The 137977-nt window shown below is 38.7% G+C and overlaps 20 protein-coding genes across 24 annotated transcripts; 9 read left to right on the forward strand and 11 right to left on the reverse strand.

The window, feature by feature from the left end:
- Positions 1-7245: 7245 nt before the first annotated feature.
- LOC126784810 (protein TIFY 8) lies at positions 7246-11715 on the reverse strand. Its single transcript, XM_050510319.1, has 6 exons — positions 11294-11715; positions 10405-10595; positions 9852-10300; positions 9664-9751; positions 7830-8058; positions 7246-7541 (listed from the first exon to the last, which is right to left on the reverse strand). The coding sequence occupies exons 1-6, from the start codon at positions 11568-11570 to the stop codon at positions 7453-7455; spliced, it is 1323 nt and encodes a 440-aa protein (XP_050366276.1). The 5' UTR covers positions 11571-11715; the 3' UTR covers positions 7246-7452.
- A 3648-nt stretch (positions 11716-15363) lies between these two features.
- Positions 15364-17481, reverse strand: LOC126784807 (pentatricopeptide repeat-containing protein At5g11310, mitochondrial). The gene is made up of 2 exons (XM_050510315.1): positions 16892-17481; positions 15364-16625 (listed from the first exon to the last, which is right to left on the reverse strand). The coding sequence occupies exons 1-2, from the start codon at positions 17475-17477 to the stop codon at positions 15397-15399; spliced, it is 1815 nt and encodes a 604-aa protein (XP_050366272.1). The 5' UTR covers positions 17478-17481; the 3' UTR covers positions 15364-15396.
- Positions 17482-17483: 2 nt separating this feature from the next.
- LOC126784812 (photosynthetic NDH subunit of subcomplex B 3, chloroplastic) lies at positions 17484-19812 on the forward strand. The gene is made up of 6 exons (XM_050510321.1): positions 17484-17791; positions 17896-18009; positions 18449-18502; positions 19064-19126; positions 19307-19369; positions 19638-19812. Exons 1-6 carry the CDS (start codon positions 17612-17614, stop codon positions 19671-19673), a joined length of 510 nt encoding a protein of 169 aa, XP_050366278.1. The 5' UTR covers positions 17484-17611; the 3' UTR covers positions 19674-19812.
- A 5407-nt stretch (positions 19813-25219) lies between these two features.
- LOC126784809 (cyclin-A2-2-like) lies at positions 25220-29651 on the forward strand. The gene is given in 13 exon segments (XM_050510318.1): positions 25220-25313; positions 26003-26338; positions 26510-26783; positions 27120-27253; positions 27483-27575; positions 27881-28014; positions 28229-28304; positions 28477-28553; positions 28635-28668; positions 28764-28913; positions 29014-29148; positions 29296-29334; positions 29336-29651. Coding segments are annotated over 12 exon segments (1470 nt in total). The 5' UTR covers positions 25220-25313; positions 26003-26071; the 3' UTR covers positions 29393-29651.
- Positions 29652-30157: 506 nt separating this feature from the next.
- LOC126784808 (serine/threonine protein phosphatase 2A 57 kDa regulatory subunit B' kappa isoform) lies at positions 30158-32923 on the reverse strand. The gene is made up of 2 exons (XM_050510316.1): positions 31196-32923; positions 30158-30859 (listed from the first exon to the last, which is right to left on the reverse strand). Exons 1-2 carry the CDS (start codon positions 32411-32413, stop codon positions 30503-30505), a joined length of 1575 nt encoding a protein of 524 aa, XP_050366273.1. The 5' UTR covers positions 32414-32923; the 3' UTR covers positions 30158-30502.
- Positions 32924-34124: 1201 nt separating this feature from the next.
- On the forward strand, positions 34125-37952 carry LOC126784811 (E3 ubiquitin-protein ligase At1g63170). Its single transcript, XM_050510320.1, has 5 exons — positions 34125-34250; positions 34885-35728; positions 36466-36591; positions 36665-36932; positions 37369-37952. Exons 2-5 carry the CDS (start codon positions 35070-35072, stop codon positions 37606-37608), a joined length of 1293 nt encoding a protein of 430 aa, XP_050366277.1. The 5' UTR covers positions 34125-34250; positions 34885-35069; the 3' UTR covers positions 37609-37952.
- Positions 37953-38723: 771 nt separating this feature from the next.
- Positions 38724-45072, forward strand: LOC126784806 (uncharacterized). The gene is made up of 5 exons (XM_050510314.1): positions 38724-38813; positions 40254-42551; positions 42905-43025; positions 43652-43711; positions 43800-45072. The coding sequence occupies exons 2-5, from the start codon at positions 40303-40305 to the stop codon at positions 44769-44771; spliced, it is 3402 nt and encodes a 1133-aa protein (XP_050366271.1). The 5' UTR covers positions 38724-38813; positions 40254-40302; the 3' UTR covers positions 44772-45072.
- Positions 45073-45521: 449 nt separating this feature from the next.
- Positions 45522-47014, reverse strand: LOC126783178 (uncharacterized). Of its 3 annotated transcripts, none has more exons than XM_050508599.1 (3): positions 46850-47014; positions 46302-46525; positions 45522-45966 (listed from the first exon to the last, which is right to left on the reverse strand). In XM_050508599.1, the coding sequence occupies exons 1-3, from the start codon at positions 47012-47014 to the stop codon at positions 45522-45524; spliced, it is 834 nt and encodes a 277-aa protein (XP_050364556.1). The 3 variants fall into 3 exon arrangements, with proteins under 3 accessions (XP_050364556.1, XP_050364555.1, XP_050364554.1); XM_050508598.1 differs by having other exon boundaries at positions 45522-45952; positions 46273-46525; XM_050508597.1 differs by having other exon boundaries at positions 45522-45960; positions 46128-46525.
- A 632-nt stretch (positions 47015-47646) lies between these two features.
- On the reverse strand, positions 47647-50157 carry LOC126783149 (polyadenylate-binding protein-interacting protein 5-like). The gene is made up of 3 exons (XM_050508560.1): positions 50015-50157; positions 48890-49346; positions 47647-48103 (listed from the first exon to the last, which is right to left on the reverse strand). Exons 2-3 carry the CDS (start codon positions 49319-49321, stop codon positions 47966-47968), a joined length of 570 nt encoding a protein of 189 aa, XP_050364517.1. The 5' UTR covers positions 49322-49346; positions 50015-50157; the 3' UTR covers positions 47647-47965.
- A 1247-nt stretch (positions 50158-51404) lies between these two features.
- LOC126805563 (psbP domain-containing protein 5, chloroplastic) lies at positions 51405-53839 on the forward strand. The gene is made up of 11 exons (XM_050532359.1): positions 51405-51549; positions 51655-51809; positions 52046-52151; positions 52397-52446; positions 52528-52595; positions 52677-52775; positions 53004-53063; positions 53157-53216; positions 53310-53364; positions 53447-53496; positions 53608-53839. Exons 1-11 carry the CDS (start codon positions 51476-51478, stop codon positions 53704-53706), a joined length of 876 nt encoding a protein of 291 aa, XP_050388316.1. The 5' UTR covers positions 51405-51475; the 3' UTR covers positions 53707-53839.
- Positions 53840-53965: 126 nt separating this feature from the next.
- Positions 53966-68053, reverse strand: LOC126805561 (protein TIC236, chloroplastic). 2 transcript variants are annotated; one of them, XM_050532358.1, is made up of 24 exons: positions 67974-68053; positions 65567-67594; positions 65082-65280; positions 64910-64969; positions 64571-64675; positions 63937-64077; positions 63475-63537; positions 62482-62712; positions 62304-62387; positions 61867-62024; positions 61153-61696; positions 60723-60893; positions 60548-60607; positions 60022-60144; positions 59215-59490; positions 58818-58883; positions 58169-58297; positions 57024-57851; positions 56632-56912; positions 56014-56267; positions 55614-55849; positions 55282-55473; positions 54626-54898; positions 53966-54300 (listed from the first exon to the last, which is right to left on the reverse strand). In XM_050532358.1, the coding sequence occupies exons 2-24, from the start codon at positions 67480-67482 to the stop codon at positions 54154-54156; spliced, it is 6537 nt and encodes a 2178-aa protein (XP_050388315.1). In that variant the 5' UTR covers positions 67483-67594; positions 67974-68053; the 3' UTR covers positions 53966-54153. The 2 variants fall into 2 exon arrangements, with proteins under 2 accessions (XP_050388315.1, XP_050388314.1); XM_050532357.1 differs by having other exon boundaries at positions 55614-55852.
- A 446-nt stretch (positions 68054-68499) lies between these two features.
- On the reverse strand, positions 68500-70771 carry LOC126783290 (uncharacterized). The gene is made up of 3 exons (XM_050508734.1): positions 70201-70771; positions 69593-69839; positions 68500-69160 (listed from the first exon to the last, which is right to left on the reverse strand). The coding sequence occupies exons 1-3, from the start codon at positions 70516-70518 to the stop codon at positions 68775-68777; spliced, it is 951 nt and encodes a 316-aa protein (XP_050364691.1). The 5' UTR covers positions 70519-70771; the 3' UTR covers positions 68500-68774.
- Positions 70772-83232: 12461 nt separating this feature from the next.
- LOC126782927 (syntaxin-32) lies at positions 83233-87360 on the reverse strand. Its single transcript, XM_050508283.1, has 6 exons — positions 87155-87360; positions 86709-87002; positions 86159-86409; positions 85859-86034; positions 85184-85384; positions 83233-83597 (listed from the first exon to the last, which is right to left on the reverse strand). The coding sequence occupies exons 2-6, from the start codon at positions 86950-86952 to the stop codon at positions 83438-83440; spliced, it is 1032 nt and encodes a 343-aa protein (XP_050364240.1). The 5' UTR covers positions 86953-87002; positions 87155-87360; the 3' UTR covers positions 83233-83437.
- Positions 87361-96395: 9035 nt separating this feature from the next.
- On the forward strand, positions 96396-103147 carry LOC126782989 (uncharacterized). Its single transcript, XM_050508362.1, has 5 exons — positions 96396-96605; positions 96769-99306; positions 99468-101060; positions 101634-101889; positions 101983-103147. Exons 2-5 carry the CDS (start codon positions 96853-96855, stop codon positions 102618-102620), a joined length of 4941 nt encoding a protein of 1646 aa, XP_050364319.1. The 5' UTR covers positions 96396-96605; positions 96769-96852; the 3' UTR covers positions 102621-103147.
- A 558-nt stretch (positions 103148-103705) lies between these two features.
- On the forward strand, positions 103706-108484 carry LOC126784559 (probable ADP-ribosylation factor GTPase-activating protein AGD14). The gene is made up of 16 exons (XM_050510022.1): positions 103706-103735; positions 103975-104080; positions 104178-104296; positions 104477-104538; positions 104713-104800; positions 104899-104960; positions 105067-105163; positions 105394-106059; positions 106221-106587; positions 106723-106976; positions 107164-107283; positions 107368-107475; positions 107583-107666; positions 107858-107984; positions 108065-108110; positions 108328-108484. Exons 3-16 carry the CDS (start codon positions 104198-104200, stop codon positions 108482-108484), a joined length of 2337 nt encoding a protein of 778 aa, XP_050365979.1. The 5' UTR covers positions 103706-103735; positions 103975-104080; positions 104178-104197.
- Positions 108485-110242: 1758 nt separating this feature from the next.
- On the reverse strand, positions 110243-111728 carry LOC126783554 (molybdate transporter 1). Its single transcript, XM_050509038.1, has one exon. The coding sequence runs from the start codon at positions 111707-111709 to the stop codon at positions 110321-110323; it is 1389 nt and encodes a 462-aa protein (XP_050364995.1). The 5' UTR covers positions 111710-111728; the 3' UTR covers positions 110243-110320.
- Positions 111729-113145: 1417 nt separating this feature from the next.
- LOC126784978 (uncharacterized) lies at positions 113146-117960 on the forward strand. 2 transcript variants are annotated; one of them, XM_050510544.1, is made up of 7 exons: positions 113146-113211; positions 113445-113716; positions 113914-114577; positions 115124-115302; positions 115390-115634; positions 116140-116939; positions 117818-117960. In XM_050510544.1, the coding sequence occupies exons 1-6, from the start codon at positions 113191-113193 to the stop codon at positions 116829-116831; spliced, it is 2073 nt and encodes a 690-aa protein (XP_050366501.1). In that variant the 5' UTR covers positions 113146-113190; the 3' UTR covers positions 116832-116939; positions 117818-117960. The 2 variants fall into 2 exon arrangements, with proteins under 2 accessions (XP_050366501.1, XP_050366502.1); XM_050510545.1 differs by lacking the exon at positions 113146-113211 and having other exon boundaries at positions 113552-113716; positions 113889-114577.
- A 68-nt stretch (positions 117961-118028) lies between these two features.
- On the reverse strand, positions 118029-120516 carry LOC126784979 (leucine-rich repeat extensin-like protein 4). Its single transcript, XM_050510546.1, has one exon. The coding sequence runs from the start codon at positions 119689-119691 to the stop codon at positions 118033-118035; it is 1659 nt and encodes a 552-aa protein (XP_050366503.1). The 5' UTR covers positions 119692-120516; the 3' UTR covers positions 118029-118032.
- A 683-nt stretch (positions 120517-121199) lies between these two features.
- LOC126784981 (probable E3 ubiquitin-protein ligase RZFP34) lies at positions 121200-125535 on the forward strand. The gene is made up of 10 exons (XM_050510548.1): positions 121200-123493; positions 123579-123666; positions 123783-123842; positions 123954-123986; positions 124166-124243; positions 124431-124474; positions 124571-124611; positions 124702-124784; positions 124893-124984; positions 125082-125535. The coding sequence occupies exons 1-10, from the start codon at positions 123366-123368 to the stop codon at positions 125302-125304; spliced, it is 870 nt and encodes a 289-aa protein (XP_050366505.1). The 5' UTR covers positions 121200-123365; the 3' UTR covers positions 125305-125535.
- A 1208-nt stretch (positions 125536-126743) lies between these two features.
- On the reverse strand, positions 126744-129359 carry LOC126784980 (FCS-Like Zinc finger 11). The gene is made up of 3 exons (XM_050510547.1): positions 129084-129359; positions 127395-128491; positions 126744-127290 (listed from the first exon to the last, which is right to left on the reverse strand). Exons 2-3 carry the CDS (start codon positions 128447-128449, stop codon positions 127134-127136), a joined length of 1212 nt encoding a protein of 403 aa, XP_050366504.1. The 5' UTR covers positions 128450-128491; positions 129084-129359; the 3' UTR covers positions 126744-127133.
- Positions 129360-137977: the final 8618 nt, after the last annotated feature.

Genomic DNA, 137977 nt, shown 5'->3' on the forward strand with positions numbered 1-137977 from the left:
GTAGTTTGTTAAACCTTTTTCTATGGTTAGGATGATGCACTATCATGATTGTTTATGTAGTTTTTTTTTTTGGTTACTCAGGAGGCACTAAGGCCCAACAGAACAAACTAAGAGAGCAAACTAAAGAACAATCCCAGTTTTTCTAGGTCTACAGACATTAGCTAAATCATCCATAAAAGTAGAGATGGTATGAACAGGAGGGTCTTCAAAAATCAGTAAGCTAGGAGCATGATCAATGCTACATTTAGCAAGAGAATCAGCTGTCATGTTACTTTCCCTGAAGATGTGGTTGATCCTAGTTTCATCCATGGAAGAAATGAAGTGATGACATCCAGCAATGAGAGAACCAAGGGGATGGAGAGATAGATCAGATCTCTTGAGCAAGTTAATTAGGATGGCAGAATCTGATTCAATCTCAAGCTTAGAGATGTGAAGATTATGAGCCAACTTCAAACCATAGTATAAACTCCAAGCTTCAGCCTCAATAATGGCACCAACCCCCAGATTGATTTGAAAACCAGACACCCACTTCCCATCATGATCCCTAATGACACCACCAACACCTATCTTACCAGACTGACCACTTCTAGTACCATCCACATTAAGTTTAAGGAACTGCTCAGGGGGTCTGATCCAAGAGAACATGTGAACATCACAAGCAGGATAAAATTTAGCTTTAAGAGCAGAAGTCTTCCATTCAACAGCAGTATCAATAATGATTTTCCCAGGATTGAAAGGAAAACTGAAGCTAGGATAAAAAATCGCCTTGTTCCTCCACTTCCAAAGGAACCAGCACACACCAACAAAGAAGTTACACCATTTAATTCCTTTATGAGTAAGAGACTTGCAATTCAACTGAGCACTAATCCAACCCTGCCAATTTAAACCAAAGGTATTGGAAATAGCAGCAGGTTTTGAAATGCAGCTCCAAACAACCTTTACTCTTGAACAATCTCTAAAAAGATGCAATAAAGATTCACTATCAGAATTGCAAATGGTACAAGTGGAAGAGTTAACAAGACCACGTCTAACTCTTTGCTCATTAGTCAACAACTTCTTGTGTAAAATCACCCAAAGAAAAGTTTTTTGTTTAGGGGGAATATCAAAACTCCATAAAGCCTTCCAGTGAGGGGCAGCAGGCTCATCAAAATTAAAAATAGAGTTGTAAGCAGATTTAACGGAGAAAGTACCATTAGAAGTAGCAGACCATATCTTAACATCATCCCCACACCCCTCAAAACCAGTAGGAGTATTGATCACAAGATTAACAATGTCATCAGGAAGCGCAGCAGAGAGAAGATCAATGTTCCAACCTAAATCATCCCAAAAATCACAAACAGTGGCATTATGCTCAACATGAGCATTAGGAATGACATGAGAAATTAAGGCATTAGGGATAAGCCAGGGATCATACCAGAACTTAATTGTTTTACCATCCCCAACTCGCCATTTCAGGCCTTGCCTAAGCATCTGAGCACCATGAACAACTCCTCTCCAAGTACTAGAACAATCTGAAGGGGGCTGGTAATTGTTATCTACAATAGAGTAATGCTTAAGATACTTCTCTTTAAAGATGGTATTCCAAATCCCAGGATCATTTTGCCAAATTCTCCAACTAGCTTTGGCAAGCATTGCCTGATTCATATCATAAGTTCTCTTAATTCCTAAACCACCAAGAATTTTAGGCTTACACACAGTCTCCCAATTAACCAAATGAATCTTTTTCTTATCTTCCGTATCACCCCAAAGAAAGTCTCTATTTAGTTTATCCAATTTATCACACAAACTAACAGGAAATCTAGCAGTTTGCATGGCATAATTAGGGATAGCAGAAGAGACAGATTGAATGAGAACCAGTCTACCAGCCATACTCAAAGTTTTACTTTTCCAGCTTGATAGTTTGCTCTGAACTTTATCATAAATATTTGCATAAGTGTGCTGATTAACTCTTTCATGAATCAAAGGCATGCCAAGATACTTTCCCAAATCATTAGTTAACGGGGAGCCACATATTCTACTGACACATGTAGCAGTAGAAGAGCAAGTATTGGGGGAGCAGTAAATGAGAGACTTCTCATAACTGACAGCTTGACCGGATAATGCGCAGAAGATATCAAGGCATTTTTTAAGAGCATTAGCTTGAGATATAGATGCTTCGGCAAAAAGAATGAGGTCATCAGCAAAAAACATGTGAGAAATTTTAGGACCAGACTGAGAAGCTCTAACAGGTTTCCACAAACCATCATCAACCAAGGTATTGATCAAATGAGAAAGCTTTTCCATGCAAAGCAAAAATATGTAAGGAGACAAGGGATCACCTTGTCTAATGCCTCTCTGACCTTGAAAAGACTCGGACAATTCACCATTGAGACTAATCTGAAAGGAGACAGAGCTTATGCAATGCATAATTAATTTGACCAGAGAATGAGGATATTTAGCATCATAAAGCACCATCTCAATAAAATTCCAACTCAACCTATCATAAGCTTTGGATAAGTCAACTTTCCAAGCAAAGAAACCCTGCTTGCCAGAAGATTTCTTGAACTTAAAAAGAATTTCTTCAGCAACCATGATATTATCAGAGATATTTCTACCAGGCACGTAACTAACTTGGTTAGGGCTGATTAAGTTCATCATCAAAGGTCTAATTCTAGCAACAATAATTTTAGAAATGACCTTGTAAATAGTAGTGCAGAGACTGATAGGTCTAAAATTTACCATATGCTGAGGTCCCTCCACTTTCGGAACTAAGGTAATGATAGTGTGATTTAAGCCTTGAGGAATGGAACAATTTTTGAAAGCATCTTGCACAACATGAAAAATATCAGCAGAGCATAAGTTCCAATGATATTGGAAAAAAATAGCTGATAAACCATCATGACCAGGGGCTTTGAGAACACCAATGGAGAAGAGGGCTTGCTTAACTTCAGGAAGAGTGATGGGGTGAGAGAGAGCTGCCATGTGTTGTTGATCAATAGCAGGGAACAACCTATCAATCAGAAATCTTGAGTCCTCAGTAGAATGACCAGAGAGTAGATTAATGAAAAAGTCAACAACAATCTTCTTCATGTTAGTAGAATCAGTGAACCAAACATCTTGAGCATTAAAAAGACCCTCAATCTTGTTTTTCCTCCTCCTAACCAAAGTAGTTAAGTGAAAGAAATTAGTGTTTCTGTCACCTCCTTGTAACCACTTGTCTCTAGATTTTTGCCTCTAATAAAGATTTTCCTGCTCACATATGCCTTCATACTCTTTGATCAACTCAGCTTCAAGTTTAAGGAGGAAAGGGTTCTCAAACCTATCACAGGCCTTTTGAATCCCCCCAAGCCTGGCAAGGATATGCCTTTTCCTGTGGAAAAGGTGCCCAAAAACATCTTTGTTCCATTTAGAGAGAGCAGCAGAAAGGTAAGAGATTTTTCTAGACAGATCTCCAGAAGAAGAATTCCATGAACTAGAAACAAAATCAGCATACATATTGTGGTTCATCCACATAACTTGAAATCTGAAAGGAACATCATTTTTATTCACAAGATTATTAGAGTAAAGCTGAAGGAGAATGGGACAATGATCAGATCTAGTTTTTGGCAAATGTTTGATGAAAGCTTCAGCAAACAAAATTCTCCAAGCAGGGCAACAAAAACCTCTATCCAATCTTTCCTTGATCATGTTGTTACGCCAAGTGTATTTTGAGCCCTGGAAACCCATATCAATCATACCATTTCTGTTCACCCAATCTCTAAGGCCAACAAATCGACCAGAGAGAGGACCAAAATTCTTGTCATCAGCAGAGACCAGCTCATTGAAATCTCCCATCAGAGTGCAAGGGAGATTGACAGAGGCAACTAATTGATCAAGGTAGCTCCATAAACCAGCTCTAACACTATGAGTAGGACTAGCATAAATAACAATGAAAAGCCAAGGCTGTTTACCAGGAATAGAAATTTTCACAGAAATGGATTGAGAGTTATCATCAATGTAATCAATCTGAACCTTGTTTCTATCCCAAAGAAGCCAAAGACCACCAGAGAACCCTCTAGCTTCAACTATAATATTATCAGACAAACCCATATCCTTGAAAGCTTTATTAACCCTAGAAAACTGAACTCTTGGCTCACAAATGGCCAAAATATCCACACAATGCAATTTAATCATATCTCTAACTGCGGTTTTAAAGTTCTCACTGCCAGCTCCCCGAGCATTCCAGAATAAGGCTTTAAACATCATAAAAAGCATAGCAAGAGAGGTCAAAAGGACCAAATTAATCATCAGCCATGCCCTCCAACTCAGTGGAAGGCAAGCCATTAGTATTTTCTAATAAGCTATTTTTAGCAGAAGTCATATCAGCAAAATCGGCAGATTTAGCCTTAGTACCTGAAGAGGCAACATCACCTTGAATGGCAGTATCCATAAGGACAACCTCATTAACAAGAAGGGAAGGTTCCTCAGGAGGCTGATTTCCAAAGAGAGCCGCAGTTCCTGTTTCAAAACCAGCAGACTCACAATTATCAAAGGAAGGTTTCTTAGAAATGTGATACGGCAGTATCCATAAGGACAACCTCATTAACAAGAAGGGAAGGTTCCTCAGGAGGCTGATTTCCAAAGAGAGCCGCAGTTCCTGTTTCAAAACCAGCAGACTCACAATTATCAAAGGAAGGTTTCTTAGAAATGTGATACTGCTGTTTAGGAGCATTGGAAGAAGAGCTTTTGTTTCTTTTCTGATACTTGAGGGAGATTTTAGAGCCACTACAAGTACCAACATTTGAATCATCCATCACAGGGGCTATGTCAAAGATTTTCTTAGATCCCAATTTTGTATCAATATATTTCAATTTATCAGAACGTTGGACAATTGGATTAGTCTTCATAGGGGAAACAATTTTCTTAGAACCCTCAGAATTAGTAGTGGCTACAGCTGATTTTGATTGCTTCTCTTGAAAGTTAGTCCAAAGCTTGACAATGGAAGGGACTGAAAGGTTCATATCATTGTCGCTAATAGTCTTGGTTTCAACAGAAACAGTTGCTTCATCTTCTCGCAGGATAGAGAATCTAGATCCCTTAGAGTGATTCTTACCAAAATTGCCAGAATGAGTAGCTTTCTTTTTATTCCTATAGTTCATGAGCATCCAAGGCCCCATGTCTTCTTTAATCACAGAAGAAATATCATGACAATCATCAGTAGCAGTCATTGGATCATAATTCATATCAGAATCAAAAACATCCTTACTAGAGACATTAGGAGTAGCAACAACCTTAGGGGGACTAGGCATAACAATCACAGAAGGGCACTTATCTTTGGGATGGCCAAAGCAACCACACTCAAAGCAAATCATAGAGATGCCCTCATAAACAACATTATAAGCAATGGACTCAACCTCAACAAAAGGACGCAAAGGTTTACTTAAATCAACTTCAATACAGACACGAGCAAACTTGCCTCTAGCTTGACCAAGAGTTATGGGATCAACACGGACAACATCACCAAGAATGTTTCCAATTTTTGCAACTGTATAATCCCTGAAATACTTAACAGGTAATCCACAAATTCTGACCCATAATGCCATCTTATCAATCACATCAGTCATGGGATCAAAATCAGGATGCCATTTGCGAACTGTAAGGGTTTGTCCAGCTAAGATCCAAGGTCCACCACATAAGATAGCATTCAGATCTTCTTCTAAGTTAAATTTGACTATGAAAAACTCATTTGGAAGGTCAATAAGATGCCAACCTCCCTTAGTCTGCCATTTGCGCCTAAGACCCTTCAGAATAAAATCAAATGAGTTGGAGGAATTCGGCTTACCCATAAGCTTGATGATGCCCGAACAACGCCAATCAAAATCCAGTTTATTGTGAACCTTGTCCGAGAAGGACACATTCTGTCCATGTTTACCTTGAGAGTAGGTACAGTCAGCTTCAGAGAACACGACGTCCTCACTCATAATAGCAGAGAATCTGTCAACTGGGTTTTTGAGCATGGAAGCATAACTCAAACCAGGGAGCTGTAGGGAGGCCTGCTGACAAGTCGAATCAATTTCTTCCCTTCGCAGAGAAGCAAGATCAGAGAAAATATCAAAACCAGATTTGGATCGTTTTCTATACATAATTGGAGAATTGGGAGCTCCGCCGCTTCCTGAAGGAAGGGCGGAGAAAGTGAATGTAGGAGAAGCCACCAGTCCGACAAGATTCACCGGTGGGATGTGCAGAAAGGCTCGTTCCGACTTTGGGTTTTTCGATCAGTCTTTTATTGTTTATGTAGTTTGATGTTTCATTGATGGATTTATAATTTCTTTATGATGAATTCTTAGTCACTATTTGAATTGATGTTTTATGTTTAAGTTCTTTGAGATCATCTTAGAACTTTACATCTAGTAATTAGAAGATGGATTTTGAGGCGTACCTGCAATATAATTCAACTTAGCTTCTTGTTCTTAAGAGTTGTGAATTACATTATTGTCGTACTTGAAGTGATAGTTTACATGATTCTCTTGTTTTCTAGAACATAATGAGTCTTTCATGTTAAATTTATGTCGTACCTGGATAGACTGCATGCTAGGATATACGACATCTGTCGTACCCGGAGAGTATTATACACTTAAAGAAAACTATGGTCTTAGTGTCGTACTTGGACTTAGATACATGAATTGTCATCTAGAGATACAAAAGAATTCATTAGTTGCATTGATACATAAATAAGATTGTTAGTGGTTGATTCTAATACCCTAGTATCTATCTTGTTTATTTCTTTTAAAATTTGTTATTTGAAAACCTAAAATCTATATTCTTAATTTAAATCAATTAAGTTATAATTAAATCGATTCTCAATTCCTAGTTGGAACGACATCGTACTCGCACACTATACTAACGATGATTCGTGCACTTGTGGGTTTTAATTAAAATTTTACAACCGCAGTGGAGTGCTGCACGGCCAAAGTCCAGTAGCAATATCTTTGTTCCTTTTCTTTTACTTTTTCTGTAATCTTTGTGGAGGAGAGCCCCGACATTACCACATAAATCATTTCTTCAAGTATCCCACTTCTGAAGAGAGGAACACACAGCATAAGACAGATAACCAGTCGAAATCTCAGAATCCATTAATTTTGGTCGTAAAGGCTAAAACATGTCATAAGTTATTCACATCCAGTATCCATCAATCTATAATCTGTAAATGATATTGGTAACCGATTTGTTTTCCTGCATAAAAACCAGTTACTACCTGCTGCGACATTTAAAATATATATATGCGTTTTGTGAAGAAAATCACTTCAAAATTCCAAGCTTGGGGAGGTCTGTTTCAACCTGTAATGGTGACAGTAGTTCAACACAAGGCTCTAAAAGAAAATAAAAAATAATAGGATCAGTAGTGTATGTTTGATGAGATCAAGCTGGAATATCAGACTACAAAAATGAAATTTTACTTTAACCTAGAATTTGGAAAATGGAAACATTTTAACATCATAGTTCAATTTTGTCTTTAGAACCGGGCTCAGTAGCTTGAACTGGATTTCTCGTATCTTTGGCTAAATTGCTACCCTGGTGGCCACCTACAATCAGTAATAGGTAGTCAATGACGTAATAAAGAAAACAAAAGCCTGCAAGGCACTAATTTATCAGAGTAATTTATCAGAGTAAAAGTTGCATATACAACAAGTCATCACAAACTTATGAAATTATTTACCAAATCACACATTAAGTTAAACTATTAAAAGTTCAGAACCAAGTTCCTAGTGCTGTGCCAGATTATGAATAAACAAGATATAAACATTCTCATTGACCACCATACCAAACTCTTAACATCCAACTGGAGATAGAAAAATAGTTTAGAAGATCACCTGCGGGTGTCAATATCCGATCAGCAAACTCCACCCCAGGACTTGAATTGCCGGGAATAGATAGCCTCCCACGGTACTCTTGTACAAATCCTAGATTACTTGCTGTGCCAGTATCAACCTCTCCGCTAGGCATGTGACCTTCACTACCGGGCTTCACAGTACGTTTTAGTGAGTAGGTTGTTGACCAAGATCCTCCATTTGATCCAGCCAAGGCCATTATGACATCTGACTGAAAGGTACAATGGCCACAAGTGTCATGTCAATTGATTAGAAACAGGGAAATGAGAAAAATGAGTTTGAATTTGTACAATATTGGCTATGTACAAATGATTGTTGACGGAAAGTGGAAGAAATGAAATGTCTCTGTTTGTCTTATACCAAAAAGATTTCAACGTGACAAGTCTGAATGAGCATAAATTGAGACACTAGAGACTTGATAGCATGAGATGAAACCACTCCAGTTCAAAAAGTTTTGAGACTTTGAGTCTTCTCAACCTAAACTAAGAAAACTCATTCCCGGCTCCCTTTTTCAAATGTGCAAACCTGGTGGCGTCCAATAGGCCCATCTTAGGGTGTTTTCAATCTGGGCTCTGATCTTATATGGATCCCAAGAAAGAACAAATAAAGGTAAAACACAAACTCATCACAATATAACAGTAGAAGCCACTAGACTTGATGATGATAGATTATTGTACAGAAAATCCACTGCTGAATGTAAGTAAAAGCCCAAGTGCTCCACCACCAATGTGTAGAATAAATAGGAAGAATTTCAGAACATAAAATTAAAATTAGGTAAAACTGAACTCCCTCTCACCAAACATGAATTTCGACTCGCTACGATATTATTGACAGGTGACTAAAAGACTTAAAAAGTGTCACTATTGTTAGTTTGTTACAATTACCTACCACATAAGGAAAAAATCTGCCAGTAAAGTGCAAAAGCTCATAGTGAATTATGTAGAAGTGCGTACATGTCTGACATAATAACAGGGAATCTAAAACCATATCACATTTGAAAATGATGTGATTAATGATTGGTTATCTCCCTACATCACGAAATGTAATCAGGAAAAATGAAACTGCAAATAGCAAACCTGACCAAATTAACAAGCAAAAGTAAGCAACACAGAGAATAATGCAAGTACCAAACCTAACATCATTGCAGACATCCGCAAATCCAAGTGAACTATACTTGTTCTATATTCATTCTCGAAAACACTACTCATGGGTTGAAGATATAAACAAGGCGCCTGGCCAAAGAGCAAATAAATATAATCTTGTAGGAACTTCAACTGATTAACTCATCAACCTCAATTATGGTGAACTTGATAGAGAATGCTACGTTTTCCCTATTTTTTCAATTACCAAATAGATGATTCCTCAACAGAAGGGAGAGAGTCCCACAATATATTCATCCGGTACATGGTTTCTGCCAGTTAGGAATTCAATGAGCGTCCACTGTTTTATTTCCTAACCACTAAACAGAATCATCCAAAAAAATTAAGCTGAAGAAAATGTTAAGAAGATGGTGTATGCATTGGTGTATACCCTTAAGTCGCTCATCACAGGGCTATAAGTACGGTTACACAAAAATCACAAGGAACAATGGCATTCAATGGAAATACATTGCTAATGCAAATTTACAGGCCAAACCAATTAATCTTATCAAAATGCGTCATGACATGACTCAGGCAAGTGTTTACAATAATATAAGTTCTTTACAAAGCTTTTAATTCGTACTTTCTCCAAATTCATGACACACACACACACACACAAACTGAAAATAAAAAAAAGGGGGAATCTCTTACTAGAGGTAAAAAATAAGAGAGAAAACCTTGTTTGGATGGACATCATCGAAAACATGAGCTTGACCGCCATAAAATATAGTCATCTGCCGGTTAGCAGATGCAAATCCATGCCGACTGCCGTGACAACAGAAAAAGAAAATAAGCATCAAACTCCTTACTTCAAAGAGAAGAAACAAAAGGTGAAAAATAATTTGCACCATGCAATAAGATTGACCTTGGAGTCAAAGGCTCTGGCTCTGAAGTAGTCCCAGATTTCTGCCTGCTGCCACTAGGCAGCACCGCAGATGAACTTCTGTCAGAAGCACCACTGCTAGCATTAATGGCACTCAATATACCCGGCCCTTTAATTCCAGTTCTAGAACCCTCATCAGCAGCTAATTGAGAGATATTGTTTGGACCAGCATTTGCATCCCTAGACCTGTTAGAAGGTAATTGGTGAATGAAGGGCACATAATGACCTCCTCGTGGAGGATATTGCACTGCACCACCCAAATTCATGGGAGCAGATCGTTCCCACTTGGAAATATTGGGATCAACTCGACCACCATGTGGAGTCTGAAATACAAGATTAGCAGAAGTTGGCCTCATTGGCTGGCTAGCAAAGACTGCATCATCATCAATGGTCCTCCTAGGTCGCTCTCCTCCAGTTCTATTTCGAAACATCTAAATGTCATGACAAATATTAAGCATTAGATCAGGCAATCATACACAGGGTTGTTCACCCCATCCAAACTCGGAATAAAATAATTTTATATGGGAACTTCTACCTTCGTCAAATGTGAGCTCTCAAGGGAGTCAGAACCCATACGAGGGATCCCATCTCCGGAGGATCCAATAAAAGTAGAATCCGAATTACTTCTCTTACTGCCTAGTAACCTATGACTTATTTCAGGCCCAGAAATATCGCTCCTCGGACCATAATATGGAACCCCCTCGAGATGATTTCCACCTTGTCTTTCTATTCAATATAATGAGACAATGAATCAAAGTCAGAAGTTGAAGTGTACAGAATCTTCATCTCAGAAAGGATATGCACATCAGATATGTAAATTAATCCGCAATGCAACATAATAGCAGAATTCGAAAGCGCTAGTTAGCATTCATTAATTGAACTCAAAGACGAATAAACCATCATAACACGTTCCTTACTATATCTCAGTCAATCTTTGATAACTGCTCTCAACTTTCCCCATCCCTCAAATGCACACAACAACCAAAATCAAAAACAGAATGTACACAAAGCAAGTGATTACCTTGTTCTGCAGACCTGATACCAAATGCTCCAAACAAAATGCTCACAACCATCAAGAGAGATGAAAAGGGCAAAAGCCGCAGAGAGAAAAGTAAGCTAAAAGTTTGCAATTGATTCAAAATAGTCATAGAACAAAAATAGCTGCCAAACTCCTTACTTACCTCACTAACTAATCCACAACATAAATACATAATCATAAACCAACAACCCCATCTTTCTTATTCTGCATGTAAACACTCATTACTCACTCCCACATCATAAAGTTCCAATCTCCCATCAAAACACAAAAAAGACACAACCTTTCCTCAACTTCATTAAACCAAAACAAACACAACTTTCTGATGGGTTATTATTTTACTTGAAGAAAAAGGAAGAGTCTTTAAGAGAAATGAGGAGTGGCTCACCGGAACCCAGATCAGAGGTGGTGGAGATGGGCCCACGGGCACCGCCGGAGGATCCCCCAAGTGAAGCAGAAGCAGAGGGAGAAGGATCAGTGAGCCTGGAATCGGATCCTTTGGAGCCCAAAACAAGAGGGGAATCAATAGAAGGCTTCATACCCAGGAAGTCGTGAAACATTGGGTTCACTAATTGGTCTTGATGCTCTTGTTCAAGCTTCAACTTCTTGTGCTGCTTTTGGGTGGTGGCATTGTTGCTGGGGTGAGCCATTTTCAGTACGGCCATCTCAGAGCCATAGTAGTAGCTCTCTCACTCTGGTGCAGTGTGGGGTGTAAAGACAAGGAGGAAAAAAGAGACCGCGATTTTCAGGAAAGGGAGGAAAAAAGAAGAGTGAGAGAGAGAGAGAGAGAGAGAGAGAGAGAGAGAGCAGCAGCAATTAAAAGCAAAAGGTGAGTGAGGACTGAGAAATACTAAGTCGGGGGTGAGAGTTATATCTGTGTTTGTGTTTGATTAAATGCTGTGAGTGAGTGAGGGTTGTTTGGTTCTTCTGTGAGAGAATATTATATGTTGGGGGTTGGAAGCTGCGAGTGATTTGTTGTTGTGTGTTTTCTTCCTGGCAATTATTTTCCGTTGGTTTGCAGAGAGAGAGAGTACAATGTGATGTGGCCTGTGTGAACTTGTGTCTGTGTGTAAGCACTAATGTGGCACACTGACACTGCCTACTTTTCTTCCCTTTCATGCGCTATTTGGGCATGGTTTCTACCGATCAGGGGTTTTAGAATGTGTCAATCTACTTCTGTGAGAGTCTGAATTCATCTTGTGTTGATGGAAGAGAAGTCAACTATTTTTTCTAGCCTTTTTCTATGGTTTGTTTTAGTAATTTATAGTATTAGTTGATTGTAAGTTTGTAGCTTATATTTTTTTCATAGCGATGATTTTATGTCACTCGTTGTTTTTTTTTTTTGACAATGATTATGTCACTCGTTGTTAAACAAACATTGTATTTGTAAACATAATAGCATGTGATCTATCAAGACTCCAAGTAGAACATTTCTAGCTGTTGATATGAACAAAACAACATCTTCTCCTGTCAAACCTTCTGCCCTCCACGAGAGTTGTTTGTCAACCATGTTCATCATTCACAAACATGTTGTGCATAAAGGAAGATCAAATGATATACTAATCGACAGCAACTTGGTCATGTTATGGATCTTGGATATGACATTCTATCTAGAATAGGGTTACAATGATGACAAAATTGAAAAAAAAAAAAAAAGATTAGCCACACAATTCAAAAACAAAACAATTAGAATTCACTGCATTCTTCACCTCCAGTTAAAATATCAAAACTCGAGTATCATCATAATTTTGAAGTCATTATAACATCACTAAGAACTACCGAGATTTCATCTCGTGTAGTTTTGTATCTACTACGTTTTCCTAGTGGAGAAGTGCTAATGTGCTGCTATTAATTTCTAAGCAAGCAATATAGATGTGGGGACTGGGGAGGGTAAAGTGGCGAGTGGGGTGAGAAGCACAGATTCTCTGCTCAAGTTCCTTTGTTGACTGAACCCACCATAACCTATTACACCAGATGATGCAGATGCTCTCCTCTCGTACCCAAAGAAAACCGATGCCGTCATTTTCCGACTTGGGGCAACTCAAACATATATAATTTGAGAACCAAGTAATTAACTGTTGTACACATCATTATCATAACCTAATACTCCAAGTGGCTATCGGGTAGCTATCCCCAGTAACTAAGCCTTGTGCTTAAGGTAATCATTCCTCCTTGTTTGTTCTTAGTCTTTTTCTTTTGCCTTGGAAGTTCTGGTCAGGTGACTCAGAGATTCCCGCTCAAGCACATCCTGAACGCACCACTGTAACCGCTGCAGCCTACAGTAATGGATAAATCTCGAGGCTTTTGCCCAATAAGGAAATGGGTTCTGGGGCTTGTGTTTATTATCTTTGGAAAAATGGGGTGAACTGAAAAGGGATGGTAAAGGCAGATCTTAAGATTTGGTGAAAGCAGATCTGATGGACAATACAATGAAATCTATCTACTCTGGCTTTATCCCAATTGTACCTACAGGCCTTTCATCATAGATGATTTGACTAGGGCAATCAAAATAAGTGCCACACACTGTGAATCCATTCCAACATGACCAACACTACGGAGGGATGATGAGATCATGAGTATGACATGTATCTAACATGTACAAACTCCTAATAACTAGCTTTCATGGTGAAAATAGCTACTGCTGGAGAAGTATATAACCAAACATCACAGTGATTTCACTACACTACAACAAAGTTTACTGTTGTTTACTTTCATCGCTGATATAGCGTTAATTAAAACGTCTATATTAAACTCTGTAAAACATGATCGTTAGTATAGAATAAGCTTGAATCGTTCTTTCCAAGGAATTGAATGGAACTCTAAACTTTTAGTGTTAACAAATAATGGGGAGTTTTAGATTGATTATTAACTACTAAAATAAAACATAAATTACTATTTACATGATCGACTTCTCTTTAACAAGCTTAAACCAAATTTTTCATTACACCACATAATTACAAGTTCAAACCTATCATGCATTTTAATTTGACTAATTACATACTTTTTAGATACCAATACAATTAGAGTCTTAGGTAATCATCTAATTATGCAAGATTTCAATTAACATTAAGATTGACTTAGGGCCTAATCTAAATTTGCATACAATCGAATTCAATAACACTTAGAGTAGAAATTAAATAAGATTACATTTAAGCACCAAATCTTTGTTGGAGACATGTTTCATGTATGGAAGTCACCCACCATGGTTTCACATGCAAATTTCCATAATTTTTATCACTTTTAATCAACACAAACCGAACCTACTTAGGGCATGATTCGATTTGTGTCAATATGGTTGATGAATCTAGCACTCAAACACAATTTTAGGAACAACATCCAAGCATTAAATTCATATGCACATATCTGAAAATTATCTAAAAGTATGAGAAAGATGATTAGAACACAACAATAGAAATACAAACTTCAATAATTATAAGAACATAAATTCGGTATAGTCTAAAAAAATATCAAATACAATCTGAAATTTTTTAAATAAATACAAAATTAATATTTCCACATAAATAACAACTTACAATCTTCATAGACAAAGAATTGTAGATTAACACAAATAGACGAAGCCATGGAGATGAGTTGCGAGAATCACACGTTGTATGAACATTAGAGGTACGGCTGCAATAAGTGAAACTCGGTGGAGATGATGATGGTTTTAGGGTGGATGACTTGGCTAATTTGTGAGGGAAGTTTATGGTGGTGTTTAGGTAGAGTTTTGGCTCTTGAATGCTAATGAGAAGTCATGTTATTTGAGAGATGAAACCATGTATATATAGAGGAAAGAATGAGGGTAGTTGCATCTTTCCTCATATTATAATGTCATACTTCAATCCCTTAAATCATGCAATGTTTTATTCCCTAAAACATGTCATACTTTATGTCTTTAATGATCATCTTCTATTTAATTGTTGCAAGACTTGGCTCTATTTTTTTTTTTAATTATCTCTTCAATCCAATCTGAAAATAAGAAAATAAAATCATAAGTAAGAGATAATTAGTTTCAAAACCTAACAAGGATTCCTAGCCAAACTAAGACTCTAAACCAATTATGCGTTTTTAACTCATGTGCCATGTTTTATTTCCTAAAACATGTCATGTTTTATGTCTTTAATGATCATCTTCTATTTAATTGTTGCATGACTTGGCTCCATCTTTTTTTTTCTTTAATTATCTCTTCAATTCAATCTGAAAATAAGAAAATAAAATCATAAGTAAAAGATAATTAGTTTCAAAACCTAACAAGGATTCCTAGTCAAACTAGGACTCTAAACCAATTATGCGTTTTTAACTCATGTAAGCACAAAAATACATCTAATACCGCTCAAGACTCTTATTACGACTCAATAACTCAATAGTACAACAATAAGGGCTAAAAAAGTACAAATTGAGGTAAAAACATGTTAAGAACGTCGTACAAAGTGCTTCTATCAATTCTCAAGATTGCCAATTGCAGCCTGTTACTAGAGAACAGAAAGAATATCACTTGATGTTAGCTTTTGTCTTGATATCCTCTATCAACCGGTTGGCTCTTGATTCAACAGTCTCCAGTGAACTTCTATGCTTTACAATTTTTCTTGGATCTGAACAAGTTTTCAACACAGTAGCCATTGTTTCAGCCTTTTGAATTATAGATTTTCTCCTTGCATAAGACTCATCTCTATCTTTGACATACGTATTTGGCAACTTTGTTGAATGTGGAACAGAAGACATCAGGGTGCACAGCTTTCGTGCCATTTCGGTCATTCCTTGTTTCCTTAGTTCATCATTCATGTTCTGAAAAGTTAGATACTGCGGAACTAAACCCCTGCGTATCATGTCCTCAAACTCTGACAAAGCTTCTTTGAACTTATTCATCTTGCAGAGCAAATGAATCAACATGGTAGTCGTAGCTAGATCCATATCGCATCCCCTAGTTCTCATTTCCTTGCTAACTTGAACAGCCAAATCCAATCTTCCCTCTTCACATAACATCTTCAACAGAAGATGGAATGTAAGACGATCAGGGGTATACCCAGATTCAATCATTTTGGTATAAAGGTTCATTCCTTCCTCAATTTTCCCAGACTTTGAAAAGTACCTGAAGAAATAGTTATAGGTTGTTGGAGTCGGCACAATACCCATGCTTATCATCATTTTTAGACTCCTACTAGCCTCTACAAGATTTCCAGCCTTGCAGTAGCCCTTTACCAGAGAATTATATGTTGAAATAGTGGGGCCTGATTCTAGAACCGAAAATCGCTCCATCATCCCCCACGCCTCCTTGAACCTCCCAGCTTCCCCCAAAGCGTCGATTATTGGATTAAACACAATTGCATTCGGCTCAATTCCCTCCCTTCTCATCTCACCCACCAACTCCATTGCAATTTCAGGACGACGCATCCGACAGTATCCTTCCACAAGCGTACCATACGTCACAACACTAGGCTTCACACCGTCCCTCTTCATCTCCGCCCAAAGCCGCTCTGCCTTCTTCAGCTTCCTCGACCGAAACCACCCATTCAACAGTATATTATAAACCCGGACGGATGGAATCCAATCCCGATGCGACTTCCTTTTCCCATCAAAATACTCTGACGCCGCCCTTACAAGACCTTCCTTACAAAAGGAATCCAGTAATACCTCAAACAAACTCATTTCCGATTCAGAATTCAGAAACGACTCTAGATTACTCGCATATTCAAAAGCTCGAATGGCTGATTGTGGTTTTACTGCATAAAATTACCACCTTCAAACCATAATAATCGAATCAAAAGCAAACAAAGCTGTCACAACTCACATTACAATGCCAATAACAAGTCCAATGCAAATGCACATTCAAACTTCATAATTCAGCAACATTAAGCAAAACTAAGTAAACTTTCACAATACTCAATCCAAACTCCAACTCGAAACTAAACCGCAATTTATAAAACTCAAAATGCACAACTAGCATTGAACATTCAGTTAAGTATCACATTGGGGTTAAGCAATTTACCTGCACGAGCATACCGTCTGATCATGACCACAAATGCATCAACGGAGACCAATCCAGGTTCCTTATCGCCGTCGATTCGATCAAGAATCATAGCCCAGGCAGACGCAAATTCTCTAGCTTTGGCAAGCACATTGATCACGGAGGTGAACAGCGCAGCCGAGCATCGAAACCCCGGCTGCTTCTCGGCCCAAACAAACAGAGAGTGCAGCAGTTTGGGAGACGAATCAAAGTGGTCGACTAGAGCCTGTACCAGCCTCGGACTCGGGTTGACTCCGACCCGGTCCAGTGCGCTCCGGAGAGAAGCGCCGGGGGAGATGCTGGGGTCCGTGAGGAGGTTGGCGATTGTGGAGAAGTCATTTTGGGAGAACTTGGGGTCGGAATTAGGGTTAGGGTTTAGGGGCGGGAGAGAGGGAGGCGGCGGCGGCGGAGAGAAAGATGGCCACTCGATTAGGGGGTTGCCGGGTACGGACAGCCATGACTGGTCGGAGAAGGATTGAAGTGAGAGAAAACGGAATTTAGGGTTAGGGTTTGGCTTGAAGAAGATGAAGGCCAGAGAGAGAAATTGGCGGGGTTTTAGTGAGAGCATTAGAATGAAGAAGAGCAACTCACACTGAGCTCAGCGAGCTTCAAATTCTGTTGCTTCAGATTTAAATTACTATATTACCCCTGGGTGAGTATAAGAAGGCTGATGAGCAATAATAGTGTTGTGGTGACAAAGCAATGGCTTGCATGCACTTCACAAACGCCGCGTCGTTCCGGCCAGAGCGATTCTCCGGCGCCGGAGATTTCAACAAGGCTAGCAAGCTATTTCCGAGGAGGAAGTCGGTTGTGGTCTCCTGCACGGGAAGTTCGCCGGAAGCTCCTCCGAGTAAGCCGGAAATCGAGCTCGAGTTCATCGCGGTACACACTATATAAGCACATTCAATTTGAACTCGGAATTTGTATGTCGTGTGGTGAAATTTAATGTTTGGTTTGGTTTGGTTTGGTGGGGGTGGGGGATATAGCCGAAGCCGGGGAACGACGGGTCGTACGCGGTGGAGAAGGCGACGGCGATTAGTGGCGAGAAGCTACTGAGGAGCATCATGTCGGATAACAAGATCGAGCTTTACGCCACGTATGTGAGTGCTTCACTGGTCTTTGTTCATCCACCTCACTTTGCACCCTATTGCGTACTTTAGTCATTTCCCGTACGAGTTTCTGTAATGCGACTATCTATGGGCCTCTGGTATATGGCCCAATAACCAGAGTTTATAAACGATGCATAGGCAGAGCTTGATTGCTAGAGCTAAAAATTACCAGAATCAGAAAGATGATTTTATTTAAGCATAGTAATTTATAGCATGTTTGAATTCCATATTTACGACAAGAATTTGATTCTCGCTGTCGAGTGAAGGGAAAGTAGTGCCTTGATGATGATTGATGTACTAATAAATGTGCTACTTGGGAGTATGATAGTTTTCTTATGTTCTGGCATTCTGGCAGTGCTACTTGAAATATATTAGTCTTATGTTTAAATGATGCATATTATGGATACCTTGTATTTCCAATTTTGATTAGGGGAAGCTGATGAATTGTGGAGGTGGTGGAAGCTGTGGGACTTGTATTGTAGAGGTATGAGTATTCTAACACTGGTAATCTTACAATTCCTCCCTCTATTTTTTCGAGCTGAAAATGGTGTAAGGTGTAACCTTGTAAGTTAGTGAGTCATGAGTTTTCATATGATGTATCTCTGGATAGTCTAGTGATACTAGCTGGTCTTTAATTTGTAATTGGAAATGATAAAGGTTAAGAGGAACTGGCTACTGCTTTCTGGAAGATATTGTTTCAAGTGTTTGCAAAAAGTTGATGAACAAAGAAGCTAGCTTGGTTCTTTTCTTGGTACAGAAGTCTCTGTAAGCTTCATGTTACACACTTACACTCACATTTATACTTTATGATCTTAACAAGAAGCATTTTTAGGAGAACTAATGGTCCAAGTGGTCCAACTGGATTATTTACTCTTCTTATTAATGTATGATATGGTTCATCTTTCGAAGTGTCAATACATATGGCATGGACATCAAAATTATTGACTGACTCTGGCATTTATACTTCATAAGTTCATAGACAAAGCTTCAGTCATAATGGTCTTCAATTCTTCATCTTTATATGGCATTCATGCTTTTTGTGCAGATTATTGATGGGAAGGATCTTTTGAATGAAAGAACTAATACTGAACTCAAATATTTGAAAAAGGCAAGCCTCTCCAAAGACAGTAAAGCTTTGACATTTCTTTCCTATTAGTTGTAATATGATTTTTTTTTCTGATACATATAACAAGTGAGACACTTTGCTAAATTGAAATCATGTGAATCACTCTGGTGACCCATACTCATGAACTTTCTGGTTGTTTTGGAAATTGGTTACAACACACAGAAACCTGAATCTTGGAGACTGGCTTGCCAAACTATTGTGGGAAATAAAGACAATTCTGGGAAGGTACTTTCCACTTTTCTCCCTTCATGTGCTATCCATTTGATGTGATGCCTTATCTAAAAGCTCCATAAGTTTTCAAATTGTATGTCCCCCTTTGAAAAGAAGGCAATGTTTTCCTTACATCAGTTGCATGTTTACGATAACTAAAAATCTTCGATATGCTCCAAAACTTCCATCTTGGAAAAACATAATCAGCTTTATCAGATCAACTTCATTAAGTTACTTTAACTTGTTTTTATTTCTAACAGAGGTTTCTGGTTTTCGCTTGCAGGTTGTTGTTCAGAGGATTCCCCAGTGGAAAAAGTAACTGAAGGCCTTATTACTTAATATAAGCTTGGAATGCAAGAATTCTCACACATGTATTGACTTATTGGTCACTCCAATGAGTATTTGAATACCAACATAGTGGAATATTAGTGTCCTTGTTTAGTGTTATATATCTCTATTTCTACACATCTGTTATCACCATCTGTCACTGCGAATAATATCGTAAACGTAATCCATGATCAATTTTTAACTCCAATGCTTGTCTCTGTTACCTATCAAAGTACCAATGTCCATAGCTAAGCTCCCATGCTTTCTGTGTATAAGTTAGGAGAGTCATGAAAAAAAAAAAAGGGTTCTGAATTCAAACATGATGTGGAGTGGAGAAGATGATAAGGGAGGAGCGCAAAGATGGGGGTGTCTTTGGCTCTTGTAAAGTTGTGGACTTGTGACAAAAGCCCCCATCCATTGTCTTCCCTACAATTCCCACACCTTTTATAGGTCATGATATCTGTACTAATATCTTCTACTGGTTTTGAAAATGTTTGTATTGCATTCATCATTCAAATAAATTTTGAGGTGCCCCTTTCTCCCATATATGGATTTTTGGGACCCCAATTCATAAATTTTCTTGTTTCTATTTAATTTCCTCATCTACTGAGTTTGAGAAACTTCATTTCAATTGGACTTTCACAGGGAGAGAAAAGTTGTTTGGTCCACAACATGTACTGTAGATAGACTGGACCACTTGGCTTTTTTATCTGCAAAGTTTAAATGGGCTAGAAGGTTAGTAAAAAAGGTCTGCAGAGCTTAATATTTATGAGTAATATCAATACTTCTTTGTTAATTGAGAAAATGATATTAAAAACTTTAGTACATTTTTTGTTTTGTTTTGTGCCTTTGAAATTGCATGATTAATGAATGGTACTTGGCCGTGATCATCTTGATTACTAGATTTTGTGTCATATACATATAAGTTATTAGTTAGAGGTTATCTTCAGTTCGTTATTGGCTAATTATAATTGACTACCGTTTTGTTCCTAAGACTTCTAAAAAGACTCGTACAAACTAGCTAACTATATTGAGTAGCATCATTTTTTAAGTTAAGGAACCTAGCACTTTAATGGGAGCTAAAAACAGTGGAATGGATTCCAGTGAACTATCTGAGGTTCTTCTTAGACAATCTCCAACCCATAGGGCTATTTGTAGCTCATGGACTACATTGTGGCACATTAAATCCGTATTATTCATCAATTTAACATCAATTATCTCTAACTAAAGTGTGCTACAATGTAGCATTTTAATATTTTTTAATGTGTTATGTACCTTTTAAGTTCTATATAATCATTTAGTCACAACTTTACTTTTATAAATTATAAATTTAAAAAAATGTATTATATTCAAATTTTATTTTGTAAAAATTTAAATTACATGAAATTTAACGTATTAAAATAAAAATTATCTTATATTGAATGATTACTTTTTATTTTATTTTATAACAATTAAAATTAAAATTAATGACACCTTAATTAATTTAAATTTACTAAATTATATTCAATGGTAAAAAAATACAAGTACTCATGATTATTCAGTTTATTAGTCGATATATCTAGGGTTGGGACCGGTACGGGACAGTCCGGGATTGTGATCATACCGATACCATACTGATTTTATATTTCGGTATCGGTTCGGTACTGCCATTTTAAACCTCAATTACCAAACTGAACCGATACCGTTCGATTTCGGTACTTTCTCGGTACCAAACTGGCAAATTCCACAAAACCTACATATGCACCATTCACTACACTAACTAGGTTCAATTATGAACATAATTCACATAAAATATACAATTAACACACTTCACATTTTCACAAAGCTGAAAAGATACAAACTGAGAGCAATTTTTACAACTGCATATACTTCTGCACAAATTGAGAGTTTTACACTATATAAATTCATACTTTTGCACAAAGAAAGTAACACAAAACTCAAACTCTTTCGATTTGAAACGAACACAAAGTTAAACCATAACCCAAAGAAAGTAAAACCCAAAACGCAAACTGCATATATGATTCATACTTTCAGAGTTTCAGTTAAGAATTCGAGATTGAATTAAAGCTCACCTTCAGTTTACCCATCGAGATTCCGAGAAGCTGCGATTGAGACTTGATAATGAGAGTGAAGGGTGAAGTTAGTGATTGAGAAAAAAAGGCGAAGACGCGAAGTGAAAGAATGAAGTCACGAAGTGAATGGAGGCGATGAGTTTTCGATTGAATGGGTTAGGGTATATTGGCTTTTGTGAACTTTAAAAATCCCTTAAAAATATGAGTTTTTATGATTTCGATACGGTTCGGTATATTCGGTATCGGATCTAATAGAACCGACCCGTATCGATTATATACTTTCGGTATCGGTATAGATTCGGTATTGGAAATTTGTACCGATTCATACCATCCCGTTGGGATTCGGTACGGGACGAATGGTTTCTGTACTATTTTTCCGGTACCAACTCTCAGTCCTAGATATATCCGAATAATAGTCATTTGCATGTATATTTAATTATACTTATTTTCGAAAATAAAGTTGGAAATTATTCGTTTTATTTTACATGATTATTATTTGCGCTTTTATTTATAAAATACAAATTTAATTTAACTTTAGTGTTGTAGTATATTATTTCAACAAAGAAAAATTCATTTTTTTTCAAATGATGAAATATATATATTCACTAAACAATGTTATTATGTATTTATGAAATTATTCACTAAAACAACAGTACAAAATATATTTGAGGCGGTGTGCTAGTGTGCCACAAAGTGTGCAATAGGTAGTCCAAAAATGCTATATCTGGTCTTTTCGGACCATTTCTTGTAAATTTTTATGACACACTATCACATGGGTTAAAGACGAAATATGTCACAATTGGGGAATTGTGGCATGATAGCCCATAGGTCGGAGATAGTCTTACTTAATATATTGATCTCATATGACAATTGTGAATTTTAGCTAAACATGATTACCATTATATGTTTTCGTGAAAACAAACCTAAGTTACAGTTTTAAGGTTGAGTCAGGGACATTTTTTGTTTACAAATATAACGGCAGATGCATAATCTCATTAATATGTGAGAAGTTTCCAACGATTAATTTGTTTTCCCTATTTCCTTAAAAAAATTACGCATTACATTCAGGTTAGATTTGTTTTCCATAGATTCACAGTTATACTCAGCTATCCATAAATGACTGGATGCAGTATCATTTAAACTTTCTGGTTGTGGATCATCCATAACATATGGTTATCATTTATGAATTCCCATTTCCTCGCACAAAACGGATCCTATATATTTAAGCCATGAACATTTTACATTGAATGTGCAATCAGAGGCTGTAACAGTCTCAGTAACCAATTAATTAGGCAATGTTCACCTGAAATTTGGAAAATAATTACCATTAAAACAACTTAAACCCTTTCCCATTTATGCTTAATTAAAACACAATGAATCCAGTGATCCCACATGATATCCCCAAGGAGGAAGAAAACCCTAATGTATATGACTTAGATCTTCAAAATCTAATTGAGTTGATTGATTCATGAGACAAATTTAGAGCCATACAGGTATAAAAGTTCAGAATCATGTGAGATCTGATTGACCCTGTTATGTTTTGTCTTTCATTTCCCTCCCTAATGAGGAGAAAGCTTTTGAAACGGATTAATTTACATCATAAGCTGTCTGTATTAGTGTTGACGCATTCTAATTGTCACCATCAATATGCCTTGGAATAAAAAGAAAGTATCCATCTGTCTGTGATTAATCAGATTGTCTGGTTACATGTCTTGATCAACCATTATCAAAATGGATTAGTCCTTTTGCGGTCTGAAACTAAAATGTCAATCAAAATTGCATCAACAAAGCACAATTGAACTTTAACACGTATATTTCGTAAAATTATGGACCGTTGTTGTTATGTTATACCATACTTTTTTATTTTGTAGTTTTAATTTTTAACTACCTTTTTTTTATTTAGCTCATGCAATTTAAATTTTAACTAATTTGTGTTTTCCGTTTAAGATCGTGTAGTCGTGTACATTCCTTTCGGCTTTACCTCTCACAACATTCTAATGAAATATGATATAAATTAGGTGAATATTACTGAAATAGTAAAAAATATAACATAATTTGGTTTGAGTAAATATATTCCCTAGGTTAAAGGGTGGTTCTAGACATTAACCATGTGATGAAGACTAGACATGAGTGTGGTTAGGTTGGGTCGGATCGAGCCTTCATGCAAGGGTCCTACTTTGGGAGTTGGGACACTGTTGCCCTTTTATATTGGCAACTAGCTAGCTATGCCTATTTTAGAGTGAGTGATAGACAGAAGGATTGGAGGATCCCCTTTTCAAATTTCAAAGACCCCCAAAATTTTGGGTCAGCATGCCCTTGCTTGTAGTAGAGTCAATCATATAAAAGTAATAAAACGAAATGATTCAAATGTAATTAAGTTAATAACCAAAATTAGATGCTAGTGTGCAAAACCATATCACATTGTCATGCTTAAACTAAGACCATAATGGTAATGAAGAGAACTTAGTAACAAGCAAATCCATGATTCAAGGGATGGGAGGAAACACCAAATGGAAAAAGAAGAAAACAAAAATTCAAAATCGAGGAATTAAATTTAGTGACCAACGAGTTATGCTGATTACATAATCTATTTGCTAGGTGGAGGTGTATTTCTTAAAATACACTTGCTCAATAAGCAATATACATTTAACTAATTATTTATAAATTGCGCTTATTTACTTATTTTGAAAGATTATAGTGTATGAAAAAGATTCATTTATGAAATGCACTGTCAGGTACATAGATGTGCATATCTCCAAATCACGCTTGACAAACACATTGCATTTAAATTCAAACCACCTTTCCAATTATTTAGTGCACATATCATCAACCATGCGCTCTATTTTATAAAGCGCGCACTTCATTCGGTGATTATACGAACACTCTAACTACTTGAATTTTAATCATATACCGATATAAAATACATATCAAGAAATATATTTTAGTCTAGATTGAAGATTTGATGATCAATGGACAACGATGACGATGCAAGAGGAATGACTAAGTGCAGATTTAACATCCTCATTCACACAAATCAAATCAAATCATTCATATACATCACATATGTTTAAACAAGGAAACCCAGTAATACTTCCAAGACTATAGGCACATAAGACAGAAATCATATACCTACTTCCTCAGTATTTTTCCTTTCAAAGAATAAAACCAGAATATCAAAAATAATTTTTTTTTAAATAATAGTATTGGGCTCCCATTTGGAATTTACAAGTTTCAAACTCATACCCTGTCCCGCTCACGCTCCCCTTCTCTCTCCTCCCTATATCAAACACTCCCACACACTCTCTCCTTCCTCACTCACACACTCTTATTTCCACACAATTTCCCCGGTCCTCGCAGCACCCTCTCGGACCGTCTCAGACGTTGTCGGAGCTCCGACCCGACTCCCCATTAGCTCTCCAGCTCCCCATATTAACATCACGGCCGAACTCAGAGACCGCACATATCGGCTTCCCTATACATATATGCAGTCCACGTGTTCGAGCCGTGTCCTTGTGTTGTCTACCGCCGGATTCTGACCCTAAACGGCGACGTTTTGCTGGGTGCGTACGTAGATCTGGACGCTCCCTGTTTTCGCTTCCTCTTTTGTGTTTTTTTTTCTTCCGTTTTTGCCACATTTTTTGTGGTTTAAGGATTTTTGTTGGTTTTTCACTTTTTCTAATTGTCAAATGGTTTTGGGGTTGGATTTTGGTGAACAAATTAGGGTTTGTTTTGGGGAGTTAATGGAATTTATGGCGTGGTAAAGTAGAGTTTGGTGAGAAAATGTGTCAGATATAAAGAGGCATTGCATAACAGTTGTCTGTCATGCGCTCCTGCTACTCAGAAATCGAGCCGGAAATTATTAATGCCGGTCAAATAAGGGTTTGATTGGGTTACGAATTCTCTAATAAAAAATTAAAGTGAAGCGATCCGACAGATTAAGGGTGTTGTGGACTTGTAATGCAGTGGTAAGCTCAAAAGAGCAGTCAGTTTGGTTATGCACTTACGAGATGAGATCCCTCGCTGTTTTCGTCATGTCAAAACCTCGTGATTTTGTCAAATGAAGTAAACAGACCCTTTTTGTTTTGAGAATGAGATTAGGAAGTGGTTGGATTGGTAATGATCAGTGGTTTTATGAGATGAATTTTCGGATATCTGAATTGTGACTGTAATGAGTTGATCTGTTATTCTTGTATAGAATTACTCTGTATTCCCCGTTCTCATGATTTTCAACTGATTTGAAAACGTGCAGGGTGGTTTTGATGAGCAGGAATTGAGTCCGAGTTGATTCACTGCTCTTCTACACAAGGCCTGTGGAAAGATGAATAAGGAGAATACAAATGCTGCCAGAGCTGAAGAGCCTACTGTTCGAATGACACGAGCACGGGCTAAAGCCTTTGGTGCATCAGTGGAGGTGGTTTCCTCCACGCAACCTGTTGTTAAACAAGGCCAGAAGCGAGCTCTTCTAGCGAATTCCAAAGCTGGAACTTCTGTAGTTTCCACCATCGGCTTGCAGCATAAAAGAAGGGCGGTGCTTAAAGATGTAACCAATCCAAATGTGGACCGGGATGATGCATCTCATGTTCAGGTACAGATTTTGATTCTTAGGCTAGATGAAAACTTGAATTGTCAGATAATTAAACAATGCACGCACAGGATCAGATATTCTTCTGTATTTTCGGTACTGTCAATACTATAATTTTCCGATGAAGCTTGTCGAGTGATTTTAATTCATTGTTGTCGGTATTGCTACTGATAGGCCGTAAAGCAGGCCAAAAGAGGGCCCGGAAAGAATGTGAAGGTAGCTTTGAATTCAAGCGTTGCTGAAGATTATCAAGATGACATAAAGACTAAGTTGGCTGAGGAATTATCCAAAATAAGGATGGCTGAACCACGAGAGAAGTTGGAAGTGAAAGAAGAGCCGTTGGCCCGGAGCATGTGTCATGACTTGAGACAACAAGGAGGAGCAGATGCAATGCTTCCGAGACATCATCCCATAAAACTTGCTGAGCTTCAGATGCCTCAAAAGAAAGGTAAATTCAGCACTTCAGATTGTTTATAAGAGTGCAACAGTATATTATGTCCTTTTAAGATGACCAAACTTTATAGAAGGTGAATAATGAAGACGTATACATGCCTTTTGCTCCTAGACTTCTGACCTTGTTATTGTTGAATCTGAGTTATGTAGTGAAGTACTTGTTTAAAAGGATGTGTAAAAAATTGAGTCGACCAGTACATTTATGCAATAATGATCTTTCTTTTGTCAAACAATAACACTGATCTGCTGCAAAAATAATCTATGAATCACTCAGTTCTGTTTTAACATTCATGATAATAAAGTATGATGATGTTTTGATTGAATTATGCAGAAGAGAATGCAACCTGCGAGAGATTGAGATCCTCAAATGACTTGCCCATTGTAAACATTGACAAAAACTTGAAAGATCCTCTAGCATGCAGTTTGTATGCCCCTGATATATACAGCAATTTACGGCTTACAGAGGTAGCCATTTACTACAGAGATGCTATTTAATTGTTATTATATATTTGCAAGATTCAATGACTTTTGTATTGATGGATGACAACATAAGTTCTCAAAAATGCAAATTCTTTATGCCAGAATATTCACTTCTAATGTGATGGGGATAGAAAAGGACCTTTAAGCTGCTAATATAATGTCCTTCAGAAAAAATAACTGGTTCTCACTTGTAGTGAAATTTCTATATCCTCAGATAGAGCGACGACCATCAACTAACTATATGGAAAGCTTGCAACAAGATATCACTCCAAGCATGCGAGGAATATTGATTGATTGGCTTGTGGAGGTCAGTACCCTTAAATGCTCTTATCCACATTGATAGTGAATTACTGTGATATGGCTTCCACGTGCATGAAGGCATCCCTACTGAACTTCTCTTAACCAAAATATTTAAAAACTTGTGCATCAGTCTGAAATTTTGAGTCCAACATTTCCTTTCTAACTGAATAGAAGCCAATTTCCATCATTTCCTTTTGTCTTGAAGCCTCTGACTCACAAGGATTATATCCTGGTCAAGGAACTTCAATCTACAATGACTTCATATTTGAGTTCAGTTATGCTTTGCTGTTACTGAACATGCATCTCTTTCAGGTTTCTGAAGAATATAAGCTGGTTCCTGATACACTTTACCTGACAGTGAATCTCATCGATCGGTTTCTCTCACAGAACTTTGTTCAAAAGCAAAAGCTCCAGCTGCTTGGAGTCACTTGCATGCTAATTGCCTCGTAAGTGTTATATTATTGATGTTAACTTGGCCATTTAGATGTAGTACGTGCAGAAAGACAGAAACTGATAATTTCAGTGTACTGTTTATGGGCGTAAATTTTTTCAGTAGTTTCAATGCAATTGATCCTATTGTTGATGGTATACCTCATGTCTATTCTTAATATAGGCTCATTCTGAGACCTAACATGTATTTTATTCTGTTATAACTTGAAGGAAGTATGAAGAAATTGTTGCACCACGAGTGGAAGAATTTTGTCTCATCACAGATAATACTTACTCAAGAGAAGAGGTATGCTCTAGGCACCATGACAGGCAATTATGAAGCTCTACGTTTTGACAGACATGCTTCGAATTGAAACTGAGATTTTACAGGAGCTTCCTCAAAATCATGCTTGCGTTTTCTCCTTTCTTATGATATCAGTACTAACTGCGAATGTAAAATTCCTACTCAACACTTGCAGGTATTAGACATGGAGAGTGAAGTACTAAATTTTTTGCACTTCCAGCTATCTGTTCCAACCACAAAAACATTTCTTAGGTAATGCACCGGCATGATAAATCTATGTAGTTCACAATATGCAGTTCAAATTCATTTACCAAACCATTTTCTGGGTTTCAGGAGGTTTATTCAAGCGGCACAGGCTTCTTATAAGGTATTATAAATAATATTGCTGTCCCCATTTTACGTTGTTTAACACAAATTTACCATGCAGGAAGCTGATTGCATTTTAATAAATCTTGTATGCAGGCTCCTTGTGTTGAATTGGAGTTCTTGGCAAACTACTTAGCAGAGTTAACTATTGTTGAATATGGTTTTTTGAAATTCCTACCTTCCGTCGTAGCTGCCTCTGCTGTGTTCCTTGCCAGATGGACACTTAATCAATCAGACCATCCATGGGTCTGTATTTCTGTATCTCTCCTTGTACTTGAGTTTCCCTTTTGTTTTAATTAAAAGTTTAAAACTGTCTGAGACAAATGCCCATCATTATTTCGTGCAGACCCCGACTTTAGAACACTATACCTCTTACAAGCCCTCAGACCTCCAAACTTCAGTTATTGCACTTGAAGAATTGCAACTAAACACCAGAGGCTGTTGCTTAAATGCTATATGCGAAAAGTATAGACGCCAGAAGGTACGACCCATATACCATAGTTTGTTTCCAAGTGACCAACTCTGGGAAGAATACCACTTCTTAGGATCGCAGGATCAATATGTCCCTAAAAACAGTACTTTTGCTTCATTGGGAATTTAGTATTCTGATTTAGTTTTCATTTGGCAGTTCAAATCCGTGGCTACATTGACATCTGCACAAAAGGTTGGTTCACTCTTTTGAAGATCAACAATTTGCTGACTCTTCTAAAAGGCCTGAGGACTAGAAGCAGTACATTTAACAGTCCAGTACTTCGATGGCGATCCAGATCTCTAAACTGAAAGTTACATTGACTTTCCATCTAACTTTCTGGCCGTCCTCCTTTGTCATTATATTATCTCATTCTGGTGCTTCCAGATTTCTGTTTGTAACATCATTGTTTTAGGACAGACCTGATCATGTTTGTGCCTTTCGGCATAATAATTTACTAAAATTTCTCATCTCAGCACATGGGAAGTTCTAAGAGCATTATGTGCTGGGTTGCAAGATTGCAACCAGAAATGTAGCTCCTTCATTGCTATTGTACCCATATATATGAAAAAAAGAAGATTAGATAATTCTCTACTCTGTCATTCTGGTTCTAACCGTTTTATATAAGCTTGGTTTTCCTTCAATATAGCCTATCAAAGGGCCTCAGTCCTTGCTCCTTGGCCACTCTTTCAAAGGAATTTTTCTAACGGTCACAGTTCTTTTTAGTTTTTTTCATTGACATCTCTCCTGGTTCCTTCTTCCTAGATCAAATCTTTGAATCTTTGCTCTGTTAAGAGTGTTATTCTTTTCTTACTCAAAGCGTTCAATTTTTATATTCGAGTTAGAGAAGTATAATCAAGACAAAAGTTTTTGCTTGCTTTAAATTGTGAGAATAAAGAAAAGAGTATACACAGTTTCTACTCCACTTCATTTTAGATAAAGTTACCAGGCATGGAAGAAAAAAAGGCACCAAACAATGAAAAGAATTTCAAATTCAAGTCTGGGATGCGCTCATGCAACATTTCTAATGGATGTATAATTTGATGTGAGAAAGAAGTAGCTGATCATATCTGAGCATCAGTAAAAGATACAAGGTTACAGAGGGCAAAATCGGATCAGCCAAATAAGCTATTAGTACATGAAACTGTGGAGTGTCACTGTATGACCCTCCCCAGAAACTCTCCGAGGAATTCAATGGAAACAAGGTTACAACCGGCTGACAAAGGACCATCATAAAAACAAAATCCCACCCCAAACTACAGCCATTTCCGTACATGTCTTCTAATCCTCACACCGCCACAAATAAAACGAGTAACTTGAGGGAAAAAGAACGCTTGGGGATGTCACATCAGTTCATAAGTTAATTTCAGCAGGCAATTGAGGTTGCCAGAGGAGTTACCAGAACAGCAGTATTTCCAGTTACAGGCTGGAGACTGGCTGCATTCTCTAACCGTTCCCACGCTTCCTTCCGCTTCTTAGCCTCCGAGCTTTGCCTTGCTTCTTCTTCCATATATTGGGCATGGATGGAGAGGAACAGTTGATCATCCATCTCCACAAACATTTTTCTAACATTTAGAGTTAAGTTGAGTACTGCTTGGTTCCAGTGGTTGTGGGCATTCTTCTCCAAGGCCGGTAAAATGATGGGCAGAATGGCTTGACGATTGTGTGCAATCAAGTTGACAATGTGGTCGTTGTTCCAAAAGAAAAGGGCTCTTTCAGACACCTGTAACAATAAGAATACATAAATTGCAAATTCTCTTTCATGGGAATAAGCTTAGCGCAAGTTTGAAGCATTCCAGAATGCTGACTTTTTGGCATCAGTCCTGCTCTTCTTATAACCAACATTAAAGTTCTACTCGATGTGACCACAATCCTCATAAATCATAATCCTTTTAAGTTCGACAGACACACATTACACAAGCATAATATGCTTCACAAAATGTAATAGATACCAAAAGCTCATATAATTTGAAACTGAAAACTCTACTTGAGCATATTCCATTTAAAAGGAACAAGCATAGCATCATATCACTAAAGACATGTTAAGGGGTATAACTACCTGGAAGTGGAAACTGTTAATGCAGGATGCAATCCGGCAGAACAAAGGGACCATAACTTTTTGAAATTCCACCATGTTAACTGCCTCCAAAATCTCTTCCAACTCACCCAACAACATCACCTCTTTCTGACTACTTGTTATCGGCCAGTATTTCAACAGACCCTTTACAACAACACTCGCCAACTTAGGCTCCTTCTCTATAAACTGCGTGACACAGTAGGACAACTGCTGGAAATACGACCCCAGATTCTTTGGCTTATGCAGAGGAATCAACACCCTCCACAAAAATATCCTGTGCTCCTCTTTCAACGGCAATGCAAACCCACTAATGATACTCCCAAATATCTCCAAAAGCTCAGCAACCCCGTTATGTCTCTCAGTCTCAAACAAAAACTTGTAAAATATATTGTTTATCGACTTGCGAATAAACGGCCTATGCACCATGAACTTGCCATAAATCCTATGCAGAATGGTCTTCAAGCAGTCCCTCTCCCTCGGGTCGTCGGAATCAAACAACTCAAGCAACCTCAAAATAAACGCATGATCAATGTACTTCTTTGCAACTTTGGCATCCAAACACGAAGAAGTAACAAACTTGAGCAGCAATTCATACACAATTTGCAAATGTGGCCAGGCAGGATCAAATGTAGGCTCATCATCCTCATTCTCTCCCCCACCCGAATTATTCGACCGATAATTAGGCGGGAAAACTCTAAACAAATTAATGGCACACATTCTACATGTAGCCAGAATAGCCGGCTCGCTAAACTTGATGGACCCCGAAGACACAAACTCCACAAGCTCAAGCAATGTCTGTCTCTTCACATCTTTCTCAATCGAGTTCTTGGTTGGGTCTGTGAAATCAAATGTGACACAACAAAGGCTCACCTTGCTCACAAACAGGTTCATCTTTTCGGAACCCGGCACGTCCTTAAAGGGCACCAAGGGCTCGATTCCGGCCACCACGCTCGCCGGGAACACCGCCGATGACATCCGTTTTGGGCCGCTGGGACGTTGCTGGGCCTGGCCCGAATTATTGCTACTACCACTACTACTATTATTCATAGCACTCCCACCATTGGACCGCGGCGTCCCGGTCCCGCCGGAGGGGCCGGTCCGGGAGCTGGAGCGGGGGGTGGAGGTGCGCGGCGAGCCGGAGTCGACGGAGTCGCCTTTGAGGGCTTTGCGGGGGAGTCTGCTCAGGAATTGCTTCAGCATTGTGGCGGAAATGTTGGAAATTCAAACAAAAAATGAATGCTTTTTCAGATCAAACCCATAAAGCCGAGTATGGTAACGAAGATAAACGCTGCGGAACCCTAATCTGGATACATCATAGATCTGGGTCGAAATGCGGGACGAACAAAAGCAATGTGGGGGATTGTGAGGTCATATTTGAAATTGAGAAGGGCAATTTCAGATCTTGAAATTGAAATCAAATGTGGGTGAAGTAAGATTCTTTGATTCTGAAAGAGATGTAAAGCAGAGAAACCAATGAAAGCACATAAAGCTCTCTCTCTCTCTCTCTCTCTCTCTCTCTCACCAATAAAACATGAAGCTTGTCAATCAATTTGGAAAGGGAGAGGAGGAGGAAGAGGAAGATGAGGTGTAAATGTACATATAAAAGGTGGGTTATTATTTGATAGGGATGACTGCAAAGGTTTGAATCTGAAAGGCAAGGAGGAGATTCACGGGCAAAGTGAGAGAGGTGGGGGGAGATCTAAGAGGGAGTCTTTATTGTTATGTTATTATGGGGATGTGCAGACTATTGTCTGGGATTCTCCATCAAAGAGAAGAGAAAAATTGACCCATCTTTTTCGGTAATTTTGTTTTTTACTTTCTTTCACTGTAAATATTTTTTTTGGGGTTCTCCACGGTGGTTGAGAAAAACCGCCACTCTTATCGGATAATGCAGGGTGTTTCTTTAGGACAGTGAAAATAAATTGGGTGTAATTTTGTTTTTGTTTTTGACACGAGAATATTACCTTGATATATTACTTGGTGGGTGAAAATGAGGTTTGCCATTTTGTGTGAGCTGGGTTGATTGGATTGATGGAGAGGTAACACGTAAACATAGAATGGTAGATTCGTTTGTTTTGGCAGGCAAAGTGTTAGATTTGTAGATGACAATGTTTTTGATAAAAAAATGGTCATGGAGAATGTGACACATTGAAACGGTTTGTTTTATAATAGATCAAAGATCTAAGTTCCATTTAAAACCTTGGGGGCTGTCTGCTTTCTTGGAACTACTTGGAAAACTTTTTGAGTTTTGGTTTAAAATGGTAAACTTCGAGTTTCTATTGAATAAAGCTCGAGGTGCGGATTGAATTAGGTATAAGGTGTTTGACCAAAAAAAAAGGTATAAGGTGAACATCATGAGTAATGGGTTGAGAAATGAAATCAAGATACAATGTCTAAAAGTCTAAACATTGTATCAGGGAGGTGTTCAGCTCAAGTCGGCATAGTCTAGCGAGATTTGATAAAATATTAGCAGCCCCTTCTCATTAACAAACACCATCAAACACAATTTCATATATTTATATTTGCCACACCTAATCAATCTCACCAAACAAGAGATCATAACAATGAACAATCCCCACGACATTATACTGTAATTGTGTGAAGTAATGAAAACAACATTAAACATGCGAGCCATATGTATATGTTATCCCATACTCTGACCACTCTTCAACTCAAAATGGCAACAAGCCAACAAGTATATGCTCCAAATGGGTTGGACTTTAGAGGCAGTTTAGTAATTGGCAATAACAACCGCGTTGAGGGGCAGGTGTGACACTTGCATGAAGCTCTCACGGAAAAAAGGCCCAAAAGATAAGGGGCAAAATAATTCCTCAAAGAGATAATTATAAAAACAATTAAAAAATTAATATAAAGAAAAAAGAAAAATTCTTTTCCTCAACAAGGCTCCAAAGCTGACTCCAATTCCTCTCCCTCCAAACAAAACCCCAACCCCAAAAAATCTTCATCGTAGAAAGAAAAAAAAAAGAACCCGAAAATTCACTCATCTAATTCAATCTGCTACTTCAGCTTCAATCCGGTACTGTCTCTTCTTTCTCTCTCTCTCTCTCTCTCTCTCTACATATATTTTGATTTATGTATTTATATACGCCGATTGGGAAGGATTGATTTATTGCTCAAAGCTGGGGTCTTTAGGTTTATGAGATGAAATCCGAAACTGGGTTTGGGTTGTTTTGGATTCGTTCAGTGTGGGATTGTGTAATTTACGCGTTTTGGTTTTATTTTTTCAATATTATTAATGATAAGACCAATAGCTTGGCGTCTATCGACAGCTGAGCTGAGAGCTTTGTTTGGATATTGGGAATTTGCTGGGTTTTTTTATTGTTGAGAGGTAAAAGAGTGAACTGATTTGGCTGCCCAGAAGCTGCATCCATTGTTAAGTGTTTCGAAGCTTTCACCGTTAACAATGGATGTGCAAACTAATTTGAGAAGCTAGTGTTTTTGGAAATTTGGGGTTTTGATTTGGTTAGCTATATGATTTACTGTGCTTTATATGAGCCCTTGATTGGAGGTTGTTGTTTCACAGTCTCAGACTCTCAGTAATGAAAGTCTATAAGCATTGCTCTTTACCCTTTACATATCTTCTTTGTATCGAAAGCTGTTATCAGTATGTGATTGCTACGAATCTGATATGATGATTTTCTTTCAAGCAGGTTTGTTGAGTTATCTAGCTCTCTTGGTACAGCATGATTCCTGTTGGTTGATTCAACTCGATAGGTTTCTAGGACAAGAGTGAAATTTAGTTGGCACGTTTAAAGAGGGAGGGAACATAAAGTTGGGAATTTTGTTTTCTGAGTTCTATGCTTTCCTTACTGTCCCTTTGTGTTGGCGGACTTAGATGGACATTGGCTCATTGAAGCTACAACTTGAAAGTCAGACCAATACGACCCCTTTGTTAATGGAGCAATCTCGACCAGAAACTAGTAACATCAACGAGCATATTATTGACGTAGCTGGGAGTGGGGATGCCTCCTCATCTAGCTTGCCTCATGGTAGATCTTTAAATAGCTTAAATGCCACACAGCAAGACAGACCTTCAAGTACTCCACGAGCACCCGTATTACAACCTCCCATCTTTTCTTCTGATGGATCAAACTCTAGAAGCACTTCAGCGGCAAGGAGAGGAGATACTCGTCGTCGCAGAAGTCCATTGAATTCTGGTATATGGATATCTATTGAACTGGTTCTTACTGTGAGCCAAATCGTTGCATCTATTGTTGTTCTGTCTTTGTCAAGGGATGAGCATCCACGTACTCCATTGTTTGCTTGGATTGTTGGTTATGCATCTGGATGTGTTGCTACTCTTCCTCTTCTGTATTGGCGCTATCGTCACCGTAACCAAGCCTCAGAACAAGATTCTGCTCAAGCCCGTCAGAATTCTCAGCTATCAACAAGATCATTTTCACTCTCTCTATCTAGGGCTTCAGAAGGAGAAGATCTTCAGAATGCCACTGCAAACCATAGAAGCAATCAAAGTTCAGCCGTACTGAGCAGAAGGTGAGTACTTGATCTTTGAGGTGCACTATGCTTTTTCATCTTGGCTGTTCATAAGTTGCATGTCACCAACGGGGTCATTTTAGATATTATATTATATATTTTAAATTCCTTTTGTTTTCCTTATACAGTTATACACCAAACACAGAGTCAAGGTCCATGTATATTAATAAGTCTGAATAGTAACTAGGATCTATTTGGTATTCCTATGGGCTAGATTCTTAGGTTGTATACTTTTGTAGTGCACAAAAGTAGATTACATCAACTATGTTTGGTTAGAAGTCTTGAAGTGTAACAATGTCCTTGATAGTTGAGAAGATGGCTTATTTGTGTGCATCTGTTTCTGGAGTTGGTGCGCCTGCATTATTTTTGGTGTGAAAGGGTCTTGATAGTTGATTATAAGTGTTGGGTGGAAGTTACAAATCCAGCGATGCCCTTTTATATATTTTGTTTTTGTACTTTCAAAAGAGTGGTAAATAATTTTTTGGCTTATTATAATTCTCTAGAATTGGAATTAGGACCTTCTTTTCCTTCCAAATTTTGTTTTCCATTTTGTTCATCAGGCTTCTTGTATTGTCTATATGAGTTTTGTATTTGTTGTATGAGAAGTGTATATTTAATATTCTAGGTTTTCCATACCTCAAATATCTCAAGGTCACTGGTGTTGCTACTTGCTAGTTTGATAGGGAAGCTAGAGTTGGTAAAAAGTATTTGATACATTATATCTCTTTTGCCAACAGAGTCAAAATACTTGTGGAATACTTCAAGATGGCATTGGATTGTTTCTTTGCGGTTTGGTTCGTGGTTGGTAATGTCTGGATATTTGGAGGACACTCATCTGCAAATGACGCTCCTAACCTGTATAGGTATTTTGGTCAATCTGATTATCCATTTCATGTTTCCAAAGTTGGAAAATGATACGAGCTTTTCTCAATGCAGGTTATGTATAGTATTTCTGACATTTAGCTGTATCGGATACGCCATGCCTTTTATTTTATGCGCAACAATCTGCTGCTGTCTTCCTTGTATAATATCAGTTCTTGGGTTTCGAGAAGATCTGACACAGGCGCGAGGAGCAACAACTGAATCAATTAATGCTCTCCCAACATACAAGTTCAAGATGAAGAAAAATAGAAATGGTGATAACAATGAAGGTGTTGTGGCTGCAGGAACTGAGAAGGAGCGGGTGATTTCCGGAGAGGATGCGGTATGTATGATCTTACAAATATGCAAGAAAAATTTAGGACATATTCTTGACAAGTGACAGATAACTGAATAAGCAATGGATGATATGTCTAAACAAGACAAAATAAATAATATCAAAAATCACGATCTAATAGGGAAATTAATCTATATTACAAGATTTCAGACCTGTTTCATCGTGAGTTTGGTGCTTCTGCAAGCTATCAGTCATGTATATTAGAAGTTATTAAATCCAGAAACCTGTCAGATCGCTTTGTTGAAATTTTAAATTGGTAGGTGTAACAATCACTTAGAAACTTAGGTAGAGGTTGTTTTGATGCTAGATTTTCCCCAGATCTGCTCCTGTGGTATGATTGAAAATTATCAGCAGTTCCTTCATATTATAGTTTTCAGTCTACGTATTATGTACTTGATACTAATAGTGATGTAAAATTGAACAGGTTTGTTGCATCTGCTTGGCAAAATATGCAAACAATGACGAGCTGAGAGAGTTGCCATGTTCACATTTTTTCCACAAGGAGTGTGTGGATAAGTGGTTGAAGATCAATGCGTCTTGTCCTCTTTGCAAGAGTGAGGTTGGTGAGAGCCTCTTAGGTTCTCTTTCCTCGATCAGTGGCAGTCAGCAACGGAGTGATAGTAGGGTTGGCAATGAAGTGGCCGAGGTCAACACCATATTTTAGGCAGCAAGAATTCACCTCTATGACTTGGGAGCATATCTATGCAAGAATTCTCTTTTGAGATGGATGGCTGATTATCGGAGTTTTCACCCATTCCATTCTGTTATGTTTTAACTTGGGTCGGAGGTGACTTGGTAGAGACTACAAGCACAGGCAAATTGCCTTTCAACAGAGGCTTTGCAGTGTTAACTGTTAAGTGGGAATGTGGTGCTCCTAGTTTGTTGATGGTGTACGTAAAAGTTACTTTTGCATTGCAACAACACATGAATGTAAATATGAGATTCAGGGTTTGTTCAAGAATTTTAGAGATAATAATATATATATATATATATGGACTCGTGTTTTAGAGATAATTTATCTTCTTCTTTATTCTCCTCTTAGGTACAAAAAAGCCTCGATTATGTATACAAATTTTTTGTCCTCCCTCTACTTGAACACAAAGATTCAAATCACTTGTTTCAAATCCCAACAACTTAATCAAGGCCAAAACCACACCAATCGCCCGTCAAAGCAAGTCGTTGTTATCTTTTTGTTTTTGTTGTTTTTGTTTTTTGAGATGAGGACGAGTCGCCATTGCCTCCATATAACTGGATTTTAAGTGCATTTACCAAAATCCTCGGTCATAGGTGTTGGACCTCAACTCATCACAGTCTCTGCATTTTATATCTTGCGCCAGATGGAAACATAGCTGTAAGAAGTGCCGGCAAACTTTGTCTCAGTTATAAAACGCAAAATGAACTCTTAAAATCGCTGATTTGTCAAATCATAATGTTTAAGAATCATTGCACATTTGCACTTCCAATCGGCCAAAATGAGAAATGTTTTTTTCTTCTTCCGAGTACTAGATTATTTATTTCCATTCGTGACGAAAGCTTTACAAATCAGAATGTCGCATGCATGTGACATCTTGCTGTAGAGAAAATTTATCAATCGGTCACACAGATTCAGTAACAAATCGCAAAGAGAGAAGTTGAATAACCACACGTGTCAAGTCACGGCAGAACCGCTCTTGCGCTCCAACCCCATACGGAATCGTTGCCTTGCCCCTATATAAATACAAATCCTCACCTCATCCCATCTTCCTCCAATCTTCGCTACCCGCCCCAAACCCTAGTTCCCCTCCACCACACTCAGCTCGCTTCACACTGCTTCTCCGGCCACTCTCCGATCAGCTTTTCCGAATCGTCCTTCTGGATTTCGTGTTCTCTGTAAGTATCGATTGGATTCGTACCTTTGTTTCTAGCTTGCTTCATCTTTCGTATATTTGATTCGCGATTTGGTTTTGTGTATTGGATTTGTGGTTGCTGCTGATTTGATTTGTTTGTAGCTGATTTAGTTGGTAGGGTTTGAGATTTAGATTCATGAGAGCTCGTGTGAAAAATTCATGGTTAGGTAATTTGATGTGCGGATGTATTGATAGCCATCACAGCTGGTTTAATTGTTCCTCTAGTTTTTGGTGCCTTTTAATTTGGGGTTTTTCGATATCGGATGGATATTCTGATGCTCCTTGTTTGGCTCGATACAATTGATTCTGTGTATGCTTTAATATACGCTCCTATCGGAGGCGAAAAGTTGTATTTTTGTTTGTCAGGAAGTTTTTATTTTGTTTTCTGCTCGTGAACTTGTGTTGGTGTGTATATTTTAATTGATATGTTCATTCTAAGGATGACTGGTTTGCTGGTAATGTTTAGTTTCTCGACACTAGAAATATTGGTGGACTTCAGCAAGCATGAAGGTCTGCCTTTGAGATGTGTACATTGGCTGAAGACGACAGTACTTCAATTATTACTGTTTGAATGGACAGTCGATTCAGCCTACAAGGTGATAAACACATGACTGGAGTACAAACCACCATCTCTAAGCAACTATAGTGGTGCAGGGTTGGGTTTCTTGCCTCCGGGGTCGCCTTTCTTCAGGCGTTGCAGTAGTTACCTCTCATCCGGTGGATTTGAGAGTGTTTTTGTTTCTCAGTCTGTAAAAGGGATTCTGTCCTTGTTAGTTGTTGCCTGCGCGGCTCTGCAATAGCAATGTTAACATTTGAGATTAAATGCTTTATTGAGTTTCATTTGATACTTTGCCACCAATCCTCGGCTAGTCTGCTCAAAGCATATGCTTTTGGCTTTGCCTTTCATTGCAGCTGAGAAATTAAGTAAATCAACACATACAAATAATCTGATCTGCACATAAAATCCGTAAAGAGGTATTTACATAATGATAACAGACCCTAGATTCCTTCAACAGGATAACTGAATTCGCCCCATCATAGTATCAACTGTCTGAATATATACCCCTCTCCACTTGTGCTGATATGGATGCCAACTACCCCTGGGAAGGCAACCCAGAGTTTTAATTGCATCTTGTTAGAGAGTGGTGAAAAGATCTGATAATAAGAAAGTCAGAAATTTTAAGCTGCATTGTTTTTTCTGCAGCCTTGTCTGTATTGATGTCTTATTAGAACATAGCCTTTGAATCTTGCTTCTTTGGGTTACTATGGATCAATTTCTAGTTCTGTGTATGCTTTTTTTCTTTTTGACAAAACTATAGTCTGTGTCTTTAATGTGATGAGTACTGCACAGTTTCCACTTTTTTTGTTTCTTTCTTTTATGGAATGAACATATTTTGATAGCTTTGTTTTCTCTTTGTTGCAGTAACCTCAGTGACACTCCTTGCAGCTAATGCGCAAGTCAGGATAGTAGCATGTCAAGCAATTTTGTGCCACAACAGTTGCCAATATCAAGCATGGAAATGGGTCAGCTGGAACCCATTTTGAAAGATGTTGGCTCATCAACACCGGAAATCCAAATGGGAGTGATTAGTTCTGTATCTAGTGGCTTTGGATCACAGCAGTTTATGTTATCAAACAGCCAGATGGAAATGATGCCTAGTTATACTGATTCACAGGGATTATCTACAGCATACATGCAAATGGGACACTTCTCCAATGCCAATGGCAATCTTGGTGCACAGGAGCTTGTTACACCTAGCAATCAATTTGGAGGAATGGGTGCTCTGCCTACAAATGTGGGATCATATCAGTCGTTTGCATCCATGAAGAGGAAGGCACCATTGGAACCCATGTTTGTTGACCCTGGGTTGTTGATGCCAAACAAGAGGGTTGCACAATTGGAGCACAGACCATGGTTGCAACAAGGGGCTGCAGAAAACAAAAGAGCAGTGCAACTGGGATCCATGGCCAGTGTTCCAGGGTCTCAGAATGTACCGGCTTCAAATAAGAAAATGGTAAAGATGGATTCCTTTTCTGGCAGATCTGGGTCTACTCAGCGGTCTTCAAATCAAAAGAATCAAACTACGCAATTACAACCATCTCCAAAGGGTCAAAATGAATCATTTGAATCTGTCAGGTCCAAGATGAGGGAAACATTAGCAGCTGCTTTGTCCTTAGTTAATCAGCAGCAAGATAAATCTATGGAATCAGATAACAAGTCTCAGGGGAATAAACATGAGAGTCCTGGTCCTGTTAAACATGAATTTAAAGAACAGCCCAAGGATAATTTACTGTCAAGTGAATTGAAACATGAGAGTCCTGGTCCTGTTAAACATGAATTTAAAGAACAGCCCAAGGATAATTTACCATCAAGTGAAACTTGTTCCTCTCCGAAGAGCAACATCATTGAAGGTGCTGGCCAGAACATTATGTCCAATGGAAATACTAGTAATTCTACATTGACCTCTATATGTGATGGGAAGGAGTTCCAATCGAGTAATATTCTGCCTTTTGATGTCTCATTTGGCGATACTTTGTTTGTCAAAGATGAACTCTTGCAGGGAAATGGGCTCTCCTGGGTACTGGAATCTGATATTGAGTTGTCAGACAGAAATGATATTTTTCCTTCTATAAAACAAGAGTCCAAAGAGATGCGACACCCGGAAGAAGAACCAGTTCATTCTCTTCAACAGGTGGCTGTTCAATCTCCAGAGCAGTTGGCCTTTGAAATTGAAGCTCAACTATTCAAATTATTTGGAGGTGTGAACAAGAAGTATAAAGAGAAGGGAAGGTCCCTTTTGTTCAATCTGAAAGATCGTAACAATCCGGAACTCAGGGAGAGAGTTATGTCTGGAGATATAACTCCAGAACGCTTGTGTTCTATGACTGCTGAGGAACTTGCTTCAAAGGAGCTTTCTGAGTGGCGGATGGCAAAGGCAGAAGAGCTTGCACAGATGGTGGTTATACCTGATTCAGAACTTGATATGAGGCGCTTAGTGAAGAAAACGCACAAAGGTGAAGTTGAAGTTGAACAATTTGATGATACTCCAATGGAGGTCCCAATTTCACATGATCGGGGCCAACCGAGAAGCAAGGAGACAGAAGTATCTACCCCTCTGAAATCTGTTAAGCGGAGGAATGCGGGGAGAGCTCGAGGTCAAAATAATAATGAAGAGGAGTCCTTTACTTTTCCTTCAAGCGATGGGGGTGATTTATTGCAAGGGCTTATGGTGGATGATGGGTTGAAAGATCTTCCTCCAATCGTCTCACTAGATGAGTTCATGGAATCGTTGGATAATGAACCGCCTTTTGAGATTCCACCTGCCTCAGAAAAGGAGGACTCAGAGACTAGCTCACATTTGAAGGCTTCTGGTTCAAGTCCCAAAGATTCTGTTCATTCTTCCCCAGCTAAAGGTGATGAAATTGATGCAACAGATTCAAACCCAGAAGCTGTCACCAAATCTGAAGACAGTCCTGCTGTCATCAAATCTGAAGACAATCATGCTGCCATCAAATCTGAAGACAATTCTGTTGTGAGTAAAACAAGTGACACTGCTGCTGTGATGTCTGGAGACACTGGTGCTGATCTGAAGTCCAGTAGCAGTATAGAAAAAACAACAGAACCTACACCCGTTCAGAAACCCAAGGGCGAACAGTGGTGGGGAGGTTCCCTCCAGCTGAGTGCCTCGACCAAGCCTTCTGTTATTGGCATCTTTAAATGGTATGTCCTCGTTAAATGTTATAAATTTGCAATCTTTTCTGGTCCTGCATTTCTGGTTTTGGGTCCAATAGCTGAAGTCAGGTAGTTTGGACAATTGATTGCATAACTGTTCTATGTATCATTTGGTCTCTTCGTATGAGCTTTATCATGTCATGAATGCATGTTCCTTGCAGCCTGTAGTTACCAGTCCTAGGAAGTATGTAATAATCATTCTTCTATTCTATCCTTCTTGTTTTGAGCTCATTTCTATGTGGTTGAAGTATGTACAGTAATGTATGTTACCTTGTGCAGATTGCCAAATAAATTGTTTCTATTTGTCTTATTGATTTCTGGTCTCTTATGTTTGGTTGCAGCGGTGAGAAAACCTCTGCAAAAGAGTGGCCGGGGTCTGTTGAGATCAAAGGCAGAGTCAAGCTTGATGCTTTTGAGAACTTCCTACATGAGCTTCCACAATCCCGTAGTCGAGCCGTTATGGTATCTAAAAGTTCCTTTTTATTTTTTGACAGTACCTGTATACTACTATGCCTTTGTTATATTGTTCTATTAAGTTTTTCTCATGCAGTGTGGGCTCTCCCTTGGGGGAATATGTACCTGTTTGACTTGGTGAATGCACAGATAAAGAAAAAAGCTGATTTCAAGAAATTGATATTGGTTGATATTTTTATTTGGATTTGGGGTGAATTGCAACATCTTTGTCCAGTCAGAAGATTGAATAGCTGGTTTAAGCTTTTTCAATTTTAAGGATTACTCAGGACATCCTTCTATCATTGAACTTGAATTAGCATTTAGGACTCGTATTTTCGGTTGAGCAGACGAGAGTTGCAACGCCATGGGTTTAAAATTTGTAATTTGATGCGAATTTGATATGGAAGACAAATTACATGGTTAGTTCTAGGTGAAACGTCAACTTTTAGTCGGGAGCGAAGGCAAATATAAAATGTTCGTACAATAGTGTTGAAGACTGAAAAAGCAGTACTAGTTCCTTTTCAACTAGAGAGGCTTGAACTTCAAAGTTTCTGGAGGATTACTTGCCAATTATGTGTGTATTGTGTGATATTTTGATTGGTGAATTGAAATTGACTGGTGTTCATTTGTTGCAGGTTGTGCATTTCGTTCCTAATGAGGGGTCGTCAGAGGCTGAAAGTGCAGCCCTTCGTGAGGTAACATTCATGCTAGTTCATCTGCTCATAAACACTCTAGTCCCAGTTTTGGTGATTGTTATTTATGTATTAGTTTCTTTCCCTGCAGGTCCGAGATTCTTATATTTCAGATGAGAGAGTCGGTTTTGCTGAGCCTTGTTCTCGTTTCGAACTATATGTTTGCCCTCCCCATTATAAAACTTGTGAGATGCTCGGCAAGGTCATTCAGAAGGAACACGTTGAGGCACTCAACACTATTGATAATGGCCTTCTTGGTGTTATTGTGTGGAGAAAATTAACTTCCCCTAAATTATCGTCCCACCAGAAGCACGCTTCCAAAAAGCAACACTATAGTAGTTCTAGTTCTAGGAGGCATCATGATTCAAATTCGAATGCGAATTACAATTCCAAGCCCTCTCAGCCTAGAGTCGTACCCCCCGCCCATACCAATGTTACACATGATGATGAGGACGAGGTTCCTCCTGGATTTGGCCCTCCGGCTTCCCGGGATGATGACGACCTTCCTGAATTCAATTATAGTGGTGCATCGAATCCCTCCGTGCCACAGATTTCTTCCCACAGGCCCTCTAGGGGGCCTGGGATGTTTTCCGAGTCTTCAACTTCCCGTCCTGTAGATAAAATGAGAGAGCTGATTCTTAGATATGGACAAAATAACAGTCGAGCCTCATGGAATAATGATGATGACGACGATGACATCCCAGAGTGGCAGCCAACTGCACCTCCAACCCAGTACCATCGTCCACAGCTACAAGCATTGAATAGCTACCAGCAGCCAATCATGCGACCTCATACTGGTTCTCCACTTCAGCAGCAGCAGCAGCAGCAGCCATTGCAGTCTTTGCAACAACAAGTGCATGTGGCACCAGGCTTACCGACTTCTAATCCTTATTGGCAGCAAGGGAATCAGTGGGTTCCTCCTCCCCAGAGTGTAGGTGTGTGGGCGACTAATGTACCTTCTCAGCCTGAATCAGGGCAATTTTATGGAGAACCTGATAGAGGAACAGCAGATCAGCCGGGATTAGCATGGCGACAGAATGCTCCTAGAAGTAGAGGGTTTTAATTGTTTCATTCGTTGTTTCTTTTCTCATGTAAAGCGCTCAGTACGGTTTTGTATTCTCAAGCAATGTAGTAGCCCTTGTAAGCATAGATGCTCTGTGTTTGTTGGTGTAGCTCAAACGAGATTAAGAGCTTTGTGCTAGTACTCATCCAGTCATCCTTGTAGGCATTACCTGCAAAAACGTCTTTTGGGTAATAATGTTTTGCAACTTTTACCGTAGAACGAAACCAAGAAAGTAGTTGTATAATTCTGAGACCATAATGTAGTTTGCTGGTGGCTTATTATTGAACTGCCTCTTTAAGAGTTGCGTCATATTTGGTTCTGTCACATGCTTTGAGTAAAGAGATGCTACGTCCAACGAAGCTCTCTGGTTTTACAATTGTGACAACATTGACAAGTAATCGTGTTTGTGTTTGCGTTTATATAAACTTCTGAAGGTGATCTGCTGCTACAGGAAAAACCAATTGTGTACAACAAAATTTCAAGAACAACAAGTAAATTTTGAATTTATGGATTTCATATACAACAAATAATTATGTGGGATGGGATCCCTCAGTAGAGTCAGTACAATATATTCAACATCTTGGAACAGTTGGTTGTTTCAAATTGCCAGCATTTCTCATAGTGCAGCTTGACATATATAAACGAATACAGCTTACACCACTATAACCTAGAATATAAACAGCTCATCTTCTATGTGACTTCACAACTATTCAAACAATCTAATATGGTAAACTCATCAATGTTCATTCTTCAACCTCCCAAAGTGCGTTTAAGTCCAGCTCGTTGTTCCGGGGTCAAGTTTGTAGGGAACCTGACCTCAAATTTGATCTTCAAATCACCCCTATTCCACGGCTCTTTCGCTATTGGCATACCCTCCCTAGCCACAACAAGCTCATAGCCAGGGCTGACAATTTCAGTCACCGGAACTGATAAGTCACGCCCATCTAGTGTTTTAAGCTGCACTGTAGTTCCTCCCAATGCCTCAGCTAATGACACCTTTTTTGTAATGAGGAGGTCATTACTATCTCTCTTGTAAACATCATGGGGCTTCTCATCAATCACAAACACAAGATCTGCTGGTAACTGACCAGGCTGTTCGTTACCTTTATCCGGAAATGTGATCTTGGTTCCTTTCTTCCATCCAGGCTTCACATCAATGGTTAATATTTCTGTTTCCGACGCTTGACGTCTGTAGTTATCATTTTCAATGGTTAAAGACACTTGGAGTCATCTAGATTCATTCTACACCTAAGCCTTGATCTAGTTAAGTTGATCATAAAAGTTAGCATGCAATGCATCTGTTAATATAAATCAAATGAAGGAAAGAAAATAGGGACACTGTTGGAAGTAACATACCCGTTTGCATCAACCACAGTTCTAGAGATTTTCATTTTCCTAGTTGAACCAGAATACAGCTCCTCAAGGCTGCAAGGCAATTTGCTTTCCACCGCTGGTGGTTTCTTTGGTGTAAGGTTCTCATGATATGATCGAAAATCGTTGCTTCCACCAAATCCCCCAAACATGGCTCCTCCATCGGATGAGAATCTTGAAGATCTGCCAGGTCCTGATGAACCAAACCCAAAAGGAGTACTTCCAAAGAATTCTGCAAATATATCCTCTGCATTTCTAGGATTGAATCCTTTTGAGCTGCCGCCACCGAATGGGAAACCACCACTTCCAGGTGGTGGCATGTCTTTCAATCCTTCCTCTCCATGCTGATCATATATTTGCCTCTTCTGTGGATCACTCAAGACCTGAAAATTCACACATCATTTAACTCTTTTGTTTTCATTGAATACAACCAAAACTGTTTGCAGCCTTGTAATGCAATCAATAACCAAATACAAGCTAATGCTTCCTACCCCTTCCTTTGGTTTGAATGAAAATGGTTGACAATTCAAGTACTTGATGTCATGTAATCCAGATACCCCCCCCCCCCCAGCACAAGTTTTATAACTTTGACAAATTGTCAAAACCAACAAACCCTTAAATCGTTCTTCTTTACATCTCTGTTGTTTTAGATATACATTGAAGAATCAAATTGTGTAACATAAATGTCAAAAGGAAAAAGAACATGCCTCATAGGCCTCAGAGATCTGCTTGAATTTGGCTTCAGCTTCTTTCTTGTCATTGGGATTCTTATCAGGGTGCCACTTCATGGCCAGCCTTCTATATGACTTTTTGAGATCATCTTCTGTAGCATTTCTATTCACCTTCAATATGTTATAGTAATCCACACCCATTCTCTGTCTCCTTTATTGTCAATGAAAATCCACAATACCAATATATATATATATAATCAATATCAGAACAGACTCAATGCTTTAAGATCAATTTTTTTTCACAAAATCCTAGATTACCATCCACCTCTGTCTTTCTCTGAGGTATAAAGATCAAAACAGGTGGTGGTAAAAAAAAAAAGTCAGAGACCGGAAACAACAAAATGGTGAATTGGTGATATGTGGAGAGAATGAGAATCTATGATGAATAGATCCTCTGAGAAATTTGGATTTTGTTTGAGGTTGTGATTGTGAAGGCATTCTTATTCTTGTGTATTATTTTGTTGACACCGTGTAATGTGTTCGATGGATATTTTAGCTCCATATTTTATTATCTTTATTACCGAAGCTCCCGGACATGTTTAACTGTCCAACGGACGTCTAACTTAAGCCCAAGCTGAACCGATTTAGAGTAAGGGCTTCACGTACAATAGAGACTTCTGTTCATATCTTTCTTGCCGTGTACAGTTTGTTTATATAGAAATGTTCTGCAATCGGTGGTTGGTTACATCTCTCACGCAGAGATGAAGGAAACTTTGGGTGTCAACAATAAGATTATACGAACCAGCAGCGAGGAAGGAAAGGGAAGGGAGGCATTAGCAAATGATACCTTTGCACAATTTACTTCACAGTTGATTGACATATCACTTTCATTTCAAAAAGAAATCCGCAAGCTGCATGGACAACTGCACAATGAGCTTCTCGCCCAAAGAAACACAAAGGGGTCTAGGAAATGAGAAAGATTGTGAACAAACATCTAGAGCTATACAACCATTGTCATAACTATGTATGCATGATGCCCCAAGAGAAGATATCCCTCTATTTTTATATACTTTTTACCCATAACCAAACATGTCAAAAGAAAAATTCTTCGACGTCTTTTGTTTCCACAAAGTCAAACAGGCAGGATAGGAGCTAAGATTTGGGTGAACCACTGGCTTCGCCTGCTACATTCTTCAGTTTCCATGCAGCATTTGGCAACAACCCAGATTCAGAAACATCTCCGATGTCCAAAGTGTCTGGAAGACCTTCAGAAGACTCGACTGTGTAGAACTGTAATAAGAATTAAAGTCATTGTTATAACAACTGAGACATGTAAATATTAAGGTATTCTTCAAGAAAAATATGTAGAACGTGAAAAATCCACATTGATTGAAATGATAAGACTTCATAATTGAGCTCATGTTATTGACAATAAGAACAAAGAGTTCTCAGTTATGCATTCCAGCCAGTCAAATACCATCTCCCACTAGTAGGTTAATAAGTTAATTTATCAAGACAGTATATGGCGAAGGCATACAAGCACTACACCTCCATATTCATCAAACAAGAAGATTCACCACTTGACTGTGGAAAAGCTTAGTCAAATAAGTAAATTATAAGCAATCAAACAGTTATAGCTAAAATATACTTTCCATTATATTAAAGATATGTGGCATATGTGGACATAACTATTACTATAGCTAAAGATTCAATTGTACAGAAAAAAAGAAAAACCCCAACCAAATGGACATGACTAGTACTATTACTAAGAGCCAAATGAACTTGCATTAGAAAAATGACAAAGGAAATTTCTTGAGGAATTTGACACAAGTGGTTTGAAGCACAAACCAACTAAACAGTTTATGCTTCAAATAGACTCCACTTTTAACCTTTTATTTATGACGTCACATGATACTAAAGCATGAATTGCGGTAAATAAACAGGGATACCTAAATGATACCACGTTTCCAAATTGCAAGCAGCAGTTACGCATTAGTGACACAACACAGCAGATGGACAATTGGTGGACGAAGATTAATGATATTTACAAAATCCCCAATGAAATGTGAAAGATACCTCAAGTTGGTTCAACATGTCAATGGTAGCTTCCAGGTCTCCTTTGTTCGCCAAGTAAACATCAGCAAGAGACTGTTCAGATATACCAGGAAATTGCATCTGAAGATAATCCAAATTCATATCAAACTCCTCATTTTCTGTCACTTCATTCACATTGTGTGACGATGAACCATAAGAACCATGGGCAGGGTAGTGGTTTACAGCAAATGCCTTTGGACTGAGAACTGCTGCAGTACCAGGTGAATTAGATCCAAGATAAGCTTTGCTATAGTTTTGGTTCTGAGTCATATTCTGAGGTCCCCCAAACCAGACTGCATCATTGTTGCGGTTAGATTCTTTTGATGTCGCATAAGCTCTGTCATCCACCTCCCTTTTGGAGAGGGGAATGTATGCTGCCGCATAAGGATTCAACGAAGACACTCCTGGCTTCATGGCCTTAGTTCATAAAACCTCACCGCTACCAAGAAAGAAAGGTAAACCAGCTATCAGAAAACTAACGACCAATAATATTATTCACGGAAAAATACAAAAAAATACATTGCCAAATGCGACGTTTTAAGAACAAATAATCCACTGTTGCTTCTTACTTCACTTTGAAGTTACTCTAACACTAAGCTAGAAGGTGCAGGTGTAACAGACACAGCTCAATGACCATAACACATCCTTGATCTCTCAAACGCCACGATACGAGTAATACACATAAAATTAATCTTTAAAGAAGTACTAAAGTCAGTAAAATATAAATTCCCCTAATCTCCAAAGGTTTAAAAGCTAGTCACTGCTTCTTCTTTTTTTACCTCACACACATAAGAAGATCAAACACATACAAACACCAGATCACCATCAAACACCGAATTCAAATCCATCTTCTTCAAGAAAACGAATCTCAAACGGAAGCAAATATAACATCCAGATCAAGATTCAGACACCAATAAAACCTCAATTTCTTCACCTAGAGCTACAAAACCACACATATTCATCCAGAATTTGCAAGGCGAAACAAGAAATCTCGAAATTCACAGAAAAAGGAGAGCGAATCATAAGCGATCATCGCAAATTTCGAAAACAAAAAAGCACGATCAAAGATTAATATCAAAACGCTGAAACGAAACGAAAGGAGCTCACCGACGGCGCGAAAGAAGATCGTGAGATGCGAACGGAGAGAAATGGAAACCCTAGGGATGCTGTGGAGAGAGGGATTTTTGGGGGATTCTTCTATATTAGTGTGCGAGGGAGAAGAGTGCCAATTATGTAATCATAAATTTATTTATAATATAACCCCTCAATTTGGAAATCAGGTCAATGTTGATAAGTAATATGCCACTGTTTTAAGAGTTCGTCTGGGGTACATCGCTGTACACCATACAGTAGGTGCTGAACGGTTGACAGGGGTTGTCATTTTCTGTACGCAGTGATGGTGGTGGTGGTGTGCTGTTGGATGTGCCGGCGTATACCATATAGCCGCGTAAGATAGATTTTTCCTTGTTTTAAAGGGTGTTATCAATTTTTTAAATATTTCCGATATTTCTCGTTATTTATTTAAAAGAAGATATATTTTAGAAGTAATTATTATTATTTTTTCGTATATGCGATATTTCTCCGATCACATAAAATATTTTTGATATTAACGATATATCTTTAATATTTTAAAACAATATTTAAAAAATGTTACTTTTAATTTTTTTGTAATTTAATAATAAATAAATAAAAATTATATATATTTATATGTAATTTATTAATAAATAAATTTGGAATATGAACAATATTTTTTCTCCGATATATATGATATCTTTCTTAAAAAAACGATATATCTGTCGATACCGATATTTTAAACTTTGAGCGTAACAAGTAATGGAGTGGTAAAATTAATGTTACGGTCTGGTAAAGTCTTTTTCTTTTACACCACCTGCTACATCATTTCATTTTTCGAGCGGTCCAGAGTTCTAATGTGTCCGAAATTATGTTTTTCGTAGCGTAAAGTGTTCGATATCTTAATATAGAATTTAGTCGAAAATAAAAGATCGACACATCTTCTATTAATAAATCTAGAAGGAAATTAAAATAGTTAATTATTTTAAAATCCAAAAATTACCTATGGTTTATCAATATCTACTTATTCTTTTATTAAGGTCGAATGGATTAGATAATAATTGAACAAACAAAAAAACTCAACCCATGAGAGAGAAGGAAAATTTTGGCAGATCGAATTATCTCCACACAAGGCAAGGGGAAAATTGCCACGGCCACGATTACGAAGATTGAGGCTCAGACGCGTGGGAGTGGATTTTACTCTAAAGTACAAATAGTGAGATTACACCTCTACGGTTTCATGCCAAAGCTAGTTCTGGATGATGAGAGAAGTGTAATGTCTGGAGCTTCTTCGTATGAAATGTCAGTTATATTACAAAATAAAAGAAACTCACATATGATGCAACTGTTAAAACTGTTAAGAAATAAAACTGTTTTGTTTTGAGTTTTAACAGCTGATTGGGTAACGGGACCACTGTGTGGATGAGCTAACAGAGAGAAGGAAGTTAAGAAGAGGAAAGCTAAAGAGAAAGAAGAAGGAAGAGAGCAAAATCAATAATGGTTATTCTCTCTCCCTCTCTTTCTCTCTTCACATCCAATCACTTTCTTGCTCCTCCAAACCTCCTCTTCAGGTACTCTTCACTCTCTTTTTGTGCACTTGAGGAGGTTCATATATGGATGTAATTTTCTTTCTGTTTCTGCCTTTATCTTCCTAATTTGTTAGTGCTGTGTTTTAGAGAGCAGAACAGAACTGTAGTGCACCAGAGCAAATGCAGAATAGAGCAGATACTTGAACCAAGCTCAAATCCCAATTTGCAAACTGGGTTTTGCAGAAGACATATATTGCTGTTTGGCCTTTCCTCTCCACTCTTAGCAATTTTGCCATCTTCAGGTAACTTTTCTTAGTTCATGCTTTGGTCAGTGTAAGATACTTTCCTCTTTAGAGGCCTAGAGGGATCTAACTCACATTGAAATTGAAAAGATTCATCATTTATTGTTCTTGGTTACTATTATGTTTCTGGAACTATGTTTATGCAAGTACTATGCATGTTTATAAAGAACACATCTACGGTTTAGCTAAAGGTTGCTGATTTAAATTAACAATTGTCAAGTGAACCGCCATTGCAGGGTCCCTTGCAGAAGATGTGAAAATGGCTTCCTTTTCTGATGAGATAAATTGTTATTCGTATCTCTACCCAGTGGAGTTGCAATCTAAGAATGCCATCTTCAAATGGTAAGAAACAAAAAGACAAATAACTCAATAATTAAACTGTATGCATGGCTGTGCTGCAGGCAGTATTATGGATATGATCGACTTGATGCTGGTTTGTATTTTGTGCTCTAGGCATTTTGAATCTGTGATTCTTTTTTAGCTCTTCAAAAAGAACTCCAATATTGCTCACAAGCAAACTAGTTGATTTCTTTGTCATTACTGCTCTCATATAGTGTAGGGACCTGACTCTTTTCATCTAATTTAAGGGTGGAATCAAGAAAGCCGGAACGATATTCATCTGCTGCCCCATTATCTCGTAAGTCAGCTTTACAAGTTGAATGAAGGAGTCTTTAACCATTTATTATACTAACTGAACTGTGTTTTTAATGTTATACAGCTGATGCACGACTGCGCATTGTCTCTGAGCGTGTTGACATTATTGATAATCTCATAATTTCCATTACGGTAACTTCTGATAGAATCACTTTTAGTTTATGCAATCCCCTTTGGTATTATCGAAGGGTTGTAATCTAGTTTTGCTTCCAGATAGGCCCCCCAAATTTGAAGATTATAAAGTCACCAGACAAGAGTACATGGACTGCCAAAGAGGTTGCTGATTCTGTTTTGGCTGACAAGTCTGCATTGGTACTGTTCCATCTTAGCTCCTTTCTTAGTGGACATCATTTCTTGAATACATAGAAATAAATTATTGTCCACTGTACTAGTAACAAATGTGATCATTGTATGAGACTTTTCCGTTTGAAGTTTAACTAGGACTAAAAGTCTAAAACTATGTCAAAAGTGATCTCATCGCTGGACTGAGGTTTTCAGATATATGGATTCTGATTTCAATACCGTTATAATTTCTTGCAGCGGGTTACCTCAACTCAGCGAATGGCTGAAAGTTCAGTTCTTGATGCACATACTAGTGAAGTAAGCTCCCCTCTTTAGGCTGCATCTTTGAAACCATTCTTGTAAAATCTACTTTTGTTACATATGAATCTTGAGGCGTTGTTTTTTCTTCAGATTGATGGTCAGCCATACTGGAATTTTGAGTACCTTGTCCGAAAAGCACCAACAAAAATTGTATATCTTTGTTATAGCAGCAGTTTCCAGTACAAATATATATTTAAACAGCCTTTTTGTTCATGATTCTTATAGCTGTTATGACTCATGCAGGCTCAAGAATCAAATAGTTACCGGCACTATGTGGCTTCAACAACCGAACGAGATGGTAATGTTTGTAACTTTTTATTCAGGAGCTGATATCTCAACCTAAAACCTCTTACAGCTACTTAACAGAAACTCAATTGCAGGCTACTTGTACAGTATAAACGCTTCAACTCTCAACAAGCAGTGGACCATTGTAACTCTCTCTCTCTCTCTCTCTCTCTCTCTCTCTCTCTCTCTCTCTCTCTCGTTTGTTTTCTATATCTTCTTTGCCTGCATTTTGAATGATGAAACTTTTGTGATGCAGATGGGACCTATCTTGAAAAAAACTGTAGAATCATTTCACCTTCTTCCTCCCACAGAAAACTATGTTCCTCCATACAAGGATCCATGGAGATTTTGGTGACAGCATACTTGATTTTCTTGCACCACTAGTGCAGAATTTGAGAAATTTTGTAATTTTTATTCTAACAATAGAATTTTAACTCTTATTCTGTTATGTGTCGAGCAAGAAGATGCAATAGACATTCCATTCCTGAGGTTTATGCGACATATCAAAAGAGAGCAGAGTGAGTGAGACTAGTTGAACAAGAAAACTGAGGTATGAAATGCAATAAAATGAGCGTTCTTAAAGTAGAAGTCAATCATTGATGTACTTTAATTGGAATTTAGAACTGGCGATTTCCTTTCATTGATGATATATCGAACTATGTACAAAGTCAAGATGGTGAAATTACAATAGGGGCTCATTTAATTTTGAGCAAAAAATAGTGTTATATGTACAACTGACACTAAGGAGAAGCTACAAGCGAAGTTTTGATCTAATGACACCTAAATATATACTGCTAGCAGATTAATCCTGAGATGTAGCAGAATATTCAAAAATGAGACGTTTTGAGGGAGCAGATTGTAGAAGAACACGCAAGCGGCTGGTAAGCTGATAGATCAGTGTCCATTGCATTGCCATTTCGGAGTCCTTCATCTGTCGAACAATTGAGGCCTGGAGGACACAATAATCTCATGTCATCATAACAAAAGTCAAAGGTAAAAAGTAATAGCTGCCGAGAGTTTATGCTCCACATCATTTAAAACTGAAAAATCTATTCATCATTCTCTATACACACACTAAAGGATTACAAAGTAAACAGCTACTGCAGTACTAAACTCAATTCAAAGTAGATATACTGTTAATTAATCAATTATCTCGACTCACTTGCTCAAAAGACAATATTCTTAAACGATGACCAATAGCAAAAAAAAAAGAAGTTGAATCAACTGGGAGTTGCAACAATATTGATAGGGGTTAGAGTTTTACTGAAAAATACCTGAAGCCGTTTCCCAAGTTGAACTTCAACTTCCGTACCAAATGAAATATTACTGGCCAGGGATTTGAGAGGATCCACAGTAGGATCAACAGAAAGCAGACTAGGGATCTGTGGTGCATAAACAAGTCTCCACCTTGCCTGACCAAACTCTCCCTTCCCTTCTATCCTGGGCATTAGTTTTTCAAGTGTTGTAGTTGCAAGCTTTTGAAATGCGAGTTGCCCACCACTTTCCAAGATGGACTCTGCCAATTGACTTTCAAAGACTCTAGCAGCCTATGTATAATGAACAAATGATCAGATTAAATTTCGTATAATTCCAGGTAGTGAAATCCTTTTTGACTAACTTCTTTAATTCCAGGTATTGAAATTGATTTACTTTTGTTCACATTCTCTACACTATGTCTTTCATGATTCAAGTTTATAAGCGTTCTAAGCATAAATTTAGAGTTTAGGGCCTGTGAAACTGATAGGAATAAATGAAAATGAAGAAACAGGACTTGTGTTTTAACAACTAATTCAAGCAACATATATGCAGCTTTCTATGACTGTCTTGTATAGTTATATGACTTATATCCAATTACATACTAATCAAACATTGGACTCATCATTTCATGCATTACAGAAGAAACTGAATTGCCAACTTGAAAATACATTACCTCAGTAGGTGAGAGGGCATCCTGCTCCACAGAACGGGTGGATGTCACAACCAGTTTTTCCTGCCAGTTGCTGGCTCGACTTTGAATCCTGAATTGCCACTCAGACCCCACTAAAACTAGATCTAGCATTGGATCTAATCCATGTTCAGGCTCAAACTTTGCAATATTCAGATGCTCTTGCCTGAGTCTTACCTGAAATTGGAAAGGTTGTTCACGAGATGTTACAGAAAAATGAGGCAATTGTAGATGACAATGAAAAGAAATTATAAGCTTGATCTTTAACCAGGGGCTTGTCATCTACAATAATATATGTGCGTATATACGTCATTCACCTGAGTAGCAACAAGATTGACATCACCATTCTCAAAAGTTAAGATGCCTCTAGGTTGTATCGATTTAGGATGCGCTGGACCATTCAACTCTAACTCTCCACGAACAGCAAAGTTTAGAATGAGAGGATAAACTATCCTCAGCTCTGGTCCTAGAACAAGCTTCAAATCACTAAGTTGAATATCTACATTGGGTTTAATGCTCACTTGCTCCATCCCCTGTTCAGCTTGTTTAATCGCTACTGTCCAGAAAGTAGAAGATTAAATCAGCAAGGTTTGTAGTCAATGAATTTTTTTACTAATTGCATATACCAAATAAACATTCCATCTCGTACTAAAATATCAAAACTAGCTCACAAGCTTCACCATAAAACTAATGAGGAACTGTCAAATTCATGCCTACCTGAAGGTTGAGGGAATTTTGTCCTGGAAGCAGCAGGTTGTGAGCTGAAAAACCGTGAAACATATCTTGAGGCAACTGCTCGATCAACACCTGTACTAGGAAGCCTCGGTTCATTTGTTGCCAATCTATTGGGGGCAGCCCCACTACCCTTATCGTGTGGCAAATATGCTTCACCATGGCTCAATTTTATATTTCCAGATATGTTCGGTTGCAATATGGAGCCAGTTATCTGCATCTGGGTGTCAACCTGGGCACTGCATTTAGGTAAAATATCAGTTTTCTCTGGGCAGCACAAAAAAAAATGTAACTTATACAGAAAATAAATATGGATTCAGTTAGATGACAAAAATACAATCCCCAAAATAAGAATATATTATCTCTTCTTTCTTCCTTTGTTTGTTTGTTTTTCTTTTTATCCTTTCGTATTCTTTCATTTTTACCAAACACTCACAAGTCACAACACTAACTGTAAGAAAAATTCAAGACCAACATTACCAAATTGGAAACAGTTGAAAACTTTAATCAGAATATGAACCCAAAAACAAACTTAATCTATGATCAGTACGATGTATGAACTTCAACTTGAAAGAAACATTATTATATAATTCGGATCAGCACCTTAATAAATTTTTCGCTTGCACTTCCAGAACTTCACATTTCAATTCAATTTTATCTCCAAGGGATGCTTCGCTTGTTCTAAGGGGCAGATTTCCCTTGATAAACAGCTTACCCCTTCTACTTACTCTACTCTCCAATGACGTGATGCATAACCTATTTGATTTTACGTGAACCGTGCCACCAAAGTTTGTGAGTGGTTTCCAAAGAACAGGTGATGATATAGATGCCCTGTGGAAGGATGCATATCCATCCAGCACCGGTTGTTCAACTGTGCCTCTGACCTGTATATTTAATGTAATTCTCAGAAAATTGATATATACTGAACTTAAAATAACAAAGTTAGGGCAGGAGATCCGTGAGCCAGCATTTTAAGAAATTACAAAACCACATACCTGAAGCATGATATCGGCATTGCCCTGAAGCCATTTAGCATAAGGAGATAAAGCAGTCAACATCATCATGCCCCCATCTTTTATATCAGCATCTATTCTGACTTCCCCTACATCTAAAATGTTCCAATTTAAACCTTTCAGGCTTTCAGCTAATCCCGTATCCCATCCTTCTTCATTTCTTTCTCTTGGATGTTTCTTTTCAATGGCATCATTGCTAGACACTCTGCCTCTTTCCTTCACCCAACCATGGTCCCAGGAAGTAGCCCGGCTTTTATCTTTTTCTAAATCTTCATCCTCTAACATGTTATTCTGAACAAAATTAACAGGTACGCTTCCCTGAATGTGTACATGCCCAGTTTGGATGATTGGTTCAAATTTTGCATTGAACAGAAAACGACTGGTTGAGGTGAGGGAAGCAACAATTTCAGCTCGTCCAAGATCAATCCCCCCAACAGCACCATCCAGGAGCCTTACTTGCACATCACATCCAGGTTTTGCAAGACTCCCTCTAAGATCGCCTTCCATGTGCAGTGTGCCTCTAATTGGTGCTAAAATTTGCCGCAGAGATTGAACAGCATCATTAGCAGAAGATTCAATGACCTGAATTACAGTCGGTACAAGACTAACAGGAAAGTTCAATACAGCAAAGTGAAGATTTGTTTTCGGCCCTAATAAAGTCCCATCTGCATGGACTGTGGCATTATCTTTCTGAATAAAGATTTTTTCTAGGCGTAAACCATCATCATTACTGTATGCACCTACTGCCTGAACACGCTGAGTTTTGTAGGTTCCCCACTCCCAGTCTTCCCCAAGAAAATCAAATTCTGCCTGAAAAGATAATGATAAATTCAATTGTCAGAGGACAAAGCTTATATGCCAGAACCAAGTAACATAGGTTTGCAGGTTCCTAAGTGGACAAGGAAGAGTGATCCTATCACCTTAGATGAAGTTACAATTTCCCTTAAACTGAGATTAAAAAGAAATCAAGGAGCAAATCTACAAGAGAAAGTGGTCATCGCTTTGTGGTATTAACGCCGTGATTCATATCTTGACAATTTAGACATTTATTCCTGGACTCTATAAACAGAAGTGCTCGATATTTGAATGTGGCACTGTTATAGAATTGAAAGATCAAAGATACATACCATTGTGTCCCCGTTGCCACCTCCACTTGCATCAAGAGAACCATGCCAGCTACCTCGGAGCTCGGTTAAACCCGGAAGATCATCTTCCAGAATAACTTCATATAATGGGGTATAATGTCCCCCTATGACCTGAAAGAGAATACAAAAATTAATTATATATATAGGATGGTTATCAGGTGCGGACGTCTGCACCATGCGGATTCTCCCGTTCTGGCGACTGGGGATACGCAACAACGGTGCGGATGGTGCCGGCTGGCACAGACAAGAGCGTCGGGAGGGGGGAGTGCAGCGGGCACCATCCTTGTCGTCGTTGAGGGTCGCCGGAATTGCTGAATCCGCACCGTGCGGACGTCCGCACCTGAAACGGCTTGTGTGTGTGTACACACACACATACACATACATTGCTGGTCTTTGAATCACAGGATCTGTATTTAAAAGGTCCAACAAACATCGAACATGCGAATCCATGATATATAAAATGACACAAATAAAAGAGGTGCCCTCACAAATGACTTTGGTAGTAGGGTTGGTTGCCTTAACCTAGGGCATGCCATGCCTGATGTTTAGGTCTGTATATATATTCCACCAAGTGATTTGCAGAGCTACACATTAATAAGAATGAACCTATGATGTTTAATCGAAAAAGTACCTCAAGCAGTTCTTTGAGACTTTCTGTGTATAATCCAACTGACTGCAAGCTTTGAACAAAGAGATCCTGCATAAAAGATCACAGAAAATTAGGAGTGTTTTTTCGTCAAATTGTACAATCCAAAAATTAGAACTCATGATAGCAGGTCCAATTCTATGATTAGGAAAACTGAAAAGGATGACCAATGAAATCTCAAATTTCTAACAAAAAGCGGAAGTTACCAAGTCTGAATAGGAAAGAGAGAAAGACAATGATAAATAAATTTATAGACAGAATAAGTTTACAAGGATGCGATTGACATGGATCCATAATCACAGCAAGCCTAACACACTTGGGTGCGGGTGCTAGTTTAACAAAATTGTTATTTTGGCCAAGACTAAATGCATTAAGATACAACCTTTGATCTCGAGTGAACAGCAGGATCTGTACTTCGAGAAACAAGTCTGGCAAGGGGAAGCATCTCAGCAACTTCAGCTCTAGGAACTTCAAGTCTCATTCTCCACCTTCCCATAGAAGATATTACACTACCCAGATTCCCAGCCATTGCTCTTTTCAATAAACCTCCCTTTTCCTTGCCAGCAGGGTTGCGATCTCGACTGCCAGGCAATACATATTCACCCTGAAGCTCATAACGACTATTGCTTTGCTCCAAGACGGTTTTCTCAACAGTGATCTGAATAATGGTCATCCAGAAGTACCAATATCAGATAATACAAAAGATCAGTAGTATTACAACGGAAAACCCCCAAAACAATGAAGACATATTGTTCTTGTTTTCAAGGTATTGCTATCAATTCATTCCAAAGAGTATGACAGAGCTATACATAGTGCATCTCATTAAACTTCAGATAAATCCAATAATGTCATCTTAACAGCAATTTTCCAACAAAGCTTGACGTTTGTGGTTGAAGAAATAAGAGCAACCAACCAAAACCTGAACAAAGCTTGAAGGCATTATCCTAGATACCTTAAGAAGTGATAAACAAGCAAAAGAGAACTAAAACAAAACATTTGTTTTCCTTCAAAATGCAATTTTCACTTTTGAGGACGAATTCATTTCACATGGACGACCTTCCTTTATTATCAACATTCAAGTTTTTAATATAAAAGATGTAAACAGAACAATGCTTTGAATGAAGTACCAAAGCAATAAATCCACAAGGACAAAGAGTAAGTACAAACACCCTTTGAATAAGATACTTACAACATCCCCACTCCATCTAGCAGCAACATCAAGAGCTTCACCAAGTACACCGCTAAACTTAGGCCGAAGCACAGATAGCAGCCCATGACCTCTTCGTTTCTGCAGATTAAGCTGAATTTCTGCCTGAAAGCAAAGAACCAGCTTTACCTTTTCATACAATAAAGCAACTGACAATAAATTTATTTTTAAAAAAAACCAACACAGATCAACCTACTTCTATAAACTCAACTAAATTATTACTTAATAGTTAAAACAAAATTTCACTAATGATATAATACATACTACCAACGGTGAACAGCCATTACTAGTACTTCCAGGTGGAAAACATCGTATGACAAAAAGAAAAAAGAAAAAAGAAAAATTTCACTAATGATATAATAAGAAAAAAAAACATCTTTATTCCATTTGGTTATTGTAGATTCTTGACACCGAAACTACAGTAACCCAATGCCCGCCAGACAGGAATTGGAAGGGTGAGAATGGGGAATAAGAAAAAATAAATAAACACAAGAGGCTGCTGGCTAACCTTTTGTATTGTTCCACGGAGCGAAGCCAATTCCAGCTCATCGAGTGGTAATTGACGTATCTAGTTACAAACACAAAGACCAAGAAAAGAGTTATGTACTTGATTTTCTATCACTAAAAGTGACCACGAGAGATGGGTTTATAGGAAGATCATAAGTTTGCTAAGATATAGGTACCTCCAAGTTAGCAGAATGAAAGGGTTGGAAGCAAATGTTCGCTTTTAGTTGACCCTTTTGAAGGAAGACAGATAACAATTGGCCACTTTGCGTGTGACTTTCACAGTTAGGCTTCAGCGGCCCAACAAACTCCACTACAAGACTTTCATCTGGCCTACCTCTGGCATCTAACTGCACTAACAGAAAGATTTAATTTATTAGAAGGAACTATAAGAAACAGAATAAAAAACAATTAGTCATATATATACTTCGCCAGCACTAACTCTTCCTATATTATCTGACCATCTCCCATCACATCAAACAAAATGTTTCACTAACTACACCACACGTTGTTCTCAGTGGATGGCACGCACACACACATGCACATATCATCTATATGCTAAGTTCCAAGAAAGAGTTGAGGAGAAACATGTATACATTCTTGCATTACCTTGATACCCTCAGTTGAAATGCTCAATGATCCAGCCAACTGAGGGGCCAGCATCAACTGGTTCAATTTGAGACCAGAAATCGAAACCTCTCCTACAAGACTATCTGTCTTTCCAGTATCAGTCTTTCCTTCATTAGTCATATTCATCTGCTGCTTATCTCTCTCGGGACCTGATTCTTCTCCATTAGACGCACTAAAGGGCTTTAAAACCTTTCCCTGAAACTTGATCTTCCCTGTTGCTTTCAAATGCATGGGTTTCGGAGAATCAAAGGGATAAGAAGATACCAAACTGAAAAACTCAAAACTACGCATACGTAAATCCAAGTTGATTCCCTCAACAACAAATGGCATGGCACTCTTTGTCTCAGCATCTCTTTTCTTTAGCAAATCTTTATCGTTGTAAGAGGTTTGAATTTTTGAGGATAAATCAAAGGCAGTAGATGAGGAACTAACAGTAATGGAATCATGTGCTATTATGATATCTCCTCGGGCATCGCTTAAGGACCCTTCGGCTTTTGGAGCAGTCCATTTAATGTCAAACCTCCTACATCAGAAAAAAAAAACATGTAAACCCGAAGAACTTCTAACATCAAAAGTAAAATATCATCAACAGCAGCTGTATTCTTATATGATAAAATCCCATAAAAAAATGCAGAGGGCAACAACATGAATAAGTTTTGTGCAACAGATAAGAGGCAAACCCAGAAAACTTACGGTCTTAGTAGGGATCCAGAAAGTTTTGTTTCTCCATTTAAATCCCCTAATTTCAGTGGCATCAGTTGAAGATACCCAGGAATATATCGATGCACAATTTTATCAAAGCACATACTTCCGGAGAAATTCACATCCATTGATGTATCATCGACCTCACCCTGTGTAGCATCATACGGTTCAATTAACAATTAAATAATAAATAATTGGTCTAGTGTGCCGCACAGGTGCACATCATCACAAAGAATGAGAATCCAACAGATAAATTATCTAAAAGCCTCAATCGGAAACTGACTGAAACAAAAACATGACAGTTTTTTACCCATGCAAGATGTTGACAACCCAGATCAAACTAAATGTTCATGTGTCAATAATCACACTTCTCTACCAACAGAATGACGATATGTAACAAAAAATCTTGGTTAACAGAGAATACATACCTCAGGGCAAATCCAAGCATTCCCTGCCCCTCGAATTTCACCGCCATCGACAAGACTAGCTCTAATTCCGTACAAGTCAGCAACCTATCCAGAAGTACAGAATAAGCTTTTACAAGAATATAGATACAGTTGCATGAGGAAAATCAAGACTCAACTTTGAAAATTTTTATAAACTTACACAGCTATCAGTGTTAAAAGTGAAATTGGCCGACACACATGAAAATGGTACGCGATCAAATGCTGCCACAGCCCCAGCTTCCTTACTTTTAAAAACTGCTTCTGTTGCAGCAGATGGAGGATAATCAGAAACTGATTGAGACATCCTTCTAGATACCATTCCACTTCCCACAAATATAGGAGCATGCAATGGACCTTGACAGTTAAAGACTGCAGTCACTGAGCCAGCCAGCTACAAAGGAAAGATTCAGATAGATTGATTAATTTGCTAAATCATCTTTTATTGTGTGGAATTGAGGGGGGAAAAAAGGGAATGCACAGACTTACTGACACAACAACTATGCTAAATAAAAATGCTTGTTTTATCCAATTGAGAGAGAGAGAGAGAGAGAAGGGGGGGGGGGAGAGAGATTTTTGAAACCTACGGTATTGAGCACTAGCACTTTAAGTAAGACAATGATCTCTCAAATGGGAGGTCATGTGTTCGAGCCCCATCAGGGGTGGGGAAGGGTGAGGTTTGACAGAAAGTCAGAAACATTAGCACTTCAAGATTTTAACATCAGACTTTTTCAAACTAAAAAAAAAGTGTCAGAGCTGAAGGTTATACATAGGACGGTCAACATCTGATACTCTGCAGACTTTTAAAAAATTTATATTTCATTTACCTATAATTATTTAATAATTATACTATAGCCCAAATCCATCACATGAAACAGACACTCAAACATAAAATGAATTAATATAAGTAACAAAATTGTAAGCAACCATGCTTTCCAACAGCAAACTGCTAGTGACATACCATGCCAAACAGCTGTACTCGTGTATGTGATTAAACACTACCCTTTAGAAGAGAGCAGTACTGAGTTCAGCTGTCTACGCTTGGAGGGATTCACGGAGAAGAAGAGCTAACATGTAATTTTCAGCCTACTACCATTTATGAAATAGTGCAAAACCAACAGATGCCGCGTTAACACAATATGCAACAGACACATACCGGAAACATAAGAGGCTTCATCTTGAAAGTTTTCATCAATGCATTTGCTTCCACGCTAGAAACCTGGAATTAGACAAAGATTACTTGATGCCTATGCGGTAGAATTCATGAAAACAAAAGGGAACTCAAATAAGTACATTTAAGGTGCTACTTGCTAGTCCAAGCTCAAATGAGCTGCCCAGTTGTCCTAGAAATGACTCACACTCAAAACGAAGGCAACATGAACTCTTATTGTAACTTAAGATACAATAATATATTTGAAACCATCCAGGAATGATATATGTTTTAACTTTCAACTTAAAAATGCAACCTGATGGCCTTGAGTAGTGTCCGTGACTAAACATAATATAGTAATTTATATACTTCTATATAGCTGAACTATATTTAGGTACTCATTTTCTTTTCTTTTCTAGCAAGACATTTAAGAATAGTGCATTTTCCGAAATATCTCCAATAACAAACCTGACACATCAGATGAAACTCTCCTTCATCAGGATTAATACCAAAATCTCCAGAAGCTTCCAAGGGAACATCACCAAACCAGCCACTTGCATTGTGTAAGAATATTCGCTGGCCACGGAAACATAAACTTGCAGAGATGTCCTGCATAAAAGAGATGTGACATACAAAATTAAGGTCACTCTCTAGAATTCAAGCACACACCGTGATTATGACTGTATAACCCCATGCATAACAAAAAATCATAAATTTTCCATGTTTTTGCTTACTATGACTGTCTAATTGCACATCCCATTTGTGTGTCTCAAGCACATTCCATGAATTAAATTGTATTCTATGTGCAGATTCTTATGTATCAAAACTGAATTTGTCTTTCTACACTCTTTAGTAATTAACATAGACCATCAGAGACCACATCAGGAATTGTAACATATATGTAAAAATATATCTATATATGTATACATATATGTGTGTGTGAATGTGTGTACGTGAGCATAAATATGTCATATATTTTCTAAAGCAAATAATCTACATGTATGTGCTATTTACTAACAATTGTAATTGGCAGGAGATAAAATATCACCTCAACAAGCAGCAAATATTCATAAGAATGCAAGAAAATTTGAAAGCAACGTACAGAAAATGATGATGGAGCATCAATTGTTTGAAAAGCCAACCCTGTCACATCAAGCTGTCCATGAAGATTGGGAAATGATTCTCCACTAGACATGCACAAGTGAACCTGAAAAAGTGGAAGTGAATAAATATCTCAAATTAAACAAATAAGACCACAATCTGATGAAACTAATGTAGATTCTCCTCCTCCTTCGTATAAGTTGTGTGAAATTACACAGATTATTCTATCAGCCTGAGAATCAATGCAATGTACTCCCTTAAATTGGGCATAAAAATGAAATAAATAAATAATAAATAAACTAGTATTATTATATATTATAATCAGAAGTTAGAGAAGCACCTCACCAGTAGCTCTTCCTTTAGACCACATTATTGGAATGTCTAAAATCCGTTCAAAAAGCTGAAACGAAATAAGGCAACCACAAAACAAAACACTGTATCACTCTTCAGATAGAAGAAAGGTCTTGACAGTCTCAAGAATGTATCTTATCACTATTTAGTCTCTAGCTTACCAGAACAAAGAGGTTGGCGACTTTTAGGTTGGCGTGCCACTTCTGTTCAACAATGTCAACAAATACATCTGTAGACAACCAGCCACCATCTTCAGACATGATGTCAGACCGCCACATCTTACAGTTTCCATTGACTTGTACATGCACGCGACCATAGTGATTTTGAAACTTCACATGTCCATTGACATTCTCCATCTCTCTGTAGAAATAACATGAAAATCATAGATGCTCAAATTAAAGCAAAGCCTTGATTCTTATGTATAAAATTTTTCTTGCATGAGTGGATAGATTTTCATTATACAAAAAGACTTTCCCAGTAGGGAGCATCTTTAAAATGAGTCATCCTGGTCAGTACAGTCACTTATTTATACAAAATCTAACAGCAGTAGTTTTTGAATAAAAATGAGGACCGAAAAAAAAATATCGTACTCATGATAAGATTCATCAATAGTAGTGTAATTATCAAGAGTAAATAAAGGCTCTACCGAGGTTCCCTGTCACCATATGCAAGTAGCATGAGTGTTCCTCCTTTGAATTGTACAGAATCCAGTGTAATTGGAAGAATCTTCTCAATGCCTTCAGGCTGCACGATATTGACCTCGTCAACAAGTTCTGCAACAATATCTTCAACTCTGGGGCGCACGCTGGATGTGAGCTTTTGAATGAAACCAGAGAGAAGATGTGTTAATGGAACTCCAGCATCTCTCGAAAATGAGGGAAATCCTAATTTCGGATTTAAGGGCCAGATGGGAACATGATCATATGTTGCAAAAGAAGGTACTGTGGAAGTTGAATTCTGCACTGTTTCGCCTACTCGCGTTTCTGATTCACCATCCTCAGAATGAAAACTTTTAACATCATTTCCTAAACCCACGTCTCTTACAGTACAACTGATATTTGATTCTGAAACATTTTCAGTGGATGAATTACTGGATTTCTCATCTAACCGATCAAATGGATCATCTATGAGATCAAAACTGCTTAAATGACTTTTCGCATTCTGTTTATTTTTAAGGGCCTGGTCAGCTAAATTTCTAGAACCTTTGCCGTCCTGATTTTCATTTCTGAAAGCTTCTCGACTATTATCTGCGATAGAAGTGTTGGCATTATTATCAACCTCATTCTTCATCAAATAGGTGTCAACATTCACTACGTCATGACTTCCAGATGACTGTGAAGGTTCAGCAGACTTCTCATGCACCAAACCCTGAAAATATGCAAGTGCCCTCACTGCACTATCCCCAAGAATTCTTCTCTTTGCAGTTATACCAGATGCAGAGATGTCATTCCCATAGCCATCCCTTTTGAATTTGTGCTTTTTAGGCCCCTTTATCACTCTGGACCAAAATTTAAGCCCTGAACCTGGTATTTTTACACCCAATGATTTCTCCAAGTCTGCATGCTTGATATCATAATCGACACCTGTGTCCATGCAGTGATCCCTCCAGTGTATCTTTTCATCCATGCATAAAAACGATTCAGAGGTTGTTAGCTCCCGTGAATGGCTATTACCTTCCTTTGAATCGTCACCTTTCGATGGAGTGGAGCCCTTGTCTGAAATAATGTAACCAGTCTCCGCAGCTTTCCTAGCCGCTTCATCCCTTTCTTTTTCCCAGTGACCAGCTGCTTCCTCTCTAGCGAGCCTCCGGGTTTTTGTACGATAATCAATCCCTTCCTCTGTTGATAAGTGCCTCTGCAGACCACCATCAGATGAGGGTATCCCTAACCATGTAAAATCCTTCTTCTGTGCAATCAAGACAGTTGGATGAGATAAAACTGCATCAATCACAACCCTTCCCCTCCTCAGACTTGCAAAAGGACGAACACGAAGTTTCATAGAAGGGACCTCACCACAAGAAAATTCTTCATTATGAGGGCCAACTGAACAGGTCTCCAATGTGATGCTGAGAGGTGATATCCTTCGAACTTTACCAAACACAACTTCGCGCTGAATATACTCACTGAGTACTGAGCAAACAGAAGGCAAAACCCTGGCTTCAACAAAACCCTTGGCTCTCGTCTGCCCATACCATACCAACAAGCATACCCCAGATATCACGACCACATATACAGAGCACCTAAATAGAAGTAACCCCTCCTCCCACAGGGGAGATAGTGACCTCACCAGAGACTTGTTTTGAACAAAAGACTCTTTAACACATTGTACCTTCCCATTCTTCAGCTCTAAGGTTTTTTTCAACAACTCCACATTCCTCCCCCAAAAATGTGACACTCGGTTCGCTTGAGTAATCCAATAATTTTGCTTCTCACTCACGCACCTCCTAGCAACCCTTCTCCCCACATTCCTTCTGTCCCAATGAACAAAATTCCCGTGGTTCCTATTACTAAAAGAGCTGTGAATCGGAACCCCGAGAAATGAACAATGGAGTTTTCCACTCATTATCTCCCCCTAAGCACCGACATCCAATCACGATTCGTCGGCCAGGGACCAAGAATCAGCTCTCAGTCCCCTAATAATTCATAAAATCACGGAGCAGCACCACATTTGAACCCTAACATCACAATTAGTAGTCTCGATCAGTAACTCCCACACAAAATCCAACACAAGTATCACATGAATAGAAACTAAAAGATAACATCATTTGGACTCGAAAATAAACAGCTCAATTCAGCAACATTAGAATTGTTAATAAAGTATTCACCAGCTCCACCTATCTACTTAGCAATGTTAGTTTCATTCCATATATATAATACACAAAGCCCTAGAACTTGCCGCCAGTCTCACTCAGGAGCAGAGAGAACCAAAACGCCACCGTTTTGAATCTAACTGAGAAATTCCAATTCAATTCCAGAATTCTGTATTCTGTAAATGAATACGGGTGTTCGGATTGAAGAGAATAACGAGGAGAAATGAAGACGAGGAAATAGAACCTGAAGTGAAGGAGAGGAGCATTTTAGGTCTGAGGCTGCTTCTGATTTTCGGTGTCGCTTTGCTTCAGAGAGAGAGAGAGAGAGAGAGTTTGCTTTGCCTCAACTGCAGCTGGGTTCTCCAATTTTTCAATTAGAAAAATTTGCTTAGAGCCAAACTGGGACGTGAATGGTGTGTGTTTTTTTAATTACGGTAATGCCACGGGGAATGTGTGAAATGTCTGAGATGACCTTATCGAGTAATAGCGTACAAGTCAGACCATCGTTGATCCATTCACTCGGTGCAAGTATCTTGGCTTTTATCAGACAGAACATCTCTCAGAATTTCGATTGAAAACTGGGTGGAGTGTTGAAATGGTTTGAGTTTACGAAATGGAGAGTTGTTTGCTTGAATGTGTTTCCAGAACAGTTCACATTTCGCCGTGGCAAACAGGATTAGCAGAGCCCAGAGTGAATCGGAAAGAGAATGGCATGAAGTAAAAATAATTATGATTGTGATCATTGATGCAGAATAGGTTCAACATGGAGGAAGAGCTAATACGGAGAGATCTGAGATATATCTAGTTAACTACTTTCTGAGGAATAATATGCAATGCGCAAAACTGGCAAATCCACACGTCTAGTGACAACTGAGTAAACAAAAAGACCAAAGTGAAACTTCCTGTAGTCAACCGCAATACAATTAAGGTCATCTTCAAACAAAACCACAGAGCCAAAAACCCACTCTTTATTTCGCACAACTTGGGCATATGAACAATGGTAAATTACATGCTCATATATAAGATGTTGAACGAAACTGGGCTTTTACCGCACAGGCTGCTGGTTGTAGTGGCTCTTCTCTTTCTTCTTGGCAGCAGCAAGTTTTGCTCGCCTGGCAGCAGCCTCTTGAGCAGCAGCTTTTGCAGCCGCATCCAATTCCTTAGTACTTTTCTTCTTCTTGGCAGCTGCCACTTTCTTTAGTCGCTCTTTCACATCGATAGTTGATGTTTCATCCTCTGTCTGTTCAGTTACTGCAACTTCACTTGGTCCATTAGTCACCCCCGAGTTGTTTGGTTGATCCTGTGATTCTTTTGCATCCTTGGAAGCCTTATCTTTCTTTTTCTTCTTCTTGGAGCTTTTGGACTCTGCAGGATGATTTTCATTCTTTTCCACATGTCCATTAGGAACACTGTCCTTGTCTTGTGCAACACCTGCAAATGCAATACATCAAATGTTGTCAACTAGAAACTTTAGCGTCATCCAACTCTGGTCAGCACCACCACTACCACCAGGACTCGATATCAACTTCAAAGATCGATCTATGAGCTAGCTTGTTCAATGCGATCAAAATGGAAAACGAGAAGATTAATCAAGTAGATGATTGTTAATAAACATACTGCTTTCTTCTAAGATTTGGCTTAGTAATTCTAGAGAAGTCAAGTAGATAGATCTGACATCTTATAGGCAAACAACAGTAATGATCAAGCATATGGGGCACGCATACATGTGACTTTACAATGTGTGGAACAAAGTGATAACCATTTTCCTTGCAAACAAATTAAAGAATGCACTCTGAAAATCTGAACCAACATTGCAGACCACTATAGTAAAATACGTCAATGGAAAAAGAAGAGGACGCTTACCACGTGATTCATCTTGACTGTCAGTCTCCTTCTGCGTAACTCCAAAATCAGCTAGAAGAGCCTCAAGTTCAGCAAGTTCCTTTTTCTTCTTCTCCTTCTTAGACAGTTGCTTTTCTGCCTCCTTTGGTGGTGCAGGAACCTCAGCAGGCTTCTTGACCACTGGCTCAGGATGAACTGGAGCCTCTGGTTCATGCTCCTCCTCATCTTCATCGCCCTCATCAAGAATATCTTCTTCACTCTCACTTTCCTGTAGTCATGTATAAACAAGCAGATATATAAGAACTCAATGCAGGTTGCCTCCATAACTTCCAATGTTTTCACAAACGCACAACCACCTCAGACCAATTCCACAAACTCTACCCAAATTATACTCCCCATCCAGCCGTAGATTCTAACTAGTAAAGGCCAAATATCATCCAACCAAAATCATTGACAAAATTGAGCTACATTGGTTAAAATCTTACCCAAATCAGATCAGTCAATCAAACAACATCATTACCAATATCAAAACAATGCACAAACCAACAGCAGCACAAGGATAAAACACTGAAACAAACACACAATTCAGATACCAAAAATCACCATAAACAAATAAATCGAGTTCTCACTTCTACTTTGGCGGCCTTCTGCTTACTGGGCTGAGGGTCAGACGTCCCCCAAACCGGCTGAATCGGCGCGGTGGTGGCATAATAGTCATCGTCATCCTCATCATCCACATCCGCCCACTTGGTGGCATTCAACGGAGCCGGCGCCCAGTAGACCTGCGGCTCCGGCGCCTTAACCTGCCCGGAATGGTGGTCCTTGGATGTCCCTTTGCTCTTCTTGTCCGACTTCTTCTTCTTCCTCAGAGTCTCCAGCGCCGCGAAAACGTTCGTGTTCTTGATGACGAGCGACCCCTCGTCTCTCCTGTTTCCACCGCCCACCATCTGTTTTCTGTTCCAAACGCTCACAATTTAGGACCAAAACGCCGTCGTTTTACAACAACAAAAAATCGATTAGGGTTTCGAGCTAATAGGTGTTGTATTTACAGACGAAATCACAGTGGGAGAAAATCCGGGGAGCTTGGAGGGTATAAATATCGGGGTGAGGGGAAATTAGGGTTTGGGAGAGAGGTGGATTGGGGATTGTGAGATAGAGAGAGGGGAGCTATGGCGGATGGGCGAGGTGGTTACGTTTGCAAGGAAGTAGGGCTAAATAAGAGAGGACCGGATAACGTATTGAAACGCAAGAGAGGAGCTTTTATAGGTGGCCTTATATTACTTCTTTTTGGTATTTACGCAGTGCCTGTGGGGGTTCCCTTTTAACGTATTTCTGAGTTAGCTTGTCGTATTTTTTTTGTGTATGAATACGTATCTTAACTTAGAGACTCAGTGCTTGCCTGATTTAGTGACTATCGATAATGATACGGACATTATTCACCGAATAATGCAGAGTTGGTAATAATCAATTCCACCGTTGCAAATGCAACGTCTTATATGCTCAATATATCAATAAAAAGTGGCAATATAATCAAACAATTCAAATATAATAGTTGAAATTAATATAATTCAAAATTATGTTGTAACTCAATGGTTTTGGCACGAGTTTACAAAATAAAGGTCTAGAATTCGAGCATTAGAAACACTTCTTTTTTTTCACTTATAAACATTAACGTTATTCCAACTCATCTGATCCAGTCTCATTCTCTGTTCTGGTCATGGTCACGGTCCCTAGTTTTGAAGATGTTGATGAAAAGAAAAATGAGGCAGCGAGATAGCAATCATATCTCTAGCTTCAAAAGCGTAAGAGGTTTTGGACTTTGGTTCAATATGAGGCAAGTGTTGTATGCGTGACTTCATGATTGGTCTGTTTGTTTTTCTTTTGGGCAGAAGGAATGATCGGGAAAAGCCAGATCTAAAAAACTACCGACATTTAAACAATGGACTATTAGGTTTTCTTTTAGCACCATAATAGCAACTACCTAAAATAAGTGTGTTTTTTCAACCTCATTCCAAAATTATTTTTCTCAAAAGCGTACATCAAAAGTGGTATTGAGAATTTTAATTGGAGGCAATCTGTAATTACTGATGTTTATATGATAAACATACACAAAATAATATTGACTCTCAAGAGCAAATAGTCGTTGATGAGTTTATAATTTATTACTATATTATTTTTATTATAAAAGGACTTAAAATTACATAATTTTAAAAGTAGATATATAAAAACAATGAAAGTTTGTGTAATATCATCCATTTCCAAACTATAATTCAGCAATCACCACTTTATCAGGCTTGTTCCAAGGAAAAGCACACCATAAGGTGCCATTGCTCAAAAGCTTGCACGGACCATTTGGTTTTATGTACCACGAACACGTGTGATCCGTCGTTAACCACATCCAATCTCTATGTTCAATATAGATATCATACCAGAAACTACTTGAAAGCCAACTAAACAAGCAGTAGAACTGAGTCTTTCCCCAAAAGCTTGGCCTGAACTTAAACTCATAAGACTATTGTAGGAGAGGTAATGGAAGCCAAGATCATCATTCTTAGATTTATAGTTGAGGGTCAATTCTGAGCGATCCGGTAAATCGTTAATGATGCGAACATGTCTTTTGGCTTCCATTCTGGTCAGGAATATTATGAACAAAAACACAATTTTCACATAAATAAAACTATCTCTCGGAAATAATATGGTCATCTTTAGTGCGTTGCTTATGACTCACAAGATGAAGGCGACTGCTAACTCCGGTATACCTATTTATATAATTTTCCGGCCGTGTTGGATAAGATTTACACGTACATTTACTAAATGAAATCAAAAATTTATTTAATGATGATCATATTCCAGCTATTTACATTGTACAAGTCCATATTAGTAACCATATTCATAACCAACACAATATTGTGTGGCTGGAGGAAATACTTCACAAACGTATTTCGTTATTTTGTTTCCTTTGTAAAATGTCGCAAGTAATTAATATATTTAGAGATAAATCTTGTGGTGATTATTTTTTTAAGGTTAAAATCAAATCTTGTGCTGGTTTTCAGTTCAAGCAAATGCTGTCAATTTTCAGTTGCTGGCAGCATTTACCTCTAGAAATCAGGTGGCGATTATATTCGGTGTTAGTTGCTGACAATTTACTGTTAAACATACACGGTTTGAGTTTCTGGTCCAAATTATAATTGGAGCAATTATACGGTGTTACTCGTTTTCGTTCAAACATGTTACATATCTGAGAGGACCAACTAACGTATTGAAAATCTTGACAAAAAAAAAATTAACGTATTGAAACTTGCGAGAGAAGCTTTTATAGGTAGCCTTATATTACTTCTTTTTGGTATTTACGCAGTGCCTGTGGGGGTTCCCTTTTAACGTATTTCTGAGTTGGCTTATCGTATTTTATTATACACCGTATCTTAATTAAGAGACTCATTTAGTGACTATCAATAATGATACGGACAGATGGTAGAGAATGCAGAGTTGCTGATATGGTACAAGGTGGCTCACCAATTTTTCCATTCCTAAAACTCTGGAGAAATTAGGAACATTATCAAAACATGAAGAGCATTGGAAAATTATGGAGTATTGAAACACAAAAGCGTATGATTCTCTCGCTTGTATAATATTTTCGATCCTACACAATGTTCTAAAAATCCCCGCCTAGGCGGCGCCTAGGCGCTCGGAGATCCTTAGCCGCCTAGATTCTGGGCCGATTAATCCCCGATTAATCTGATTAATCCCCGATTAATCTCTGATTAATCCTCTGGGCGCTGGTTTTTAGCTGTCCGCCCGATTAATGCCTAGCGTTTTTTAGAACCTTGATCCTACAGTAGCATTAAAGGTCCGCAATGGGGCTCACTGCTATCAGACTCGGACTAGGCCGGGTCAGGCCTCAATGATTTTTTTTTCAAATTTTAGAACCGAACCGGATTGGACTTGTTAATAAATCAAGATCCACATGGACTATTCATGGATTTGGGCCTTACGGGCTTTTTCGGCCTCATTATAATTATATGTAATGTATATTTATTAAGAAAAATTATGATGTGTTAATTATATGGTACAAAATATATAAAATATAACTTAATAATTTAATAAATTCACATACTTAATAAATAACTACATATTAAATTATTAGTTTTAAAATTAAATGGGCTTCATGCAGACTTTTAGGCATGCTTTTTAGATTCGGGTCAAGGCTTTGAACCATCGGCCTTTATCCAGCCTTATACCTATAAGGCGGTGCTTGAATGGGCTTTTCATCGGGCCGACCTTGGCCCATAAGGCCATTGGGCCGCCCAGGGCTTTTAGGCCCGCCGACCAAACGATGACCCTAACAAAATGGCTAAATGGCATATGGTTGGAGTGAGTTCATATTAGGGGTGGGCATAAAAAAACAGAAATCCCGATCCCGTCCTGAAATTCATAGGAACGGGACGGAGGTCTAAAAACGTTCGTCCCGTCCCGATCCCGTCCCGTTTCATAATAGTGGGATGGGACGTGGGACAAATAATTGCTATCCCGCTTCATCCCATTTCGTCCCACCTTTAATGAAAACTTAAAAATTCTTATATATTTGTATCAAAATGAAACTAATTTATGTTTTTAATAACTCCAAAATTATATCAACTCAAATAATAATGGTAAATTATAATATTTTGAACATAATATGTATTTTTTTGTTAAAATTTCATTATTAAATGTTACTTTGTTATTGAAAAAGTAAAAATATAGGTTTTTATTTAACTTCATAGGAATGTGGGATTTGTCTCGTCCCGTCCCGATCCCGTCCCGTCCCAACCGGGATTAATCCCGAGTGAGATGCATTCTTAAAAACTCTCGTCTCATCCAGATCCCGTCCCGATTCAAAAGAGTGGGACGAGACGTGGGATGAGGTTCGTCCTGTCACATCCTATCATGTGCCCACCCCTAGTTCATATCATCGAGATTCCACATGAGGCATCTCTAATTGTTTCATCAGTCCATTACATATCTACCACTACTGCAGCCGATCTAACATTACAAGATGATACAATGCATCAATCAATTTTCAGGTGTTCCCTATAGCTCTCCCTGTGAAGGATCGCTTCTAAAGTATACAAGATAAATTTTAAGAAAGGCTATCAACAACATAATTATGAACTTTTGGGGGCTCAAAACAAGCGCACAGTTTACGTTCTATAGTTCTCTCTCAACATAGTTTGAATGCAGACAGGTTTTCAAACAACTGCATAATAATTGCTAATGATAACTACCTACTAGTCTGGGCCATAAGGCCTTATTAATACTACTAATATGGGCTCAGCCCTACAGAGAAGCCTACTGAATTCAATATACAGACAGAGAGATTAATATCCTAATACAATCTTTGCCTAGCGTTTCACTTTGAGCTTGAACTTTTGGGTCTAAACCCAATATTTTAGTTTAGTTAGTATGTTGTCTATTATTATGTTTGTATTAGTCATAAAATAGGCAAACTTATTCAGAATTGAACTTATTACCAAAGTATAGCATAACTCATGCATTGTAATAAAAAAAGAAGAGATATAATCAGTGATTATTGCATAACTCATGCATAATTAAGATGAATTTTCTTCTTAATTGTTTTTTTAATGCATGCATACAAAAAATTTGTTGAGCCCTCCCCCCACCCAAAAAAAAATAGAGGTCCTATACTGGTGCCTACTCTGTCCTGGCCAAGGCCGGCATTGGGTATACATCAACACATACACCATCCTCTTTACATTTTCTTCAGCTTAGTTTTTTAGGATGATTCTGTTTAGGAATAAATCAGTGGACTTTCATATTGAATTCCTAACTGGCAGAAAACCAGGTACCGTATGAAGATAAGTGGGACTCTCTCCCATCTTGAGGAATCATCTATTTGGTAATTGAAAAAATGGGGCAAAAGTAGCATTCTCTATCAAGTTCACCATAATTGAGGTTGGTGAGTTAATCAGTTGAAGTCCCTATAAGATTTCACACTGCATGAATTATATCTGTAATATTTTTCTGCTCTTTGGCCACAAGCCTTGTTTATATCTTCAACCCATGAGTAGTGTCTTCAAGAATGTTATAGAACAAGTATAGCTCACTTGGAACTTGGTTCTAAACTTTCAATAGTTTAACTTAATGTGTGATTTGGTAAATAATTTCATAAGTTTGTGGTGACTTGTTGTATTTTTATTTTTTTTTGGAAATGAAAGATTCATTAGGGACATAGCCAAAAGAAAACAAAGCCTAAAAAAGGCAATGACCAGAAATACAACACGAGGAAACTAAAAAGCTGCGGCTCTCCACTGACGCAAAAAAGAAATAGAATACAGAGAGACTCTAACTGAGCAAGAGAAACAGCTAAAGTGCAGCATCTATAGAGTCTGGCGGAGGACTGGTAAGACCATCGCTACGCAAGATCGAAACAAGAGCCAGAGGAGGTGGTGATGTCCAAATGATATGACCCTCACTCCGATTGATAAGCTTTGCAGCTATGTGAGCTGCTCTATTCGTTTTTCTGGACACCCAATTCCACGAGAAAGCATCAAAACCAGCCAATTTTGCATGGATTTGACTGAAAATATGGTAAGCCTTCCAATTTGAACAAATAGATCTTTTCAATTCTGTGATTGCATACAATGAGTCTGATTCCACAATCACATTTTTCATCCCCATTGAAGTAGCCAACGAAACACCTTCCAAAAGAGCCAAACTCTCAACTGAATCCACATCCTCAACATGCAGAAGCTTGGATAGGCCACCAATGCATTCCCCAGATTTGTTTCTGACAACAACCCCCACTCCCACCTTGTCTGGAGGTTTCCAAGCAACATCATAGTTGACCTTGATCACTGAGCTGGGAGGAGCACTCCACATAGCATTTGGGATGACCACAGAAATAGTCGGAGCAATCACCGACGAGATTTGAGCTTCTAAGTACTCACTTGCCAGATTAGTTGCTACGCTGGTGACAAAAGATGGGGATGGAGAAGTTCCCTTGTACACATAGTTGCACCTGGACTTCCAGATCCCCCACAACAAATAGCAGCATAAGGTAAATGCATCTTTCTTGTTTCTAGAACTGGATATAGATTGGAAAAATGTATTAAACCACATATCAAATGTTGTAATTGCTTGCTTGTTTATGTGGAGTCCAATAGGAGAGCCAAACCAGAAGGCCTGCACCCACGGGCACAGTAGAAGTAGATGCATATAGGACTCCTCCTCTCCCTGGCAGATAGGGCAAAGTGGGGAATTAGCTAGTTTACGACGATGTAGATTTTGGAAGGTAGGGCCGATGTTGTTTAGGACTTTCCAAATGAAGTGGCGAATTCTAGGAGTAGTCTCTAGCTTCCAGACCAATTTCCACACATTCCTGTCAATTCGGTGAGAAGGACCTGGATCGTGAACCACCAAATTAGAGGACTTGTTATGATACCAGTAATAGTCATCTTTCACTTTGTAGGATCCATCATTGCAATGAGGCCAAACCAACTTGTCAATGTCCTCCCTATTACCAACAGCTCACAAAATAGAAATGTCATTTGCTCAGGAGTGTTAGGTGTGAAGAAGATACTAGATTTCGAACCGTTAATCTCTTGACCCGAGGCAAGGCAATACTCCTTGAAAATAAGAGTCAATTGCATGATATTGTGTAGTGTTGCTCTAATGAAAAATAAAGCATCATCTGCGAAAAAGAGGTGGGAGATAACAGGGCTGCCTTTACCAATTCTCATACCCACCACCATTTTGTCCCTAACTGCATGTGTTATTCGAAGAGAGAGAACCTCACTAACAAGTAGGAACAAGTATGGAGAGAGAGGGTTACCTTGTCGCAATCCACGACTTGGCCGGAAAGTCTTGCCCGGTTTACCATTGAGAACGATAGAAAATGAAACCGATGTAACACAAGACATGATGAGCTTTACCCACTCACTAGCAAAACCAAATCAAAGGAGAGCTCTCTCCAAAAAATCTCACTCAACCCGATCACAAGTTTTATTCATACCAAGTTTTAGACCAAGTTCATGCTTGCCACCCTCCTTCTTAGACTTCAAGTAATGATAGGACTCATGAGCAAGGAGTAAATTGTCTTAAATTTGCCGATCCGGAACAAAAGCATTTTGGTTAGGGGAGATAAGGGCTGGCAAAACTTCTCGAAGCTTATTAGCAAGGACCAATAATATTTAGTAAATTTGTATCATATACATCAAGCATCATAGTAAATGGTAGGCGATTGTCTCTCTGTTCATGATAAAATGGTAGGCAATCATCGAGTCACAGAGGAAGGCCACGGGACATCCGGTATGCCAGATAAGGAATCATCCCTGCAGATATTGTAATGAAACACACAATATCTAGGACCACCACCTGTAGCCGGAACTGTATGGGAACCGACTACCAAACGGACCACCAATAGGCCGGAAACACAAAAACCGTGTAAAAGACAACAGTGGCCCATTGCCTATAACGAAGCAATATCCTCCCAATTAAGTAGAAGCTGAAGAAGAACATTGCCGCCATCCAAGTTTCAAAAAAAAGGAAAACTATAGGGGTGCACGGACATAACAAGGTATCGCCCGTGCCTGTGCAAACACAGCCGGAAAGCCCCTGTATTGGGTTGAACCAACCATCAGTTGGTTTTGTAACCCATGCAAGCCCGGTCGATATTCCTACACCAAGTATAGAGAGGATATCGCCGATGGTCATTGTTGCAAGGGCAAGGCTACTAGTTGAACGACTTGAACGACGACGAGCAGAGGGTCTACAAAAAAATATTAAAGCAAGTCTTAGAACTATTCCAAAGTTGTAAGTTTTGGTATTAAAACTCATGACTGTATATGTAAGCTATGATCCATACAAATTCCAACACCCCAAACTCGTAATTAACAGAAAAATAGATCAATAACAACAATGTTATTTTTTGAAGACAAGAGAGTAGAGAGAGAGTACCGTTGCTTTTTCAGATAAAAACATGATCTTCTGTTCTTTTGCTCTCCGGGCCGGTCCTTAGGTATCTAAAAGAATTGAGAAGAATTCATCAGAATAATCACTTTCATGGTTATTAAAGTATTAGTAGAATTTGATGAGACTTTATTTCAAAACATAATACTTTCTCTCTACAATGCATCACAATAAAGCTAAAACAAGAAGATGGTATTGACCTAATCCACAAAGACAACAGAATAAGAAATAATTCCAACATAGCATGAGAAATGAGAAAGCTTGAATGCAAAGTCAGAAAATTAAGCATCTCATAAACAAATTGACAAAATATGAGGATTCCCTCACCATTTCCTCAAGAGATGTCTCAAGATCAGCTGATATATCTCGAGTCTTGAGTTGGTTTTCCCTGTTGATACGTCAGAGAAAGCACAACACTAAGGCACACATAAAACTATTATAAAAATTCATAAATTTACACAATGCAATCTCGCATGAACAGCAGAATGACAGTTTTTTTTTAATAATCATAACAATCAGGTAATTCTCATGATGAGGTTTGTTAAGGAAGAGAAAAATGACGTAAAACCTATGGGACCAAGTAAAAAAGGTATAAAACCAATGGTTCTCCTCTTTTTCCACATTGTTCAACCATTTCTCATGAAAATGTAACCTTTTATCTTCTCTTTAGTTTTGTCTCCTTCATGTCATTTTGCTTTCTGATATATTCATTTCATATCACCCAATGGTCAAATTTTTCATATACTTGCAGACTTGAAAGACAAAAGAAAAAACGAAAAATAGAGAAGCAATGGAGAAATAGATTAATAACAACCATTTATTTCAAATAGCTTGGAGAGAAGAAAGTACCGTTGCTTTTCCACCAGCCTAGTGGACCCAGAAACACCATCATCTTTTTTCTTCATATTCTTGGTATTACATTCATCTCGCACTTTCTTGTCATCTTTCGAGGAGGCCCTGAGAGAATACAGCAGCATATATGCATCACTCGATGTAAACTGATGTGGATCATAACCAGTAACAGATTCTGAAGGTTGTTGGTGATCAACTTCCATGTTCCCATCATTGGAAATACTGTTAATCTGTTCTGAGCAAGATGGAGGCCTGCCGGTCCCTTCACCAAACGGGTGAGTCCCTACGTATGTGACATGCTCATCGTCAAATTCCCACCATTCCCCGGTCTTCTCGTCCTTAATATTTGCTACATAGTGCCCAATGTTAACTGCAGTACCCTTGTGTATTAGCACAGCCCATAAATCATATATTGATTCAACCTGAGAAGGCTGAGATAGTTGCTGCCTCATATCAAGTACTCCAGGAAAAGAAAATAGAGATGTAATTTTCTTTCTTGTTGTCGTCTACAGACACAAATCAACAGAAAAATAGAATATTAAACAAGTACTACAAGTCAATGTAGAACTATAAACAACACTAAAATTTCAAACTCTGTAGAAGTGCAAAATGTGTATTAAAGGATAAGCTTATAAGGGTTTCCTGTGCTTGTTGACATACACATAAATGATCATTCTAAAGTGTTAGAGTTGCTAATTCTAGCTAGAAAATGGAAAATGGGCAATAGAAACTACCTTAGGAAGGAATTCATATCGCTTGAGGTTAAAATTCAGAAAAGTAGGCCATGTGTGTAACTTGATGCTTCGTGTAGCATCCACTCTTGTTTTACAGAACTTGCAGAAATACTGATTGTCTCCCTGAAGCTCTTCAACACTGAGGTAATCAGCTAGACTTTCATCCAAACTTTTCAAACCCTTCACATTCAGTTTCAAATCATAAAAGTCTTCCTTCTTTGAAGAAACCTCAGAGTCTTCTCCACAGTTCGAACACCTATACATATATGAGTGAATTAAAGTACTGATATTACAGTAACGAGAAAGAAGGAAGATATAAAAAAGGAGTACGTAGCAATCTAAGGTTAATGGAAATCAAAGCTGACAAGTGTATTCTATCAGAAACAAGTTGTCAAAATTTTGTTGCTAGACTAAGTACTAGATGGTATTCAGGTGAAACAAAGTAAAACTAAATTCTAGGCAAACTAAAAAAATGACCATCTCCTCCCATCTTAAAAAGAAGATTCCTGAAAAAAGATTTACAGCATACTTTATTATATCTAATGTCACACAATGACCAGGGAAGCAGAAATCTCAGATGTTCATTCAGAAAGTATTGAACAATAGAACCCTACAACAATTTTTTTTTTTCAAGAGGAACATAATACCAATTGAAGGAAAAGAATTTATGATAAACAAAGGGCTAGCATGAACAAACAAGATGGTAAATGAACAGCAACCAGCACTTTAATCAATTAAAACCAGGGATAATGTCCACAATAGTGCCAAATTAATAACAAACAACAATGACCTACTCAGTTTTACCTCGTAACATGTGACACACTTCCACGAAAAAGATCTTGAACAATAGTTTTTGCCTTCAAAACTTTTGAGTGGCTTAAGTGACGTTCCAACAAACACAGCAATAAGGTCAGAAATTCATGACTGTCCTGTTGAACTCCAGTATCCAACTTTAGAGTACGGACAAAGGGGGATGAGTCTATGGAAGCCATTTTGCTGTGATGCAACTGTGCAAACAGCTGTGACAGTTGATTCAACTCCGGTTGTTGTTCCAAGACTTCAGGTTCAACCAAGAGGATGCCTTCGCGGAAGGGCTTGTTCATGTACAAGCATTGGAGTATGCTGTTAACATAACAAGTTGCACCGAGATTTGTGAGGCCTGCAGGACAGTCATCATCAGAAGCATGTCGATCCTGAGAAGGATCGGGGCCAAGGTCTTGCCGAATCTCAGCTGGATTCTTCCACAATGTGTGTGTTTTACTACACCAGAAACCACAATGTGAACTCAAACATATCAAAAGATGCACAACACCAACACTATAAAGTCATATATAGTTTATAGCATAACAGAAATTGCTCCTACCACAATATTTCAGAAGTGTCACCATCATCCCCTTGCTCATTTTGACTCTGAGTACTAGGCTGGCTCATCTTAACTACAGAGCAAACCTGAAATTGACATGAACTCAGACCTTGAATGCCAATATAAATACTAAACAAATATGCACATAGAGATAAAAATAAAACTCACAAAGCTCGAATAAAAAGCACAATAGATCATTACAATTGAAGTTCAAACTCGCATTTGAATCCAGCCTATTACATCCTTTCACTAAGTCTTAGTTGATTAAACGAATAAACACGAGTGCCATCTTTTGCTTGCAGAAGGGACTGTAACAACCACTATGCAAGCTCGGCTTGCGTTGAAGAATCCCAATTTCAGTTTCAAATTGATTTCTTCCTCCATCTCGGCAGTCTTCTGGTCGACAAACCCAGACCCGGAGCCCAAAAATTTCATCCCGACGACGGTGTTGGGGTGGGCTATGGAGAGGAGAAGAAGAACGTGAGGAAGAAGATGACCCATGAATTTGGTGATGGATAAGGTGCTCCCAGACTAAGAACAAAACACCGACTTAACTAAAGTTGGTCAAGTTCCAGGAACAATTCACTTTTGTTTAGTTTGCAAAAATAGAAGAACCAAACCAACACGATGAAATTGATTCACTACTGAAAACACGTACAGAAGTACATAACAAACCATTACCCAAACCACAGAACAAGCCATTACCAAAACACAGAACAAGCCATATGGAAAGCAAAACATTGTTCAAGAGTAACAAGTCGATTACCCAAAACACAGAACATAGCCTCGATCAGTTTTCTTCAAGAAACTAGTTGACCAAATGCACTCAACAGAGCTCTTCGATTTGGAGAATGGGGGGTTTCTGCAGAGAGAATATATAGGGGATGTCTAATTAATTAAGAGAGTGATGAGTTTCTTAGAAAGCAGCTGGCATCTCTCTCTCTCTCTCTCTCTCTCTCTCTCTCTCTTAATTCTTCTCTACTGGCCTCTCTGACTCTGAAATCCCACTTTAATTTCATTACCCCAAACACACACAACACCCAGTGATGAGTTTGCTATTCTCGTTCCCGCGTCTTTTCTTTTCTTGTCTCATTTACGGAAATGAGAGCATACTGGCCGTTTGATTTTGAAATCTACTAGCCCCAGCTATTGTGCTCTTTATGTGAACGAACTATTTCAAATGAGGGGTAACGTTGTTTAATTCCATTTCTATTATTGTCTATCCACACTATAATTAAGAGAAGAGGCTTTTGCTATTATTGTTCAACTTACCTAATAATTAATTAAGATTAATTTAAAATTTTATTTAATAATTAAGAGACAGAACGGGTAACCTTGACCTATAGCATAGCACAATGGTAACATAGCAGCATGTCTGAATGGTTGGAGTAGAGTTCATATGATCGAGATCCCACATGAGGCATCTCTACTTGTGTCATCAGTCCATTACATGTCTATCACTACTGCAGCCGACCTAACATTACAAGATGATACAATGCATCAATGAATTTCAGGAGTTCCCTACAGCTCTCCCTAACACATGCTTCTAAACCATACAAGTTTTAAGAAAGGCTATCAACAGCAGAATTATAAACTTTTGGGGGCTCAAAACAAGCGTACAGTTTACGTTCTTTAGTTCTCTCTTAACACAGTTTGAATGCAGGCAGGTTTTCAAACACTTTGTTTCCTGAAAACAGGTATTTTTAAACCCCTATAAGACATTGCCCCTGGGACCAAACAGCAAAATATATAACAAACTAGGAAGCTGATAAATTTTGCCATACATAGTTCACAACAAATTTACTATTTCCTGTATCAGTAATTCAGTATACATATATTACATTACTAAGTAATCATCTTGCTTGTGAAACAAATAGAAGGGCTTTATCAACAGTAAAATACTCAGAAAGACGGTGTCATTTGCTTCCTTTTCAATAGTCTCCACAATCACTATTATGCCACAAAAAATAGGAAAACCATGAGGAAAAAAATTAATATAAAGAATATCTTGATCATCAACCACCTATTTGATGATATGCTACTCAGATACTTCAGCAATTGCCCTTGTGCGCCCTCTACATTCGCCAATGTGTCTTCCATGTTCTCATCAATTCTGCAACAGGAAATAACCTTGTCAGACTTCCAGTTCAAATCCAATGTAAGTAATAGAATTTTATGGTTACTCTTCAAAGTTCAAACTACTATGTGCCAAGTGCCAACTGAGAATAAAATGACTTAGAATTATGAGAGAAACTACAGCTTAGTCCCTAACTTCAAGGAGCCAAAGTATTCTCCCAAGAAAACCCCCACAACTAAAACATCAATCAGAATGTGGCACAAATGAACAGATACAAATATTATTCAAAAGAATCTTCAAAATACCGTCATTTTTTTATTATTGAAACCGTGAGTTCATAAACTAGACATTAAAATAATTACAATGACAAGCAATGAACACAGTGAAATGCAGTAGCATTATTACAATGACAAGCAATGAACACAGTGAGATGCAGTAGCTTTAGCAATTGTACTGAACATACGGATCCTCTGATGAAAAGCTACCCATCTTATTGGAAAGGGTAAATTCCTCCCATGGTACCTGATGTTTGGCTACTTGGACAATTTGGTACCTGATGTATGAAAACGGACAATTTGGTACCTAAAGTTCTCAAATTTAGGCCATTTTGGTACTTATGTCAATTTTGACCATATTTGAAGGGTTATTTCCGTCATCCTATCTCTACTTTACTTTATTTTTTCATAATACCTCCAAATTGCCTCTAAATTATCACTAAAAATTTGATAACTCATCCACTTAGTATCTGTGATGATTTACGTATATAATTTTTCATAATGTAGCTATCAATCTAAATTAATTTTAATTATAAGTAATTTAAAAAATATATTTTAATAAACAATTACAATTGCATAAAAGCAATTTATTTCCTTTGCAGAAAATAATTAGGATACAATAAGTATATTAAGAAAAAAAATATTTTCGATATATGCGAAGTAGATGCTAAGTGGAGTAAATATATCAATTTAATTATCTCTAAAGAGAGGCAATTATAGGAAGAAATGAAAAAAATGTGAATTTAATGAGTTTAGGGTTAGAATGACAAACATAACCCTAAAAATATGATCAAAATTGATAGAAGTACCAAAATGGCTTACAAATGAGAACTTCAGGTACCAAATTATCCGTTTTCATACATCAAGTACCATATTGTTCAAATAGCCATACTTTAGGTACCATATGAGGAATTAACCCTATTGAAAATATGTTTTCAGTGGCAACGCACCTTCACTTTTTTACAAATGCGAGTTTCAGAACCACTGCCAGTGGCATCAGAAGAACCATTTTATTGTGCGCACTCTTATCATGGTCAACAATAACTAATTTCTCCTCATCCTCATTCAACTATTAACAAGGTTATGGGCTAAATTGGAGTTGAAATATCACCTTCTAGATCATCTCAGATCGTGTTCATTCATAAAGTACACACTAGGATAACGTGATATAGCAAAAGTACACACCGCATACTAGGATAATGCAATATAGCAAAAGTATTAAAGTAACAATCAATCACCCAAAAAAAAACATACATGTGATAAATACAAAGTAGAAAGGTCCATTATCAGGACTGTCTCTGCTAAGAGCTACTGTAGCTACTTATATAGGTTGGATTAGAATAAAACCTGATGGCAACTTCCCCTTGCTCAGAAACCAATGTCGCCAGCTGGTTGAAAATATTACTCAGCTCATGAATGGTGGACTCAACATTTTGCAAAGCTTCAGCTCTACTCTGCATGTAACTGTCTTGATACGGAACCATCTGTTGTTGCTGCTGCTGATGCTGTTGCTGGAGCAATGGTTGACCCTCCCCATCTGGCTCTTTCCTGCAAAGATGAAAGAATCAAGGGCCTCAATTTACTATATAAATCGAAATAAATCTTACTGAGAGATTAAACAAAGATCATAACCAAGACTTCAAAAACAAAAATTCAAACAAAGTGGGGTTGATTGTTTGAAAAACATAACTTAATCAATGCGCCTATCTCCCTAGATCAAGTTATTCATCTATAATTACTCATCTGCACAACACTGACATTCCGGAATGTTCAAACACCAGTCTGACAATTGGTAATTTGATGAAAGATCATCATCATTGTCTTTATTCAGACTGTTCTGCACAACCCAGTATAAAGAAACAAAGAGATATGGTTGGTATAATTCAGGACATAAGACACTTCTCTACTATTTTGTAAATGATAAACCAGGGTCATTCACACACTTATAGGGATACCCGATATGGTAATATCACAGTACTGTAGCAATATTTCATGACTGACAACAGAAAAACAATCACTTACTTTGGGAACAGCTGCGAGGACGATGCTGATCCATTGGCCCATGGAGGAGGAGATGCACTTGAAGAACTAGCAGCTGACCTGGTAGCCAGTGGACGCTGCCGAACAAAAGGATTTGTGGGTTCCTTGGAGGCAGTAGATGAATACTGTTGTCTTCTATTCTCGTGAACCTTCAAATTCTTCATGATAACCAATAAAAATATCATTAATATTAGAGTACAATTGGCAGAGAAACTTCAGTAGAGAAGTCTCATACTTAGGCTACCAGCTTTAAAGTGCACGGGGAAAAATATTAGGCCTTACCTCAGTTCGCAAGGTGAGGACTTCTTTGAACTCTTTTGTGGTGGTCATAAGCCGGTTTTTTAGGTCATCGACAACTGTGGTCGAATGACTAGTTGAGTCACTAGAAATATTCCCACTTTCTTTTCTGGAGTTAGATAGGAGCTGAAGGTCTACCACTGCAGAGTTGAGTGCAGTAATATCCTGCTTGATTACTGTTGTCAGCTCCTCAATTTCCTTTCTTGGATCATTAAAAACAGTACTCCTCTTCGCCACTGCATTAAGACAACAGATAAACACTTAATAACAAAAATCTTTTGTGGCAACAGCAACATAAAAGACACACGACAATACAATTATCAAACCTAGATCAAACTCATAAAATTTTTGCTATTTTAAGCAACGCTGTCGTGACAATGAACATATGTACCAAAATTAAAGAAATGTCATTAAGCTGACTATCTTTACAACAACAAATATCACCTCAACCAATTCGCATTGCTTCAAATTCCATCCTAAAACCGCAAAGACCAACACATTACAATTACACTACATATCATTAACAACAACTCACATTGTGTCAGTTTTGAAAGCTTCTGCGACGTCGAGTGTATCCCTTTGCCAATTCTGGCAGCCCTCAGATTAAACTCGGATTTACTCGACACCGCCGCTTGATTTTCCTGGAATCTCGATCCACTACTCGGCCCATTATGCGACGACTCCGGCCCCGGCGCCGACGAGAACGACTTCTTTAACGTGGCAGCATACTTCTGAAACTCCTCTGTCCGATCCCGAAACGAAGTACCCTTGGCATGCATTGTTCCAAGCCCTAGCTTCCCAAATTGAAGCTTCACAATAACATAACCACCTGAAATCGCATCAAAATTACTTCAACACTTCAATGCCTACAAATCCTATCAACAGATTGCGCATAATTTGATTCGAATCTTTCACCTTAAACCTAAATCAATCGATTCCAATAGCTACAGCTAAAAGTAAATTATCGAATAGCGAAATTACCTGGAAGAGTGCGAGATCTGGAAACCTAGACCCGCACCGATTGAGCTTTTCTCCGGTGAAATTGAGCAGAGGTGAGTGAAGCTTTGACAGAGTGCCCAAACGGTGCCCGTTTGGGTGAAGATCGCGGACCCTGTGGAGAATGGATCTAATGGGGATGAAATGTTGAAGGAGAAGGCTGGGTTTGTTCTGTGGAGAGAGTTGTTATGACGCGGAGGGTTGCACCTGGGTTTGGTATGATTATTTTGTCGGTTTTTTGCAGGATAGTCCTTTAGTTTATATATAATGGTCCAAATGGGCCGGTGGATGATTCTATTTTAGAGGCGAGTCTATATGAGTCCATCAAAGTAAATAGTAAAATCTGCTTCGGATATTTTTTTTACCGTATAAATCTCGGAATAACTGTTAGAAACTTGGGCCCAATTTGGTTGACAGGAAATTCTTCTATGTAAAATGAATTTATTTCAGTTTTCATGTGTAGATGTTATTTGGTTATAATTTGATATTTGAATGGAAACAAAAAATGTGATTTGACTGAAAATTAACTCATTCTTAAACCCTGAAATGAATTACTTATCCAGAGGTGGTATTATATTTCTATTCCCATGGACAAAGACTAATTTCCTTTTAAATTGTATATTATTTTCTTATAAATGGTTTTTAATGAAAATTTTGATTGAACATTCTATTTTAACATCTTACCAAAATAATTCTAAATTTTAGATTTCAATATCTTCTAAATACCCATATGGAAATACAAAAACATATTCCATTTCAAATTAGGTTGGAAAAGAAATTAACTCATTTTCATGTCTTCACATTCATGTCAACCAAACGGGGTTAGAGCTAATCTCGAGGCTTCGAGCAATGCTTAGCTTGGCTTGATTCCGATTGTACTTTTCTTTTTCTACGGAATGATGTGAATGTGGTCTGGGTTTATTCGTGTAAAATTCGTTTACCCAAAAGAAAGTAATTAAATATCGAGCCAACTGTTAGATATAATCTCAATGTCTCAAGCTATGCTTAGCTTCGCTTGAATCCATCTATAGCGCTTTCTTTTCCCTTAGAGACATCCGAATGTAGTTTCGGTTTATTCGTGTAATACTGTTAGTTCAAAACCGTATACAGACTCAAACATTTATTGTTCCTCAATTCAATGCTGATAATCTTGTCATATGCAAAGAATATAAAGAGTTAGACACGTAGGGCATGCATGCAATTGGTATACTTTTATTTAGGAATTATAATAAACACAAGACTTACACTTTGATGTTGTTTTTCCTTCGTAATAGTCATTACCGGTTTTGAAAACAAATTTGTATGCAACAACTGACAACGATTAATGGTTTGTGTTATTTTTTTATTGAGAATAAATTTGTATGCAATAATTAAAGTTTGAAAAAGCGATAGGCGGTATACAAGCGGACAACTACCTCCTAGCGCCTAGACGGTATGGTAACCTCTTAAGCGGTGTCTAGCGAATTCAAATGATTAAATATTTATTTATTTTTATACATGTATTTAAACTATTTATATGATTAAAAATATATAATAATGCTCAATATTAATTTTCAAAATAGTCCAAACTCAAATTACTTAAGTTCAAAATTAATACAAAAATATTAAAATAAAAGGTAAAATGTAAAACAAATGCAAGACTAAATCTCAAGTTTTTATTCTCAAAATCATTCACTAACTTATTTGGTAACGGACTCAAACTCAATATCTATTTTTCTTTCCTAATCTTCTGTGTCATCATCCGAAATAAAATATTCATCATGAAGTTCTTCTACTTCCACTGCGTTTTATTTTTTTTTTATTTCTAAAAATCCATTGATTTTAAACGTCACGGACCGCCGCATACCACCTATGACCGCATAAGCGGCCGCCAAATCTCTCAAACACTACGGATGATTGAATATGTAAAAAGCGTGACGGTGACACGCCTCGTAGCGCCTAGCCTCCGCCTAAGCGGTCTAGGTAGCTGCTTTTTAGGACAGTGGCAACAATAGACAGTAACTATTGGCTTGTGGTCCTTTTCATTGAATATGGCTTGGTTGGTTCTTGAATATTACTTCTCTGCTTTGGTCTATGCTTCATTAGATATCACGGTACATGACATGCTTGACCGGTAACTAATGGTGAAACATGAATTTTAGGAAAACGCAAACTAATATATCAGAATTTGAGGGGCGCAATAAAAATAAAATAAAATAATGTATGTATTAATAACATCAAACAAAACCATATGCATTGTTATGTTTGAAATAGTCGATATAATGTCCTTTATTCTCACTAATGCATTATAAATATTCATTACTTAATGAATTTCGAACTCAAAACTATAAAACTTCATATTCTAAACAAAGTGGATCACACCCGATAAAAAATGGTCGTCCAAGTATATATCAATGTACTAACTCTATAAGTTCTTGTAATATTAAACACACTGGAAATATGATTTGATTAGGTAGGATCATTTAGGCGTTAGATTTTAGGTAAAACTAGTTTGTTAATCAGGTTGCTTTCTGTTAGCGTGAATGATGGAGGAAATCATGGGCGTGATTCAAGGAAGGAATCAACGAGTGATTTGTGGTTAATTGTACTCTTGTTAGATTATATATAGGACAATTATGTATATATAGTTATCAAGCAATATACATTTCAACTTGTTATTAGAGCAGATTTTTCTTGCTCTGTTTTTTTCTGGGTTTCTGTTTTTTTCGGCAGACGATTTGGAAAACTTTTCGTGGAGGATTTGGGCTTCAACAAAAAGACCCGAACCCCCGGTTCCAGCCAAGGCCAGAAGCAAGTGAACCCAGACCGGCGACCCTCCGCCTTCTCCCGTCCAGCGGCCATCCGCCATCACCCGTGCGAGCTGCACCGAGAACGACGAATCGTCGTTGCTTATCCCTAACGACATCTCGGCCGCGTTGTAGTCGTCACAACTCCCAGGCCTGTTCATCGAGTCAGTCCTCTCGATCTTGGCGTGTTATTTGAACACCAGCTCCAGCGCATCTTTATACTCATAAGCATATCGCATGCATGCCTTCTCCCGTCCAACAGCTCTCTGCGCGTCGACATCGCCGCTGCCCTCCGCCGGTCTTCCTGCGACCTCGACGTCACCATCCCTCCTTCGACGTCGCCGTCATCTCCTCAGGAGTTGCTGTAACCATCTCTTCCTCCAACGTCACCACTATTTCCCTCCGACGTTTGACTCGTTTTTCTGCTTTTCTCCGACGTCTGACTCGTTTTTCTGCTTCTCTCCGACCCGCCCGGCCCGAATTTGAACTCCAAATTTGACACAGACCAGATTCGACCCGTCCGGCTCGGCCCAAATCCGACCCGACCCGGACCAGCTTCAATCTGATCCGACCTGACCCGGACCAGCTTCAACCCGACCTGACCCGACTCGGACCAGATTTGATAGTCTTGGTTGTCAGTGTAGGTTTACCGACATTGCACATGCACCCAAGACATGTTCATATCCGTTTTTTGGTGTTTCCGCTGTATAATTCCTAATTTTTAATTTTCTTTTCAATGGATTAGGAAGATAGAGTTGAGAGTTCTCAGATCAATGATGTTTCGACATTTGAAGTATCTGTCAAGAGTTTTGACAGTGGTTCCTTTGGGAGAACCAAACTCAATGGGACCAATTTCCATAAATGGAAGAGAATTACGGCAGCTCATCTTCGAGGAATGCACAAAATGGGGCATGTAACCAGAGTAACTAAGGCTCCTAGTGCATATGATATTGTTGCCTACACTAAGTGAGACGACGATGATGGTCTTATAATGTCAGTCTTGTGGAAAGCTATGAATGAAGAGATAGTTGATCTGGTGGAGGCATGTGACACTGCGCAGGCAATATGGAAGACATTGGAAGGCTTATATACTAATGACTCTGATTTCATACAAGTTCATGAGTTACTGTGCATAGCTTTGACAATGCAACAAGATGGGCAACCGGTGGCGCAATATTTCACCAAACTAAAAAATATTTGGGCTGACATTGATGTGAAACGTCCTTGCATGATCAAGAATCAGGAAGATATTGTTTGGTACCAACAAGAGAAGGAGCTTGAGCGAATTCACCATTTCTTAAAAGGTCTTGATGCAAAGCATAACAGTGCGAAAAGGAAATTGGTCAGAAAGACCGAACCCCCTAGCCTAATTACAACTTTCATATATATATATATATATATATATATATATATATATATATATATATATATATCCGTAAGGATGAATCTCAACAGGAGAGTCTTCATCATACACAAGTTGAAGTTTCCAGCCTTACTGTTCGTGCTAGTTCTCGGGCACCACCCCTTCAACAGACAACTTTAGCTCAACTTCATCAGCGAGGACCACCACCAGGCTTCGGGAATCGGCTCCGCCCTCCTTGCTCTTATTGTCATGATACTAACTATGTTGGGGCAACCTGTTGGAAGCTGTATCCACACCTTAGGCTTAAGCGGCCTAATTATCGTCCCAAGGCGAAAACAGCTATTCAATTCGTCCAAGAACCAAATCATTATACAGCAGGAGGAGCAATACCTACCGCATCCATAACTGGTCGTGGTAAAATTGGTATGGCTTTAAATATTTCTAAATTTGTTGGTTTTGATACATGGATTATTGATTCTGGTGCGTCTGATCATATGACTTATGACAAATCTTATTTTACCGTATTGTCTCCTCCACCAGTACCTTATGTTACTAATGCTAATGGTGAGACATTCCCCGTATTAGGGAAATGGTCAGTTCGTATTCCTCCAACAATAGAGCTTCACAATGTGCTATATATATCTGCTTTTATCTCATCATTTGATATATATTCCCCAATTGAACACTAACGCTAAGTGTTATGTGACATTTTTTTCCTATGTATGTGATATTTCAGGATCTTCTCACTGAGGAGTTAATTGGTCGGGGTATCTGAGGGGCCGGTTTCATCTGGACCAGACATATGCGGGGGAGAAACCAGGAGCACAGTCTCAGACTGCTTTAATCTCCACTTCTGACAAGTTAAGTGAAGTTTGGTTATGACATCGTCGCTTAAGGCATCCATCTTTTAGTATTATGAAAAAATATATGCCTACTTTGTTTATTAGTGTGGATGAGTCTTTTTTATGTTGTGAGACATGTGTTTTGAGTAAGAGTCATCGATCTTCTTATTCCCCTAGTACTTCTAATAAATGTATTCTTCCTTTTGAATTAATTCATTATGATGTTTGGAGATCCTCCAAAGAGTATACTGTATCAGGAATGTTGTATTATGTGTCATTTATTGATGATTGTACCCATTTTTTATGGATTGTTCTCCTCAAAACTAAAGATAAGGTTTTTCCGGCTTTTCAAGTCTTCTATACCACTGTCCAAACACAATATAATTCCACAATTAGAGTTTTTCGTTCTGATAATGGGGGGGGATATGTGACTGTGCCTTTCAAGAGTTTTTTAACACACACGGAATTGTTCATCAAACAACGTGTCCTTACACACCTGAGAAAAATGGAGTTTCTGAAAGGAAAAATCGTCATTTACTTGATATGGCTCGGTATATTCTTTTTAGTGCTTATATGCCTAAGTACCTTTGGGGTGATGATGTCATAACTTCCGCCCACTTCATTAATCGTCTTCCCTCTCGTGTCATTCAAGGAAAAGTTCCATATGAGGTGCTTGCATCTCATGTCTCCTTACCCTCTTTTCCTAATCTTCCTGCCCGTGTTTTCGGTTGTGTTGCTTTTGTCCATCTTCCAACACATCAGAGGTCTAAGTTTGATGCCCGGGCAGTTAAATGTATGTTTGTTGGGTATGGAGGACATCAGAAAGGGTATCGGTGCTATCATCCACTTACCAGGAAGTACTATGTCACTATGGATGTTACTTTCTTTGAGGACATGAGCTATTTTTCCTTTTCTGATACTGCTCTTCAGTGAGAGAATTCATATTTTAAAGAGCTGTATCATGGAGAGGGGGAGACAAGTAAGCCAGTAGATATGGTGACAAGTTTAATCGAGATTGCCAATGTGTCAGCTACACAGGCACCACCAGATGATTCCGGTGTAGTCACTCCAGAGATTCAGGTACCAGAAGATGACAACACAACTGCCCATCATGTCTCCCGTACTACTGTTTATACACCTGACTAATGCTCTCTTGGTACAGAAGATCACTCATATGAGGTTAGTCATTATATTGGGGCTAATACTAGTGAGGCTAATAGTAGACAATAAGTCTTGCCAAATAGGTCTACTTGGGGTCAGCCAACAAAAAAATATGAACCTACCCTTCAGGCTAAAGCTAAGTATCATGTGACAAATTTTATATCTACCAAAAGATTGTCTAAATCATATGAATCATTTGTGAATCAAATATCTACTGTATCAGTACCTAACAAAGTGCATGATACATTGGGAGATCTAAAATGGAAGAAAGCAATTGAAACATTACAAAAGAACAATACTTGAGAGCTCGTATCTCCACCACATGGCAAGAAAACTGTGGGATGTTGTTGGATGTTTACAGTGAAGTATAATCCAGACGGGACAGTGAGTCGATATAAAGCACGCTTAGTAGCAAAGGGGTTCACCCAGACATATGGGATAGACTATGATGAGACATTTGCACATGTTGCAAAGATAAACAGTATTCAGGTATTGCTCTCTTTTGCTACTAGCTCAAACTGGCCACTTCAGTTTGATGTTAAGAATGCATTCCTTCATAAAAAACTTACATAGGAAGTGTACATGGATCTTTCGTCTGGATATGTGGCCGCTTCTCCAAGTAACTTTGTATGCATATTGAGAAAGTCTTTGTATGGTCTTAAACAGTCACCTCGTGCTTGGTTTGGAAGATTCTCACAATTCATGAGGAAAATTGGCTACAGACATAGTAATTCAGACAAAACATTATTTCTCAGACATCAACAAGGGAAGGTAACAACCCTAATTATATATGTTGATGATATGGTAGTTACTGGGAATGATATTGTTGAGGTGGATATATTACATAAACAACTAGCCACATAGTTTGTGATGAAGGACCTAGGTACACTCAAGTACCTCTTGGGCATTGGGTATCCCAGAGAAGTGATGGTATCTATCTGTGTAAGAGGAAGTACATCCTTGATCTACTAACAGAGACATGTATGTTGGACTGCACGTCCATTGATACTCCTATTGAGCAGAATCATTGGTTAGCAGAGTATCTAGATCAAGTGCCTACTAAAAAACCTCGTTATCAGAGGATAGTTGGACGCCTGATTTATTTATCACATACCAGACCAGATGTTGCGTATGCAGTAAGTGTAGTGAGTCAGTTCATGCATAATCCAAGTGTGGATCACATGGATGCTGTTGTAAGGATTTTGAGGTACTTGAAGTCAGCTACAGGGAGAGGAGTAATGTTCTCTAATCACAATAATATCATTGCGGTTTGTGGCTTCATAGATGCAGATTGCGCTGGAAAATATTACAGATCAGAGATCCACATCAGGGTACTTTACCTTTGTTGGGGGTAATCTTGTTATATGGAAGAGTAAGAAATAAAAAGTGGTAGCTCGATCTAGTGCTGAAGCAGAATATAGAGGTATGACTTATGGAGTGTGCGAATTGTTATGGCTTAGAAATTTGCTACAAGATTTGTGTATTAAGTCTAAGTGTGCTATGCAGCTGTAATGTGACAACAAGACAACTATTGATATTTCACAGAATCCTGTGCAGCATGATCGTACAAAACATGTGGAGGTTGATCGTCACTTTATAAAGGAGAAACTAGACGCGAAGATCATTAGTTTTCCTTTTGTTCATACAGAAGAGCAACTTGCCGATATGCTCACAAAATGAGTGTTTAAGAAATCCTTTTATGACTCACTTAGCTAATTGGATGTTAACATTGTGATTACCGGATGTGTGGCTGATCACACGGTTACTATTTGTGAGTGTTAGTTTGACACGAGAAGTATAGTGGTTCAGCTCCCTCTCTTGGGGTAGACTACGTCCATTTGAATCCACTAGTATATGCAAATAGCCTTAAGTTATATAAGTAGTCATTCCTCCCTCTAAGTGGGATGATGAGTCCCTTTTATAGGTGAGGGAACCCCTCTCATTTACATATTCTTCAATGTGAGACAAGTGTCCGTTTGGGCTTACTATGGAACCATCTTGATGAGGTCGGGAATGTGACTTCCCGGTGGTGTATTGGTGAGTTTTGACTATCATTGGAAAGATTGTATGATGATGTACGCTAGTGATATCATGGTTGAGCCACATAGTAATTTGTATATCTGCCTAGAGAGTGATGCTTATGTTTGGTGGCATGCCATATTAGTTCTATGCTAGTAGGGGTGCTAACATTGGACATGGTTAATGTGTACGCACCAACTTGAGGGGGAGTGTTAACGTGAATGATGGAGGGAATCACGGACGTGATTCAAGGAGGGAATCAATAAGTAATTTGTGGTTAATTGTACTCTTGTTAGATTATATATATGACAATGATTTGGATAGAGTTATCGAGCAATATACATTTCAACTCTCTCATTACATGATCTACAATCCAGATCGATGATTACACATGCGCTCACTAATAGTGCGTGTAAACAATAACTCCTCGCTGCCAGGCTACTCACCTCAGTCACCTGTATCACCTCAATTTTGTTCTTTCTTTTGACCACGTCACGCTTTACGGTTATTCGCTACCCGCCCCTACTGCTACAACCGCTTGATACAGTACTGACTTCACGCGCCACAATCTTAGCTTTGTTCACTGTCTCACCACAACGGATGCTACGTGTTACTGTGAAATAGCGCGTTGAAACCAACACTGACTCCAGCGAGTCGCTGAGGTACTTCCTTTTTGGCGCCATATAACCCAAAACAATAATGGCATTCTCGAAATTTTCACGTATAACCAGGCCCAGTGTTTAAACCGCTTAATTTTGAGGATTGTGTTTGTTCACCAAGCGTCACACTTAAACACCGAATCGCGTCCGTTAGTTTGTTAAAACCCGTAACAAGACAGTCACGTGTCAGCATGATTTCCGTGGATCAGTTGGTCTCCACCTGGCTACCGTATAAACCTGAGCAGGAGAACATTTCCTTTTACCATCGACTCACCGAACGCGCACACCTGATTGCGCCACGTGTTATAATCCAAAGGATGTAAAATACTCGTATTTGGCATTTTAAAGTTTTCTCCTTATTTTCGATCGAAACCCTTATTCTCGTGGCAACCGAAAACAAAAAGGAAACCCTAGCTTTCTCTGGTCCGTCCCTTCCGGTGAAACAAGAGGAGAAATCTTCAAAATTTCCAGAAATTGAATCCCAAATGGTCAAATTGACTTAGGGTTTCGCCTCAGCAGCCTAGATTCGAATCCCAAACCGTGCTTTCGCTTCGTGATCTTCACGGCTCCTCCAGAAACCGATGATTAGAGCGTGTTTTGGTTCAGGTACGCGTGTTTTTCCTTTAAATTTTTCAAATTTTGATGAGGTAGTTTAGGTTTAGGAAGGTCTGATCTGAATGCATGAGCAGTAGTGTGTGATCGTTTAGCTTTTCGGCTTTGGTTTTAAGTGGTTTATGTGATTTTTTGGGTTTAAATTTTGGTGCATCAGATCTGGAGAATGTGTGGGGTTGTGTATGATGGAATGTGAAGCTTGGAGTGTGTTGGTTTGGGTCTTGAGATTGAGAAATTGTTGATGGAAAATAGAATAGAGGTTTCACTTGGCACCGAAATTCCGAGGAAATCGAGATCTTTGGATGTTAAGAGTCTGTATAGGTCCAGGAGTGGAAAGGAGGTTGAGAAGCAGAGTTTGAAGAGGAAAGGGAGCGAGGAAAATGGCGATGAGAATGGGGAGAAGAGGAAGAAGAACAAGAAGAGTAGGAAAGAGGCGGCGGTGAGTTGTGTCAAGAATGTTAATAGTAGTAATAGTAGTAGGAAGAGGAGTACAGATAAAGCATGTCGTAGGGGGTTGAGTTCTGGTTTGCATGATCCGGAGGCATTGAAAACGGGGTCGAATGAGAAGTTGGATAGCAGTGGTGGGTTAAATGGTGTTCCGCAGCTTAGTTTGGATAGTAATGGTGTTCAAATCCCGAGGCGTAAGAGGGGATTCGTGGGGAGAAAAAAAATTGAGGGTGGTCAAGGGGTGAAGCTGTCGGATGAATCTGCCGATAAAGCAAGTCTTGTTGAACAGGATCATCAGATAGCCAAGTTAAATGGTGATGGGTTGTGTCAAGCTGAGGTGCCGAAGGCTGAAAGAAACAAAGGCTTGGATGAATGCAAAGAAAGTATAAATAATAAGGCGAGTGCAGCTTCTCATGTGAAGAAAGAAAATGTTCTTGAGAGTCAGTCAGTTGTAAGCAATGGTAATTTAACTTTGAAAAAGTCCCAGAGGAAACGTCGGAAAAAGAAGAACTTATCATCTGATAGCAGAACTGATGCAAAGGAAGCTGAGCCTTTAGTCGATAGTTCCACTAAAGCATGCCAAGCTTCACATGAAGACGAGGAGGAGAATCTTGAAGAGAACGCAGCAATGATGCTCTCATCAAGGTTTGATCCAAGCTGTACTGGGTTTTCATTAAACACTAAGGCTTCTGGGAGTAATCAGTCATCTCCCAGTCAGGATTTCAATAATCATGTATCGAAGTCATCCTCTGGATCAGAATCTCCATCTGTTGATAATGCTGGTAGAGTACTGAGGCCCAGGACTGGGAAGCAGCACAGAGAGAAAAAAGGTACGAGGAAAAGGCGCCACTTCTATGAAATCTTCTTTGGGGACTTGGATGCTTGTTGGGTAGTGAACCGTAGGATCAAGGTCTTCTGGCCTTTGGACCAAAGTTGGTACTATGGCCTTGTGAATGATTATGACAAGGAGAAAAAAGTTCACCATATTAGATATGATGACCGTGAAGAAGAATGGATTGATCTCCAACACGAAAGGTTCAAACTCTTGCTACTTCCCACTGAAGTTCCGGGTAAGGCCAAGCAGAAAAAATCATTGATACAAATTAAAAGTTCTGAAGAGAGAGAAGGAAATTCGAACCCCAGAAAAGAAAAGAGAAAGAGAGACTTGATGTTGGAGGATGATAGATTTATAGGCAGCGGTATGGATTCTGAACCTATCATATCATGGTTGGCGCGATCTACCCGTCGGATCAAGTCTCCTTTTCATGCAAAAAAGAAGCAAAATCCATCTGGTCTATCCCCAAAGTCCGTGCCAACTTTGTCTGACAGTGCTCACACTTTATATGGGTGTCTGGGTAATGCCTCCTCTAGAAGGGATACAAATAAGTTATCTAGTGATTCTGGCAGATCGTCTAATGCTCTGAGAGAAGAGAAGTCTGCTCTAGAAGACAATGATTATCCCGAAGATGGTAAAATGCCTATTGTTTATTATCGGAAGCGACTGCGCAAGACTGGGTCTGTACTCTCTCAAATATATGAGGATGAGCATGCTTCCATGCATGGACATCATTATTCTACTTCTGTTACTCCTGTTGTGGATATTTGGGACTTGGAAGAGCCAGATAATTTTGTTGCTATATTGGATCGTAGTTGGCCATTGTGGTATGCTGATGATGCAGGGTTGCTAAAGTTGACTCATCCTTGGGTAGAATCAGGAAAAGTTATATTTAAATGCCTTCAACTGCGTTCACTAATTAATGATTTCCTTGGGGTAGAGTGGTTACGGTTCTTTCATGCTGCAATGCTGCTTCGGCATGGTATGTTGGTGATGACATGGCCAAAGGTTCAGTTGGAGATGCTCTTTGTTGATAATGTAGTTGGACTGAGGTTTCTTTTGTTTGAGGGTTGCCTGAACCAGGCAGTGGTCTTGGTTTTTCTAATCCTGACATTATTTCATCACCCTGATGATCAAGGGAAGCTAACTGATTTCCAGTTACCAGCAACTTCAATCAGGTTCAAATTCTCTTGTGTTCAGCAACTTGGAAAGCAACTAGTGTTTGCATTCTACAACTTCTGTCGAGTTAAGAATTCGAAGTGGATGCACCTAGATAATAAACTTGGGAGGCATTGTTTACTCACCAAGAAACTACCTCTTTCTGAATGCACCTATGATAATATCCAGGCACTGCAAAATGGATTAAATCAGTCGTCTTTTATGTCTCTGTTCGGTCAACCCTCCCCAGTAAAGGTAGTTTGTTTTATCTTTTACTTATTGCTTGAGTTATGTCTTCTTAACTGTAATTTTGTTGTCTCCCCTTTTTTGGTAAACAAAATCATGCCTCTAGATAGACATGAAAATGCTATTTATTCCTCTGTGAAAGTCACTTATGTGATTTTGTCTCTAACCAGGGTACACAGAAGAGGCCCAGGCAGGGCATTAACTTCATGGGTGGTCCCCGGGAAGTTAGTTTTGTAAATATCAGCCATTCTGATTCTCATTCTGGTGACCTCCACAGAAAGCTCCCTCCGCTTGCTCTATCCTTTACAGCTGCACCTACGTTCTTCATTAATTTGCATCTTAAGTTGCTTATGGAACACAGTGTTGCTAATATCTGCTTTCATGACCATGATTCAGAAGTTACTCCTCAGCACGATTTGATTGCTCCAGAAAAGGTTGCTACCACTGGTCCATCCTGTGCTCAACTGGTAACAGAGACATCTGTTTCTATTTGCAGTCACCAAGGTCAGTTGAAGTCATCTCAACTTTACGAAAAATGTGTTGTTAATGTTGCTGGAAACACGCCTAGGACTTATACTGGCAGTGATAAAGCTGTTACTAGTCCCCGTCCTGTAGTGAATGGGCTTACTGTTGAAATTCCATCTTTTGACAAATTTGAGAAGCCTGTAGGGGGTGAGTTACAAAGTGCTCAACAGCCTACAGATTTTTCTTTGAATATGAATGGTAGCACTATCCCCAGTCCCAGTCCCACAGCTCCCAGAAGTACAGGGCAGCGAAGTAGAAATAGTTTGTCATCATTTGGAAATCTCTCTAGTCATTGGTCAGATGGAAAGGCTGACATTTTTCATAATGGTTTTGCCAATGGACCGAAGAAGCCTCGTACTCAAGTCTCATACATGCCTTATAGAGGTTTTGATGTCAATTCCAAGCAAAGAAACATTCACAAAGGGCTTCCTAATAAACGGATTAGAAGGGCAAGTGAGAAGAAGTCATTAGATACTTGCAGAGGTATTCAAAGGAACTTGGAGCTGTTATCCTGCGAGGCAAATGTGTTAATTTCTGCAAGTGACAGAGGGTGGAGAGAAAATGGGGCACGTGTGGTATTAGAACAATTTGATAATAGTGAGTGGAAGCTTGCTGTAAAACTTTCAGGGACAACAAAGTACTCGTACAAAGCACATCAATTTTTGCAGCCTGGGTCAACAAACCGCTACACTCATGTCATGATGTGGAAAGGAGGAAAGGATTGGATCTTGGAATTTCCAGATAGGAGCCAGTGGGCCCTTTTTAAAGAGATGCATGAAGAGTGTTACAATCGGAATCTCCGGTCTGCATCAGTTAAAAACATTCCTATTCCTGGTGTTCGATTGGTAGAAGATATTGATGATAATGGAACAGAAATATCTTTTCTTCGCGGTTCTACCAAGTATTTCCAGCAGATGAAAACGGATGTTGAGATGGCTTTAGATCCATCTCGTCTCTTGTATGACATGGATAGTGATGACGAGCGATGGATTTCGAGGAATCAAAATTCCTCAGAATTGGTCAAGAGTTGCTCAGTAGAGATTGGAGAGGAGATGTTTGAGAAGGTAATGGACATGTTTGAGAAGGCCGCATATGTTCGGCAATGTGATCAGTTCACAGCTGAAGAAATAGAAGAGTTCATGACTGGTGTTGGGCCAATGGATTTGATCAAAACCATTTATGAGCATTGGCGTCAGAAACGGCTGAAAAAGGGAATGGCTTTAATCCGACATCTCCAGGTACTTTCACTTCTATATTACTCATGCAATATCATGAGATTTAAGGTGCAGGATCACAACTTTTGCGGTGGTATAGTATGATTATTACTTTCCCTAGGTAGACTATTTGTCACCTTGTAACTGTTCTTGGGTTCACTGATCATGTCTTTTATCCGTTTTTTACTTTTTTTTTATTTCACTTTTAAATAATTTTTCCTTGGTGCTTTCAGTCTCACTTTTTATGAAATACAAGCTTCCTTCTATTTTTTCTGAATGTACACATATATTTAGCTGTTCCCCTTCATACATCATGCTGAATCTCACTCCTGCTCTGCTCTGTGCACTCGTTAATTTGTGGATGAAAACAACTATTTTTCTTGCATATAGTAAGAGGAACCTGGTAATGGATGTTATCAGGGTTACTTTAATCTGGAGCTTGTTTCATGTGGTAAATGCACTGGGTGTTGTGTTTGTTTCTACTAATTCCTCGGGAGTTCTTTTTGCCTTGTCAAAATATACTGTACCCCTTTTTTGTGTTGTTTATCTGAAATTTTGAACCTATTAATATAAATATATCTTTTTTTTCCTCTCCAGCCACCATCTTGGGAAATGTATCAAAAACAAGTAAGGGAGTGGGAGCAAGCTATGACCAAGATGAATACCACACTTGCAAATGGAGGCCGTGAGAAAGCTGCACCAACTGAGAAGCCACCGATGTATGCTTTTTGTCTGAAACCACGGGGTCTGGAAGTTCTGAATAAGGGATCAAAACAACGGTCACAGAAGAGATTTTCTATTTCTGCACACACCAATGCTGTCTTAGGAGATCAGGATGCTTTCCATCCTATTGGTAATTTTTTTAACCCTCATATAAGGCGTAAATTGTGATTTTTGACTATATTCGTTTGCATCTTTGTTTATTGGGTTGTATCTCTTCCCTCAGGAAGGAGAACAAATGGGTTTGCCTTTGGTGATGAAAAATATGTGTATTCAGGCCATAACTATGAATCCTTAGATGACTCTCCATTGTCTCAGACATCGCCCGGGGTTTTTTCACCAAGGGATGCAGGTAACATCTTAATGAGCAATGATGCTTTTGAGAGGAACCATTTACAAAGAATTGACAGAAACAAGTCAAAGAATTATCGGACAATGGCATCCCCTGTTGAACCCCAGATCGTGTCTCCATACAGCGTGTCGCCATACGGTCATAGGGTGGTACGAAACAGAAATGGAGTTCATAGAGGGAATATTGGTTACCCTCAATGGTCAAGCCAGTCATATTATCAACCAGATGTTGCGCAGAGGTTCGTAAATGCGCAGGGCTTTGATCATGACGAGTTGAGGCTTCGTGACGCATCTGGTGCTGCTCAGCATGCACATAACATAGCCAAACGCAAGCGAGAAAATGCTCGCAGATTATTTTACAGGGCAGATCTAGCAATGCACAAGGCTGTGGTTGCTCTCATGACTGCGGAGGCAATCAAAGCTTCTTCAGATGACTACGACTATGAATATGATTCTGAGTCTGAGTCCCTCTCCTTATCTGACTCTGACACCGATTCAGACAGTGAAGAGTAGAGCACTAAATCCAAGCGTGAGATGGCAGAATAGGGTTCACGGCGCACCCCTTTCAGATTGTGTTGTTGTGCAGCCGAAGAATATGATAAAGATTGGGACAATGTTTCTGTCAATATTGGTGGAATTTTTTGTGTTTGTTCACAGATACCATAGAGAAATTCTAACATGAGAGAGCCGTGAACAGTACGGGTGGGATGAAATCATTGTTCCGATGAAGCCTGCAGATTTTTTTTGCTTCCAGTGTGAGGACTACTCGATTCCATTGATGCAATTGTTGTACTGATCCTGCTGGGATAGGGTGGTGTATGCAATTTTGGCAGCCAATCTCATTGTACAGATCTTTTCTTTTCCTCTTTCTTTCTGGCCATAACCTCGGGTTTTTTCAGTGTTTAGTATTAAAAGAGCGTTTTGCTCAAATAATACACCACTTTGAGAAAAAAAAGAAAAAAGGGAATTGACATTTCCTTGTTATACAGTTCTACACTAATGATTATACCATTTTTCTTGCCGTTCTGTTTACCACGGCACCATCTGGAAATCTGTAGGTTTGGGGTTTTGGCTTTGCTCATGTTCAAGTTCAACCAAAGTTGTCTGTCTTTACGTTCAATTTCCTTTTGGCGGGAAACCTTTTTTTACCTCCTTTAAGATCAAAGAGATTAACCTAGGTGTTTATCTCTGAGATCGAATTTGGGTTGTGATGTTACAGAGTGAGTTGAACCATCCAAAGCAGTCACAATGCCCCGAATCACCTGTCGTGTAATTTTCTGAAACGATAGAATGGCAACTCAAATCGATGATGTAGTTGTTTAAATCTCTAATTCCTGATGTTTGTTTTTTTTTTTTTTGGGGGGGGGGGGGGGGGGGGGGTTGGTAAAGGAGCCTAGATGCACTTGCTATATAAAGAGTGCCGTTTGCGTTATACCCGGCAGCGTTCCCTCCCTCTGTTTCTCTAACCGAATAGCAGCACGCCAGCACAATTGTCCCACTCAAAATCCTTATCAACATTCTTCTTCTCCATTCTCTCTCTCTCTCTCTCTCTCTCTCTCTCTCTCTCTCATTTCTGGGTTTCTTCGGACGCATATGTAATCTATCTCTACACTGCTTGATTCCATCAGGTTGGTTTTTGCGCCTCTTAATTTGGTCATCATATTGCTGAAAATAACAAACTCAAGGTTGCAACTTTAGCTCCATTTTGATTCAATGCATCGTGCATTGTTTTATCTGGGAGAAGCAAACATTGATTTCCATGTGATCCAGTGCATGTATATGATAGCTTAGTTGAAGAGGTGTACCAACGTTTAAGAAGAAAAAGAAATATTTCCCATCAGCATTAATTTGTTTTTCCTGATGAAAGGAGGTGCTACATTTTCTCCACCAGCTTCTCCAGTTGTATATATACTGAAGGTGGGAAATTTGTATTAATTTTTCTATCTGCTTCGAGGGTTTGGAGGCAGACTGAGGTAAGACAATGGTTTCTGTAGAGGTTAATGATTCGTGACTTGGTTGCTTCTCAGCAAAACTAATGTGCCTGTCTATTGTTTTTTTATCTTCTGGCAGGTTTCGCTTTTTACTAAGAAATGGGTAATCGGATAAGGGAAGAGGAGAAAAATGAAAGAATAATTCGCAGTCTTTTGAAACTTCCTGAGAATAAAAGATGCATCAACTGCAATAGTTTGGTATGTTACATGTCTTCTTTAGCCATAAGACATGGTTTGTTCTGGAGTACTCTTCTAATAGTCGTTGCATTATGTAGTCTGCTTTAACTATTTATTGCAAGTCTATGAGAGAAATGTACTTGGATAAATGCCAAATGAAACTGGGATCAGCATTGTTCTAACTATGCCCTCTTTTTGCAGGGACCGCAATATGTTTGCACGACCTTCTTGACATTTGTTTGTACAAACTGTAGTGGAGTGCAGTAAGTTTTCATTTCTGATTCTGGACTCATTAGTCATGACTTCACCATGATTCGCGTTTGGACATGTTTTCTTTTTTTTTTTGTTGTGATGTTGTGACGGACATGAATTCTGCATGGAATCATGTGATATGGATTATGTGAGTGCTAATGAACTAATATTTTAAAACTTTCCAGTCGGGAGTTCACTCACCGAGTAAAATCAGTGTCCATGGCTAAATTCACTACAGAAGAAGTAAATTCTCTCCAGGCAGGGGGAAATGAGGTGGGCATGCATACTGTCTGAACTCTGTCGCACTATTTATTTTGAGATATCTACTATGTATACATTGTTCACTTGATAACTGAAATGTTCATTCACAGCGAGCAAGACAACTTTATTTCAAAGAATTTGATCCTCAGTATCATTCTTTTCCTGATGCCAGGTGACCAAGCATCTTGTCTATACTGATTTGAATTCATATAATTAGGTCTCTGCCTTCTAGAAAAATGGCAGAAATTCATATATCTGATTCACAAACTTTCTTTCAGTAATGTTGGTAGACTCAGGGATTTTATCAAACATGTATACGTTGATAGAAAATACACCGGTGAGAAGGGTGTCCAGAAGCTCCCAAAGCTGCGATTGGTGAGCTTTACATCTGCTTTATGCTTGTGCATTGTGATATATTTCTTTGTCCATTGTATTATACTTGCCTGTGTACAGCTTGGCCATTCCTGATTTGCATGAAATTAACAACAGCAAGCTCTATTAATATAGGCGCGGGCTAGTTTACTTTTTGATGATGAGAACTTCTTTTGGCTGCATCACATTTACGATGCTTTCATTCATTTAAGATTCTAGTTCGTTTTACACAGAGTGAGGAGCCTGATGAAAGAAGGAGGGTTGGTGCATATCAAGGTGGATCCAGAAGCTTTCATGATGAGGAGAAGAAATTTGGTACATATTATGGAGGACCTAGGAGATTTCGTGATGAGGAGCAGAAGGCTGCAGCACCTTATGGAGGATCCAGGAGTTTTCGTGATGAAGACTGGAAAATTGCTGCACCTTCTGGTGGATCTAGGAGCTTTCGTGATCAGGACTGGAAGGTTGCTCTCCCTTATAGTGCATCTAGGAGTTTTCATGACCATGAGAACAGGTCAGAAAGGCATTATACTCAAGGATCTAGTCCTAGTGTGAGAGGAGCTGACCAAAATGTAGTAAAATATTACTATGATGAAAGAAAAAGAAGTCCACGATATTCTGAACAAAATTCAAGAAGTGGTGGAACTGGTTTTAGGAAAACTCCTGTCCGTTTTGAGGTTGTTGATAACAGGATTCGGGATGATAGAAAAGTACGCAGTGGGCTTGCAACTCCCAAGTCCCAGAACAGGTCACCTGAAAATAATAACACCAATAGCTTCTCTACCCCTGCTGTTCGCTCAGTTCAAGAAATACAAGGGGTGAAGATCCTTCCTCCACAGTTCCACGAATGTAGTATGACAATAGATAGGAAAAATGGTGATGGTTCTGCTGATATTCGGGTCAGTAGCTGGTTTAGTTTGATGAATGTTTACTTTTAGTACTACAGGTGCTTCTTTTGATGTATTTGTAATGTGCCTAAAAAGTCAGTATCTAGCTACTTTCCTTATGTAGGAACTTCTCATAAAAAAAGTGTTATAAGTGTTTGTGCTTTCGCCTGCAGAAAATGAAATCTATAAGTACCGGAGATGGGAATGCAGTGGAACATAAAAAGGAAACATTGGCAACCCTGATTGATCTCAATACTGATCCTGAGCCCTCAGATGATGCAGTAAAATCACCACAACAGCAAACTCCTCCACCCGATAATGGTAACAACTGGGCCTCATTTGATTCATGCACAAAGGAGAAGGCACCTCCTGTCCCAAAGCCAGACACTTTGGAGGCTTTGCTACTTGAGTTAACTCCTGCATCTGTATATACTACTGCTACTGCTACTGCAACTGAGGCTCCAAGCAACGACGATGCTCCCTCAACCATGTGTACAAATAACATAAATGCAGGAGCTGCTGCCCCTGATGCACCTGTTGGTGCTGCGGCCCCTGATGCGGCTGTTGGTGCTGCGGCCCTTGATGTGCCTGGAGGTGCTGCCGCCCCTGATGCACCTGCAGGTGCTGCCTCCCCTGATGCGCCTGCAGGTGCTGCCTCCCCTGCCGCACCTGCAGGGCAAATGCTATCTTTATTTGATACCATTAGTGCTTGTACATCTGCATCAACTACTACCAGTGTGCTAGTACTGCCTTCTAATGCAGATCCTTTGCAAGCTGCACCTACTAGTGGTGTCGAGACCCCAGTAACAGTTTCTGATGTGCAGCAGTCACCAAGTACGCAGCACGATCAGTCTTCTATAAGCTTTGCTGCAAATAGCTCCTCTAGTTCACAACTTGCCATAACTCATGTTGAAGCTTCAAATAATTTGGTGAGATCCAGCTCTATTTGTAAAATGGTGAATAATATACATTTCTCTTTCTCTTTGCTAAATTTTGAGTTTCTGCAAACACTTATCATTAGGTTTTATGCTGCTTTGATACATGAAAGCTCCAGTTGTCTTTTCTTATCTAGATGCCTGATTTTTTTACCCTATTTCTTCATGCATGCATCTGCAGTCAAGGACACCATCATTCGCCCAAAACACACAAGGATCGCCCAAAACATCCCAATCTATGTTGCGAACCCAATCTCTTCCGGTGGAAACAAAATCTAGTAAGAGAGAAGAGCTTCCAGTGGTACGCAACTATCTTATGCTTATTTCACTATTTTTTTCTTCTTCCACAGAACTTCGTGATCTTCTAAATTAAAATTCACTGCAGGACCTTTTTGCTGCACATTATTCAACAATACCTTCACAAGCTTCAGGTTGGCCCCCCGGTCCACCTCAAGGAATGAGATTTAACATGCAGTATTATCCCAACATAGCGGTATACACTGTTAATCATAATCAAGTTTGATACATTAATTTGTGCGTCCAATATTTGCTCGATACATGTAGCCTATTAATAATTTGATATGCTGGTTTCTTGTACAGCCTGCTCCTGCGTTTCTGGGTTCAAGAACACCAACGAATCCGTTTGATATTTACGATGATAAAACTTTAGGACATTTAACACATGTAAGCACAGCATTCTGACTGACTTTTTATTTTAAACTATCAGCTTTTGAACTTTATGCATTTTCCCTGTTGATTTTCCATAGAATTCTTTTCTCTTTTATCGGCATTGTCTTTCTTTCCAATAATAGAAGCTGTAGTGGAAGCAAGAGAACATAGAATTTACCTACAAATCCTGTAATTTTTTGTTGTAGTTTCCATCCATGTCATCATTAGAAGGCGCTCTACATAATGTGTCAGTACCTCCCAGCTTGGTGCATACTCACAGCCTTGGTTCTTTTCCTTCATACTCCCAGCCTTCCTATGCAGCTTTCTCTCCTGGTAAGTTCACTTTGTTATCTTCATTTCTTATCAACTTTTTTGCTAGTCCTATTTTTGTTTCTCTAACACAATCACAACAGGTCCATACACGGGGGAGCAATTACATAACAATGCACAGTTTTTAAGGTAATTAATTGTACTTGGTAATGTACTTTTGTTAAACAAAATCTGGCTTTCCAATTGACAAGGAGTTTTGAGTTTGAGCCTATTGAAAAAAAGCAGGACATGAACAAGTTCTAATTTTATGAACCTCTAATGTGGAATGTCTTGATGTGCATCTTGTGAGTTATAACAGCTGACATTTATATCATTTCTAAATATTTGGCCACGGCTTCCATTGCAGACCGCCAGGAATCGGTGGACTTAGCCAGGATGAAGCTTCTGCACTTGGGACATTAAGCTCAAGTCAGCAATTATCATTTCAGCAACCCAGCAGCACATACCCAGCACCCAGCCATTTTGAACCCTTTTCTTCAACGGGCGGTAACCCATTTGGATAGATGAATGATTCTATCTCATTAAGAGTTATTAAAAAAAAAAAAAAAACCTTTCCTCTTCTTACCATTTCAGAAAGAAGACCGCATCTGGTCCAAGATCAAGTGTAACTAGTAATATGGATACACAAGTGATAACACATCTGAGGTCCAACATAATCTACCAAATTAAAGATCACAAGTACTCTGATCGACTCTATGTAAATGATCACTAGACATTATATTGTAAAGTAGTAACTAACAACTGTACGAGGAGCTGTACACACACGCACATATATATAGGAGATTGTTTACGTGTGGACGTCCGTACCTTACGTAAGGTATGGAATCGTCGATTCCGGTGACGTCAAGCCGTAACGGCGGGCGGACCACGATAGCCGCACTCCCCACCTCTCGGCGGTCCCGTCTGTGCCGGCCGGAGCTCCATGGGCGACCCACGGTGCACCCGAAGAGCCCTATATATATATATATATATGCAAAGAATGTGGGGTAAAAACTCTTTGTAGCTAGTGTTTGTAGTTTTAACACATCTATATAAGATACTAGTTTGTTCAATTTTCTCATCAAGGTCTCATTAGACTGTCTAATACCTCTCGATGAGGTTTAGTTTATTGAGGTGGCCGCGGCCGTGGGACGTAGGTCTTAGTCCACTGCATGTGGTGTTGATGATGCCAAAAATGCTCTAAATATCATAACAAGGTACTCGATCACTAAGCTATACCTTGCAACTGAATACTTGTACTGCAAGGAATGAGCTAGTAACGGTCTTATGCTCGACAATCGTAGATCACTAGATCCCAGACATCTAATTAAGTGTGAGACAATCGAGAACAAATCAATAATATGTATATGAAACTATACTGGCATTGGCATGAAGTGGCCATTCCTGCGCTCAAAAGACAACACAATTCTCCTCTGTGACTTGCATATTAGAGATGGGGGTTAATGACGTATGGAATGACAGATGGCTATCATTAGAATTAAGATCGAAGGAGTCCCAGCTAGAATCTGAGGCTTTTTTATTCATCAAGATCTATATTGACTTTTCTATTGTATTGGTCTTTCACATTGCTTATGCCCCACAGCCCCAGAATCAGATTCTTGCATGGAGGGCTCTAGTTCAATGCAAAGGTTTGCAACCCTAGTTGTTTCAACTATTCCATGATGCATTGATGCAATTATTCTAATGTCTGAATTCAGAATTTCTAAAAACAGTAGATTACTCAGATACGTACGTACTAGAACTGCCGAGGCATCTTTGAAGAATTGAGCGAGGGCATTACGTTTTGGTTCTCAATTAACTAATAGCATCATGTATAATTTGGTTGACCGGGCTTCGATGGAGATTGGAGCATATATATAAGATGAATGAATATGCTATATATGACGCCAATGTCAACAAATTATACTGGATTTTTACCAATCTGCATGTTATGATCATATTGATATATACTCAGTTGAAATGAAACCATCAGTCAACATTCATCAAGTTTTAGCCTATGTTCTGCAAGAGCGTTCTTCTACATGTATGATAGACCTACTCATCTACGTACTGTTAATCTGTTATGTGAGGTACATGCATGCTGGGAGAACAACAAGAAGTATTGTTTCTAGTTTGGTGGATGAGGTGTTCTGTGTTCGAATCTTCTCGCATTTTTCTGTTTCCCCTCCTAGACAATATTATCGGTAAATCATTTCAAATACGTACACCGTTGCCAAAACAACAACATGAGAAAGCTACTCACTCATTTCAGAACAATTTCAAATTTATTGCACCATAAAAGCAAACATATTTGAAGCACATACAAGTCTAGCCACACCATGCAACATTATGATGATCGACTAGGGATTATGCATCCAAATCACAGAATTAGGTTTGTCATTGCAGCCCAACTTTCTTAGCCAAAGAAGCACATACACAACCATCCCCACCACAAATCCTAGTGCTGCACTTGAACCAACTAGTGAAACAGCAGTACAAAGAAGCATCACAAAGGCCTCTTCTTTAGTATTCATGTCCCTAGCACACATGGCCAGTTCAATCCCAGCAAACAAGAGCAACACCCCCAAAACTCCAACTGGGAAATGGTTCAATATGGTCACCAAAGAAGTCCCTAAAGCCAAACCCAGCACCAGTTTGGCTGACCCTAGTAGTGCCACACACCCACCACTCCTCCCCCCAAACTTGTACTGACCGGCCAACCCGCCGGCTCCGTGACAACTGGGCATGGCTCCGAACCAACTACCCAACACATTCATCAGCCCAACCGTGATCGAAATCGATGAGGGAGAGAAATCTTTCTCTGGGAAAAGATCAGAGGACAATTTGCACACAGCAATCACTGAGTTCAATATTGACAGCGGCAGTTGTGGAATTGCTCCTTTGATGAACCCATCTTTCCATGCATGCTTACTGATCTTCACAACCTCCATGGGGGATGGCCCGAAACTAATTTCATGCACAACTTTTGGCTTCCTTATAAAAGCCAGAATCACACCCAACACAAATATCAGAAAAGCTGAAGGTAGTGAAGCTATGATTCCCCTCCACCTCTTTTTTCTGCAAGGTGTTTCTTCTTCATCCTCAACTTCACCTTCATTCACTGAGCGACTTTCCTCACCTGCACCATTAACAAAGACTATGAAACAGAGACAAACAATAGCCAACACCAACCCATCTAGCCCTAACCAGCGCCTCTCCCCCATGGTTTTGGATTTGGGCAGGTTTTGGATCTTCTTGATGTACTTGACCGCGGTCAACGCAAATGACAGTCCCTGTGCTAGTTGAACTCCCCTGACGACAGACAAAGGGATCAGTTTATAGACAAGTTGCATCAAACCGGTGGCACCCAAAACGATGAGGGTGCTGCCGGTGATGATTCCGGCGGCCATGATCTCGGGCACGCCGAAATCCGGGTTGGCCAGGGCTGTGGCGGCAATGGCCTTCATGGGTTGGACCGGCATGGGAACGCCGTAGATGGCTCCGGTGATGATGTTGTAGACTCCGGTGAAGATCAATGTGGTGCCCAAGTTCAAGTCTCTGGCTAGTGTTAAGGCCACTACGATTGGGATGTAGGTGCCTAAGTCGCCTATTGCACCGTTCAACTCGGCCCATTTGGACCGGAAAATGAGATTGTGTTTCAGCTGGTGGGCAACTTTGGCCGGGAAACTGGGTTGCGGTGTTGGATTGGGAAGGGAATGAGGAGGGATTTGGTGGTTTTGGGACTCCATGTGAGAGATAGCCACAACATATGTGAATGGTAGCTGTAACTTGTATCATATATATATATATATACATGGGGAAATCTAAACAGAGTTGACATTTTGATTTTTGAATATTGCCAGTGAGGGTTTGCAGAAATGACAAGACAGTTGCTTGTCTAGGATTGGCAAAAATAATATATATGAAATTGCGATTATCCGCAGCTATATTATTGATGATTATCTTTGCAACATATGTAAAGATTGTTTAATTTGGCAGTCTTCTAGATAGTCCTCAGTCTCGATCACTCTCTTTCTTTCTTTTGGTTTTTCGCTAGTCGTCTTCAATCACCGGACCTCAAGCAACTGTGTGCGCTAATTTCACTGGCGAGGATTAATTCATGGTGGGCTCTTTTCTACCAAATTTTAATTAGTTAATTCCTCCTACGGTATTTAAAGTATGGCTACTTAGACAATTTGATACCTGATGTATGAAAACGGACAATTTGGAATATGAAGTTCTCATTTGTAAGTCATTTTGGTACCACTATCAATTTTGATCATATTTTAGGGTTATTTTCGTCATTTCTAGTCCTAAACTCATTAAATTCACATTTTTTTTCATTTCTTCCTATAATTGCTTCTCTTTTTGGAGATAATTAAATTAATATATCTATTCCACTTAGCATATACTTCGCATATATCGAAAATAAATATTTTTTCTCAATATACTTATTGTATCCTAATTATTTTATGCAAAGGAAATAAATTTCCTTTATGCAATTATAATTTTTTATTAAAATATATTTTTTAAATTACTTATAATTAAAATTAATTTAGATTGATAGCTACATTATGAAAACTTATATACGTAAATCATCACAGATACTAAGTGGATGAGTTATCAAATTTTTAGTGATAATTTAGAGGCAATTTGGAGGTATTATGAAAAAATGAAATAAAGTAAAGATAGGATGACAGAAATAACCCTGAAAATATGGTCAAAATTGACATAAGTACCAAAATGGTCTAAATTTGATAACTTTAGATACTAAATTGTCCGTTTTACTCTAACAAGTAAGAAAGTAAACTCCCGACTTCTAAACATGAATTATGGCAGGAAGATCCTTATCAAAGCGTCGACCAGGATGAACCTGCAGAAGAATAGATCCGCAGACCTAGTGATTGACGAACGATTGACATCAGTACGTGAAAAAGTCACACAAGTTTTCATACATCAGGTACTAAATTGTTCAAGTAGCCAAACATCAGATACTATATGAGGAATTTACCCAATTTCAATTTGTTGGGCTAAAAAAGTGTCCCGACATTATAACGAAAAAAGCCCAATTATAATCAGGCCCAGAACGAAAAGGAATGCAGAACCCGAAAGAGCTCCATTGAAAGCTGGAGGACCTCGCCTCACTCCTCTATTTCTCAGCTGCTCTTTCTTTCTGGGTCTTCTAGTTGCTACCAATTAGGCTCTACTTCATCTCCGGATTTGGAGAACCATGAAGGGCCATGACCACAAGGTAATAATTGAATTCATTTCCTACTCTTTTAGTGGTTTCAACTTCTTACTCTGCCTTTTCTGTTAGACTATTTTAGTGCTGATCCCAATTCTTCATAGCTCATTGTACTTGCTTATGATTTGATTAGGGTTTTACTTTTCATCACAATCTTTGGTTTTTGTAAGTAACAGTGCAATGTTGAGGTATGAAAGTATGTTCAGAGTTGTGATTTGATGTTCAATTTGGTGATACAGATGGCAAGAATGGAGGACATTCTTAATCTACCAGTGCAGGATCCGCCGTGTGCTGAGTTCTCTGCTGCTCAGATCAAGTGGGAGAAAGTGGGAGGCGTCCGCCACGGCGGTGATGATATTGCCCTCATTCCATTTGCTAGAGTGGATGATTTTGTCAAGGGAGAGTCTTTGAATGCCGATTGCCCCGCTAGCTTTCGTGTTGAGTCAAAGAGGGAGAGAGCTCAAGGGAGTGTGAGCAAGCCGAGGGTCGATGGATATCTTGAATATACACTGTGTGTTTGTCTCTATACTCCAGTTCCTGTTGGTTTTTCTTCTTGTTCTTTGTCGTAGAAATGTTTAAGCTCAGTAATTTAATTTCGACTTGAAAAGTTGTTATTAGCTATGATATAATTACATATGTCAGTTGAATGCATTGGAATGATCTTCGATATAAATCTGAACCAGATTTTTATGTACGGTGGCTCATCAGATACTGGTGTTCTTATGGCCCTGAAGACTATAGAGAAAGTGACTCAACTATGGTGGATGGTTCTAGTGTGATGAAGCCTGCATCAGGAAAGGGGAGCAGGCCGGGGCGGCGTCACATGATGAGGGGCTGCCTCTGCCATTTTACTGTAAAACGGTTATATACACGGCCACTCATTGCTCTTATAATCTATAACCAGAGAACACACGTAGATAAATCTGGAGCCCCTTGTCATGGTATACTTGATCGGGATTCTATGGGAACGAGAGCTATGTATGCTCCACGAATTTCGGAGGAGCAACGCCAGAAAGTGATGTCTATGCTTTATGTCGGAATACCTTTGGACAATATAGTTCAGCATCACATGGAGTTGGTCCAGGAGCATGGAGGACCCCTTAACCGGGATGATTTTCTGAGTCGTAGTGATGTTCGTAACATGGAAAGGCTGATTCATAATTCTTCTCATGAGCTACATGCAGATGATGACTGCAGTGTAAAGATTTGGGTTCAACGCCATCGTAAGCATGTTTTCTACTTTGAGGAAAGCTCCAGTTCAGAATCATTTGTCTTAGGGATACAGACGGATTGGCAGCTGCAGCAGATGCTCCAATATGGACATAATAGTTATGTAGCTTTCCATTCAAGATTTGGGTTTAAGAAATTCAAGGTATATGGATTGCTTTTTCTTCTTACTTGCATGTGAGATAACATGATTTACACTTGTTTGATGTCCATGTTAATAACATTTGCAGCGGTCAAATAAGGCGATGGTTTTAGTATATTTGCTAACAGACACAGTTATCTAAACCCCCCCCCCCCCCCCAAAAAAAAATACTTTTAGAATTGTTTTGAGGGTATTAAGTCAGAAACATGTAGTATTATGTCACCAGGAAATTTTTGATACTTAAAAAATGGCCTCTTCTCATAAAATTCAGAAACATTATCTGGCATGATGAGCTCGTGGCACATGTGTGTAATTTATACTCTTTCCTTCCTAAAATTACTGCAATGCTGGTTTGGAGTTCAGGTCATTTGTTTTATCAAAATCTTAGTCTGTTGTTTACTAAGAAAAAGTTTGCCGCTTTTGATGAATACGCAGCAGTATCCTTTTAATGCTTACTGAAAATAACATTTTACCTGAATTCTTAGCTGTACTATTAGATGTTGTAACTTTTGTAACTTCTGGCTCAGTATCCATTGTTTACGTTACTAGTTTTTCGACCCACCCCGGAACGCAATTCCAGTGGCTTGGATCATTACATCTTCTTTCAATAGTCAAGATATCCATAAGTGGATGGGGTTACTGGCTGAAAGAATTCGAACCAAGGATCCAAGATGGAGGCTTGATGCCTTTTTAGTAGATGATCCTTCCTATGAAATTTCTATAATAAGGTAATACTAATAGACTTACTTATGCAGTTGTCTCATAGATATTGTTTTGAAATTGAAAGATCACTGTGTTTCTTTCTCTATTGGCAGAGAGGCTTTCCAATGCCGGGTTTTATTATGCATCTGGCATGTTCAGCGTGCGTGGATAAAAAGGATTTTAAAGACATGCAGAAACTTTGATGTGCAGCGAGAGATGTTTAAGCACTTAGGTTGGTTGTTGTTTTGCACAAGAAATGGGCCAAATGCTATGGATGCAATTGAAGAGTTTCTGCAAGTATTTGTTGATCAATGTGCTTTTATGGATTACTTTAAGAGGCAATGGTTACCAAATATAGGTATTTTCTCTTTTGTGCTTCAGTTTTTAATGCATCAAAGAGTACATAAGTTCTCTTAGCCAGGTTTAGCATACCTGAATTCTGCTAAAAGACCAATGGCTTAACTTCATGAGACCGCCGGCCTTTTTCTTTCAAATCTGGTGTTTTTTTTTTTGGGTGCCTTCACAATTTACATCACCTGTCCCGAGCCCAGTGGAAGGACGGTTATGGTTGATGGTATGTGAACTAGGTTGTAGTAGTTTGCAATCATGATTTCCAAACCATGATAATATTTTATGTAAACATTAAGATTAAAGCAGTCGTTGCTGTGAATATTATGATGGCTTCTATCATTAAACTGGAGTCTTGAAACACTCTGACCATTATCTGGTTGCTGGTCGAACCTAGTGCCTTGATAGAATTAGGGATTAATCTGAAGCCAGCAACCCACATAGGAACCAGCCCTGAATTGTTGTTTGAAACATTGGTATTGGCACTATGACATATGTATGCTGTTGCTATGCAGAGTTTTGGGTCGATGGTATAAGGTCTCTTCCTGTGGCCAGTCCAGAGCCCAATGCTGCAGTTGAGTCCTATCATTTGAGGTTGAAATCCAGGCTTTTCAATGAGCAAAATGCTAACTCCTGGTCAAGAGTTGACTGGTTAATCCACACACTTACAACTGAATTCCAATCATCCTTTTGGTTGGATCAATATAGCCTAGAGACTGGGTATTTTGAAAACCTGAGAGATAAGTCTTGTTTAACCAATTGTTGGTATCAGGCTCTGCAGATTGTAGATGTTGATGTTATAATTGATGAGCAAAATATACAGTATGCAAAAGTCATGTCACAATCAAACAGAAACGTGGCGTACACGATATGGAACCCAGGTTCAGAATTCTCTTTGTGTGATTGCCCTTGGTCAATGCTGAGGAATATCTGTAAGCATATTATTAAGGTTGCAATCTTGTGTAAAACTCGGCAAGTCGCTCGACCTTTATTGGCTGCTCAAATTTATAGGCAGACTTTGCTTACCCTTCTACAAAATCCCCCATATAATCCTGTAGTTCTTGATCATGCTATTTTACATGCAACCCGCTTGCAACAGGACATCAAAGGCTTGGAAGATTTATCCAATAGTGGGTTGCTCCAGTCTTTACCTTCAGAGATTAACTCTAATGTAGCAGACAATATGCTTTTTCCTCGTCTCCCTTGAGTAGGCCATCCAAAGGAGATTCTCATATATGCCCAGGCTTTCATCGAGGATGTTAAGCTAACATGTGTTGAACCTGTACTGACAGACTTCAGTTGTGACACTGCAGAGGTATGTTTTTATTGCTTTCAAACTTCTGATAATCGTGCAAGCTTCCATAATGTCGTTTACTTTTTAAAAATAAGGACATTGAACTGACTCTTAAGTCAAAACCAGACACAGTAACATGCTGTAAAATGTTTCATTAGTGGTTTCCTTTAATATTAGGATTAGAAACTTAGTTTCACCTAAATACCAAGTTTAGTAGCTGGCTGAAAGCAATGCATAAATTTATTTTGCTCTTGTTATTGTTTAAGTCAGTAATTTTTTGCTACACAAGGTTGATTGCCCACTTGATGGCTCTTACATACAGAGGTTTCATGCCTTACTTGGTGCCCTGCTGTCAAGAGCCCTTAGTCAAAAGAAAAAAAAAATTGTTTCGTCACTCACCTGGTCACCCCTTTTTTAGGTTTTGCCATGTCTGACCCTGGGATTTTTTGTTTTCTAATCATCCCTCTGATTTTCTTTTTCTTTTTCTTTTTCAGAATCAACATTGTAGTAAGTTTACTGGTTTAATAACTCATCTGCAACAGTACCATTCAGGTTTAAATAACAAGTAGTTGCATAAAATGGACAACATAACCAAAGAATAATTCCTTTAGAATCACAATGAGTTGAGATTTATGATATTGTTCAATCTATAAATATGAAAGAGTTAACTACACAGAATCTTCCTGAACAGAAAATATGAGAATTACAAAATAAATATATGCCGAGCATCTATTACTCTATCCTCCAAACTTATTATCTACTAATGTAGATGTTTTAAACAATTAAATAAATAAGTAAAACCCTACTCTCTCCGTGTGTGCTCATTCCCCTTCTTTTCACCTTATCCTTGTGACAAAATAAATAAGAAACTCAGTTGTTCCCTGCATCTTTGTTTGCAGCTGTAGAGATGAAGAATTCATGACAATTTACACCGGATGTGGAATTGCTTTTCCAGGTCATGGAGGTTGAACATCCTTGCTTTTCCAGGTCATCAGCTTACTAAACTGTAGCCGTGTCTAAGCTGTCAGCAAGGTGGAAAAAGATTGAAGGATTCACTAGTAAAATGGTGGGGGTATGACAGCAATAATCTGTGGCAACAGGCTATCTCATCTTCTCATGCTGGAGTAGGTGGTGGAGAATATTCCAGACATGGTGGTGGAGAAGGAGGTGGAGGAAGTTCTTTACAAGGAGGTAAAGGGGGTGAACGTGGGGTTGAGTAAGATAGTGGTGGGGGAGAATTTGATGGAGGCAGAGATTGGGGTGGAGATGATGGCGGGGTTGGTGATGAATGGTAGTGAGGACTTGGTGGAGGGGGTGGCAGGGAATTTGGTTGGGATAGAGGTGGAGTGTGAATGCAGTTTACTGAAGGCGGCGGATAAGCTTGCGGTGGTGATGGTGGTGGAGGAGGAGATGGTGGGGTTGGGGGTGGGGGTGGTGGTGGAGTTGGTGAAGAAGATGGTGGTGGCAGAGAAGGTGGTGGCAATGAAGGTGGTGGCGGAGAAGGTGGTGGTGGCGGTGGTGGAGGAGAATGTTGTGGTGGTAGTAGAGGAGGAGATGGAGAAGGCGATGATGGTGATGGTGATGGTTCGCATTCAGAAGAACTACAACTGGCATTCTTGGACAAAAACAATTTACATTCCAACATGGATCTCTGCTTTGGCCTTCGCCGCAAACAATTCTTGCTATCATCAAACTGTTCTAAATCTAAACACACTGGTGGCTCACCTGTGAAGAAGTTGTCGCCAAAGCCAAAATCTTTCAGATATGGAAGTCCACAAATGTTCCCTGGTATAGTCCCTCTAAGCTTGTTGTGAGCCACATTCATCTCCTCCAAGCTCAAAATTTCACCTAGTGTGTGTGGCAACTCCCCAGTAAGATCATTATGACTCACATCTAGCACGGTAAGATTCTTCAGCATTCCTATTTCATCTGGCAAACAGGAGTGCAAACCATTTCTTGTGAGTATTAGCTCGTTTAAATTTTTGGACATGTTGCCAAGGCTGACCGGTAAACATCCACGAAACTTATTGTTTGCAAGAACAATAACTGAAACTGGAGAGTTTCCTAGATTATCTGGCAGTTCATGGGTGAATCTGTTGTCGTTCAAGAAGATGGCATCAAGATGCTTATCAAAAAGTTCCTTGGGAATTCTACCTTCAAATTCATTGAACCGAAGGTCAAGGTATTTAAGTGCTGGCAGTTGAAGAACTACAGGAGGAAATTTCCCAGCAAAGCGGTTGTTACTTAGATCAAGCTCGTCAAGAAGCTTCAACTTGCTGAAGCTCTTTGGGACGGTGCCACAGAAACGATTGGAGTTGACATGAAACAATGAAATGTCCGAAAGATGGCCAAGCTCTTCTGGGAGGTACCCGGCAATGTCGGCATGGTTTAGATCGATGCCAGCAACTGTTTCTATTGTTGGGTCGTCCAGAGCGTGAGCACAGAAAACTCCGGTGTAGTTGCAGACATCGCATCCAACCCAGTTGGCTGTGAACCCCAGAGGGTCTGAGAGCATGGCTAATTGCTTCCATGCTTGGAGGGCAATGTAAGCAGTCCTGATTCTAGGGTTGGGAAAAATAAATGAGGATGGGACTGGGACTGTCTCACCTCTGGAACCATCATTGTCTTTGTAGTGAAGGAGCTGCCTTTGCTTGACATGCGAGTCTGTTAAGCCTGCATTGTGATTAATATGGGGTACATGGGCAGTAGTAGCACCTCTGATGCAAAAGAGGAGTATGAGAGCAATGTGAGTGTGATCAATCTTTCCCTTCATCACATACAAGATAACATCTATAGGGTTCTGCTGTTTTAAACCTTTGCTGTATATGAAAGCTGAAGAAGGGTGGACTCTTAAGTTGGGAAAAAATCCAAGGCACTGTTCAGTGGAGAATGTTTAAAGGGAGGCACATTTTTTCGAGCACGTACGAAACATGCTAAGGAAAGACAAGTCTGTCGCAGCTGAGATTGAACAGAAGCACAGTTTTCTGGGGGCAGTTCCGCTTCTTTCTCATCATACGGACCTGTTCAGCTCTTCGACAGATTGTGATTGTGTCACACTGTCATGGGATATATCTTCGAAGATCCTAAACCTTATTGTATAATGTGATATTGTGATTAGAACATGCACCCTGGAGGCCCATTTTTACGTGGTCATGGAACAAGAAATCCTATCGGAAATTCGTTGCTGAATTGAGAGTTTCAAGAGGAATAGTTAGACCAGCTATTTTAACTCCCAAAGTCATGCAGTTAGACCGGAGTGTGTGAAAGGCAGAGTGATGATCGGACAATTTTACCTACCTTGGATTTACCAACAGTCATTTCCTCACCCCGAGAGTTTGAGCAATCCCTGGGCTTGGGCCGGGTCAGGCTTCAAAGTCACACACATGCAACCCTGAAACAAGTGTGATCAGTTTTAGTACATTTATTATTCGATAAGCTTGAGGTTGCTCATAGCATTCTTCAAGTAACAATGACACAAGGAAGACTAAATCCAAATGATAACCTTAAAACGAATAAGGAAAATGAGATAGCTTAGCAATGTTTTTCTTGAGGCACAAGCATAAGCATGATAAGATTCATCGAAATTGTATTTTTACTATTTTCAACGCCGGACTCTACCATTGGTTTACCATGCCATCAACTAACATCATTTTTCTTGTTATGTCATTGGTCTAAATTTATATAGCAATATCCTAGTAAGGATAACTTCAAATTGTGAAGAAAGCTATAACATAAGAATACGCATAATCCTATTCCATACAATGAGGAACTTAATCACACGTACCTTTCATTCCACAAATGGAAATTATGTGCGTGTATTAGACTCCTTAATTTCTTTTCAAATAATGTAACCGGAGATATTTACCAAAGAAGAGAAAATATCTTTCCTATCAGATCCCACGTAATCGTGTAATGATTAACCCACGTGCCACGCGTCGTCGTTTCACCTCAACGCAATCACATCTCCAGCTCAGTAGTGACGTGTCAAGCCGATGCGTTGAATTCAATAATGTAACCGACTTTTTTTTAAAACCCCACCACACCGGTCACCCTCCCCTCGTCTTTCTCTCACAGCCGCCCAACTGAATCAAAAACACATCTCAACCGTCCAATGCGACACTGCAGTGGACGCGCGCGCAGGGGAAGAAAAAGTACCGGGAGGTGGAGCTGTCCACAGCTTTGGTTTTCGTGCCAGTTTCGAATGCTCTCGAAGATAGATAGCTCTATATAAATTTGGCTCCCGTTCGAATTCTACACACACACTCTCTCTCTCTCTCTCTCTCTCTCTCTCTCTCTCTCATATTCTTGTAAATCGTTTTCCTTCATTTCTCTATCTCTGTTACTGATTCTGATACCAATCGGAGCTCCGGATTATAATTCGTGCCAGTTGTCGAGTTCGGATCGGCGACTGCTGCGACCGATTTGAAAGTTCGTTGTTCCTTTTACGCGTTCGTATTTGCTCTTTTATTTGATTACTGCATGTGTTTTGGTTGATTGTTCTTAATTAGTATAGGTGAGTTGGTTGTGCTAATTCTGTGTGTGTGTGTCTGTGAATTGTGGGTGTTGATTTTGATTTGCTTGATTAGCAATGGATTTTTGTTCTGATGCATTGCGTGTGCTGATGTGAATGTGATTGGATTGCATTATTTGATTGAGCTTCTTGCTTGCTTGATTGGTTGTGATTTGAATTTGTTGATGATTGATGAAGTTGATTCAGGTGCCTGAATGCCAACTGGTTAGTCTATTTAGGTTGAAAAAGTTTATGTGAAAAATGAAGATCGAGCAGCTTAGATTAGCTGCTGTGATCATTTGCTGGTTTAGCTGCTTCGGTCTATTAAGCAGTTAGCTTTCTAACTTTAGGTTGGTGCTCGAGTCTGTGGTATGATCTCGATCTGAGGTCTTGTTGTGTGCTTACCAAATCTTGTAATTTAAAGAGCTAGAAAGTACTACTTTTACCTTAGAAAGAAGTCCCACCTAACTTATGTTTGTAATGTGTACACTTGGTTTTTTTGGCTGATGTGAGATCGTTCTGTGAAGCTTGAAACATGAAGTGTTTCTTGGAGAAATGGTGGAAAGGTTTAGGGCTTTTTGAATTTTTATCTTTGAATCACACTTTCTTATATATGGCCTGGTTATCTTTCATAGATGATTCTGCGCATTTGGTTTTGGCTAGTGATGATACGGAGAGCATATAGCTACTAGGTACTTGTCTAGTTTCAACTAGGGATCGATGTAGCAATTTGTGTCTCGAGTCTCCCGTTTCCTTGCAGCATAAAATTTTGTCGTGAAAGATTCATTTCATTGAAGGAGGGACTTGTTCCTTCTCATTATCAAGTGTGAATATGGATGAGTGGCTGCATAGGACTCGAGGTTTTCTGTACTGCCGGATGATCATAGCTCTGCTGCAAGTCAAATTGGCAATTACAGAGAAGTGATTGTTTCTCATAATCCTGATGATTGAAGACATTAGAATTAGGCAAAGAAAAAAATTACATCTTCATATTGTCGCGCACCCATTTCTCTTGAACACCGCAAACTTACCAGGGAACGGTATCTTTTGGATTATCCCATCTGCACCCTTATGAAAATACTGATCGTAAGACCCATCAAACTCAGTTGTAGCGAATGAATGGTGGTAAGGTGTCTTTGGTTCTTCTTGGGTTAATGAGTTCTCATGCTCATGCTTGGATTAAACCCTTTGGTCCTAACTAACCTCCCTCCATACAGTTGTTTTTAGTTACCATCAAGTTGAAAGTGAGAGAATATTACCTGGAAACCCATCAAGTTTTAGTCTTACTTGGCATATTGTGGTTGTTAAAAGGGGTGTTATCTACTATCATGGAAACATAGCGTTGTTTTAAGTGTGCCTATTTGGTGAGTGCACTACTCGATGGTGGCTTAACGCGGAACTTTTAATTGAGGTAGGGGTGTCCTGCCTATTAAACCTACAGATTCTCCATCTCGTAGTCTATTACTTTTTTCTTCCAACTATTTAGAACACATTTGATCGTGTGGTATATTTCTTTTACCATAGGTTGGGGCTTCAGTTCGGTGTGCCAGTATAGTTGCATTTGGTTCCAGGAATTATTCAAGAAATCAAGTGATGCAACTGTATTGCTTACTTTAAACAGATGGAAGCCCCGGAGATCCTGAATGCTGGATTGTAGTTATTGTTTGGGTTCCTATAGAACTACTTGTTTTGATGAATCCTCCTCTTGGAGTAATGCAGATTGGAGCTGTTCAACCTTGATTTGGATTTTGTTGTTGCTGATTCCAATATTCTTCAGCAGTGTAGACGCAAGCAGTTTCATGGGATGTGTGCCTGGCTTGATTGGCAACAGTCCCTAGGTGTTTAACAAGTGTTCGTATAATACATGCAGGTGCTTTAGCCTTGTTGCCACTTGCCAGCTTATAGCACTGTCACACATTTTGAGAAGGTGACATATAATGGCCCCAGGGATGCTGATGGAGGATGTCTGCTCTCATCCATCAAATGGGAAGGGCATGCCTACAATGGAAAAAAAGGACAATGGAAAGTCCACCGAATTTTTAGATAGAGGAATCACAGAGTACGGGTAATGTTCTTTCTTATTTCTCTCGCAGATTATTTTCTTCTAATTCTGCCAGGAGAAATGATGCACTTCTTTTTTCTGTTTGCAGATGTCCACATTATAGGCGAAGGTGCCGCATTAGGGCTCCTTGTTGCAATGAAATTGTTGATTGTCGCCATTGCCATAATGATGCAAAGGTTAGAATTCAAACTATTTAGCTTCTGCTTTATGCATATGAATGATCTGTATCTGTAACTATAGTGCCTGATGATACTTTACTATGAGCATTTACTGAATTTGTATTGGTGTGCAGAACAATATCAAAGTTGATCCAAAACTAAGACATGACATGCCTCGTCATCAAGTCAAACAGGTAAGTCCTTTAATGAGTATGTTCATCACCTTTGCCTGGTTTTCTTTGTTCATGAACTATATGTATTCTCTTCTGCTTTAGAGTTGACGAAGTGTGTATATATCTTTTCAGGTGATATGTTCACTTTGTGGTACTGAGCAAGAGGTGAGTTTTTTAATAAATATAATCACGCCTTAGAATTATGTAGAATGTGTTTAACGGTGGATGGCCAGTAATTAACTAGTTATGGGTTAGGTTGCTGATAATTTGTTTAACACATATAACTTGAGATCTTTACTTTGCTTTTTCCTGAATCCTCTTGTATTTATCGCTTCTGTTACCAGGCTCAACAAGTCTGTATCAACTGTGGTGTGTGTATGGGCAAATACTTCTGTGAGACATGCAAGCTATTTGATGATGATGTAAGTTCCCAACTTTATCAGAACCGTTTAACATGAGATCGAAGCATACTATTTTGGGTGATTAGAGAATGATTTGGTTTTTTATTGGCCGTTTATGTGTGGTTTGGAGTTCACCTTGCATGTGGAACCGTGATACTTCATCATTATTTGCTTCTGATGCTGAACATCATTTCTGCATTCTTTGCAGATATCCAAGAGACAATACCATTGCGATGGATGTGGGATTTGCAGGTTGGTGCCTTACATTATCTCTGCCTCATCCTCTTTATTTGTTGATTCTGAATTGTGGTGCTAACTCACTGTTTACTCTTGTGTTCTTCTCTACAGAGTTGGGGGGAGCGACAATTTCTTTCACTGCCACAAATGTGGTAAGTCTGATTCGGGGTCTTGTTTTAAAAATTAGGGAATTGGATATATTGTTTGTGTAGTAGAAATACTGACCTCCGTTTCATTGTTAGGTTGTTGCTACTCAGTTCTGTTGAAAAACAGTCACCCTTGCGTGGAAGGAGCAATGCATCATGACTGCCCAGTTTGCTTTGAGGTAAAAATAGTGTTTGCAGATTCTTGAGATTGGTTTCACCTTTTTCCTGAATACCCTGTTACTATTGAATGTGCCGTGCCGAAATAACATACATGTTGGTTTCTGCAGTTCTTATTCGACTCAAGAAATGATGTTACGGTGATGCCGTGTGGACATACCATTCACAAATATTGCTTGAAAGAGATGAGAGACCATCTGCAGTGAGTATATGATCTATTGATCTTTGATTTCTGATTATTAGAGCATTTTAAGAAATATTCTAGTATGTTTGCCTTACATTTTTGTGTTTGGTGGCAGATATGCTTGCCCTCTGTGCTCCAAGTCGGTCTGTGATATGTCGAAAGTGTGGGAGAAATATGATGTAGAGATTGCAGCTACGCCAATGCCCGAGCCCTATCAGAATAAACTGGTTTCAATTCTGTGTAACGACTGCGGGAAGAGCTCAGAGGTTCAGTTTCACATTGTGGCCCAGAAATGCTCAAACTGCAAATCTTACAACACCCGCCAAACAAGAGGCTGAACAAAGTGGCTATTGGTTGCACCTCATCTAGTGAAGGCATTCATCAAAATGGGTCCCCGCCGTTACTGCACATCTGCAGTGGCTTTGGCTGAGACTGCTGCTGCAGTCGTGCGCGAGCACTTCATCACCAGCGGAGCTTGGACTATTATTTAATTGTATTATCCTATGTTCTCGCGTTGTTTTCCTTGTATCGATCTCTTCAATTTAGTGAAAAGCATGTTTCTCATTGCATTTCATTTGTTGCGGTCTGGTTTTACCCTGATGATATCCATGATCTGGTATAATTCACAATACGCTGGAGAAAAGAAATGCACTAGATCACCTATATGGATAGAAAGAAAGAAAGAAATGAGCTGATTTACATTCTATTCAAGAGCTCAACATTCGAGCATACAATGTATCAGACTTGCATTAAGTTACTCATACATGATATATGCACGATATATCAGTCATTGAGTTCAAATTATCATGTTCAGACTACAGACGCTTCAAGGCTTCAAGCTATGTCACCAAAATATTGATGCAAGTTGGAAAACTGATCAGTGAGCCTTTATAAACCAAACCCCTCTGAATACAAGTGAGCCAGGAACACTTACTGTCCATAATGAAGAGATACTGAGGGCGACAATAGAGTAATCTTCACAATTAACTTGGTAGTTGCGATTGTCCAAAGCTTCAAGAATCCCACATGCCATTGATGGTATCAACGACCCGTGCCAGATACTTAAAAACACCTCCACTTGGTCAATTTTCGCTTCAGCCAATTTGAACCCTGGAACTTTTGGACGATTAAGATTGAGATGTGAAGCATATCACTTGTGAACAATTTACTCTGCTAAAATACTATATGCAAACATCGTGATATGTAGAAGAAGAAAAGGAATGAGATAGAAGATCTTGAAATCCTCAGCTCATCATCAGTTTTTGACTGTTCTTTTTACCACGTAATATGAAGTTGAGTTGAATCCGATTTACAATTGGGCATAATATTGTGGAAGAACTTGGCTGAAGCGAATAGTATGTCTAATTAACAATTAATCATGAAGTCTTCAACCAGAGTCAAGCCATCAGCAGAGTCTGCTGTCATAGAGAAGAACCTCTGAACAATGTTGCTTACAGGTCTTGCTTTTAGTAAACCAGTCGATGGGATCTGTGAGCAGCAGAATATAGTTCTCAACCCTCACAAACTGCAGGACTGTATGCAATGCTGGATGCGATGTAGGATAGAAAAGCCAGAAGGAGCATCAACATTATCATTATGGAAACCTAGTTGTTTTCTTTCGGTCCGCCAGACACACCAGGGAACCAAAATCAACATAATCTGCAAAATACGCAAGAAAAGTCTCCACTAAAACTCCAAAAGGTAATCAACAAAATCTCAAACAGGCAACAGGTTGTATGTATGTATTCCATAAAAATAAAAATAAACAGGTTGTATGTATTAGCAATAGTACTTTATATATTCAGTCAAAAACCAGTTCATGATTACACAACTCTTGTCACAGAAGACCAAGGTTGAAGTAGTAAAAATGGGGGGAAGCCAAGAAAGTAGGCTTTCACCCTTCCACATGAATTAAAGGCAGTAATATATAGTACTCTGATGGCATACATCAATGTCTAGTTTATGTAAAGCAAAACTAGTAACCTATCATCGACCAGGACCATGAAAGCTGAAACATAGTTAACAAACGCAAACATGTACAAAACGATCATCCATGGCTGCCACGTGATGCACACAAACAGCTCTTCGTAAACAGATGATCAGGGGTGTCTGCCTTCTATAACAGGTCTCATCAAACATGGTGTGGTAGTGGTGATGGAGAAAGCTCTTAATTATCAGCAATGAGGCCAGTTTCAAAAAAAAGTTCCTTGCCATCATCTGACTCAAGAGGGTTTTCAGCAGAATCACCATTGCACATTTCCAATTCCTCATCATTCAAAATCTCCACAGAGCGGCAACTCAAACTGCAGAATGCTTTCTCGCCCCTGCAGAAAATCAAATGATATAAATTTACTTAAGCCCAAAACAACTTGACAAAGCTTTGTTCATTAATAGGCTAGTACTCCTAGTAGATGTGTCTGCTTTATACCTGTATATGTAAATGTCTTTCCCCTCTTCTAGTTCCTTGTTACAGTAGTGGCAGAAGCTCAGAAAATTGTTTGAGTATTGAACAAAACTCCCCAAGCTTGTGGCCAGCTGAGGTGATCCAATTTCCATCTTCTCATGCTTAGAAAAACTGCTCAAATCTGCAGAGTTGCATCCCAAAATGCAGTCACCAAAGATATGAGTTGTTTTGGGATTGGCACCATGAGAAATCACACAAGTATAATCCTCAGAAAGCTCAACCTCACTAGCTGAGAGAGACCCAACAAACCCATTGCCAGAACAAGTGGATCCAACATTCATTAGGGTGGTCGAGTTGGGGCTTCCTTCAATAAATTGAGGGTTGGTTAAATTCTCCAAGCAAAAATTTCCAATAGTGGAATTGGGGTTAAGCTTGCTTAAACCTGATAGGGTTGAAAAAGTCCTAGCAGAATCAAATGAGCAAGACCTTATCTGTCCAAATGACTCAGGCTCTGATGGGGTTTCTCCAATTTCAAAAACAACATCAGAGCTACTCTCCAGTGGAGTCTTGTCTTTGGAATGAGGGAAAATTGTATAGTTATTGGGCAAAGATTTAGGTGACCCAATAGAATTTGTAATGGATTGAGAATCCCGGGTTTTAATCCTCATCCCAGGTCCAAAAAGAATGTTCTTACTCTCTGATGATCTGGGAACTTTCCCAGAACACTTCACATCATCATCAAGGGAGTCGATAATGCTTAAGCCTACTTTACTGCTAGCCCAGCTCCTCTTATGCCCATCAAGAGGTGATCTTGGGGATCTAAAGGGGCTGCCTAGATTGGAAAACACCCTGAAATCTAGAGTCGAAGTTGGGCTCCTAACTGAATCAGAATCTGTAAAACCTATAGGACCCAACCCCACAAACAGACCAGGGACAGTGAAAAAAGCGTTGCTTTTCGGATTCGATCCAAGAACATCACCCCGGAAATGTGACTCAGACCCAGCATTAGAAATTGGCAGATGCCCCATTTGGTGTTGATCTTGAACCTTCTGAGTTGACCTGGTTCTCTTCCTCAGCATGATCTCAAAATCCCAAACCGGGCACCAAAAAGTCCTCTTTTTCTTTTAAAAAATCAACAAACTTCAAATCAAGACAAGAATTATTCCACAATCAATAGGTTATAGTCATCAAGAACACCACAATCCATGAGCTACATTGCACAAAACAAACACCATAGAACCTTTCAACATAGATTGAGATGAAAAGAAATCTGGTAGTGGTTCAATAATATCAACCAACATTTACTCACACAAAGCATTAAAGGGTTGTCTGAAATGACAGAGAAATGTCAAATCAAATGTAAAGTGGAAAATTAATTATCTTTGGCACAGTAAATTAAAATCAAGATTGGGAAAAGAGGGTGAATCCCTCGAATCCTCAATATTATAAATCAAATAAGTGAAGTAACCAAGATAATCATCCACTTAATAGTCACAAAAACCTGGAAAAAAAATTCCCCAAAAGTGCACAGACAAATCCCAACAAAGCTCAGATGAAACATGAACAAGAACACAGCCAATGCCATATAGAAAAACCATAAAGCTCAAATCTTTCTGAAACCCAGAAAGCAAAAGATGTCAAATTGAAACCAGAAAAAGCCAACATTGAAGTTGAACTGAAACTAATGAATGCAGAAGAATCAGAAAAACCTACCTGGTTTGTTGTTCACTTTCAGCTCTGGAAAACCCGAGACAGATGAAAGGATGGATGGTAATCTTAAAGAGAGGCGCCAATTGCAAGTAAAGTAAAGGAAAGAGAGAAGAAAAGAGTCGTTGGTTATTGACAAGCGGTGTGTCTCTGTGTGTGAAACTTGCACTCCACCCCTCTCAGTCTCTCCCTACCTCAAAATCAGGGAAGCACTGAGCTTCTGAAATACTCTCCAGACTCTCTCTCTCTCTCTCTCTCTCTCTCTCTCTCTCTCGGACTCCTCTTTGTGTGTTTTCTCTCTCTCTCTCTAGAATAATAAATCAAATGACTGAAATGGGTCATGAATTTTTGCCCACAGAATTGGATCGTGGTACGTATTTTACCACCTTTTGTACTACATTCATCCTTTGCCGCCACCTCATCACCTACTGGCTTCGGACCACTTTCGTCCAGAAATAGACCAATTTCAGTAAATCGGGGATGTAATTATTTGGTAAATAAATGATAACAAACCCGGCTTGCTCAAAATTTGATTAGTAACCAGCTATTTATAAGAAACATTAAACGACTATGAAGTGATTGCGATTGCCGTAACAGTTTGGGAATATTAGTAATCTGATATAGTAAATTGCACCAATCGGTATCGAAAGTTTCATTTTGTGTTATAACTTATAAGGTGCATTGTGTTGGTATTTTTTAAAATATATGTAAAAACACGAACGAAAATAGAAGATATTGTCGTTCAATTGAGTTTTAATTTTAATATTTTTTTTTCTCATTTTTTTTATATAAAATTGCCTATAATTCTTATAGTTCGCCTCAAATACAACATTTCTTAATACAATACTAAGTGCTAACCCTATTGCATATCTAACTCTTTTTCTCTCGTCCTTTGCAACCAACCATATGGCATGCATTTCATAATCCAAATGCTTAAAATCACCGAGCCTAAAAGTGAAAAGATGGAAAAGTAAATCTAATTGAATCATTGTCATCACAAGGCTACAGAGAAATGGTAATTATCTGGGGGAGGTAAAAGAGAGATAATGGTAAAAGGCAGGGACTTTGCAGAGGGGAGTGGGTCAAAGGGAAATTAATTGAAAGAGCATAAAAAAAAATAAAAGAGGGGCTCCAGCTCCTTCTTTACTTTACTGTTTCTTTTCCAGCTGAATCATCACAAGACGACAAAATCAACCTGTCGACGCGCAGGGTTTTCCATTATGACTGACCGACCTACCCCTGACATGCAATTACACGCGCGCCCCTCTCGTGACGGAGGCCGATTGGCCGCGTTAACGGAGTCACGGTGGGGTTATATCAGGCATTTCACATACTCGTCCCTTCGAGGGCGACACGTGCCCCCCCTACTGAAGGTAGTTTGATGCAGAGTCCATCTGAAGGTGAGCGATAGCGTGACGCGTGGCCCTAATGTAGTCTTGGTAGTTTTTGCCTTTTATACCCAACACCAGAAACTGATGTCATCCTCCTCCCTACCCATTGTTGCACGAAAGAAGGGTTCGCCCCTCATATTTTTCCATTCGGAAAGAAGTTACTCTCCTCAATTTACATTCCCACACAAATGAATCATTTCTTTTCCTAATGTTTACTTTCCGCAAACCAAAAGACGAGGGCCTAATTTCTGTAATTACCGCAGCGTAGGTTGCTCTCTTAAGAAACCTTAAGAATACCTTGGGTACTCCTCCGTACTCGGGAAATAGTTTCGCTTGCAAATTTGCAATGGTGATTAACAATCATCACATATTCTCCTTCATTCACCAACAAACCTTCATCATTATATTGAAAGATCTAGGTTCAGTCTTCACTTTTCTTGTTTCGTGGTCGAGGATCTAAATTTGTTTACGCAATAATTAATATGTACTATTGAAGTACCGACCATAATGTATAGAAGCAAATGAAGTGCAAACTTGGCAAAGAAATAAAATTACAGATGAGGATCCACATTATTTCTTGAATGTACTATCCAAAGAATATCAATGGAACACACAATCATGATTCATATGCCCCTTCTGTAAGCCATACATATATTTAGACGAGCTCTAAAAACATATACATTAACCCGCTATAAATTAAGCTCGTAGCTTAATGAGAAGTTAAGCATTGAATGATTAGAGACTTCAATTAATAACTACTTTATGTGTTTATTTAGTTTAGTGTCTTGAAGAAGGACAAGACACTTGTTTGATTTCAGGTGTAGTAGCCTAGTAGGTAAAGTATGTACCAATGTATCTAAACAAAGGGTTAGTATTTGGATGGAAACAAAATAGAAGGGAAAATAATCTGTAGGGCATTTCCATTAATTCCCCTAAGCCCATTATGGGCAATTATGTTTTTTATATTCTTGATATTTTTTTTTGTCAGTAGATTGTTTTATGGGGCAGTTTTGTTAGTATGTCGAGCTTGTTTCGACCGGATGTCATGCTTGTCTTAATTATATTTCCTATAGTAATCATAGAGTTTCTTTAAGTATGGTGTTTATTGCTTAAATAAATGGACGAGATATGTGTCATTTGATTTTTGTAGTGAATCATTATCTATACTAAGTAGATGGTAGCAGATGACATATAGAGATATACCCTTGTTTATTGTTTGCAATCTAAATGAATGTCTTAAAAAAAAGTAATATATATTTTCATGGCTCTCACATTTCTGTTTCTCATAAATCCCATGAATGTGACATTCCCAGGCTCTTCCTTATCCATTTCCTTAGATACAAGTTTTGAAAGATTTAGTATTATCAAAACCAGTATTGACGAGATCATCTTATGTTATGATCATCATTCTAAGAACTACAGGGGCTGTCTATATTTTAATTTCGATTCTTCCATTTGAAAATGGGCTTGTGATACTTTAATCAACTGTGATATCTTTCGGTACTTGTAAGCTCAACTTTTATACACAAAGTATTAAAAATATCAGTGTCACACGACCTTTGCTGCCAAAAACTATAATTTGTCTAGTAAAAGCATGTCACATATCCAATTCATTAGATATGCTTCGCGCCATTCAATAGATATTGATTTCTTATTATAATGGGAACATTGTACAAGCCACACGGTCTTTGTGTTTTTGACCGCATTATTTTCACGTGATAAAACTTTGTTTTTGATGTTGATTAATCATTTATTGTTCGATGGGGAACACATGGGGGTAATATTCCTATGTTATGATCATGTCCGGGTAATAATTATATGCATTTTGCCTTGTTTCTTCCGATGGCTAATTAACCAGTTTCGTCCGACGTGAATACATTCTGTTCACAGTTCACATTTTCTTTTGAGAGAGTGAGATTTGTTTTTATCACGAAGTTAGAACATATTGCATGTTAAATTTTGATTGGAAAGGTAAATCACTAGACAGTTTTACGATAACACTGAGAGAGAGAGAGAGAGAGAGAGAGAGAGAGAGAGAGAGAGAGAGAGAGGTTTGATCACAGGTGCATATAGAGCTAACAGTAAAAAAAAACTATAAAGCTCAACCGTAGATGTATAGATAGCCAGAGAGATAGGTAGTTTGATGGCATTTTTGTAAGAAACATGAGGTATATTTAGAACTTCAAATAGCTTTTTATATTTAAAACTAGACCGAATAAATATTTAAGAACAACTAATGATTACATATAGATTGTAGGAGAGCCTCCACATCCGGAGAATTCACTCCATACCAAATATAACTAGAGTTTTTTTCACCAACAGTCCCTCAACTCTGGTGTACCTACCAATGTGATACCTCAACTCTTAATCGTACCAATGTGATACCCAGACTCTAGTATTGCTATCATTGAAGTACTTCCGTTAGTTTTTTTTAACTTTTCCGTTATCTTGGTGACGTGGCAGTTACGTGAGGCCCACAAAGAGGGTTAAAAGACAAAATTAACCTCATCTGAGAGGAGCAATGTTTTTCCCGCCCTTTACCTTGAGAAAGACACCCAACAATTCCAATTTTGGCGCCAATTTTCCCTCCATACTCCTTAATTTGTGTCTCTTATCTAAACTAAAGAACTACCGCCAACCAGTCGACCACAATCTGATAAAACCTAGATCAATCTCATTTTCTATTTTTACCCTAGCACTTGTTAAACTAACAGAATAAATATAAAAATTTATATGGAACATCTCATTTCCACAATCTCATAAGAATATAAAAACACATAACTTAACGAAATTCAAATACATGTTTAAGTACCATTAGTTGCCACATTTTATGTTGATCTGCCATGATTTTTGCTTGTAAGAACTTTTGAGTACCATTAGTACAATGCTTTATCTGCTGGTATTATTCCCTCTGGCTTAACGAAATTCAACTACATGTACCATTAGTTCTTACAAGTAAAAATCATGGCAGATCAACATAAAAGGTGGCAACTAATGGTACTTAAACATGTATTTGAATTTCGTTAAGTTATGTGTTTTTATTCTTATGAGATTGTGGAAATGAGATGTTCCATATAAATTTCTATATTTATTCTGTTAGTTTAACAAGTGCTAGGGTAAAAATAGAAAATGAGATTGATCTAGGTTTTATCAGATTGTAGTCGACTGGTTGGCGGTAGTTCTTTAGTTTAGATAAGAGACACAAATTAAGGAGTATGGAGGGAAAATTGGCGCCAAAATTGGAATTGTTGGGTGTCTTTCTCAAGGTAAAGGGCGGGAAAAACATTGCTCCTCTCAGATGAGGTTAATTTTGTCTTTTAACCCTCTTTGTGGGCCTCACGTAACTGCCACGTCACCAAGATAACAGAAAAGTTAAAAAAAACTAACGGAAGTACTTCAATGATAGCAATACTAGAGTCTGGGTATCACATTGGTACGATTAAGAGTTGAGGTATTACATTGGTAGGTACACCAGAGTTGAGGGACTGTTGGTGAAAAAAACTCATATAACTAAGACCAGTACTAAAAGCTAGCTTGGCCATTTTGTGAACAACAAGAATAGAATCTCTACTAACATGAGAGACACCTGAATATCTCCCAATATCCTACCTGAATAACTCCCATTATACTTAGAACTTCAAATAGTTAAAAAGAGAATTAGAGGTGTAATTAGTAATTGAGGTACAAATAGCAATTTTTAGGTGTAACTAGAATCTCCTTCTTTTTTTCTTTTTTGAAATAAGATTTCATTTTCCGCCTTGAGTCAGATTTGAAGACAGAGTGTGCTTCTTTTCAAGTAACAGAGAAATTGCAGCAAGGTAAAGCCTTTTGCTAGGGAGATTGAAAATACTAGATGGAACAATTAAGAGAGAAGTAATGGAATTTATCGAAGAAATTTTACTTTATTCTTGAATAAAATATTACAATGACAATGTATGATCAATTGTAATTATAATTACAAATCCACGAAGGTCTTTGTTGCCACGAAGGACGATACCGCATCGGAGATCGTTGAAGCCACGAAGAAATTGAATGCCATGAAGGTTTTCAATGCAGCCACGAAGGTCTCTTGCCACAAAGGACTAAACTATGATATGAATATTTGTTCACTCAATACACCTCTAGAGCAAACACTCACCGAAACTATTTTTCGTTCTGTTCTCATTGTATCTGTCATGCCCCGAATCTTTTACAATTCCTTACGATTTACTTTTATCTTTTTACTCATATCGAAAGTCGTATTAAGTGTAACGACTCTAAAAGTTGACTTTTTGATACGTAAGTTTGGCATGCGGTACGCCAAAATCGGAGTTCGTATGAACAAATTACGAATCAAGAATTTTATTTTGGGTATTTTTTGAAAATAATATAAATAGGGGGAAATCAGAAAAAGGAAAAAATTCGAAAATCGGTTTCGCGCCACTGTTCACCCTATTTTTCCCTGGAAATTTCTCTGGCGTCGTTCTCCTCCATCCAGCCACCGATCGCGGCGTCACCGGTCCTGTTCGAACCGCCTCGTCATTCTCTGTCGATTGGTGCAAGTCTCACGCCACGTCAACCGCCGTGCACGGCGCAATCACAGCCGCAAGTTTGCACCCGAAGGTCAACGCTGCCGCCAACTTTTTCTGGCGACTCCAGAGCTCGGGGTTGCTACTAATCGACGTGATCCTTCATTTTGGGCATGATTCAATCGGAGTTGGGCGACAAATTGAGTTAGAACACGATTTTGCAATCGGTGCACTATTTCAATCTTCCACTACGTTTTCTGGCCAATTTGATCTCCGGTGCAGGTATGAAAGTTGTTTAGTTTTGTGTGATCTATAACTTTCATGTCATGGTCGATGTGATTTGGAGAGGCTAGAGAGTGGTGGGGCATGAAAAGGTTTTTGGGGCAGTGAGTTGCCTTATCGAGTAGTGTTAGTCGATAGGAACCTGACGACATATATTTTGACGAATATTATTATTGTTGGAGCCGTAGAGTGTTGGTGGTAGAGAATTCGAAATTTGTGATTGAGTATGAGTTTAAATCGTTGTTGATATGTTATTCCTTGATTCTGGATGTCGTACAGAGACTTCGTTTGACGAGGACCCTTACACCAATGCTACTAGCTATAGACTGTGAGTGTACCTTATTTTTGAATATATATGCATGCGGCTTTATTTTCCGGGATCATTGTTGGATAGACATGTGTTAAGAATGTGATTGTCTTGATTAATAATGGATGTGGTGTGTGTTCGATGGGTGATGGTTATGATATTGATTATGTGTGTTGGTTGTGATGATGTGTTTGTGATATACGAATCAGAATGGTTATGAGGTTTGCATTGTTAAGGTGAGTGTTATAAGCTTGTGGTAAATGTGAGGGTTGTGATACCAACATTTTTTCTTGATCGTTGGCGGTTATGGTTATGTGGTTTCAGTTGGTTAGAGTGTTTGGCTTGGTGGATAGTTGAACTACGAGTGGCTTGTTCCTTTTCAAAATGGTACGTAGGCAGCCCAACCAAGGTTTGGGTGCAATGTCGACTCAAATGTCATCCTCAAGTATAAGGATCAAGTTATAGTGTAGTGTGATTGTGAGTAGGGGATGTCGTACCCAAGGGATTGGAAAAACCCTCTCTAGCTAGGAGAACTTAAGGGATGCTAGAAGAATATGCAAATGTAAAAGTCACAAATCAAGGCTCACAAGTGAACCCAAATTCATGGTGGATATATGTAAGATGATGTATTGATTCAAATTTATTTCGGATGTGGAGTTACTTATAAAAACTAAATGACTACTTAAAATGTAAACTAGGCTATACTAAACTAGATGTGATGAAATATAAGGAAGTTAGGACTTAAGGTTTCCGCCTATAGCTTCTCTTGTGAACAATGATGCTACTAAATTGAATATTGTCACTCTAACTAGCCAATTTCTCTCCATGTATCCCTCTCGGGGTATGACAAGGAACAATCTCCTTTATTGGTATCAAGCAACCCCTCTCGAGTGTAGTACTTAACTACTCAACTCATGCATATGAATCCGATTTAAATGCATTACCCTAAGTGCATAAAGTTTGGAGATGAAGAAATCACGCAAACCAACCATACTTATCTCTGTAATCATTCATCATGTCATGGCAAACAATCATACACAAATTAATTAAGTTTAAGCATGAATGTTCAACTTTTGAACTAGCATATTATAGTGCTAATGAAAAGTGCATCAACAAAATATTTATATCAATCTCATACAAGATTGGCTAGGGCTTTCACCCTAGCCCCAACAAACTAACTACTCACTCATAATCAAATACACAAACTTCAACATGTTTATGAACATTAAAGTAAAGAGAGAGTAGATAGATAACTAGTGAATCTCAAGTTGAGGATAATATGGATGGACTCATGGAGATCTTGACGTGGTGGTGATGAAGATCCTCAAATGATGCTAGACTCCTATTTTTCCTCCTTGCTTGATGATACTGTATGAAAAATAGTGGATGATGAAGTGATGAAACTTGGTGTTTTTAGAATGAGATGGGTAGATGGAAATATTCTCTTCCTCTCTTTCTCTTGGTTGGTGGTGGAGATTGGTGTTTTTGGAGATGGTGATGATGGAAGTTTTTATAGAGGATAATGGTGGTAGAAAAAGTAGAGAAAAGTGAGAGATAATAATGTAGTGAGTGAGGTGATAAAAGAAGAAGTTGATGATCATGGAAGAAGTGAGTGAATGACTAGGTAATGATGGTCCTAGAGGTGATGATTATACCTAAAATTAAATTAGATTTTTACATGTAATATAGGTGTGGTGTTTTAGACAATAGGGAGCCATGACTTTTGTGAGAAAGAAAGAAAAGTGTTGTAGTTAAATTCCAACTAAAAATATGTGATATAGTTGTGATAGAACAATGTGTTTCTCCTCCATAAAATTAGCCGGAAAAAGCATGGTACCACCAAAAGTGGTGGTGCTCCATCATAATAGTGCTGCTAAAAGTGGTGGTACTCGGAAAATTGCCGGGACTTGTCATTTTTCTCTTCTTGTCAAGATATTATATAAAATATGGAAATGAATTAGTCTAAATTAAATTAAGAATGAGTAAATTTCATGTTTTAGGACATTAGAATATATGAGAATTATGATCCAACATGCAACCACCTTTATTTTAAAATAGCTATCGTTCTTTAATGATCCACCTTAAGTTTTGAAATGTAAACTCAAGTTGGGTTATCATAGTGGTATCAACAATGTACTAGTAGAATTATGTGTTTAAACATTTAGTTAGTTGTTTATGAACATGTTTATGCTTTTGTGATGGGTTGATGTTATGTTTGGGACAGTGATTGTATATCGGTTTACGAGTGAGACTCAGGGTTATGTTATGGGGTTGTCGGATACTCTGAGTTGAGTGTATGGAACCGGAATAGAAGGGATCAACCGGTAGGATGTTGAGACACTAGGAGAGAGGGGATGAACTAGTGGTCTCTGCGTACGACAAACTTGGAAGAGAGGGGATGAACCGGCAGAA

Source organism: Argentina anserina, chromosome 2 (genome assembly GCF_933775445.1).
Source record: "Argentina anserina chromosome 2, drPotAnse1.1, whole genome shotgun sequence".
Lineage (NCBI taxonomy): Eukaryota > Viridiplantae > Streptophyta > Magnoliopsida > Rosales > Rosaceae > Argentina > Argentina anserina.

Excerpts from the sequence above, each read along its gene's own strand:
- LOC126783290 (XM_050508734.1), bottom strand. The coding sequence starts at position 70,518 with ATGGTGGGCGGTGGAAACAGGAGAGACGAGGGGTCGCTCGTCATCAAG. Across the intron at positions 69,840-70,200 it reads AGAAGGCCGCCAAAGTAGAA|GAAAGTGAGAGTGAAGAAGA; the intron begins GTGAGAACTCGA and ends ACATGACTACAG. Across the intron at positions 69,161-69,592 it reads CAGTCAAGATGAATCACGTG|GTGTTGCACAAGACAAGGAC; the intron begins GTAAGCGTCCTC and ends TTGCATTTGCAG.
- LOC126784810 (XM_050510319.1), bottom strand. The coding sequence starts at position 11,570 with ATGGCCGTACTGAAAATGGCTCACCCCAGCAACAATGCCACCACCCAA. Across the intron at positions 9,752-9,851 it reads CCAGAGCCTTTGACTCCAAG|TCGGCATGGATTTGCATCTG; the intron begins GTCAATCTTATT and ends TTGTCACGGCAG. Across the intron at positions 8,059-9,663 it reads ATGATGTCCATCCAAACAAG|TCAGATGTCATAATGGCCTT; the intron begins GTTTTCTCTCTT and ends TGTACCTTTCAG.
- LOC126784981 (XM_050510548.1), top strand. The coding sequence starts at position 123,366 with ATGGCCCCAGGGATGCTGATGGAGGATGTCTGCTCTCATCCATCAAAT. Across the intron at positions 124,612-124,701 it reads CTTTCACTGCCACAAATGTG|GTTGTTGCTACTCAGTTCTG; the intron begins GTAAGTCTGATT and ends TTTCATTGTTAG. Across the intron at positions 124,785-124,892 it reads ACTGCCCAGTTTGCTTTGAG|TTCTTATTCGACTCAAGAAA; the intron begins GTAAAAATAGTG and ends TGGTTTCTGCAG.
- LOC126784811 (XM_050510320.1), top strand. The coding sequence starts at position 35,070 with ATGGACATTGGCTCATTGAAGCTACAACTTGAAAGTCAGACCAATACG. Across the intron at positions 36,592-36,664 it reads GACGCTCCTAACCTGTATAG|GTTATGTATAGTATTTCTGA; the intron begins GTATTTTGGTCA and ends TTCTCAATGCAG. Across the intron at positions 36,933-37,368 it reads TGATTTCCGGAGAGGATGCG|GTTTGTTGCATCTGCTTGGC; the intron begins GTATGTATGATC and ends AAAATTGAACAG.
- LOC126783554 (XM_050509038.1), bottom strand. The coding sequence starts at position 111,709 with ATGGAGTCCCAAAACCACCAAATCCCTCCTCATTCCCTTCCCAATCCA.
- LOC126783149 (XM_050508560.1), bottom strand. The coding sequence starts at position 49,321 with ATGAAGCCAGGAGTGTCTTCGTTGAATCCTTATGCGGCAGCATACATT. Across the intron at positions 48,104-48,889 it reads ACATGTTGAACCAACTTGAG|TTCTACACAGTCGAGTCTTC; the intron begins GTATCTTTCACA and ends TTCTTATTACAG.
- LOC126783178 (XM_050508597.1), bottom strand. The coding sequence starts at position 47,014 with ATGGGTGTGGATTACTATAACATATTGAAGGTGAATAGAAATGCTACA. Across the intron at positions 46,526-46,849 it reads AGATCTCTGAGGCCTATGAG|GTCTTGAGTGATCCACAGAA; the intron begins GCATGTTCTTTT and ends GTGAATTTTCAG. Across the intron at positions 45,961-46,127 it reads ACTGTGGTTGATGCAAACGG|ACGTCAAGCGTCGGAAACAG; the intron begins GTATGTTACTTC and ends TGATAACTACAG.
- LOC126784812 (XM_050510321.1), top strand. The coding sequence starts at position 17,612 with ATGGCTTGCATGCACTTCACAAACGCCGCGTCGTTCCGGCCAGAGCGA. Across the intron at positions 17,792-17,895 it reads TCGAGCTCGAGTTCATCGCG|CCGAAGCCGGGGAACGACGG; the intron begins GTACACACTATA and ends TGGGGGATATAG. Across the intron at positions 18,010-18,448 it reads TCGAGCTTTACGCCACGTAT|GGGAAGCTGATGAATTGTGG; the intron begins GTGAGTGCTTCA and ends AATTTTGATTAG.
- LOC126782927 (XM_050508283.1), bottom strand. The coding sequence starts at position 86,952 with ATGCATGCCAAGGGTACTTCGTTTCGGGATCGGACAGAGGAGTTTCAG. Across the intron at positions 86,410-86,708 it reads GCTTTCAAAACTGACACAAT|TGGCGAAGAGGAGTACTGTT; the intron begins GTGAGTTGTTGT and ends GTCTTAATGCAG. Across the intron at positions 83,598-85,183 it reads CAAGGGGAAGTTGCCATCAG|AATTGATGAGAACATGGAAG; the intron begins GTTTTATTCTAA and ends TTCCTGTTGCAG.
- LOC126784808 (XM_050510316.1), bottom strand. The coding sequence starts at position 32,413 with ATGCTGAAGCAATTCCTGAGCAGACTCCCCCGCAAAGCCCTCAAAGGC. Across the intron at positions 30,860-31,195 it reads TTAACAGTTTCCACTTCCAG|GTGTCTGAAAGAGCCCTTTT; the intron begins GTAGTTATACCC and ends TTATTGTTACAG.
- LOC126784806 (XM_050510314.1), top strand. The coding sequence starts at position 40,303 with ATGTCAAGCAATTTTGTGCCACAACAGTTGCCAATATCAAGCATGGAA. Across the intron at positions 42,552-42,904 it reads GTTATTGGCATCTTTAAATG|CGGTGAGAAAACCTCTGCAA; the intron begins GTATGTCCTCGT and ends GTTTGGTTGCAG. Across the intron at positions 43,712-43,799 it reads AAAGTGCAGCCCTTCGTGAG|GTCCGAGATTCTTATATTTC; the intron begins GTAACATTCATG and ends CTTTCCCTGCAG.
- LOC126805563 (XM_050532359.1), top strand. The coding sequence starts at position 51,476 with ATGGTTATTCTCTCTCCCTCTCTTTCTCTCTTCACATCCAATCACTTT. Across the intron at positions 51,810-52,045 it reads AGCAATTTTGCCATCTTCAG|GGTCCCTTGCAGAAGATGTG; the intron begins GTAACTTTTCTT and ends CCGCCATTGCAG. Across the intron at positions 53,064-53,156 it reads TTGATGCACATACTAGTGAA|ATTGATGGTCAGCCATACTG; the intron begins GTAAGCTCCCCT and ends TTTTTTCTTCAG.
- LOC126784559 (XM_050510022.1), top strand. The coding sequence starts at position 104,198 with ATGGGTAATCGGATAAGGGAAGAGGAGAAAAATGAAAGAATAATTCGC. Across the intron at positions 107,667-107,857 it reads CTTTAGGACATTTAACACAT|TTTCCATCCATGTCATCATT; the intron begins GTAAGCACAGCA and ends TTTTTGTTGTAG. Across the intron at positions 108,111-108,327 it reads AACAATGCACAGTTTTTAAG|ACCGCCAGGAATCGGTGGAC; the intron begins GTAATTAATTGT and ends CTTCCATTGCAG.
- LOC126784979 (XM_050510546.1), bottom strand. The coding sequence starts at position 119,691 with ATGAAGGGAAAGATTGATCACACTCACATTGCTCTCATACTCCTCTTT.
- LOC126782989 (XM_050508362.1), top strand. The coding sequence starts at position 96,853 with ATGGAAAATAGAATAGAGGTTTCACTTGGCACCGAAATTCCGAGGAAA. Across the intron at positions 101,061-101,633 it reads CTTTAATCCGACATCTCCAG|CCACCATCTTGGGAAATGTA; the intron begins GTACTTTCACTT and ends TTTCCTCTCCAG. Across the intron at positions 101,890-101,982 it reads GGATGCTTTCCATCCTATTG|GAAGGAGAACAAATGGGTTT; the intron begins GTAATTTTTTTA and ends CTCTTCCCTCAG.
- LOC126784807 (XM_050510315.1), bottom strand. The coding sequence starts at position 17,477 with ATGCTCTCACTAAAACCCCGCCAATTTCTCTCTCTGGCCTTCATCTTC. Across the intron at positions 16,626-16,891 it reads CAGACGGTATGCTCGTGCAG|TAAAACCACAATCAGCCATT; the intron begins GTAAATTGCTTA and ends AATTTTATGCAG.
- LOC126784978 (XM_050510544.1), top strand. The coding sequence starts at position 113,191 with ATGAAGGGCCATGACCACAAG. Across the intron at positions 113,212-113,444 it reads TGAAGGGCCATGACCACAAG|ATGGCAAGAATGGAGGACAT; the intron begins GTAATAATTGAA and ends TTGGTGATACAG. Across the intron at positions 113,717-113,913 it reads GGATATCTTGAATATACACT|ATACTGGTGTTCTTATGGCC; the intron begins GTGTGTTTGTCT and ends GTGGCTCATCAG.
- LOC126784980 (XM_050510547.1), bottom strand. The coding sequence starts at position 128,449 with ATGCTGAGGAAGAGAACCAGGTCAACTCAGAAGGTTCAAGATCAACAC. Across the intron at positions 127,291-127,394 it reads AAAGACATTTACATATACAG|GGGCGAGAAAGCATTCTGCA; the intron begins GTATAAAGCAGA and ends GATTTTCTGCAG.
- LOC126805561 (XM_050532357.1), bottom strand. The coding sequence starts at position 67,482 with ATGAGTGGAAAACTCCATTGTTCATTTCTCGGGGTTCCGATTCACAGC. Across the intron at positions 62,025-62,303 it reads ATGCTTGGATTTGCCCTGAG|GGTGAGGTCGATGATACATC; the intron begins GTATGTATTCTC and ends GATGCTACACAG. Across the intron at positions 56,268-56,631 it reads CAAGCGAAAAATTTATTAAG|TGCCCAGGTTGACACCCAGA; the intron begins GTGCTGATCCGA and ends ACCTAAATGCAG.